The sequence below is a fragment of the Hemibagrus wyckioides genome, linkage group LG11 (assembly GCF_019097595.1).
Source record: "Hemibagrus wyckioides isolate EC202008001 linkage group LG11, SWU_Hwy_1.0, whole genome shotgun sequence".
Taxonomy (NCBI): Eukaryota; Metazoa; Chordata; class Actinopteri; order Siluriformes; family Bagridae; genus Hemibagrus; species Hemibagrus wyckioides.
The window spans coordinates 26,944,807-27,080,281 of NC_080720.1; the positions used below are offsets into that span (position 1 = coordinate 26,944,807).

At 39.8% G+C, this 135,475-nt stretch overlaps 11 protein-coding genes and 1 long non-coding RNA gene across 27 annotated transcripts; 5 read left to right on the plus strand and 7 right to left on the minus strand.

The window, feature by feature from the left end:
• The first annotated feature begins 4,964 nt into the window (after positions 1–4,964).
• On the plus strand, positions 4,965–24,911 carry kcnj3b (potassium inwardly rectifying channel subfamily J member 3b). The gene is made up of 3 exons (XM_058403937.1): positions 4,965–6,487; positions 8,940–9,156; positions 22,790–24,911. The coding sequence occupies exons 1-3, from the start codon at positions 5,819–5,821 to the stop codon at positions 23,503–23,505; spliced, it is 1,602 nt and encodes a 533-aa protein (XP_058259920.1). The 5' UTR covers positions 4,965–5,818; the 3' UTR covers positions 23,506–24,911.
• Positions 24,912–38,344: 13,433 nt separating this feature from the next.
• Positions 38,345–47,674, minus strand: ino80db (INO80 complex subunit Db). Of its 4 annotated transcripts, none has more exons than XM_058403904.1 (10): positions 47,421–47,674; positions 45,575–45,821; positions 44,805–45,481; positions 44,646–44,736; positions 43,170–43,388; positions 42,413–42,510; positions 41,656–41,789; positions 41,244–41,476; positions 41,007–41,161; positions 38,345–40,769 (listed from the first exon to the last, which is right to left on the minus strand). In XM_058403904.1, exons 2-10 carry the CDS (start codon positions 45,790–45,792, stop codon positions 40,060–40,062), a joined length of 2,535 nt encoding a protein of 844 aa, XP_058259887.1. In that variant the 5' UTR covers positions 45,793–45,821; positions 47,421–47,674; the 3' UTR covers positions 38,345–40,059. The 4 variants fall into 4 exon arrangements, with proteins under 4 accessions (XP_058259887.1, XP_058259886.1, XP_058259884.1 ...); XM_058403903.1 differs by having other exon boundaries at positions 47,236–47,674; XM_058403901.1 differs by having other exon boundaries at positions 38,346–40,769; positions 47,157–47,673.
• A 620-nt stretch (positions 47,675–48,294) lies between these two features.
• ndufs1 (NADH:ubiquinone oxidoreductase core subunit S1) lies at positions 48,295–58,221 on the minus strand. Its single transcript, XM_058403905.1, has 19 exons — positions 58,119–58,221; positions 55,901–55,983; positions 55,527–55,618; positions 55,319–55,426; positions 54,793–54,869; positions 54,626–54,707; positions 54,374–54,504; positions 53,477–53,662; positions 53,207–53,341; positions 52,971–53,085; positions 52,726–52,871; positions 52,420–52,548; positions 52,127–52,256; positions 51,250–51,410; positions 50,876–51,030; positions 49,922–50,097; positions 49,413–49,547; positions 48,749–48,821; positions 48,295–48,583 (listed from the first exon to the last, which is right to left on the minus strand). The coding sequence occupies exons 2-19, from the start codon at positions 55,977–55,979 to the stop codon at positions 48,492–48,494; spliced, it is 2,202 nt and encodes a 733-aa protein (XP_058259888.1). The 5' UTR covers positions 55,980–55,983; positions 58,119–58,221; the 3' UTR covers positions 48,295–48,491.
• Positions 58,222–58,892: 671 nt separating this feature from the next.
• eef1b2 (eukaryotic translation elongation factor 1 beta 2) lies at positions 58,893–61,357 on the plus strand. Its single transcript, XM_058403906.1, has 6 exons — positions 58,893–59,053; positions 59,791–59,913; positions 60,105–60,237; positions 60,437–60,500; positions 60,767–60,892; positions 61,156–61,357. Exons 1-6 carry the CDS (start codon positions 58,974–58,976, stop codon positions 61,308–61,310), a joined length of 681 nt encoding a protein of 226 aa, XP_058259889.1. The 5' UTR covers positions 58,893–58,973; the 3' UTR covers positions 61,311–61,357.
• Positions 61,358–61,451: 94 nt separating this feature from the next.
• On the plus strand, positions 61,452–69,727 carry zdbf2 (zinc finger, DBF-type containing 2). Of its 3 annotated transcripts, none has more exons than XM_058403897.1 (8): positions 61,452–61,591; positions 61,749–61,868; positions 62,670–62,769; positions 62,867–62,911; positions 63,170–63,203; positions 64,476–64,575; positions 65,574–65,704; positions 67,032–69,727. In XM_058403897.1, the coding sequence occupies exons 4-8, from the start codon at positions 62,875–62,877 to the stop codon at positions 69,355–69,357; spliced, it is 2,628 nt and encodes an 875-aa protein (XP_058259880.1). In that variant the 5' UTR covers positions 61,452–61,591; positions 61,749–61,868; positions 62,670–62,769; positions 62,867–62,874; the 3' UTR covers positions 69,358–69,727. The 3 variants fall into 3 exon arrangements, with proteins under 3 accessions (XP_058259880.1, XP_058259881.1, XP_058259882.1); XM_058403898.1 differs by having other exon boundaries at positions 61,749–61,864; XM_058403899.1 differs by lacking the exon at positions 61,749–61,868 and having other exon boundaries at positions 61,472–61,591.
• Positions 69,728–70,666: 939 nt separating this feature from the next.
• On the plus strand, positions 70,667–86,025 carry adam23a (ADAM metallopeptidase domain 23a). Of its 5 annotated transcripts, XR_009206113.1 has the most exons (27): positions 70,668–70,963; positions 71,555–71,778; positions 72,646–72,722; positions 73,165–73,228; positions 73,311–73,393; positions 73,698–73,761; positions 73,849–73,921; positions 74,046–74,131; positions 74,233–74,298; positions 74,436–74,504; positions 74,617–74,783; positions 75,178–75,262; positions 75,395–75,482; positions 75,591–75,642; positions 75,752–75,851; positions 76,405–76,476; positions 76,663–76,749; positions 77,802–77,882; positions 78,007–78,057; positions 78,172–78,253; positions 78,339–78,444; positions 78,557–78,676; positions 80,345–80,513; positions 81,488–81,599; positions 83,529–83,619; positions 84,899–85,095; positions 85,853–86,025. XR_009206113.1 is itself a non-coding variant. In XM_058403534.1 (26 exons), exons 1-26 carry the CDS (start codon positions 70,885–70,887, stop codon positions 85,896–85,898), a joined length of 2,394 nt encoding a protein of 797 aa, XP_058259517.1. In that variant the 5' UTR covers positions 70,667–70,884; the 3' UTR covers positions 85,899–86,025. The 5 variants fall into 5 exon arrangements, 4 of the variants coding, with proteins under 4 accessions (XP_058259517.1, XP_058259519.1, XP_058259516.1 ...); XM_058403534.1 differs by lacking the exons at positions 83,529–83,619; positions 84,899–85,095 and adding an exon at positions 81,802–81,892 and having other exon boundaries at positions 70,667–70,963; XM_058403536.1 differs by having other exon boundaries at positions 84,899–86,025.
• A 1,566-nt stretch (positions 86,026–87,591) lies between these two features.
• Positions 87,592–97,114, minus strand: dytn (dystrotelin). Of its 4 annotated transcripts, XM_058404068.1 has the most exons (14): positions 95,053–96,354; positions 94,668–94,742; positions 93,993–94,182; positions 93,825–93,910; positions 93,593–93,693; positions 92,949–93,020; positions 92,704–92,867; positions 91,047–91,158; positions 90,713–90,846; positions 90,502–90,643; positions 90,348–90,421; positions 90,112–90,262; positions 88,861–89,416; positions 87,593–88,212 (listed from the first exon to the last, which is right to left on the minus strand). In XM_058404068.1, exons 1-14 carry the CDS (start codon positions 95,060–95,062, stop codon positions 88,025–88,027), a joined length of 2,055 nt encoding a protein of 684 aa, XP_058260051.1. In that variant the 5' UTR covers positions 95,063–96,354; the 3' UTR covers positions 87,593–88,024. The 4 variants fall into 4 exon arrangements, with proteins under 4 accessions (XP_058260053.1, XP_058260052.1, XP_058260050.1 ...); XM_058404070.1 differs by lacking the exon at positions 95,053–96,354 and adding an exon at positions 96,944–97,114 and having other exon boundaries at positions 87,592–88,212; positions 90,502–90,846; XM_058404069.1 differs by having other exon boundaries at positions 87,592–88,212; positions 90,502–90,846; positions 96,192–96,354.
• On the plus strand, positions 96,593–100,578 carry casp20 (caspase 20, apoptosis-related cysteine peptidase). The gene is made up of 6 exons (XM_058404071.1): positions 96,593–96,732; positions 97,949–98,257; positions 98,341–98,366; positions 98,533–98,641; positions 99,069–99,591; positions 100,089–100,578. The coding sequence occupies exons 2-6, from the start codon at positions 97,951–97,953 to the stop codon at positions 100,228–100,230; spliced, it is 1,107 nt and encodes a 368-aa protein (XP_058260054.1). The 5' UTR covers positions 96,593–96,732; positions 97,949–97,950; the 3' UTR covers positions 100,231–100,578.
• Positions 100,579–104,433: 3,855 nt separating this feature from the next.
• Positions 104,434–110,331, minus strand: casp8 (caspase 8, apoptosis-related cysteine peptidase). Of its 2 annotated transcripts, none has more exons than XM_058402822.1 (10): positions 110,173–110,331; positions 108,401–108,711; positions 108,026–108,125; positions 107,745–107,910; positions 107,485–107,546; positions 107,266–107,296; positions 107,053–107,141; positions 106,844–106,961; positions 106,194–106,686; positions 104,434–105,876 (listed from the first exon to the last, which is right to left on the minus strand). In XM_058402822.1, the coding sequence occupies exons 2-10, from the start codon at positions 108,688–108,690 to the stop codon at positions 105,747–105,749; spliced, it is 1,479 nt and encodes a 492-aa protein (XP_058258805.1). In that variant the 5' UTR covers positions 108,691–108,711; positions 110,173–110,331; the 3' UTR covers positions 104,434–105,746. The 2 variants fall into 2 exon arrangements, with proteins under 2 accessions (XP_058258805.1, XP_058258806.1); XM_058402823.1 differs by having other exon boundaries at positions 108,401–108,696; positions 110,173–110,323.
• A 5,415-nt stretch (positions 110,332–115,746) lies between these two features.
• catip (ciliogenesis associated TTC17 interacting protein) lies at positions 115,747–120,151 on the minus strand. The gene is made up of 9 exons (XM_058402824.1): positions 119,628–120,151; positions 118,081–118,266; positions 117,926–117,981; positions 117,653–117,739; positions 117,319–117,486; positions 116,888–117,012; positions 116,659–116,735; positions 116,488–116,576; positions 115,747–116,022 (listed from the first exon to the last, which is right to left on the minus strand). Exons 1-9 carry the CDS (start codon positions 119,725–119,727, stop codon positions 115,807–115,809), a joined length of 1,104 nt encoding a protein of 367 aa, XP_058258807.1. The 5' UTR covers positions 119,728–120,151; the 3' UTR covers positions 115,747–115,806.
• Positions 120,152–120,295: 144 nt separating this feature from the next.
• Positions 120,296–126,662, minus strand: pnkd (PNKD metallo-beta-lactamase domain containing). Of its 2 annotated transcripts, XM_058402826.1 has the most exons (10): positions 126,484–126,605; positions 126,353–126,368; positions 125,865–125,980; positions 125,423–125,535; positions 125,128–125,186; positions 124,509–124,601; positions 124,079–124,245; positions 122,832–122,918; positions 122,535–122,650; positions 120,296–122,379 (listed from the first exon to the last, which is right to left on the minus strand). In XM_058402826.1, exons 3-10 carry the CDS (start codon positions 125,944–125,946, stop codon positions 122,206–122,208), a joined length of 891 nt encoding a protein of 296 aa, XP_058258809.1. In that variant the 5' UTR covers positions 125,947–125,980; positions 126,353–126,368; positions 126,484–126,605; the 3' UTR covers positions 120,296–122,205. The 2 variants fall into 2 exon arrangements, with proteins under 2 accessions (XP_058258809.1, XP_058258808.1); XM_058402825.1 differs by lacking the exon at positions 126,353–126,368 and having other exon boundaries at positions 126,484–126,662.
• A 1,922-nt stretch (positions 126,663–128,584) lies between these two features.
• Positions 128,585–134,732, minus strand: LOC131361346 (uncharacterized). Of its 2 annotated transcripts, none has more exons than XR_009206019.1 (6): positions 134,615–134,732; positions 131,866–134,476; positions 130,976–131,287; positions 130,686–130,802; positions 129,699–130,553; positions 128,585–128,669 (listed from the first exon to the last, which is right to left on the minus strand). It is a non-coding gene; the product is annotated as an uncharacterized LOC131361346 (long non-coding RNA). The 2 variants fall into 2 exon arrangements; XR_009206020.1 differs by having other exon boundaries at positions 131,866–134,379; positions 134,615–134,729.
• Positions 134,733–135,475: the final 743 nt, after the last annotated feature.

Consider the following 135,475-nt stretch of genomic DNA (forward strand, 5'->3'; position numbering starts at 1 on the left):
ACAAAGAATTAAAGTAATCCGGATGTGATGACACAAATACATGGATAATTTTCTCCATATCCTGAAAAAGACAATGCATGCCCAATTTTAGCAGCATTTCTTAACTAAAAAGTAGGCTTGAACTAGGTATAAAGGATTTTAATATATATATACTATACATACACATATATATATATATATATATATATATATATATATATATATATATAGCACTTACGAGTATTTCCCATAATACCACACCAATGATTAAGTCTCTAAATCCAAATACACCAATCAATTATATAGGCTATATAAAGGCTTTATAGTTATTTGATAAAGATTGATTTAAAGTATGTTTTTTTGTTGAGAATAACATTAAAATCCCATTTAGCTATAGATAAGGATTGTCATTTAAAAATACCTTTTCTATTTAATTAGCATCGCTGCCATCATAAAAGCTAGCAGTACATTTTACAGGGTGCAGCATTAAATCCTCTCAGGGAATAGGTGTAAATTGACTCAGAGTGGCAGTGTTAAAGGTAGGTTAAGCTAGGGGCAGGATGTTTTTTGTTTTTTTTTTTTGGTTTGATGTCACTGATGTCACTGAAAAAATTGCATCCCTTGTATTTGGACATAACATTGCCCCCTTTCTGTACTCATTCCAATCAATACTGGAGCAAACAGAAACTTCATAGGACCTGTACATGGTTCTCCATCTGCCTCCATCTGAAGAACAGTGTATACAACCTGTGAAAACCCCTATCCATGTTTAAGCTCTAGATAGAAAAGGGTTGACTTTTGGCAAAGGAGTTGGTACCCATCAAACTATGCCCATACACACTGATGCCATTAACATGCACAGGGAGGTGACTTCCTTCTTTATTACTGAATTCATTACTGAAATCTCCCCACCATTTTGGATTGCCAAGACTGCAGACCAATAACCAAAGAATTACTGGGTCATGCTACCTGTATATCTCCTCCAGTCATATATCCGCATCAGGTGAAAAAAAGAAACACAACTAATTTCAATATATAGTCATTTTTTGCCCAAACTAAAACTAACATTCAAAACAAGGTTGGAAAAATTAAGTACAACCTATAATTCAATACAACCTATCAGCAACAGTAAGTTACAGTAAACATTTTAAATGTTACAGTAAACACATTATGTTTCACATCATTTTGGAGACGTTTTGACCCACTCTTCTTTATAACAATCTTTGATGATGAGGCCATTGAGGTTGACGTCTGGACCTTTCTTTTTCAGCCAATCAGATGTCGGTGTGCTTGTGATCATTGTCCAGTTGCAGGACCCAATTTTGACCCAGCATCAGCTGCTGTACAGATGACCTGATATTTGTCTCAAGAATACTCTGGAATAAAGTGGAATTGTCTCAATGACTCAATTAATACAAGTTTGCTTTGGCTTCAAAAAAGCTGTTTATGCTTTGTTCAGATGCAATTTTGCAAAGCTTTTTGGAGAGAATGAGCTTTTTTTTAGCTACTCTTCCATTGTCTTTATTTCTGAATGATCTGTCATGAACAGAAACATGTTTTCAGGTCACATGATGCAGCAGGAACTGTGTACCTAATAACTTCATGCTATGGAATATCAGATATATTCCACATTTTCATACATGGAATATTTGAAGGATTCATACATATGTGTGAAGCCCTGAAACCAGCCACTCTTCATCAGCAGCATCTGCTAGGTTCAGAAATAAGGGAGGTCTTTTACTTCCAGTGTCTCAATCAGATCACCATGAAATACTGATTTTCACCCTGGAACAGCAAAAAAAATAAAAACACACATCCAAAATCTTCACAAATTTAGACTTATAGCACCTAAAACCTGATCAAAATCTGAGAAAGTGATGAGTAGAAAACTGCCTTTAGCACAACCTTGGGACATTATGAATATTTAATAATGCCATATGGCCTGGTCAACACCCCCTGCCCGTTCCAGGGATTGATCACATCCTCTGAGACATGATAGGCAGACTTGTCATATTGTACATTTTGCTTTATACCAGATCCATAAAAGAACACATCTAGCATGTTTTTTTTTTTTTTAAAAAAAGTCCTGCTGAAGATGAATAGCTAATAAATTATTTGTTAAAGCAAAATCTTATGAATTTTACATGTCCCATTTTGTGGTACATCACTAATGGGGAAGGTGTTACCATGGATAGCAATCCCCCTAAAGCCCTTCAGAGGTTTTGTAGGTTTGTCAAATTTTATTGTCATTTCATCAGAAACCTTGTATTGCTGCACTACTCAACACACTTTTAAAGGATGAATAGAACAAACTAAGTCCTCAAGTGAGCATTTACCACTGCACTCTCTCTAAAACACCCTGACCCCAACCTGTCTTTCATTATCAAAGTAGATACCTCTGAAGAAGGAGCCAGGGCTATTTACTACACCTTCAAATAAAATTACCTCTCCTCTGTTGTTTTGACGTCCGTTTCCATCTTTTTTTCACCTCTGGAAAGATAAACTCCTTTTGTTCCTCATACATAGTTTGATGGCATGGGACTTCTTCACTAACATACCATAGAATGTAACAGTTTTCCAAGAATAATTTCTGTACACTAGTGTTTTTTAAACACTACATTTATAACCTACATTTGTTTTAATCAGTCAGAGTATTGCAGTTGGAAATTAGGTGTGTTATTAAAACATTCTTAGTTTTTTTCTCCTTGAATACCAAGCTAAGTTCATTTACAGAGTGTCTAAAAAAAGGCAGGAACCTATTAGAATAAATTTAGTATTTATTATTTACAAACTATGCTTTACGTTTTCACCCATGCGCTCTATGCATTTTCTCAGCCACTGTATCAACATGTGGATGTAGAGTATCAAGTGATGGACCAGAGAAGGAAGAAAATCCTAATATAATCCTATTTAAGAATTCCTATTCAACTCTTTGAATATTTGCAATGAATTCAACCATTCTAAAATATATACTATATACAGAGTTTTTCACCAACACAGAAATGTACACATAGATAATAGGAAAATGTCTATAACAAGCAGACACTGAACCAGGAAATGTACGCCATTTAGGCAATTTATACTTGTTCCTTGGTTTGATGTGATGCACATTAGAAAAGATGGATAGGTGACAAAAAAGACTCAGGTCAGGAAAAACAATGAGCATGCAGTGAGGCTGGTTGAATATAAAGTACTTATTCTTGTATGCAGAAGTGCAGTATATCTCATATGAAGCTATGTTCAATTGTAAAAACATCTCCAGCAGAAATTATATTAACTGTAATAAATTGTTTTGGAAAATGATCCAAAAAAAACAATCATCCAGGAGCTGGATCTTGAAAGCCATGTCAAAGGATAGAGATCTGCAGTTTCAGATATCCTTGTTTTTCTCAATCCAAATGTCAGTACTAAAATGCTACAAGCAGCTCCATTTTAGGTGGTATAAAAAATATTTCTAGCCTGAACAAAGGTGTTCATTATTAAATGAACACTACATGGCTGAAAAGTAGGTGGACATCTGGTCATCATAACCATACGTGGACCTTCTCCAAACTGTTGCCACAAAGTTGTACAGGATGTCTTTGTACGTTGTATGTAGGGTTTTATCACAGAACTGTGAACAACGTGATTTGGTTTGACATATAAGGTCAGTGATAGTATAAAAGAATGGCTGGGTCAGTGAGCAGCATTGAAGTGGGTGGGTAAAACAGCAGTGGTGGATGATGTGTGACGAAAGACAATGGTGATATCTAAGCTAAGTCCAGAACAGTTCATCACGGTGGATAGCACACACACCTACAGTGCTGCACAATCGGCCCTTTATAGAATGCAGGCCATTTAAATGCCTCTAAAATAACACACTAATGGTTGGGCTTATCTTTTTGCTCTCTCACAATGAAGAGACAGATTCAGAGGTGAACACACACATACACACACACACACACACACAGAGCACATACAGGAATTATAAGCAAACGTCATTAGACACTGCGTCACAAATGGCATTTGCAAATTGACAAATGTACTCAGCTCTGCTTCTTCAATTCATTCAGACACAAATGGGATAATTACATTATGTTCATATATCAGATGCATTTGTTATTTCGGTGCGACTGAATCTCATTTGTTGCCATCAACTAAGAGCAGGGTGATTGAAACTTCTTTGAAATTTTCTCTGTGATTTAGATGTGTTATTTATAGATAGGTTTAAAATAAAAGTTCTTGTCATTCTAATTATTAGAAATGGATTTTAGATAATTCATTTTTCTCTTTTGAAAGCATCAAAAATGTTCATGCAGATATAACAATGATTGTTTACAAATTAATTCAACTCAAAGACTACTTGGAACAAATAGTTAAGTGGCAGAGATTTTACCGAAATTTACTACTACTGCTACAAAAAATAACAACAATAATAATACTATTGTTATTAATATTATTATTATAAAGAAGAAGAAGAACAAGAAGAAGAAGAAGAAGAAGAAGAAGAAGAACAACAACAACAACAACAACAACAACAATAATAATAATAATAATAATAATAATAATAATAATAATAATAATAAACATTTTTCTAAGTTAAAACGGGAAAGTATAACATCATAGAGAACATACACCTTTTTCCTCCCTCCATCTTTTCGTTCGCAGAAGTTTCTTTCATGTACTGAAACTGCGCAGTGGAGGGAGTTGGAGAACGGGAGGCGCGCAATGCGCAGGATCCGTTAAGTGTTTAACAGCGAGCATTACGACTCACTCTACGGATTCGACTCTAATGAACAAACCCGCTTCAATGAATCGATTTAGGTGTGTTTTGAGTCGTTTGATTCACTGCTCAGATCAATGGGCTCAGAAATGCCCACTAGCAGTCATGGATTCAAATTGTCATTTGTCCTGTTATGTCCACCATATGGTTTTAATGGCAAACAAATTGTTTCATTACAGGTAGCTCATGGAAGCAAGGGAATCCCAGTGGGTAACTGAAACTCAGTGCCTCTGTTTGGTAATGGGGGAAAATCATTCTGCATTTTAAATAAATCAAGAGGTGTCCTAAAGAGACCAGAGAATATTACCATGCATTTCAAATTTACTTTCAATTGTCTGTAAAAAACCACACGTCAAGCACAACTTCTAAAACTCACCATTCGGGAATCGTGTTTAGGAATCGATTCAACCGACTCGCTTCTCAAGAGTCATTCAGAAAGAACCGATTCGTTCCTGAATGGCCCTTCGCGGTACTTGACAGTAGGGAGAACGCGGTGGAGCAGAGGATGTGGATGACTGTCGGCGCTTTATTGAGGGAAAGTTGGAGCTGGCGTTTCTAAAGGTTTCTAAAGGTTCAGATCCAGGAGTCTTTTCACGAGATTTTTTGGCATCACCCGAGAAAGCAGGTCTGGATACTGATGCGCCTGCGGCGCTTAACTGATCCGAGAGCGCATTTTCTTCGTGTGTGTGTGTGTCTGTGTGTGTGTGTGTGTGTGTGTGTGTGTGTGTTTCAAGCTGTTATCATAACTAGGTTTGGAGATTTCCAGCTGAAAGACTAAACCAGATCTGAAATGCATCTGCCCGTCCCATGACAGAGACACAACGGAGGGAAACTCCTGTGGCGCAGAGGAGAGAGCTGAGGCGCTCGGATTTCCATCACTTCCAACACCCACACTTCTCTCAAGCACCTTTCTAAAAATCTCTTTCATTCGCAACTTTTTTTTAGTGTCGGCGTTAGACATGAGGGAAAGAGAGGCGTCTGCGGGAGAGCTCTGAATAAACCCGAGATCGGAGACTGTGCTCAGGGAGAGAAGCGACAACGCTCAGCCGGACCTGCCCTAACTTCATCGGCAACACAATGTCAGCGTTGCGGAAGAAATTCGGGGATGATTTTCAGGTAGCGACGACGTCCTCGAGCGGCGGCGCTTTTAAGCAGGAGAAGAAGAAGAAGCGCCAGCGTTTCGTGGACAAGAACGGCCGCTGCAACGTGCAGCACGGCAACCTGGGCGGCGAGACGAGCCGCTACCTGTCGGACCTCTTCACCACGCTGGTGGACCTCAAGTGGCGTTGGAACCTGTTCATCTTCGTACTCACGTACACGGTAGCGTGGCTCTTCATGGCCTCCATGTGGTGGCTGATCGCCTTCGTGCGCGGTGACCTGGAGCGCGCGCGGGACGACAAGTACACGCCGTGCGTGGCCAATGTGCACAACTTTCCGTCCGCCTTCCTCTTCTTTATCGAGACCGAGGCCACCATCGGCTACGGCTACCGCTACATCACGGACAAGTGCCCAGAGGGCATCATCCTCTTCCTTTTCCAGTCTATCCTGGGCTCCATCGTCGACGCCTTCCTTATCGGCTGCATGTTCATCAAGATGTCGCAGCCGAAGAAGCGCGCCGAGACGCTGATGTTCAGCGAACACGCGGCCATCTCGATGCGCGACGGCAAGCTGACGCTCATGTTCCGGGTGGGCAACCTGAGGAACAGCCACATGGTGTCCGCGCAAATCCGATGCAAACTTCTAAAAGTGAGCATGTTTACTTTTAGAGCACTCCTCTACCGCGTTAAGTCTACCTGATGAACCTGTGAGACCTGTATTCATAAACACAAGTGTTATGTATCGCTGCTTCTTTACGCACAGGAACAGATGCAGTAGTCTAACAGTTAGTCTTAGTCTAACATTTATCCATTTATTCTGACATCTGTTTTTGGCATATTTAAATAGATTCATTTGATTCAGTAACAGTAAACACGGACACAATGCAGCTTTGTAGAATTTGCAGATTTATGTTTAGATCCATGATAAGCAAACCTAATGCAAGGAAAAATTCTCTGAGATAACATGCAGAAGAAATCTTGACAGGAACTAGACTCAAAAGGGAACCCATCCACATCTGTGTGTGACTGGATTGTCAATTAAAAGTCATTACACTTCCGTATAGAATTGTATTCTGTGCAGCCCAACAGCAGTAAGAGAGAAGAAAAGATGTTCAGTATGAGCATCACAGTTTTTATGATTATGGCAGCAGCTGTTAGGTTGCATATATACAGTACAGTATCTAAATAAAGGGTGAGATCTACAGTGGAATCTTTAGGGTATTCATGTGGGACCATGTACAGAAGCAGAGAGTGATTCACAAGTGCAGAAGCTCTGAGCAGAAGTATCATGATGAATCAGGCAGGTCCAGGGGGCACAATAAAGTAAGAGTAATTCTATTCCTTCTGTTCACTTAAAGGAGAAAAGCTAAAATAAATGAGACTACTTTATCTGAGTGGGGTGAGTAGGTTATTAGTGTGCCAGAATCTTTGTATAGGTTGCATACAGTCTGTGCTCAAAAGGCAAAAAAAATAATTGTTGTGATCACTGAGTGAGGGTGTTCTCATTATAAAACATGAGGTCTACAACCTGAGGTCTGAAAGTACAAGCTGTTAGGGTATAAATAAACGATGACTGATTTGTGATTAGGTGCTGAGCAGAAGTGACATAATGGGTTCAAAAAAACAAGAATAAGCTGAGAAAAAATCATGGGAAACTGTTGTGTCGGCAGAGGAAGGCTGTTCACAAACAGAGGTGGCTGCAGGCAAAAACAAATCCTGGGAGAAAGAGAAAGGACAGCATTTTTGTCTGAGAGCAAGTCTGAACTGCTACTAAGGTTAAATCAGAGATTAACGGGTATGGAGATCAGATCTCAACCTCTACCAAATCAACATATAAGGGCTATGTGTGAAGGATGCTAGGGAAGGACTTTAAGAAGACATGCAAGTGAAGAGCATTGTGGGATTAGGGTCTAGGGAGGCATCATAGGGAGCCCATAATGTCAGGTTTTTGACAAAAGTGGACAGTGATGCTTATATTGGACTCATTCCATACCTAGTGACTGAATATTCTAGTAAGACAATGCATGGTGATTTACAGTACATCAAGTTATTGAGACTGTCATGTGATTTGAATGTTATTGTTAGATCACAGTGCTAGATTTGTTGTGAAGCTACATATGTGGATAGTGTGTGGACCACAATGCAGAGTGCTAGAGAAGTTCTTAATCATTTAAAAATCTTAAAAATGTGTGTCTTTCTATATTGGCAAACATGCTTGTGGTGTTATGTATTAGTCATGTGGGCGGCACAGTAGGCAGCATGGTGGCACAGCAGGTAGCATTGCCACCTTCCAGATCCAGGGTCCCTTGTTCAATCTTAAACTAGGTGTACAGACTTTCAGATGTTCTCCTCATGTTCTTGTGTGTTTTCTCTTGGTTCTCTGGCTCCTCCTGAGACTAAAAAATTGGTTTAATTGGTGGGAATCTTTCTTATGAAGTAAGATAAACTTCTCATGAATCCTGAAATATTTATGACTTCTATATGCATAAGACATATTATCACAGATAGCATAGTAAGTATTGTCAGAACACTGCTCTACCTCTTTAATTCTTTAGTTTAGTTTAGTTTCGTTTGATTATAGATATTGTAAAATTTAAAAACATAAATTAATTTCAAATGTCAATTCAACACTGGAGATTTTGCTGTGCCATTTGAACATACACTTTACCCCGGAGTAGTTTTTCTCTGTTTCTCTCCCCTGAAATGCCATAACTGAGTTTAATTGGGTGTTATAGAGCACACCAAATATGCAGGACCAAGATTAAGAATTAGAGCAATGCATTAGAGTAAATAGTATGGAAATAAATTGGTGTGAAATTCAATTTATAGCCAAGCAGAATGGTCAAGTAATTATGATCCTCTGACCCATCCTGTTACTCTGTTGGTTTATGTCTCTGGTTGTCACTTAGATATTTTTCTCTGTAGCCTGATAGTTGGGTTTGGATTTTATTGCAGTATAAAGAATATGTTTTGAATGAAGCCTAGATGAAAGTGTAAGTCATGATTTTAGCCATGCATCAGTGATGAAGTCTGGTGTAACTTTTGAGATGCCGTTTTTCGAAAATTAAGAGTGCTTTCCCTAAGATTTTCTCTGTCTGTAGTCTCGGCAGACTCCTGAGGGTGAATTCCTGCCTCTGGACCAGCTGGAGCTGGACGTTGGCTTCAGTACAGGAGCCGATCAGCTCTTTCTTGTGTCGCCTCTCACCATCTGCCATGTAATTGACTCGAAGAGCCCGTTCTATGACCTTTCTCTGCGGTCCATGCAGACGGAGCAGTTTGAGATTGTGGTGATCCTGGAAGGCATTGTGGAGACAACAGGTAAGACTCACTTCCCAATACACATGCAAAAACACACTTTTGACTATTGGCTGTTTTGTTCTGGTTTAATTGAACATTTTACATTCATTTTGTTGATTAGGGTCTGGAATGTTAATTTTGGTGATTATGCTTATGTAGGAAGCAATACTGATGTCAACTACACTGTTCAATATTTTGTTTTAGTGCAGAAATGGTAGAAGCTATATAGAACAAGCTAACTGTAAAAACAAATTATATAATGCACTAATGAGTGAGAAAATTGGTTTACATGCTAGGCTTCTGATTAGCAAAGCACGCTAAATGTACAAGCTGCATTCACTCACCAGAAGCACAGAGGATCTCTGCTAATTCCCTCCCGGCTTTATTTTTCATCGCAAGGCATTTTACCCAATTGATATCAAGTTTTTAATCCATTTTAAAGAGTAAATAGGCACTAACTGCCTAGTAGTTTCAGGAACTGAAGAAATGTCATAAGAAACTCTGAGTTTGCTTTGTCACTTGCTGCTGTTGCTCTTTGTCATGCAGATACACAGAAAATGAATGGTCATCTGTCTCTTTGTCAACTGAACATACTTTTCATCAGTGATCAAAAAATAAAGCCAAAATAATAAAGTATAAACCAACAGCGCCAGCGGTGCTAATAGTCAGAATTGCTGCAAAGTGTGCTACAAAGCACTTTATATATCAATGATACATACTTCTAAAAGACAAAGGCTAACCTTTGCAAAAGAGTGCCAAATAATACATCCGATCATAATGTTAACAAACAATTTGCCAGTTTGTCTCCCACAATATTTAATAGTTTTGGTTCTGCTCTTCTGCACATCATGCACAGCTCTGTGTGTTGTTAGGATAAAAAGTAAACTAAAAAACGAAAACAGTTACATTTTTAGTGCCTCAGCAGTCTGGCAGCGCTCATCTGTGTCAAAACGTTTGAGATGGCTAATCGAGTCAAAGAAGGCAGGCTTTAATGTTTAAAGAAAGCCGCACTTTACACGCTTCAGGTTTAACCGTGAAAGATTCTGAGGTTTTATGATAGAAACTTTAAACGATGGACTGTAATAGCCAGGGATGCAAACATTTACACCGTTCATATAATGTAACACATATCTGTTCATTTGACGAGACAAGAAACATTAACAGAGCAATTTTCAGTATGACAGGCATAAGATTAAGAATGAAAATGTGCATAATTAGAAAGAACTGAATGAACTTGGTTACCTGGCTTTCCTGGTTGCATTTCAGTAAATTCACTTGTCTGAGGAAATGATAAATAAAACTCAAAGTGGAAGAGTTATCAACCTCAGACTTAAACCAAAAAGATCCAGAACATTTGTGATCCAAACAAACCCCCACCAAACGCCCAAACCACCCCCCATATCCCCCACCCCCACCCCTATGCCTAAGACATGGATACAGCCTTGTTACCAGGTAATGGTAAAGCAATATACATGCACACATGAATATAGACATGAACATCCACACACACACATACTGTTCCAAACATTTTTGAGTCTTCCAACGCTTTTCAAGCATGTCTCTTCAGGGATTCTTCTGCAGAGAGAATGTAGAGTTAGCCACAAGGTTATTTTTGTTCTTGTTAAAAAAAAAATGAAAAGAAAGAAAGAAAGAAAAGAAGGGAAAAGAAGAAAACTGTGTTGTTGTTTTTTTTTGTTGGGGGGTTTTGAGTGTATGTACACTGTTGTTAGTGGGTGTAGGTGGCTAATCGCTGAAGTACTAGACTGACTCTTTCGTGATGCAAAGGAGTCGAGAATGTTGTTAGTGTCGAACAGAACACTAAAAAAAGAGCGGGAGAAAGCAAAAGGGAGAGAGAGAGCAACAGCCTTGTTATGTAAGACGTGTGAAACATAAAGGGAATCTTTATTTAGCACGCTGCATCTCAGTGGTCTAACACGGAATAAGATCTGCAAACCTGTCAATCATAGGTAAGTTCACCTGTACCTTTAGTGCCTCAGGCTTCGAATGTACCAAGTCATGCAAGTACACCAGCTTGGAAATAGAGCTGCATGAAAAAACATATATATATACACAAAGCACGCGGAGCCATACCAAGACCAATAAACACCCACGCACCAACAAAAACCCGCACACACAATGTGTCTCAATGTTTCACACAGTCTCCACACAGTGTACAGTAGTGTTACACTGATAGGTCTTCCACATGAACAGTGAATGCACAGCAGCGAGCAGTCTGAATATTCCACCCACAGAAAGTGAGCGGATTTGTGGGTAAAAACAGAATTATGTACAGTTAGTCAGCACACTGTTCTCCCCATTGTGAATCAGTTTCCATAGCAACTAAATCTCCTCCTCCTTAAGTGGGCTCAGTACAGTAAAGTCGCACAGCCTGTTTGAGGTACAGAGAAGTATGTGAGAGGAACACTGATCTGTTTTTTTTTTCCTACGTGTGTATTACATAAACACATAAACTAAGGATGGTACAAGTTAACCAAATTAGCGTTTTAATAATTGACAAGCTCAGTATCAGTTTTCACTGTCATGGTATAGATTCGTAATTGAAAAGAGGAGGAATTAAATAATAATAATAATAATAATAATAATAATAATAATAATAATAATAATAATAATAATAATAATCATAATAACAATAATATTAATAATAATAATAATAATAATAATAATAATTCAGATATGACATTGGTTAGGACCAGTTTTTAAATGTCTATGTGCATATGTAAATATAAAAATGCAAAAATATATTTTTTTAAAAATATCTAATATAAGCATGATAAAACATGATAGAGCATGGCGTTATTAAAAATTAATTAACAAATAAATTTTTGTGATTTGTGATTTTACATGAAACTACATTGAGTTGTTCCACATATCTGCAGAAATGTACACATTTTTATTATTTTATATTCAAAATAATTATTTCTTCATATCAATCACTAGATGTATTTAATCTCCATGAAATTATTTGGTTCCTCCCATCGCTTACATTGTAGCAGGTATAAACAATCGTTCCCTGACCAGCCTCCTCTTTCTTGAAGTGAATAACAAACATCTTGTCATGATACTGAGAAACCACAAGTGCAATGTGTCAGTATGCCCTAAAGATTTCATCCTTTCAGAAAAAAACATAAAGGAACAGCTTTTGACTACATTTGACTGACCCTGCCGTTTTCCTCTGTGTATATATATATACACACACACAATATTTTCCATTTTACCATTGCAAACTGACAATAATATATGTTTTTGTTCAAGTAACTACAAAATTCTTTATTGTTTGGCTTTATGTGTAGCATCAGCCATAAAAGTCCCTGTGAATTAGATGTTGCAAAAGAAACAATGACATTTTCGAACAACTGCAATAAATAGAAACCCGTATTTCGCTTGTCACAGCTGCTATTATAGAAAATTAGTCTACGCCTTCTGACCAATCAGAAGCCAGATCATATTCTAAATCAGTGTTTTAAAGCCACGCCCCACAATACAGATTTACTTTATTAACCTGAATAAAGTTTTTCAAATATTAGTCACATTATTTAAATGTATATAATAATATTTTGGTTATTTATTGGAGCCATAGAACCTAGAGCCTGAAATTTCCACTAATAGAATAGGTTCTGTTGACGTTATATATAGACTTGTTTTCGAGTTTTGGATGAAATCCTTTTCAGCTGACGTGACCATGTCAAAGAAACGCTGCAAATAAATAACAATATATGCTGGCCACTTTATTAGGAACATCCATGCAGTTATTCTTTCAGCTGGTCATGTGACTGCAGCACTATTTGTAAAATAATGCAGATCTTGAGCTTTGTTTAATGTTCGGATTAAACATCAAAATGTGGTCTGTAATCGCAGCGACTAATTGTGGCACGGTTGTTGGTGCCAGAAAGGCTGGTTTGGGTGTTTTAGAAATTTCTGGGATTTTCACACACAATGCTCTCTGTTCAAACAGAATGCTGTGGCAGTTCTGATAGCCTTGCTGTTGAAGTCATTAGACAGATTGACAGATCTGCTTGAGCTGACAAGAAGGATATGGTAACTCAAATAACCACTCTTTACAGTCATTGTAGGTATCTCAGAATGCACAATGAATCAAACCTTGAGGCTGGACTACAACAGCAGAAGACCAAGATCAAGTTCCATCCTGTCTTCCCGTCAGGTTTTGCTCAGCTTTTCTGCTCAACAGTGGGAAAGTGGTTATTTAAGTTGTAAAAAACGTATGAACTTAACTGCTGCTCACTAGATGTTTTTTTAATTTTCACACCATCCTATGTAAACTTTACAGAATGTTGCATGTGAAAATCCATGGAAATCAAACGCTTCTCAGACAAACCTGTCTCACACCAACGTCCATGCCACTATCAAACTGAAAAGTGAGGTCACATATTCTTTGTTCTGATGTTTCATGTGAATATCACCTGAAGCTGTTGACCTGTATTATCTGCATGATTTGTACAAGTATACACCAATCAGGCATAACATTATGACCACCTGTCTAATATTGTGATGGTCCCCCTTTTGCTGCCAGAACAACCCTGACCCCTTGAGGCATGGACTCCACTAGATCACTGAAGGTGTGCTGTGGTATCTGGCACCAAGATGCATCAAGCAGCAGATCCTTTAAGTCCTGTAAGTTGCGAGGTGGGGCCTCCATGGATCAGACTTGTTTGTCCAGCATATCCTACAGATGCTCGATTGGATTGAGATCTGGGGAATTTGGCAGCCAAGTCAATACCTCAAACTCGTTGTTGTGCTCATCAAACCCTTTCTGAACCATTTCTGCTTTGTGGCACAGCGCATTATCCTGCTGAAAGAGGCTACAGCCAGGGAATACCGTTACCATGTTGGTCTGCAACAGTGCTTAGGTAGGTGGTACGTGTCAAAGTAACATTCAAAATCGATGGCAGGACCCAAGGTTTCCCAGCAGAACATTGCCAAAAGCATGACACTGTCTCCGCCAGCTTGCCTTCTTCCCATAGTGCATCTTGGTGTTCCCCTGGTAAGTGAAGCACACACACCCGGCCATCCATGTGATGTAAAAGAAAACATAATTCATCAGACCAGGTCATGTTCTTCCATTGCTCACATGCCCATTGTTGGTGCTTTCAGCGGTGCACAGTCAGCATGAGCCCTGACTGGTCTGCGGCAATGCAGCCCCATATGCAACAAACTGTGATGCACTGTGTATTCTGACACCTTTCTATCAGAACCAACTTCTTCAGAAATTTGAGCAACAGTAGCTTGTCTGTTGGATCGGATCACATGGCCCAGCCTTCACTCCCCACATGCATCAGTGAGCCTTGGCCACCCATGACCCTGTCGCCGGTTCATCACCGTTCCTTCCTTGGACCACTTTTGATAGATACTGACCACCGCAGACCGGGAACACCTCACAAGAGCTGCAGTTTTGGAGACGCTCTGATCCGGTCGTCTAGCCATCACAATTTGGCCCTTGTCAAATCCTTACACTTGTCCACTTTTCCTGCTTCTAACACATCAACTTTAAGGACAAAATGTTTACTTGCTGCCTAATATATCCCACCCACTAACAAGTGCCATGATGAGGAGATAATCAGTCTTACTCACTTGTGGTCATAATGTTATGCCTGATCGGTATATATTAGCACTGATGATGGGGAGTAGTGATTTCTTCTGCTGTAACAAACTAAAATAACGACAAAACTCCAGGTTATGCTCAACAGAATTTTCAAACTCTATAACTCCTCCCCTTTCAGTAGGGAGTAGAGCTGACACTATGACAGTATTATTATGTGCACTATCCCAATTCACAATATTTACAATATGTATATTAATATTATACTTTGTGCAATATTGCGTGCAATATTCTTATCATTTGCAATATGGTCTGAATTCTCTAGGACCTTTTTTTGTATATATTGCAAACGAATTTTTCTTCGGGATTAATAAAGTTCTATCTTATCTTATCTTAACAGATGCCACTTTGAGAGTCACCACTATATAAGAGTTAAAGGAATATCCCAGAAATCAGGCAGCAACTCAGCAACTTTCTATTCTTTCGCCAAATGTATTGAAATTCTTGTCCATGCTACAGATACGGTGGATAGCAATTAGGTTGAAAGACAGAGAAGAAATTTGTTTTTCATTGGCTACAAACTGGGACTCATGCCTGCCTTCAGCCCCCAGTCTCAGACACTCATACTTCAGTGCATTTTCTGAAACTGTAAGCAGCTCCTCTGTGGCTCTTCCAGAGCTGATGCCTATTATATTACAGCCAATATTTTGAAAACTGCCTGACTCAGAAGAGCACATGGCACAAATCATGGAGAGACTTATATTAGCGTACTCTGTTTGAGAGGAAGTTTAAGCTAAGTACAGTACTATACTATGTGCTGCCCTTCTTTGTTACTACTCATGTATTCAGCAGAGGGATGTTTAGGTTACGAGGTGTTACAAATGGCACACTGAATGCTAAATGATAATCGATTTGGCTTTGTGCTACACTCCCTCATGACTGTGGCAAATTGGAGGAACACGGCTACTTCTCGACTCCAAACCCCTGACGTCTTGCCCCCTGTGTCAGTGAGTACGTTGGGAAAACTGAGTTCAGCTGGATGGTCGATTACAGCCAATAGCTTAGTTTAGTGCCATGTAAGTCTCTATACACACACACACACACACACAGAGATAATGGAAAAGAAACAGACTATAGTAAAGCCACTTAGATCACAGAATGGCGCACAAAATGAGACATCAGTTCAGATAATGATGATCGTAACGGTGGTAATGATGATAGGTAGATCTAGCTTATTAAAAAGAGACATAAAGTATCCAAAAAGAGCCTGCCCACCTGCAGAGGGATCAGGGGAGAGCAAAAAAGAGTGACATGAGCACAGCAGCAAAACAATGCAAGCGAGAGAAAAAAAAAAAGCGAGCGATGGTGAAGCATAGCGAGAAAAAGATGACAGAAACAGGTCAGCGAGAGCACCTCTGCGCTAAGCGAACAGCGCGCTTAATGACGGTCACCATAGAAACACATTATCTCTGTTGGAAATATAAATTGCCCTCGTAACTGTCATCTGGAGGAGTGTAGTGATATGATGTTTTGGTTTGTTTGTTTTTAATCTGAACACGATATAATATGCACAACCGCTTCTCAAACAATCGTCGGTAATGAAATTTCATTGTAATGGGTGAATATGGGGTGATTATGTAAGCACCGTTAGAGGAAAATCAGGCTGGAACCTCACTTGCCATGCACACACACACACACACACGCACGCACACTCGGTGAACATCAGAAAGCCTGTTTAATATTTCATGAGCTGAATAATAATATTTCACACTCAGAAATAGGGGTATTACAATGGGCAAGCACGGACAGTAAACTTTCTCATACGGTGTGGGTGAGAGACAGACTGTGTTTTGGCTAGACTGGGTGATGGGTGCGTGTGTGTCTAATGGTTAGATCATGGTCTGAGCTAGTTTATGTAACCTGGAGATGTGTGTTCTCTGCAGCAGACAGCAAGGTCTCGGATGATCCTCTCGTTTCCATCCTGAGCTTGATTTCCAGTGTGTGCAGTAGAAAGACTTGCTCTCCAAATAGCTTTAAGTGCCACTTTAAGCAGCTCAGAGCCCCATCCAGCAATCCCCAAACAATCCAAAAGCCCTTTCTACTCACTGCCTCAAACACTGCCATAAGATCAGAGAACCCTTCACATGCACCCAAACCTCTAACACAAGCCCAGGTGCTCTCCAGGTCTCTTTTACTACTATTGTACACTCAAATTGACTTTGGATTTCGTTTCATTACTGTAAGTATTCCCTTGTCTTAGGTGTGCGGTGCTGATTGTCAACACTGAGTAAATTCTTCCATTCTACTTAAGATGGATTCCTCTGTTTGGAGCCTGATGTATTAAGGTTATCCATCTCACCTATTCACTTTTGTGCTTTCTCATATGTCAGCTCACATACATGTTGATTCTTCATCTACAAATGTTCCCAGCAGATCCATGTCAGTGTATTAAGAGCAGGCATCTTGTTATATTCATATTTGTTCACTTATATAAACATGTACTTTAAAAAAGGTCAAGTGTGTTAGTAAGGTAGTTGGGTCAAAATAAACTGCCAGAACAGATCCAATAAGCCTTGGCGCAGATTTTACAAATCTCTGGAATTGCACTGAACAGATGAGCACTATACTTTCAAAAGATTTTGCCTTAAGTAATGAGGTTATCATTTACAGGTGTTCATGTAGGTCGAGATCTTGTGACTATGAAGGCCATAGCATATGATTTACGTTGTGTGAAAATTATAGATATATCTTTATGTACTGTTGATCTTTAAGGCTACATTTGGAATTATATATACTGATCAGGCATAAAATTATGACCACCTGCCTAATATTGGACTCCACTAGCTCCCTGAAGGTGTGCTGTGGTATCTGACACCAAGATATTAGCAGCAGATCCTTTAAGTTTGAGGTGTGGCCACCATGGATTAGTCTTGTTTGTCCAGCACATCCTACAGATGCTCGATTGGATTGAGATCTGGGGAATTTGGAGGCCAAGTCAACAACTCAAACTCATTGTTGTGCTCATCAAACCATTTCTGAACAATTTTTGCTTTGTGTCACGGCGCATGATCCTGCTGAAAGAGGCCACAACCATCAGGGAAAACTGTTTCCATGAAAGGGCGTACATGGTCTGCAACAATGCTTAGGTTGGTGGTACGTGTCAAAGTAACATTCAAAATGGATGGCAGGACCCAAGGTTTCCCAGCAGAACATTGCCAAAAGCATGACACTGCCTCCGCCAGCTTGCCTTCTTCCCATAGTGCATCCTGGTGCCTTGTGTTCCCCAGGTAAGCGACGCACACACACCCGGCCATCCACGTGATGTAAAAGAAAACGTGATTCATCATACCAGGCCACCTTCTTCCACTGCTCTGTGGTCCAGTTCTGATGCTCACGTGCTCATTGTTGGCACTTTCAGCGGTGCACAGGGGTCAGTATGGGCACCCTGACTGGTCTGCAGCTACGTACACAACAAACTGTGATGCACTGTGTATTCTGACACCTTTCTATCAGAACCAGCATTAACTTCTTCAGCAATTTGAGCAGCAGTAGCTCGTCTGTTGGATCGGATCACACGGGCCAGCCTTCGTTCCCCACGTGCATCAATGAGCCTTGGCCACACATGACCCTGTCACCGGTTCACCACTGGACCACTTTTGATAGATACTGACCACTGCAGTCCTGGAACACCCCAGAAGAGCTGCAGTTTTGAAGATGCTCTGATCCAGTCGTCTAGCCATCACAATTTGGCCCTTGTCAAACTTGCTCAAATCCTTACACTTGTCCATTTTTCCTGCTTCTAACACATCAACTTTGAGGACAAAATGTTCACTTACTGTCTAACATAGGGCTGCATATACAGTATAGGACATTAGGACTGCATTGGGACTGAAATCCTGTTGTCCAAAAAACATCACAGAAGCAGGGGTTGTGTCTTGATGCAAGTAAGCAATTAGATACGAAGCTTTTAAGATAAACAACGAACTCATTCTTTAACATAAACATGTGGCACTTATCAATGTCTGCCTGCTCTGCCTCATCGTGGTTTAAATTAGGTTTATATTTTGTTTAGATTTTGGGAAAACAAAATTTGTTAGAAAGCTGTTTTTTTGTGAGCTTAAGTGATGTTGGTGAGGAACCCTCAGGGGCAGAATTCACAGACCGTGCTACCACAGTGCTGCCATTTTACCTCTGGGTTTTTGTCCAGTGTTTCCAGGGGAATAGCATTAAGGTTCATAGTTAATTTATAAACCTTCTGGGTTAGATCATGTCTACTTCATGTTCGGTCACATTGTATTACTTTACTAGTATACTCACAGTGCTGTGAACTGGCAGTCGCAATAGTACTCTGACCATGCACTTGCTATAAAAATGGGATATAATTCCACTATGCTGTTCCATCAGTGGCTCTTTTGTCTACAGCTCAGTCCACAAGTAATATGGACAGAAAAGCATCTGTCCTATTGTTGGGCGATTGCAAGGAAAATCCCAATGATGCTATCAAACAGGAGTCAAGCAAACAAGACTGTCCGTGCTCTTAGGCTGGGAGGAATGGCATACTCTCTCTAAGTTGTCAGTCAGAGTGACACTAGCCAGTCATTCGTTCAATGTAGTGTATTGTGTTCCTCCGAGTGGGTTACTCTGCCCTGGGACACAGCATGAGCAGCAAAAGACATGGATGTTGGTTTTGGGTGTCTCAGAGAAAGCATGTGTTTGTCCCACTCTCCATAGTTGCTGTGTAATGAGAAATGTTAGCTAATGAGTGAGAACTGGAAAGACCAAACTGAGGAGAAAATGGGGGGATAATCTCTTAGCTTTATCTGAAATATTGTAATAATACGCCTGATTAGGATTGGTTGGTGAAGATGGTGATTTGGCTGATCACACAGCATGGCATTCTATTATTTCGATGCACTACGACACGCACGATTAAAATAGCAGAAGGAGAGGCAGCGCGAGAGGGAGCATGTTTGTTGTTGGTGTGTTGGTTGTCTAGAAAACTCATTTGTCAGTGCAGTTTTACTTCACTGAGTCATTTATTAAACAGCAGTTCTTACTCCCCTGCGGGACTCCTAATACCCTCCCATTAGATTTGTACGAACACTGACTCTGTCTGAATGGCTGAGAAACTTCATGTGTGCTCTATAGAGCCTACATCGTCTGTTTGACCACAGGAACAAGCAAATGCTGATGAAGGGATCAAACCACAGCTCTAAATATATAATTACACCCATGGTCTTTGGTGAAAAGAGATAACTTTTGCATACAGCACCTCTTCTGCCCAATCTCAGTGTTATTTTCTACTAGATAAGAAACACCTTTATGGGTTTTTTTTGTTGTTGTTGTTGTTTCATTTTTTATACGGAAATGTTCTGTTTCTGGATTTCTGCGAAGAATCTTTTAATAGTCTTTGTTTTATGTGCTCTAATTAAGGTGACGCTGTGTGGTTGATCCACAGATCTAACGAATTTCCCTCTGTCAAAGCTCTTGTTTTCATGCAACCAAATGGTCTGTGAACAGACGTTCCCGTGGGTGTTGCTCAACAGTAAATGCTACTCCCATGTGCATGCATATATATTTGTGTGTTTGTGTGTGTGTGTGTGCATGCTTCTTTTTGTGTACAACAGTACAATTTGTTCTTACCAACAACGAATACCATAGTGAAGATTAATACTGACAAATGTTCTATGCAGTTCAGCTGAGTTCAGAAGATTTATATCTCTAATGACTAAGTCAGAGGCGATTAGTGGCAAGTAAAAAGAGAAAACCTTGAGAGGAACAAGACTCAGAATAGAACCCATCCTCCTCTGGCTGACACAGGATCGCGTGTAATGGCGGCATTTCTTTGGGGGCAAGTAGTACAGACCGTTACTATATACTCACCATGAGGAACATCTGTACATCTGCTCATTCATGCAGCTATCTAATCAGCCAGTTATATGGGATTAAATCAGTGCATAAAATCATGCGTGTCAAAATCTTCAGATCAAGCAAAAAAATGGGGGAAAAACTCTGAAGTCAGAAAATACTGACTTTAACTGGACCATTATGGTTGGCTCCAGATGGGCTGGGTGGAGTATTTCAGATTCTGCTGATCTCCATGGAATTTTGACACAAAACAATCTCTGGATTTTGCTCAAAATGGTCTAAAAAAACATCGAGTGAATGACAATTTTGTGGCATGTACCCAAACTGGACAAACCCCTGGACAACCTCACCTTAAATTAACCTCTTCTTTTTCTTCAGCTATACAGCTACCATGAGTCTGTGCCCATGATTCTTGTTCTTGGCTGAAAGGAGTGGAATTTGTGTTCTGAGATGCTTTTCTGTTCATCACAGTTGTAAAGAGTGCTTACATTAGATATTATATTATATTATATTATATAATATTATATTATATTATATTATATTATATTATATTATATTATATTATATTATATTATATTATATTATATTATATTATATTATATTATATTATATTATATTATATTTTATCTAACCAGTTTGGCTCTTATGAACAAGGCATTTCTACCCACAGAACTGTTGCTCACTCATTGTTTTTTGGTTTTCTGCATCATTCTGTGTAAACATTAAAGACTATTGTGTGTGAAAATCACAGGAGATCTGAAATACTCAAACCAGTCCACTGGGCACCAACAACCATGCCATAATCAAAGTCACTGATATCAGATATTTTCTTCATTCTAATGTTTGATTTGTGAACATTACCTGAATCTCTTGACCTGTATCTACATGATGTTTTGCACTGCACTGCAACCACAGAACTGGCTGATTAGATATCCGAATGAATGGGCAGGTGTACAGGTGTTATCTTACTCATAAAGCGTGAGTGTATATCAGCCATTCAACAAATGTTACTCTTCAGAAATAGCTCATTCAAGACTCTTAAGACTTTTAAAATGTGCTAAAAGCTTGAAATCCTGTTTTGAGTGACCAAGTATTTTTAATGGTCACATACTCTATTGAAGCTGACATTCCATTGAGTTGGTCACATTTGTACATGTTGTGCCATGAGGCAGCTTGCTCATTGCACCATTTATTATAATATAAGTCTTTTTAAACCTAGTGATTCAAAATGGAAAGTTCAAAAAGCTAGGAAATATGTTACGCTGCCAAATACTTACTCTCTGTGATTGTTTTCAGTAGAGGAAGAGCAGCAGACAATGCAGTTAATTACAGGTTGGTTACCAGGATTGAGCTAGTTTTAAAATATTCTGTTGCTATCAAAAAATATTATTTTATAGCAAAAAATCTGAATTAAATCTAATTAATTTCCACAAACAAAGCAAACTGCAAGTTCAGACAGCGTGTCTATGATGTATTGAACCAGTCTATTGTACGATACAGTATATTGCAAAGATTGAGAGCTGGGAAAAGGAATTAAGGGGTGGATCATGACCATACATCAGAAATGTGTGAGGACCACAGTGACCTTGTTTCCCACTGAAGAGCTGGGAAATAGAAGAAAAATGTGTCTCTCTTTTCCAGTGCCTGAACGTTTTTGGCTTTTGTGTGGTTCGTGAGATGATCTTGCACAGAAAATGTGCTGTAACCGGGCAACTCTGCTTATAGAAACTGCCTAAAACAAGCTGCTAGACTATACACTGGATGACACGATGCTGTCAGCGCTCATCTGGCTATAATGGGTTTACTATAAAAATTCAATAAATATTAGTCTGTAGCATAAGTTGAGTGTGATAGTGATTTTGTGTGAAGCCATTTTGCTATTACTATCACCCTGCCACAACAAAATCTATGTTCTTGAGCAAATGCTGATCAACAGTTTATAATTTATCATGGTATATAGTTGTAGAAGAGTGGAGACAGGCAGTACTGGGTGTTCTTCAGTTTATTTGTTCATGTTTATATGTGCAAGCTTTGGTTTAAAAAATAAATCACCTAAATTACTGGGAGAATATTTGTACTTGAGAAGTGTTGACATTTATAATTGCACACTGACAGACTTTCAGTTAAAAGTCTAAACTTGTCATTACTGGGGTTAAGCTTTGTGTCATGCAATTACTTTTGTTTATATGCATGTTTGTTGGTTTGTGTTAGGCATGACCTGCCAGGCAAGGACATCATACACTGAGGACGAAGTCCTCTGGGGTCACCGCTTTTTCCCAGTTATCTCTCTGGAGGAGGGCTTCTTCAAGGTAGACTACTCGCAGTTCCATGGTACGTTCGAGGTGCCCACGCCTCCACACAGCGTCAAGGAGCAGGAGGAAAGCTTGCTGTTGTCCTCACCACTCACCGCCCCCTCACTCTGCCACAGCACGGGAGGCCTGACTGAAGGCAGCAGCACCGTGGACGGACTAGAAGCCCTTCATAGCGATACAGAGACCGCCTCAATTAACATGGCCGCCCCTTTGGCCAGCACCAAGCTTCCAGCTAAGCTGCAGAAGCTTACAGGAAGGGACGGCATGCCACGCAAGCTGATGCGCATGAGTTCTGAGATCACGTACAACCTGGGTGAGCTGCCCGTCAAACTTCAGCGAATCAGCTCGGCCCCTGGTGTAGCCGAGGACAGGCTTCCTCCAATCAGCTCGCTGCTCAGCCCAGTAGAGGACAAACTGCCTTCCAAGCTAGGTCTGATAGGGGGCGGAGTTGACCCTATCAGCCAATCAGTGACGGACCTGCCACCAAAGCTGCAGCGACTGGCCGGAGGGATAGGAGGAGTTGGGGTTGGAATTGGAGGACGAATGGATGGGCATCTGCCTCCCAAACTGCGAAAAATGAACTCGGAGAGATTCACGGGGTTAAGTCTGAAATGAACACATACTCGCTTTCAGTACTTTATTTACCTCCTTTGTAAACTGGACAATAATGTTATATATGGAACAATTTATATATAAATAGAACTTTGACCTAATATTGCTTAACACAATCTGGCATGTTTTTATTTTTTTCCACACAGAGCATGAAATAAAGACACATATCACAAACACATTATTCAGAAACATGAGAAACATGAGAATTATTAATCTCATAGTCCAGAGCTTTTAAACGATTCACTGTTCATCTCAAATGTTTAATATTATGTTTATGACGTCTCGCAGCATAAATATTCAAATGTTCTTGATGGTCTCTATTTTTCAATTTATGGTAAGAAATTCAAGAAGTCAGTGACTCCTTGTATGCCTGATTTACCCGACGCTCCTGACATTCTCCATCTATTACACAAGAACAAAGATTATTATTTAATATCAACACATCACTTCCGAGAAATGAATTCACATCTGACATTTCAGTATCCAACAAATTGCCTCGAGCTCGTGATTACTCTATTGCATGTTCAATATTTATTCATAACCAAAAACATATGATCTCAAATCTAAGAACAAGCCTTAACTTGTATGATGTTTTGTTAAGGATTGTGTTTTTTCTGTTTGATGTGTGACAGGGCACATTAATGTGTGATGTATTTACTCACCGTGAATGGGCTTCTTAACTGGATATGAGTCTAGAGCATTAAAATTGTGTTTGTTTTTCACATATTTAAAAAAAGAAAAAGAAAAAAAAAGAAATCTTCTAACCTTGTATTGGCATTGTTTTGGTTTTGTGTTTGAAAGCTGAAGCAATAATCCTTCGGATTTCCGTGATACTTTTGACTGAACATTCTTGTACCTGTGTTTTGTTAATGTTTTGGTTTCAGTACGTTAAGAAATATTTCTGGCCAAATCTGAGTTTATAAACACTGGAATAAATGTGTTGCACAAATGTAAGTGTCTGAATGCAGATGGTGGATGATAGACAGCGATCTGAATGATGGCTCTCTTACTTAAATATCGCTTCAAAGAATATTTTCCCATTGATAGTCAAAATGTAGTAATGTCTTCTAATATGGAAGTGCATGATACATATTTTTTTAAGAGATGGAAAGATTTATCTTGTCTCTTTAAAGGCATTGATTAACTTTGGGAGCAAAATACCGTAAATTACTCATTTCATCATTATTCTCACACCTTCAAAATGAATGCTTTTTAATGAGCATATTAGTCAGCCATTTTGAATTGTGTCTAGCTCACCAACATCATTACTGTATTTAATTTTATTCATAAAGTTGTTTATATTTTCACCGTGTCGCCTCTCTGTGTTCAAAAGGACGTGACTCAGAACACAACAGAGTGTTGGATGACATTATTGAATAGGGCGGCTACAAAAAATATGTACTACCTACGTCCAACGATCAGCTCAGCATTAAAATGATAAAAAGCTTTAGGGCTGAAAGTTGTAGGATAGGAGCTGACACACTGAATGGGAGTTCCATTTTGTGATTGCTGTTTTTTTAAGTCGTGTGTTTTAAAAAATATCCAAATCGCAAGCATGATAATCAGAAAACTCAGCTTGCCTTTGGTGTTCAAGCCACATAAAATCGTCTGCTATTTGTTTCTTTGTGTAATTTGTACGTCGATTGGACAATGCTGACTTAGTCTGTTTCCTTCTGTTTTCTCCAAAGACATTTTAAAAGGATTTGATTGAATAATGATCCATCTTGTTCATGTTTATTTCACCTGGTGTTTTAATTCATACCTTCTCAACTACACCTACAGTCTGGGCTAGAAAGAAATCGGCCCTAGCGTGTATACTGTTTCTTTTCCTTTAACACAAAACTAATTTGTTAACAGCAAATAAGATTATGTAGGTGTAAAAATTAAGCCTTATTTTATGTATTTTTTTTTCCTTCAAAGAGCAGGTTCAAAGAGGTTTGTCTTATTAGCCCATTTATACCAGATAGCCCTGTTTAAATGAACAGTCCTTCATATTAAAGTATGCTGAAGAGACCTTTACAGAAAATTCCTTTTTTGTTTGTTTAAGACAAATACCATGCACCTTTATTTTTATTTCATTTTATTGTATGTCATCTTTATTATGTAAATCAACATAATCAAAATAATCAGCGTTTTGGGAAATTCATCTCTGATTTAGGATTACATTCTAATATGTAATGAGATTTTTGGTTCTGAATACAGAAAATACATTGTTTTTGAAATGAATGTGTTTTCATTCTAGTTGGTGGGGTTTACACATTGACATTTACAGCAATTAGCCATAACATTAAAAACACCTGCCTAATATTGTTTAGGTCTCCCTTGTGCCACCAAAACAGCCCTGACCCATAACAGCATGGACTTTACAAGACCTCTGAAGGTCTGATTTGCTATCTGGCACCAAGATGTAGGGACACCAAGATGTAGGGACAGTGGTGGTCCAAGTGGTTAAGGCTCTGGGTTGTTGCCCGTCAGATTGGGGGTTCAAGCCCCCAGCACTGCCAAGTTGGGCCCTTGAGCAAGGCCCTTAACCCTTTCTGCTGGAGGGGTGCTGTATCATGGCTGACCCTACGCTCTGACCCCAACCTCTAAGGCTGGGATATGTGAAGAAAGAATTTCACTGTGCTGTAATGTATATGTGACAAATAAAGGCTATTTCTTTTCTATGTTAGCAGCAGGCCCATTGAGTTTTTGGGTGGTATGGGCACTCTGAGTAGTCTGTGGCTATGCAACCCATACCCAACAAAGTGCAATGCACTGTGTGTTCTGACACTTTTCCATCATAGCTAGCATCATATCCAACTTTTTCTACAATTAGTGCTACAGTAACCTCGGACCAGACGAGTTAACCATCACTCTCCACACACATCGGTGAGACTTGGACACCCATGAACCTGTTGCCAGTTCACTAGTTGTCCTTCCTTGGACCACTTTTGTTAAATACTAACCAATGTATACCCTTCAAGACCTGTTTTGGAAATGCTCTGACTTAGTTATCTAGTCATCACAATTTTTCTCTTGTCCAACTTGCTTAGATCTTTACACTCCCATTTTTCCTGCTTCTAAAACATCCACTTCAAGACCTGACTGTTTTCATCCTGCCTAATAAATGCCACTCTTTGTGAGGTGCCAGTGTAAGGAGATAATCAATGTTATTCATTTCAACTCTCAGTGGTTTTATTGTTAAGGCTGACTGGTGCATATCAGGAAACAAGCTGTTCATGGATAAATTATGTGATTATGCTAAGTGGGCAGAGCTTAAACTTACTATGAATCTATACCATTTTATAAAATGTTTTCACAAGTGGACAAAAATCTGTGATTATAAACACTTGTACCTACCACATAATTATTACTGATTAATTCAGCTATTTACCCAGCGAGGATGTAACATAATTCTATGCAACATAATGACTTTAGGCTTCAGTTAGTCAATTACCATAATTATCTCTATCAGAGTGTAGTATTATTATTAAAAAGATTTTTAATAAGAATTTTTTTTCCCATCAAACTGGATACAGAACAGAGGACAAGTGAAGACATTACTGAGAACTGTTTCAAAGTTCCTCTGTACTAAAATAATCTCATGGTGCGAATCCCCAGACTTATTAACACGTTACCTCTTCACAGGAGGCCAATATCCTGAACTTTATCTGCAGGGAGCTAATTATGAAAAATGTCTCGGTGTGTCTGTGTGAGAGACAGATAAAGTTACAGAGGGAGAAAATGCAGTTCCAGAATTACTGGCACCCCCTGTAAAGATGGGTAGAAAAGGTTATAAAAATGTCAACGGTTAATTAGTTTAATCTCACCCTGAAAAGAAAGAAAACAAATATTTTATTTTTTATTTATTTGTTTGTTTATGTACATACATGAATATACATGAATCATTTCAATTTATTTATTTTAATTACCCTTTTTATAATAATTCCTTAGACACACCAGTAACTTTGACATTTTGTGAAATATTAAGAAAATACATACTTTGATAAGGATTTTTTTTATCCCATATATAGTTAGATTTCACTCAGTGCTAAGCAAGTCTAAGCTAATTAAACACAGAGATTTCCCTAACAATTTTTTGCCCATCTTTTTCAAGGGTGCCAATAATTCTGGAGTTGATGATCATCTTGTCACAAATATGTCTTCAAAAAAATATCATATCATGTTTCTTGAAAGCATTTCCATAACACAAGATATGTAACATGATACATGATACCATGAAAACAATTCCCAGACATATACACCTATCAGGCATAACATTATGACCACTGAGAGGTGACGTGAATAACACTGATTATCTCCTCATCACGTGGGGGGTGAAGGCTGGCCCGTGTGATTCGATCCAACAGACGAGCTACTGTTGCTCAAATTGCTGAAGAAGTTAATGCTGGTTCTGATAGAAAGGTGTCCGAATACACAGTGCAGGACGGGTCAGGGCTGTTTTGGCAGCAAAAGAGGGACCAACACAATATTAGGCAGGTGGTCATAATGTTATGCCTGGTTGGTATAGTTACTTAATAATAAAAACAGCTGCTGCTGAATCATAAAAACAGCATACACGTTTAAAAACGTCTTCTTGTGTATAACAAATATTTAACACTGAAGAGGAGAAAGAGTGGTACAATTGGAAATAAAAACGCTAGCATACTGTGACATTAATCACAATATCGATTATATATCTACATCAAAGCCAAAAAAATGATACTGAAGATGCTCCTGAAAGGCAGACAGCACTGCGATCTTTATTTCTCTGATCCGTTGAGGGAAAGTCTTTCACACCTCATTTCCCTGCATCACTATGTCACCTATTTTGTACATCATTTTACCAATTTACTAGCCATTAACTTAATAACATGCCAGCTTTGTTATTGTACTGTCAGTGGGCAGTTAATGAGGTCTTAATGGAGCATTTTTGCTTTCAGATGGAAATGAAATCACAGCCTTTATGAAAGAGTTCTTCATTCCACACAGAGCCGCCATCTTTATTACAGACAATAAAGAATGAACTAAATCTCAGTTCATCTTGATAAACGGATTTTCCAGGCAGATATTCTGCACTGACAGGTGCTGCCTTTGAGTTTTCTGCCGATTTTGGAAAACGTTCCCAGATGTGAAGGTTAATTGCACGGAAAATACTGATTCTGCACATTCTGATAACACTCAAGTCACAATTCACCAATTACTAATGGCAGAAATATAAACCTGGCAAATTACTGAGGTGATGGCGGTGTGCTTTCCTTTTTAGAGCCTTCATTTAAAAAGTTTCTACAGTTTCTTAATCCACCATATGCAAAGGCATGTTTTTTAAAGCCATAGCTCATTAAGCTACAGATGCTTCCTAGGCATAATTAAGACTTAAAAAACAGACAGTGTGCCAATATTTGTTAAATTATTCATGACTTCTTTAAAAGCATAAGTCTGATTTAAACCCTGACTACGGCGCGTCTCTTAATCAGACATTTTGTGGGCATTTTATGGTATGTTTCTCTTCATATCTCAGCTGAAAGGCTATCAATTCATAAATTAAACATTGGCGAGGAGTGTTCGGAATTTAAATAGACCACTTTTGAACCCTCAGACATAAATTGAACGAGACCTTTCATATATGAAAAGCGATGAATGGAATAGAAATGCATTGCAGCTCAAGAGAACGCATTCCCTTCGCTGGTCTTTGTGTTAAATTAGTACATTGTTTACACAGGATTAGGAAAACATGCGCTTATGTTATCAAGACCTTTTATCTAATTGCTGTTGAAAACTAATCAAATTCTTGCGGCATCGCTCTGCCTACTTCACTGCTTTAGTAAGCTGTGCTCTGGGCCTTATCTCTGATCAAGTGGGAAAAGTGATTATTTTAAATGCCTGTTTTTTTTGCAGGCAGAAATTGGCTGAACACATGACTTAACGTAATTGGATTCTATCAAGGGTGCAGATGCATAAGAAACATATCAGGCAATAACAACTGGAACAGAACATCTTATATTTATTTACTGTTTATTTTTTTGTTACAGATTAAAACATGCTTGACATGTTGCTTAATGTCTGCCGCAGTCATAAGGAGTCAGCATGCCCTTTTCTCTTCCTGGCTTCTTATTTCAAGCTCTTAAGAAATGAAATTCAACTCTGCTTAACATAAAACCATTTAACCAAAACCATTTTGCACTGTTTCAGACCGTCGTCCTTCTACATTATGATTTTTTTCTTGCAAAATCATAAATATAGGCATTGCTGATTTTTCAGAAACCTATAGCGGCTATCTAACATCATATCTTCCTGTAATCAGGCACAAAGACCACAAATTCTGGTCAGGAAATTATGTCTAGTGGGAAAATGTTTAAGTTTAGACTTTACTTTTTTGAAATGATACCATAACAGAAAAATGTTTTCGGTTTTGTTCACTGTAATGTTTCTCTCATTTTGTCGTTTTGTAAAAACTAAACACTAGCAAGATATTACAGATGAGTAGGATGCCTTGTTTTAATCAACAGATCTCACAATCAATCTGTGCCAGTCGATTAATCCAACAGTAATCAACATTCTGGGAAGTTTTAGTTTAAATAAGGACAGAAATCAGAGACAATCTAGAAACCCTTTTGCCTCTGAATATAGAAAAATGTGATATTAAGAAAAATGATTTTAGAAATTTCATGTTTCCACTCTAGATAATGTGATGGATGAGATTTATAAAGGAATCTAAATAATGTTACATAAAAATAATGATGAGAAGAATATCAAGAATAATTTCATATTCTCATATTCTTATAATAATCATATTCTTGTATAGTCTATATATATATATCAGGTATACTGTATATACACATATATACTTGGCATTTTCTTGATTGAAACATCATCAAAACAATCTGCAATGCAGTAAGAATTTATCAAATCTTCCACCTAAGGCATCTGTGCTAACTATTTTTATAAATATTTTATTCATAACTGTATTAAATATTAAAATGAATATTTCATGTTTTCTGTCTGCTTTGAAATTTATTTGAAATTACTTTTGTTTAAGATCGTCCATTATTCTACCACAGTGACTAATATTGCTGATATCATAACCATAATTCATCAGTTCAGTGAGCCTGTACTTCCTAACAGAATGGAATAAACACGAGATGCACATGTAACTCTCATATCAGTAGTTAATTTCAGTTGAATCCAATATCTACTACTATTTACACCGATCAACCATAACATTATGAACACCTGCCTAATATTGTGATGGTCCCCCTTTTGGTGCCAAAACAGCCCTGACCCCTTGAGGCATGGACTCCACTAGATCCCTGAAGGTGTGCTGTGGTATCTGGCACCAAGATCATAGCAGCAGATCCTTTAAGTCCTGTAGGTTGCGAGGTGGGGCCTCCATGGATCGGACTTGTTTGTCCGGCATATCCCACAGATGCTCGATTGGACTGAGATCTGGGGAATTTGGAGGTCAAGTCAATACCTTAAACCTGTTGTTGTGCTCATCAAACCATTCCTCAACCATTTCTGCTTTGTGGCACGGCGCATTATCCTGGTGAAAGAGGCCACAGCCATCAGAGAATACCTTTTCCATGAAAGGGTGTACATGTCTGCAACAATGCTTAGGTAGGTGGTACCAAAGTAACATCCACATGGATGGCAGGACCCAAGGCTTCCCAGCGGAACATTGCCCAAAGCATGACACTGTCTCCGCCGACTTGCCTTCTTGCCTCTTCACCCAGGTACACACACGTACCCCACCATTCACGTGATATAAAAGAAAATGAGATTCATCAGACCAGACCATGTTCTTCCATTGCGCTGTGGACCAGTTCTGATGCTCACATACCTATTGTTGGCACTTTCGGTGGTGCACAGGGGTCAGTATGGGCACCCTGACTGGTCTGCAGCTACACAGCCCCATACGCAACAAACTGCAATGCATTGTGTATTCTGACACCTTTCTATCAGAACCAGCATTAACTTCTTCAGCAATTTGAGCAACAGTAGCTCGTCTGTTGGATCGGATCACACGGACAAGCCTTCGCTCCCTACGTTCATCCAGGAGCCTTGACCCTGTCACCGGTTCACTACTGTTCCTTCCTTGATAGATACTGACCACTGCAGACCGGGAACACCCCACAAGAGCTGCAGTTTTGGAGACGCTCTGATCCAGTCATCTAGCCATCACAATTTGGCCCTTGTCAAACTCGCTCAAATCCTTACGCTTGCCCATTTTTCCTGCTTCTAACACATCAACTTTGAGGACAAAATGTTCACTTGCTGCCTAATATATCCCACCCACTAACAGGTCCCAAGATGAGGAGATAATCAGTGTTATTCACGTCACCTGTCAGTGGTCATAATGTTATGCCTGATCAGTGTATGTGCATATAAAGGTTGTACAAATAGCTGGGTGTACTATGATGGCATTTACAAAAAAAAAAAATTCTTGAAAGAACTTACTCATGGAAAGCTGTGTTCATTGATTATAAATGTTTCAAAATTAAAACTCTTTTTTGATGGACTGCATCAGCTGCAATGTGGATGAATAATTTAACTGAATGAATGCTCTTTTTAATGTTAGAGTTAATTAAAGAAGAACTTTTAAAGGACCTTGCAAAGTATGAGTAAAGCTTATACTGTGCATACATTAAATAAAAATGACCTACAGTGAGGGCACCCTGTTAAACCTGCAATCTTGCCAGGTACAGACAGGTGTTGGATTAAGCTCTGGATGGCAGGGTGGATGTGTGGGTGGGAAAAGGAAGAACATGCTGGGTCAGCATTGGTCACCATAGAGACAGAATGCCACTAAATTGAAAGAATTTAGGGAAAATTGTTTCATTAAGTCCTATTCCCATTTCTATGCTTTCCTGCTTTGACCAAAGGGAGTAAAGGTATGGAAAGGTTTTGTATAAAATGTAAAGAGGAACAGTATGAAGAATATTATTAAGAATAGTATGTGCAATCTGCTAGCATATGTCAAATATCACACTAATCTTCATAGCACAGTGCAAAAGAAACCTCAGCTAGATCATGAGATTCAGGTAATGTTCACATCAAACATTAGAATGAAGATAAAGTGTGATCTCAGTGACTTTTATTGTGGAATGGTTGTTGTTGCCAGATGAGAATTTCAGAAACTGAACTCTCTCTATAGTTTACACAGAATGGTGCAGAAAACACAACAAAATACATTAAGCAAATGACAGTTCTGTTTGGGGGGGGGCTTTTTGTGTTTTTTCCCCAAAGGTCTGAAATAATAGCAAATTCCACTCTCTGTCTAACAGGCATGCATGAAGCGTCAAATTTTGATGCACTGTCCTGTGGCTTCTGTAGTTAGAGATAGCCAGGTGTTTTCTCTCTCTCACTCTCTCTCTCTCTCACACACACACACACACACTGTGCTTCTTTTTGTCTCTCTTCGCTTTCAAGGTCTCACATAGAGTCTATAGAGATAAGAGAAGAAACCAAGAAAGACAGTTTCTCTCTCTAGCTCACATACAAATAGACTCTCCACAACACACACACACACGCACACACTCACACAAACACACATAGACACAGACTTGCATGTACACAAACACACACACACACACAGAGTGTTGTTTCACTCTCTTACATGTACTCACCCTCACACATCTTACCACTGCATTCTCTCTCATATGCACACACACATACACACAAACCATATTCCTTAAAGAAAGAAAGAAAGAAAGAAAGAAAGAAAGAAAGAAAGAAAGAAAGAAAGAAAGAAAGAAAGAAAGAAAGAAAGAAAGAAAGAAAGAAAGAAAGAAAGAAAGAAAGAAAATGCTAGCATTCCTGTGTGAAAACAGTCCTAACATTCTATCATAACATTCTAAGACCTGTGGCCCTCTCACTGTTATATATATATGAGAGGACAATTGACAACATGTCCAACGTGTGTCTGTGGGAAACCTTGGGTCCTGGTTCACCACTGTTCTTTCCTTGGACCACTTTTGATAGATACTGACCACTGCAGACCAGGAACACCCCACAAGAGCTGCAGTTTTGGAGATGCTCTGATCCAGTGGTCTAGCCATCACAACTGTCAAACTCGCTCAAATCCTTACACTTGTCCATTTATCCTGCTTCTAACACGTCAACTTTGAGGACAAAATGTTCACTTGCTGTCTAATATATCCCACCCACTAACAGGTGCTATGATGAGGAGATAATCAGTGTTACTCACTTCACCTGTCAGTGTTCATAATGTTATGGCTGATCGGTGTATGTGTATATATATATATATATATACATACACATACATGTATATATACACACACACGGTTGTCCTGTCATCATTACACTCATTACATTACAGTGAATCAGTGAGTCTCTGGAGGAGAGCGCGTGATTAACTTCGCCTATCCCTCGCGACTCTGCGTGCCACTTATCAGTTATCCGTGCAGTCGGTGGTGAAGGCGGTACGAGGGACTGGGCTGCTTTTCCTCTTCTACACAGAACACAAGCCGTTAAAGAGGTTGCTGGTTTGAGAGGATGGAAATGGAAATGGCCACGCCATGAATGTTTCAGCAGGCGGAGAGCGCGGCACCGAAATAGCACCAGCGGCGCAGCTCGGAGCGCGCGCGCGCGCGAGAGAGAGAGAGAGAGAGTACAGCGCGAGAGAGCGTTGCTAGGTAACGCCCGAGCCAATCCGTGAGCGCTCTCACACCCCCGCGCGCGCTCTAATGACGGAAAGCAGCTTTGCATCATTACCGCCATCATCGAAGTTCCCGCCGCTTATCGCATTATTACTCACGGGTAAGCGAGCCTTCATCACTCCCACACACGCGTGGATTCGGTGTGGGAGTTCAGCTCGGGCTCTACATCATGTTCTGCTTTGCAATGTCTGCTAAGGACTTGAACCACCTACCGGTTCGCCACGCCAAAAGTCGCCTTATTCATAGGTACGAGTCCCGTTTAGCTCGTGCACGTGTAATGCTCTTGCGCCCTCTGCTGTTTGTACTATGTATAACATCTAACCCACGTTTGGGTGTTTAACACGAGATTTTCTCATTAAAGTTAAGGGACCTGGGCAGCACGGTGGCTTAGTAGTTAGCACTGTTGCCTCACAGTAAGAAGGTCCTGGGTCCAAATCCTTTCTGTGTGGAGTTTGCACGTTCTCTCCGTGCTTGCGTGGGTTTACTCTGGGTACTCCGGTTTCCTCCCACAGTCCAAAAACATGTACATTAGGTTGATTGGTAATTCTAAATTGCCTGTGTGTGTGGTTGTCTGTCTATATGTGCGGCCCTGTGATGGACTGGTGACCTGTCCAGGGTGTACCCCTGCCTTTTGCCCAATGTGTGCTGGGATAGGGGATCCAGCAGATCCCTGTTACCCAAATTAGGAATAAAGCGGGTATAGCAAAATGGATAGATGGAAAGTTAAGGGACGTAGCCACTTAGGTACACATGGTGACAGCTGCCACCCCAGCTGCCAGCTAGTTCCGACTCGGTAGGATATTCAACTGATGCAGGCATAAAGGAAAAATCTAATCTTGCCATCTCTATTACTTCTATATTGGATTTCTCATTAATACAACAGCTTCAAGGAAAATACAAGTTAACAGAGAAATCCTGTTGTTATTCCTTAAGTGTGAGACCATTCAAACATTTTCTTCTATTGAACACCACTGTTACTGTACTAGCAATATCCTCCCGTGACATCAGAGCTGCTGACAAATGCTCTGAATAGAGAATGATCAGAAGGGAATAATGAAAATACCGCAACAGCTACCAGGTTATCACCGGAGCCACAAAGCACACCACAAATAAGAATAATCATATTCAATGTGTCTCAAAGCGGACACGAATCAAATCGAATGAATGAATGAAGCATAGCTTGTGCTATTTAATTTTTTATAGTATCGATATTTCAATTACTCCCTTGTATATTATAAATTATAGAGCAGTTATGAAACCAGTATAGTAAAGCAAGTATGTGTCATTCATTTTGTACCAAGGAATAAACGAAATATTCTGCAAATGTTCTGTACTGCCTGCTACAAGGGTATTAATGTTTGGGTACATCTGAAATTCTGAACTTGAACATGTTTTTTTTCAACACACTTATTTATAATGATAAAGGCTGAAGGCTCAGGGTAAAAATATACCAACAAAGCAGGAGCATCCTAGCCCTTTCAATTTCCAAAACAAATTGTTGCAAATGATACCACAGTTGCAGCAAATTATTTCCATAATAGTGCATGTAATGGAGAAAATCATTTCATTTCTCTGAGCCAGCAGTCTTTCTGGAGGCTGATCATATTTATCCATGTTGTTTTATGTAGTAGTTCTACCAATAAATGTTGTTGGACAACAGAAACATGACAGCAGGTTAAGCTAAACTTTTATTCACTTTTTGAAATCCATATTTATATGAATATGCAAATGACAACCACCCACAACCCTGTACTCCAGTTTCCTGGTAAAACAGAAGGCAAGCAACATTCTGCATGGCCTGCTTTTGATTACTGGAGTATTTTACATATATATATATGTTTGATTTAATAATACCTAGCTGCTGCATGTTTAATAACAACTCAGATACTCGTTTTAAAATAAAAAATAAATAAATAATCAACCCGTCTTTTTTAAGAATAAATGTCTTCATAAAAAGCAAATTTTTATAAATAAGCTAAGAAGAGGTCATTAAAGAACTTATTTGAAGCGGGTATTTTTGTGCTTTCTGTTATTACAGATTCTTAAACATGCCAAGATTTAATCACTAGCATGTACATTTTTTTTGGTCCCAGACTGTGGACCAAAAGTACGTACATACATTTATTTATTTATTTATTTATTTATTTATTTATTTATTTATTTGTAATTTTGACACAAAATGCATTTAGTCAATAAAAATCTTCAAAATATGTGCACTTGTGTTCTTGCACATAGAGCAAAACACTTATCTACGCAAATCTTTAAATCTATACATGCTTTGTGTCAAAACCTTCAAAATCAATTCAGCTTAATATTGTGTAATAGAGCACCAATAAAGCTTTTATGTAAAAGGAAAGGAAGAAATACTTATATACATACCTGTCTGATGTAGTCTAATAAAGTGACAAATTTATTATAAAAAGTTTATTACACAATCTGCTACACATGGACTCAAATTAGTGAAAGTTCCATTGTGTTTCTATTGGATTGCTACCCGAGTCATGCAATTTCACCTCTTTAAGTGCTTTGAGGAACGCAATTTTAATGAGTTTAACTTATTTTCCCAGTACGGTGGGAAAAAATGGTGTTAAATAATTGGGCCTATTTATCAAAGAGCTAATTTTAGCTTTCAAGTTTCAATTTAATTGTATTTGTATAGCACTTTTCATTTCTTTAAAATGATTCATTTTCACAAAGCAGCTTTGCAGGAATCTGAAAGTAGAGCCTAATGAGCAAGTCAGAGGCGACAGCAGTAAGCAAACACTGCGTCCAAGTCTAATTTGTACTATACAAGTGCAGAAGTGTTAAAAACATGTTAACAAGGATGAAGTAATTAAAGTGCAGAAGCAAATGATGCTTGCTCGCAGCAGGGAAAAATCCTAGCAGTGTGAAGCTATGTGACTTGAAATTTTAACAAGAAAATCTGTTTTGAATGGTTCTACTATATATATAGGTTGGTTAGTATGCTTCGGGTAATTTTCCTATCAAAAGACTGACCTGACCCTGTCTCAAGTATCTTGCAGGCTGGAACTGCTTTTCTTTTGTTTTAAGATTTAATTGTATTTGGTGCCATCCATTTTGCCTTCAGTTTTCAATTCAGTTTATTTGTATAAGGCAGTGGTGGTTCAAGTGGTTAAGGCTCTGGGTTGTTGATCGGAGGATCAGGGTTTAAGCCCCAGCATCATCAAGCTCCACTGTTGGGCAACTGAGCAAGGCCTTTAACCCTCTCTGCTCCAGGGGCGCTGTATCATAGCTGCCCCTGCACTCTGACCCCAAATTCCTCAGCTGGGATATGTCAAGAAAAGAGTTCCACTGTGCTGTAATGTATGTGTGCTGATAATAAAGGTCTCCACAGTTCTCCTTATAGTGTTTCTAACAACGGATATTGTCTCAAAGCAGCTTTACAGAAGTATAGAAACAGAAAAAAATTCAGTTAATTTTATCCCTAATGAGCAAGCCTGGGGCAACTGTGGCAAGGAAAAACTTCCTGAGATGATATGAGGAAGAAACCTTGAGAGGAACCAGGCTCAAAAGGAAACCCAGCCTCATTGGACAGTATATAATGTCCTTTCTGCAACAACAATCAAGAGCTCTTGAGATGTAGATCAGTGTAGATCTGACCCTGACCAGTTTCCTAGTCCCTGCTGAAAATATCCCCGCAACACGATGCTACCACCACCATGTGTCTTTGAAAGTACACTGTGGTGTACTGATAAACAATGATGTGTTTTCACCAAATGTAGTGCTTTGTGCCAAACAGTTCAGTCTCATTAGACCACAGACTGAGGGTTCAGGTTTTGCTGAAACTATCAAAATGTCTACCAAAAGGTGGGTGAATCCTTAAATAACTTCCATTATAACAAATAACTCCCACTTCCATATTATGCGCTATTTTGTGTAGATTATTGACATATAATCCTAATTACAATATCAGGTACAATACAAAATAGGGAAGGCACTGCATGCTAGTGAAAATGCAAGTCTGGAGCTGCTGCTTGGCACCTGTGAAGGAGTGGAATATATTAGGAGTAAGTGAACAATCAGTTCATGTGTTGGAAGCAAGAAAAATAGGCATGTTTAATGATCTGAGAGACTTTAATAAGAGCCAAGTTATGATGACTAGACAACTGATCACAGCAGTGGCAGGTATTGTGATTAGTACCTACCAAAAGGACAAACAGTCAACCAACAACAGGGTCATGAGCCCCCAAGAATCACTGATGAGCATAGGCTAGCCCATCTGGTCTGATTCCAGAGAAGAGCTAATGTAGCATAAAATCAATGCCGGCTATGATAGCAAGCAGAAATGCACTGTGTGTTCTGTGTTTGGTGCTGCCCTGTACACTGCTGAACTCACCTACAGTTGGCAGCTGAGCATCAGAACTGGGCAATTGGAAGAAGGTGGCCTGGTTTGATGAATCGCATTTTCTTTTACATCAAGTGGACGGCCGGGTGCGTGTGCACCGCTTACCTGGGAAACTGACGGTACTAGGATGCACTACTGGAAGAAGAAAGGCCAACAGAAGCAGTGTTAGAAGTTCTAAAAACATCTGAAATAGACTGATTAATCATTTTGAGAAATGACATTAAACAAACTAATCAAATGATGTCATTCTCTCTAGAGACTATATAAAAGATGCTATTCTGCATTGCTTGAATTAAAAAAAAATATTGAGACGTTGTCTAATAGTCATAGCAGATTTAATTTACGCATTTCTGATAAAACAAACAAAAAAATGTGATACATCTGTGTTTATCACATACCCACATCCACACACTTTAGTAACAAAAAGTCAAGACATTTCAATACACAAAGCAGAGGGGGCGATAAAATTCTATTGGTTATAATAAACAAATCCTTCCATCATTCAATACATTCAGTGAATACAAATACAAAAAAAAAAAAATACAGATCCCAGCTTCTCTGTTTATGCAGGAATAATATACTGTTATTGACACTGATGAAAGCAGCATTATCTGAGACACTGGCAGGCCTACTCGAATCAAACATACTTTTTCTCTGTTCTCATCACTTGCCTTCGACTGAAATTTCATGCGATGTGAGATTGTGAGATCGGTGTGATGTTACTGTGAAGATAATTCATACAATCTGTTCATACAGAGGCCTTGAGATGACGCAAGCATTACTGAGCTTTTATCCATTACACAATAGACAAAACGTCTTCCAAAAATTAATTGCAAACGTGAAAGCCCGGAAAATATGGATTCCTGGCATCAGTGTTACATTACATATACAGAATGAGATGTTCATAACAAAGACATTTTAAGCATATCTATAGCTCGTCTTTAAAGGACACTATTGATTTGCAGCACACTGATTATGAAAGGTTTACATAGCTTTCATGGCACTTGACACTAAAAAAAGCAGAACCCAACAGCAGAACAGCTACGAAAAGCACAAACACCAGCCGCCGATATAACCACTTTAATCGTTACAGGACAGGAGGAGACAACTGATACACCGGTGATATCTTTCAGCCATTGTTTTCTTCCATCATATAACCAATTCATAGTATTTCTAGACGAGGAACCACATTTCCACCAGTAAACCACACATTTGGACTCGAAATCGATAAAACTAGCTGTGCACATCACTACTCTATAAATATATTAAATATGCATATATAAGAATACAAGTGGTGTGCATCCATGGCTAAAATCCATCTAATTTATCTGTTGTAGAAAATAAGCGTGCCATATACTCTTGCTTGTGGGGTTTCCTTATTGCTCTGGGGTGTGCAAGTGACAAAAAAAAAAAACCCATCAGGATATGGGAAGATAGAGTAGTTAAGCCGAAGAACCCATGCAAGTTATAAAATTAAAACCTTCCCTGAATACTAAGAGATGTGCACTTGTAATTGTTCCTGATGGCCGCTCAGGTCTGGTCCATAGTGGGCGCTGGAGCACTGTGGTGAGGCTGCAGGTCAGCAGGAATTCCGCAGTGGCTGAACAGAGTGGGGAGTGTGTGTTTGAGGTGCCCTGGAAACAGGAAGTCCATCCGGGGTGAGGAAGAGGAAGCGGAAGTGACTGGGATGGTCAGGCTGCTCTCAGGTAGGGCAGAAAGCGTAGCGGTGGGTTGGCAAGGGGCTGTTGGCATGGGAGTTGGTGGCGTGGACAACGCCGTGGACATGAGCAGGCCGTCTGAGGTGATGAGATTGTGGAGTTGAGTCGAGTCGCTGAGAGGCAGAGCGAGGACGCCCCAGGAGCCGTGGGACACGTCCTCATCAACCAGATCATCTTTGGGGTCGTCAATGTGTGTTAAGTGACGCCTCTGTGAACGAGCGCCGTCTCTCAGGTGACTTATGGAAGATGGAGGGGAACGGGGGGAAGAGGGGAAGTTGTCCTCTGTTGTAGGAAGCAGGCTCGGGTCCAGCTCCAGACTGGACAGGGTCTCAGCTGAAAGACGAGCACCGAGCAGGTCCATGACACCGCCCTCCATCCCGCGGCAGTCTGAGCCCTCCACCGGACCGAGCTCAGCTATACTGCTCAGGCATGCCAGGGATTCTGGGTAGGATCCCATATCCTGCAGGACCCGCACCAGCTCCTCAGCTTCCTCTGACGTAGGTAAGAGCTCACTTTGCTTACCTGTGATGAAAAACATAATATTATCACGGTTAAAAGAAGTTAACAGCGCATTGTGGTCACACAAAAAAAATTTCATTCAAAACATTTGAGACACTACCAGAACTTTGCCGTTGGCTATCTTGTCATAATGGCACTACATTTTTGCCACACAGCCTGATGTGTGTTCTAAGACCACAGATCTCAACTCATCTCAATTGTCAGCAACTGAAAATTGAACAAAAATGCACGTTTTGCTACCTTCAAACAGATCAAAGTCTTGTAGGTCATCTGGGAATCGGGACAGAACATCGAAATCTTCCTGATTCAGCTCCAGGTCATGAGGAATGTCACTGATGTCACTAGTGATGTCATCCGGAAGCTCATCAGCACTCAGATCAGGACTCAAGGGACTCCTGTCAATATAAAAAAAAATTGGACAATGAGGTACATACCAAACATACAAGCACAGACACACAAGCTTATTCAGAATATTACCTTATCCCAGTGGGTTGTGTCGGTAGGCACAGGACAGAGGGCATTCCCAGATTACCCTGGGGCAGTGCAGGGGGGATGGGTTTCTGAGGTCTGCGTACCGCTCCTCTTCTGCCCTTTTTCTTCTGTTTTTTGCTCAGTGCCGGAAGTTTGGCCTTCTTCAGCCGCCTTCGCTGCTGCAGCTGCTGCTGGTGATGGTATGTTCTGCGGCTGACGTCTCCACGAAGGAAGTTATCCTGTGCCGTGTGCCAGACAGTACACATGTGACCCACAAATACTTAGAGTACTACACCATACTAAAAGACTGGCCTACAACTATTCACTACAGTACACTATGTATGTATATAAATACATTCATCCATAAAAAATGAGAGAACAGTGTGATCCAATTTCAGTGGGTCTAAATACAACGCACCATTTTCTTTGCATGCTCTTGACAGAGTGGTGTCTGATGTGTGATGTCGAAGACCGGGACAGAACACTGTGCCCCATCCGCAAAACGTGCAGTGCAGCTTGAGAACAGCTGCTGTGATCTGTTCTGCAGGATATCTGATCAACACCCATAAGGACCAATACAGTATACAACACAAAACAATAACATACACAATAACACAGTAATAGACTACTGTATAAATACATCAGCCCAGGGCTGTCCCAAGTGGAAGGTATTTGTTATAAATGGCAGAATACAAATGCAAACTATAATATGATGTTATAATAAACGTAAAATATGCTATTAGTACCGCGATATTATGAGCACAAGGACTGGGTTGTTCATTTAAAACAAATCCAAATATCATTTTCATACAGCTGAGCAGGCAGGTGATATTAATCTTTTTTTCTCCAATGACAAATCATTCTTTATGATCAATAACAATCATTTCTTGTACATACAACTGACAGATAATGTCTTTTCTTTTTTTATATAGTTGCCACTCTTTGCCCCCCATGCTTTGCTGTTTGTCTTATTCCCTTCTTGGCTGAAGTAAAGATCTACAACGACTAATTATACTAAAATAATACTAATAAAACATTTTTGGGAGTTGCTCAACATCTCAACGGCATGCAGTATCTGTTGCTATACTTTTAGCTGGTGAATAGTCAGCGTAGAGACCCGTATGAAAGCCCTTTCTGTCTTGACCGGACATGGCTGTGCATCTTTGTAAGGATACGTTGGAGGCAGTGTCTGGTGAAAGGCAAGGAGTGGTTAGTGCAGGCTTTGCCGTTAACCTGGGCCACACACAGTCCTGAGTCTGAGCTACCTGCAGTACTAGCAAAACAAACATCCATTTAACAACACATTTACCTTTCACTGACACTGAAGATGAGTCATACATTTCAATGGATGGTAATAAACCCAGTCATTTTGATACAATATTATTAAACATTTCAAAATACACACACACACACACACCAACAACACCAACAACACCAACAACAACGCCATGGTTAAAGTTACAAAGGTCACACTTTGTCCTCATTCTGATGTTTGGTGTGAACATTAACTGAAGCTCTTGACCTGTAACCTTAAAAACACCCACTTGATTGAAAACACATTAAATCCACATAAATTTCTTTGAATTCTCTTATATTTTTTTTCCAGTATTCAGAAACAAAAATCTGTTTCTAGACCTGCATTCATGAAATTTTACATATTCATTCTTGCTCCTAATGAGAAGGATATTACAAAGGAATTTCCCCTAAATGCTTCTATTATTGTTGGATTTTCAACAGATTACATACGGCATGAAATATTTTTTATAATGCCTGTTTAATTAGATGAGGTCTCATTAAGGGAGGTGCAATAAATAAATTAAAGTCCAAAGAAACAAATATGTTTATCAGCAATTACCTGGCAAAGTTTGTCTTCAAGCACAAGACACATTTACATACCCAGAATTCATAAGGTGCTCTAGGCTGTGTATTTACCTTGAGGTTGCTGAATTTTCAGTATGACGCTGCTGAATTATTTGAGCAGTGTGATCAGGGTCATGTGTGGCTGCCTGAAGCAAAGCATTGCGGAGAGTGTGTTGGGACTTTCTCTCTCTCCTGAAGCCTCGTTCCTCTCTACGCAATTGTCTGTGCTTTTGTCTCAAATAGCCGCAAAGCCCCGCCAGCCGCTCCCTGCGGGAACCAGAACTGACAGCCCTGTTGTACAGAACAAACACAGATTAGATACAGATTAGCACGTCTCAGGGGTGAGATGAGTCGAATGTTTTCTACAATACAAACGAGCTGTTTAAATAAGTCATCTTTGTTTTAACCTTATTATGCCAAAAACTTGACCATTTAAAAAATGATTTAATCATCTACAAACACATCATAGAGGTAAAAACAATCAAATATAAATAAATACATGAAATTTTCAGTTTGTTGACAGCTGCAGTCATGAAAAACCCAGCTGGATGGTGGATTTTGAGATGTTTGCATTACATATTTTTACATACATATTCTCCATATACCATGACCAAAGGGTGCTAGCTCATCTTTCAAGCATATTTCATTGCTATTGTGAGACGAAGGAAAGAGGGCGGGGCTTCCAGTGGTATCAATTAATATCAGAGAATTAAAAAAAAATAAGTCTCATTCGAGATTAATGTGCTGGTTGGCTCATCTAACTTTTTATTCTTGTTTATTATATTCTTGTAGACTATAAAGACTAACAAAATATGTAAAGGCTAGCAGGGCTGGTAATATGAAATCATCAGAGTAAACATCACATATATTGCTATATTACACACGTCTATCAAGCTTCACTGACTGGACTACAGTCAATGCCACTGTGTTAATGATAACCACAATGTTTCACAATTTGACTGCTTACTTATAAGGATTTGCATTTTATACATGGCCATCCTCCCAATTTTTTAATTATTATTATAAGGTTTTCATAAATATAAGGTTTTTATTTTTGGCATCTACATCACAGTATTTGGCATTAACAAATGTCTTATGACAGTATTTGCCATTAACAAATATCTTGACCATAGCGAAAAAACAGAATGGTATGAAGAAGAGAGGCTGGGGCTGATTTCCTTCTAGCCCAGACTGAATGCTCTTCATGCAGGCTACCATGGACAAGTCATGTGAGATGATTACACGGAGTAAAATAAGCATTTGGAGAGTTGGAGAGAATTAGGAGGTACATGTTAATGTCACTGTGTATTGAACATGACCTCAAATTCCTTTCAAGCAAAACTAAAAGTAAACAGATTAAATGCATATTGTCAAAAGAAACCTTAAATAACACTAATAGATTGTTGACAGAACTGATAGTTGGTTGAACAAGAGCTTATAGATTTTTACCATCTATGGTATTCAGAAGAAACATGGCATGACGCTTGCAGGTCAGTATTAAAAAGTAAAAAATCACAAATGTTTTTAAACTGTATGTGTAATACACACCTTCTGTCCTGTGGGCTCTGATACTTGAACAATGCTACTTTCTCCACTTGGCTCTCTTCCTCCTCTCCGCTGTCTTCGGACCAGTCCAAGTCTGCAATAGAAACTGTTAGAAAAGCTTAAAGGCTACTTACTACAGGGTATAAATCAGCAGTTACACACCAAAATGAGGCCTCAGATCTTCATGCTTTCTTCTCTGCTGCTCCATCAGCCTGTGAAGCTGCATCAAGCATGGTGCCTGATGTTGTACTGGTGCTCTCAGTTCCTTCGCTGGGCCCAAACATGTGCTTGCACTGCTTGGAGTTGGAGGTACAACTCTCTGGGGGAGAACAAGTTCTGGGTGTATCTCTGGCTTGGGATTGGTGGTGGTCAAAGTCTGAAGCCCAGCCTGTGCAGGAGCTGTTGTGCATACTGGCCCTGATTTAGGTTTGGGATGTTGTGAGGCGGATATTAGAGGGGATTTGGTTACTAAAGGAGCTTGGGAAGGTCCTACAGCCTGTTGAGAAATAAGAGAGATGGAATGTGGGGAGATGGCTGGGGCCGCCGTCTGATCTTTATGTCTCTGTTTATGATTAATTGAACGATTTGTGACTTTCTTCCCCAAGTTAGGGCTTTCTTTCTTCACTTTATCAACCTTGAAGAAGGCATATGGGTCCAATGGGAGCAGACGAGTAAGTAAGGAGGGTGAAGTTGGGAGTAAGTGGTCCAGGTCATTAGAAGCTTTCAGAGCCAGAGAGGGCACAGTTATGTTTAGGGCTAGAGAGTCGAGAGTGTCTTGCTTTTTCTTCCTCTCTTTCTTTGGCAGGACACCCATAACTTGCAGGTGACTGCTGCAATATCTGATAAAATAAATAAATAAATAAATGAATGAATGTAAGTATACTAAAAAAAATTGGTTTAATGCGTTTATGTAATATATAATGCACACTTACTTGCGATCTTGGGTCTTTGGGATGGGGTTGGTGCAGCGTTGGCTGTTGTACTTGGCTACATATTCACACTGCCTGAAAGGGGCACTCCGGTCCTCCAAAACATGCCGAATGCAGAAAGCGTAGCCATTAAGCCTGCGCTGTTTGCAGAGCTTTGGGCTGTATGAACACAGAGGCTTGTGGTCCACCTCCGAATAGTGAATATGTTTCCCTTCATACATCCCAAGGCTGAAACTCTCTGAAACATCAGCTGGCAGAAAAATATCTGATTAAAACCTTTCATCTACAGCACATGTCTGAGTACTGCTTTCACATGACGACTACATGTCATTTTTTTTAAAAGGTACACTAATTCACAGGACCATGTAAAAGATACACATTAATGTTGGTACCTCTCTAGTAACCAGGAAAGGTACATTTAACTACTTCGCTTCTCAAGGAGTGGATAATCTTTATTAGAAATGACGCAAGTACTAATTATCGGCTATCTCCATTAATAGGAGGTCAAATACCCAGAGCCAAACTATCAGAACACTCTGTAGTCCACTTTGGATTAAAAAAAAAAACGGATGAGACTGATGAAACTTTTAATTGGTTCCTCATAATCTTCACCAATCTCCATATAGCACTGCTTCCAATTATAAGACTGAGGGAAGTGTCTTGAGATGTTTTTCCCCCCTTTTCCTATCTAACTAATAATTCATCAAAGACCAGTCCCACACCCACATCCATACCGTGTGTATGTGAGCGAGAGAGTGAGTCGTGCATCAGATTAAACACTAATAAACACTAATATGTTTATATGCGTGCATGCATTTTCCTTTCACAAACTACACCTAGGGTTAAAAGAATGAGGTCTGTTTTGTCAGTGCTGGAGTTATAATAATCGTCAAGATTCAGTAGTTCACGTTAAAATCAGAACCAAATGCACGATGCAATGATAAAAGTATAAGACATGATCACAGCGGATCCGTTTCTAGCTACACATTTTAATTACTTGGTCAAGCAGGTGCTTTGAGCAGATGAAGGGCAAAAATCCTCAAATGTTTAAAGAGTGCACGGAAGGTTTTGACATGCAAAGCGAGTTTAAACGTGCAAGGGGATGGTGGCCAAAACTTCCCGCCTCCTGCTCTATCTCACACTTGGGTCGCGTTATCAGTTACTTAAGAGGCCAGGATTAGGAGAGACGCTTAAAGCAGCGCGCGCGCGGTCACCGTTTGATCATTTCGCTGCGGATGAAAGACGGAAAACGAAGGCAGATAGGAAACGAACTGATTAGCTAGCTAGGTGGAGTTGGATGGATTATAAACACTAAAACATTATATTAACAAATTATTCCCACGCTACATTCATTGTCTGTGGTATATGTCGTGACTCGTTTTTTTTTTTAATGCGCAAAAATGGTGCCGTGAAGCGAAAATAAAAAACAAAAACGAAAAAAAAATTTTTTTCGTTTAAAAATCTCAAAAGCGAGTTTTTAACACATAAAGGGTTTTTTTTCGTATTATGTTTATCAAACTAGTCGAGTTTTTCGTCCTGCTTGTTTCCTTTTTAAATGTTTTCTTAAAGCGAAATCCGTAGTTACCGTGGGCCTACAGAATCCTCCCGAGTCGCGTAGCAAGCAACCTGCTTTGCCTCGCACTCGCGCCGGCCTTTCTACTCACTCCGACTCCCGTGCTGCGCCAGCTGCTCGCTTCCGGTTTTAGCTTAGCCCGCTAGCGTTAGCGTTAGCCGGACAAGGCTCGCTTTTTCACCCGCTATCGACGGCTATTACGAATGACCGGCTTAATCCCGAGGCGTATTCTCCGCATATATCCGGCGATGGTCCTGATTTCGTTCCCGCACGCACCTTCGGGTGAACGTCGCGCGCGTTTGGATGTGGGTTATTTTGATAAAAAGTGCGCGTATACATGGAGCACAGGGTGTTGGTTTGGTCGCCGGATCGAGGCTTCTTACAGCACTACTACAGGCACCGGGGGGACATGACAACAGGCGACAGTGCAACAACAACCTCCGCAACCATTTTGGAATTCAACTTTGTGTGTTCGGCTTTATTTTAAAGCCACTCCGTTTCTCAGAGCTGAAAGATGAATGAAGAGTTTGCTGTGCTGATGTTTGAAGTGCACACACGTCAACTTTGGCTTGATTTGACTTCCCCCCTCGTTATTGATTGCAAACTTGAACGGGATCTCCCTCAAGTCTTCCCCCGGCAGCCTCATCATCATCATCATCACACGTCTCATTCATGCTTTAAGTCAAATTCTGAACTTGACTTCAGTGGCAGTGCGACACAAATCTCATGAAACCCTGACAACATTGTCTCGTAATAACTATACCATAATAACTGTACACGATGCAGATAATAAATAAAAGTTGAAATCAGGAAAGCAAAATACATGCTTCAACATAGAAAGTGGATGAGAGGATGCCCCCTATCAACCTCTATATAACGTCATTTTCTTTTCTTTCTCTTTTTTTTACCAAATTAAGTGCTGCAATTAATGCAGATTTCTCTTTCTGCGGTGTGACCACAAATAAAACAAACACAAAGGTCAAGTCATGTCTAAAATATAAGTATAGAGAACTGAATGCTCATACACATCTGAATTCAGTAAAACTGAATACATTTAGCACAAACCACCTTCTCTGACACATTAACTCTGATATGGTTTGCACTGATGTAGTGCTGTGGTCAGTGCAGATAGCGTACATGAGGACAAATGTACATCATACAACTTTATTCATTAAGAGCTTTAGATAACAAAGCAGTTCTCCCTCGAGCTCAGTGCGGGAAGGTAATGCGTACATTTTTTTTTAGCACATTTAAATAGAAGCAAAATTTAGCAGATGTAGGTGTGGGCTGGATCAAACATTACATTTGTTCAATTCTAACATGGTAATGGACAGAGACGTGTGCATTTTAGCAGATAGCAGGCTCCTCTACTGCTGCTGCTCCTTCGGTCGCAGCCTTTACACACTTGGCCATTGTCTGGGAGGCCCTGCTAATGGAGTCTATGAAGAGAAAAAAGAAAAATACAATAATATTGGTCAGATTATAGTTCAAGCACAGCGCTGTTAAAGGAAGCTGTTGAATTCTGCACCATCACAAAGCCGTATTTTTTTTTTTATTAAATAAAAACAAGTTTACACTACACTATAGAAATTGAGTGTCATTACCTGTCATGTAGAAATCTTTCACTGAAAGCTGAGGAGGAACAAGAGGCTCTGCAAGGAGGGACTGATTCACAGCCTGGGAAGAGAGTAGATAGATAATCTAAATACCCGTCAATGATTACATAGGCATGGGGCGGACAAATCGGTAGCCTGGGATTTTAGTTGTTTTGCCTTTTTTTTAACTGATAATTGTAATTTGGTGCTGTAACTATAGTGCACGCTACTTCATAAGCTGCACTATGCAAACTAGAAAGATCAATCAGCTTTCGTGAATGACGTAAACGTTTCTGAACACGCAAGTGGGAAGCAGAACACAATGTTTTATGTATGATGAGAAACACTACAGCTCATAACTAATGACTTACTGATTTATTTATTTTTGTCCAGGGTACAGACATGATGCATCTCAAACAGTTGAGTCTGTGTATGAATAATCCCCTACACAGGAATTTATATAATCATTTGAGTCTATATCAATATATTTAACTATGTAGCTTTGTTCATCACACTGTATTACATTGTTATGTTATACTTTTTGTGCCCCCATCAATTACATTTCTGTGCTAAAACATGTTCAGAACATTAAAACTGTCACTTGTCCAGTGGACTATGACTGGTCAAATCCAATACAGTTTTCTCACAAATACAAACAAGAAAAGACACCTACCATAGCAAGCTCATTAGCCTGTTTGAAGTAGTTTGCTTCCTCCACATCATCATAACGCACAAGGTTGGGGGCCACCTCTGCCAGTCTGTTCCTCACCTCATCTAATGTCTCGTAGGGCAGTGAGACTCCAGCAAGCTAGCACACACAAAGCAAACAATACAATGTGGAAAGAAATCCCAACCAGCAAAATAACGGAGCAGGGGAACCCAAATGTAAATGGAAAGGTCTACCATTTAAAAATTCACTAAGGGGATGACAACTGGTGTTCACATGTGTAGGTGAGAACACGATATCTGCAGTCTGGTTCAGACCAAAACAACCAGATTCAGTCTAAATGAAGTACTTTTGATTCGATTACAGAGAGAAAGGTATGTTTCTCAATTCCTTAAACTTTTTACTTTGGTTAATTATGTGCAATTTGTAATTGAAACTAAACCAAACCAGTATCTACATCACTTTCATTCAAATTATGTGTGAACACACACACACACACACACACACACACACACCTCAGAGATGGCTCGAAGGATCTTCCAGTCATCACGAGCCATACCAGGAGCGGTGACTGCCACCCTGGTTTGCTGTGCGCGCCCCTCTGTATTTACGTATGTGCCGTTCTTCTCTGTGTATGCTGCACCAGGCAGGATGATGTCAGCCATGGGGGCTCCCACATCACCGTGATGACCTGCATTAAAAGCGAGAGAGAGAGAGAGAGAGAGAGAGAGAGAGTTGATGGTTGTGGGACACTCATTGCCCTGGGAATGCAATTAATATAAATGACATAGGAACTGTATAATTTACTTAATTGTGCAACTGTCATACTTCTACATTAAATAACAACCAAAGTGTTTGAACACTTCTTTTACAATAATACTGTATGAATTTTGGGTGAATATATCCACATCAGATTTACACACTTTTTAAAAAAAATAAATAAATAATGTATTAACAAGCACGAACCTCGTAATTTTCTTTTAAAATGCAACTGAAATTGATCAGACACCAAAACAAATCACTGCTTTGTATTTGTGAACAATAGCTTTAAGGTGTCTATAGAAACTAGGTTTTTGCAGCACTGCGGTTCAATTTTGGTCCATTCCTCTTGGCAAATAATTTTCAAATCCCAGACGTTATAAAGTTCTCCTCTAATATGTTTGCTATTCCTTCGGTGATGTGTAATACCCCAGTACTGTTTGCAAAGAATCAGGCCCATATCATGGCAACCTTTTTTCCTCCAAACATTCATTTCATTTCATTGTCTGTACCGCTTAACCGATCTATTCTCGGGTCACAGGGAGCCTGTGTCTATCTCAGGCGTCATCGGGCATCAAGGCAGGATTCCTCCAAACATAATTAGCTAAATTATTACCAAAATTGGTCATGGCACACCTTTTTCTGTAACACTTACTGTAAACAGTGAGTCTGTTTGGTGAGATAACCTGTGGAAGACTAGAAGGACTCACCCTGATAGATAATGAAGGTGTCTTTGGGCAGGTCTGCTCTAGTAATGCAGCCAGCATCAGCTCCCAGCAGGAATAACACTTTAGGGGGGTTCTTCCTGATTGCCTCCACGCCAGGTTTATAGCCGAGATCCAGTGCTGCTACCTGACTTGCCACTCTACACACACACACACACAAAAACAACACACACCAAATGTTGAAAACCATTCTTTCATATCTAGAAATACTGGACAGTCATCTTACTAATACACTGACTAGTAACAATCTATGAAATCTATCAATTATGTCAGAATATACACTTGACCCAAAGGTTGTCACACACACACACAAGGCAGTTGCTTTATAAAAATGTAGACCGACATGAAACTGGACTAACCTATGCAGCACATTCAGGACCTTCCATCCCTCATCAACCCCACTGCTGACACGGGCATTCTGAGCAATTGTGGACACGGCACTCAAGATGGCGGCACCATCTGCCCTCTGGAGACAGGAGCTTCCAACCACCACTACTGGCCGCTTGGCCTGAGCCAGCACCTAACACAAGGATACAGTGTTATTGGTTTTATAACTGCCATCTTGGATTGACTCAACATTACACATGGTCCAACATGGTTTCAACAAGAAGGTGCTGGGTCTGGAGCTGATACATTTTTTGCCAAATGAGTAACCAATTTGGAACAACGCATGCCGTGATGGTGCAGTGGGCTGTGTTGCTGCCTTAGAGCTTCAGGGTGCAAGTTCGGTACAGTCTGTGGGGAGTTCCCAAGTCTGTATGGGTTTTCTCCTGGTGCTCTACTTTCCTCCCACCTCCCAAAAACAGACAAACTGGCTACTATGAATAGTATAGTACACTGGTATACATGCCAGTGGTCAGCCATTTTTGGGAACAATTGGCATATAAGCAGTTATAATTGATAAAAACTGATTTATGACTGTTGTCGATTAATTTCAGCCATTGCTTTTTAAATTGTTCCATCAATCCAACAGTAAAACCCATGGTGTCCACTGATCCAAGGATCAGAATTTACCACAAACTAGATGAGGTGCTTAAGCTGAATGAGTGAATGAATGAAACAAGCCACCAAAACTGATCTGATGATGATTCAGCAGCCATTTCTTACATCAGCCAATTGCTTGAATCAAACTCAGCACTCAGAACTCAGTTCATATGTTAAGCTAGAGTAAAAACGGTGATCTAACTATACTGAAACTGATAGCTGCAATGGCAGTAAGAAGAAAGGTGGAGTTACCTGGCAGTAAGGATGCGTACCGGCAGCAATCTCCTGCAGTACCTGAGTGGAATCACCCAGGTGGTTGTAAGAATAGCTAAGATCCACTTGATGACCCACCACAGAGACTTGCAACTCATTATGGAGCCAGCTAGAAAGACATAGAAAGTTATTTCAACGGTATTTTAAAATGTTGCACATTCAATAAAAAAAAAAAGTCTAGGTTGCAATAAACCAACATCTGTACTGAAGTACGAATAAATTATATTTATTACTGAGTTATAGTAAGTACTTCTATGCAGACAGACAAGGACCTTTTGCGGATGCGGGCATTGAAGAGGGGAGCCTCATAGCGTGGGTTCGTTCCAATCAGAAGAAGCTGATCACACTCTTCGATACCAGCTATACGGCTGTTTAGCAGGTAATTAGAGCGCAGGTCGGTTCTGGGTGAGAGACAGAGTTCAGAGTGTATTTACTACACATAACATCTGTACACACACACTGTCAGTAAGTATCCCAAGGAAGAGGCACTTTATGCTCACTCAGACGGGATTCTATATAATAGCATGCACTCCAAATAGTGGGTTTTTATCAGAGTTGGATTAACTAATGGAACTCACCCAGCACCAGCCATAGGGAAGATCTCCTCTGTGCACAGGATTTCACTGTCCAGCTTGTTCAGCAGGTCTTTCAAGGCTACCAGAGACTCTGCATCTACCAACCCACCAGCAATGGCTGCAATCTCAGAGCCCTGGACTCCCTGGAGCTGCAAATGCATTCACATTTTATTAAAAAAAAATAAACAAACGGTATACACATATACATAATTATTTACATTTACAAAATATCTATTTAAGATCATTACCACGCCAGCTACACGTGGGAGAACATCCTCCCAGGGAGTGGGCACAAGCTGACCGCTGGCATCCTTGATCATGGGCTGGGTCAAGCGCTGCCTCTTCAGTCCATCATATGCAAACCTGATAGAAGAAACAAGAGAGGGAACAAGCAAGAATTACATTTAGATTATGCTCCTCATAAAAGTTTTGCAGAAGCACCCTGGAGAAACAAGTCATGTTTTTGAGTCAGTTGGACGTTTACCTGGTTTTGTCCGAGATCCACTCCTCATTGACGTCCTCATTAAGGCGAGGCAGGATCCTCATTACCTCTCCACCTCTTGTGCTCACCACGATATTAGAACACACCGCATCCAGCACATCGATAGATTCTGTCTTTCTGTTAACAGAAATAATACGCACAATGTCACACCAGAATCTGATCTTTATAGAAGGTTTACTAAATATTCTAATCATCATTTCGATTCCAATCAAGGCCTTCGTCTAAATTTATATACTACTGATCACTTGTTACCTCGTCTCCCAGGGTCGGGCTGTGAAGGCGTAGGGTTTTGATGTCAGCGCTCCAACAGGACACACATCGATCACGTTCCCGGACAGCTCAGACAGGAACATTTTCTCTACATAAGTGCCAATCTGCATGCTGTTACCACGTCCTGTGGTGCCCAGATCCTCCACACCAGCGATCTCACTAGCAAAGCTGCAACGAAACAATATTTCAGTGATTAATCAGGTGTTCTGCAATGGAAATCTTGCAATGCCCATTCTCTCATGTTCTTTTTGAACCTGATCTCTATATATGGATAAAGAAAAGCTGCTCAGGCCATTTTCACACAAACCATAGCAACATTCTGAACCAGTCCCAGCTACATAACTATTCTAAGCTTACTATTAACTTAAAGTTTGTCAATAATTATGTAAGTAATTAAAAATCAGTTTCTGGTAATTGACGTAAAGCTACGTTTACTTATCTTGCAAAATTGGAAATGAAATCATTTCACTTCAATGTTTCATAAAATAATCCTTCTCATTTGCCCCCAACATGTGACACAATTTGCCGGGATTTTCGGGGTTTTTTTTTTTTTAAAGCTCTTAACTGAAATGTTTAAAACATTGGAAGCTTTTTCAACACTGGAAGCTATCCACTATGTACAGATATGTACAGTTGGCATCACTACCTATAAATCGTTGGTGCCATACTTCAATCAAAAACGTTTGTAAAATATTTTAATAAAGACTCCTGACAGATTTGCCTTTTGAAATCATTTACACTCAGTTACACTAACTCATTGATTCGTCTCCTATTCATCAGTCTTGAGGATAGAAATTCATGTCTAAAATTTCAATTGAACAAAAAAAAACAACAACAACAGAATGCTAGATGTAAAGCACTGGAACTCAGTCCACTCACCGGACACAGCGTGTACACTGAATGCAGCGTGTCATAATTGTTTTGATGAGAGGACCAATGTTTTTGTCCTCCACTGCTCTCTTTCCCTCTGTGAATCGACTTCGGTCTGAACCGAACATCATTGACTGATCCTACAACAAAAAGCCAGTGTTAGGGGGAAAGATTCACTACAAAGCCTCTGTATATATTTTAAAAAAAGAAAAATGAAATGAGAAGGGGGCAAGAGAGAGAGAGAGAGAAAAGTCTTCCTACCTGCAAGTCACATTCTCCTCCTTGGTCACAGATAGGGCAGTCAAGAGGGTGATTGGCAAGAAGGAACTCCATGACTCCCTCTCTGACAAAACAAAACAATTAAATTAGTATAATAATCTAGGAAGAACTAATACATATGGCCATAAAAGTTACAGGTGAAAGAATACCTGGCCTTTCGTGTCTTTTCAGAATTCGTCAGTATGTTCCAGCCTTTCATGACAGGCATAGCGCACGCAGCAACCGGCTATCAGTAAAGAAAAGAACGTAATCATTATAGCAGTTACACTTTAACTGGAGCTTAGAACAAGCGCTGCTCTGATAATAACAGAACAATTTTCTTGTAACATTGGTCATCGTAAGTCAGTTGATTACTAAAACACACTGGGCTTTATTCATTAAAGCAGTCAAATCTGATTGCAGATAAGTTTTCTTTTCATCTGTATGGTCAAACTCACATCTGGCCAGCGGTGTATAAATTTCATTGTACCGTTTTAACCACCTGAGAAATGCTTCTAGTTACACAATCCAAATCAATAGCATTAAGTATAATAAGTAGAACATATGAAGCCTAAAAACTACAAAATATCACGTAAATGTTAATAATCACTACTAAACATACAAAAATGGACAGAATGATGATAAACATATTTAACACTTTCATCTGTTAAGAGGTTACTTGTAAGAAAACGATACCTTTGGGGCTCGCTCGATCTCCACCAGACACATACGGCAGTTTCCTGCCACGGACAGACGCTCGTGGTAGCAGAAGCGAGGAATCTGCACTCCGACTTTCTCACAGGCCTGAGTGAAAAGAATGAGCAGTTCAGTATTTCAGGTCACCTGTTAAATGCTTAAGAGTGAAATGATCAACTAATAAATGAGTGCTGCAGGTCAGGGTCACCTGAAGTACAGTCGTCCCGGGTTCCACCATCACAGGCTTGCCATCTACAAACACCTCAACCATGTTACTCGAGGCTCGGATTGATGTCCTTACTGTAACATACAAAGCACAACATGATTAAACTTCCCAACAGTTAGCATGCTACTGGTTCTGTATCAAAATCTATAAGCTTTAAAGAGAATGGATAGGGTTCGAAGCAAGAAATTGCATGGGATAGAAACCAATATGTGATACAAAGCATCAAGCATGGAAACACATCTTCACTGTGACTTTCAAACAATGATTCAGTGTATTGTTGTTTATCAATGTTTTAACTCGTCATCTAAAAACAGAATAGACTGTGTGCATGTATGTGCATGCATGTGTAGTTTTACCATTGCTAGAGGTGGCGAGGTTCCCTTTAGAGTGGGCTGCCCCGGCCAAGGCCCGACCAACTGCTGGCAAACGCAACATGACGCTGCCGAGAAAGAAAGAAAAGACTGTTACAAAAAAATTAAAAAATCAGCATGTATGTACTGCAAATAAAAAAATCAGCATGGATATACACATTAGAGATATATTCAGATTTAAAACCTAAGTGGGATTTTCCTAAAGCCAGAATAATATGAACCTTACCCCAGTTCCCTCAGAAAATACAAGAAAAATGCCAGCACTTATCAGTGTGAATTCGGACATCTCTGACAGTTCCTAAACCTCATCTACAACACTCGAGGTCATAAACTGGTCTTATAAATGGCCTGAAATCATCACAGGACTATTGATTTATCCATCTTGTCCATGGAGCTGCTCCAGTAAATTTAACTGGTTATATAAATAAACCTGATGTAATCTACAGAGACTCTGACCAGGCAGGTTACTACGGGTAAATAAATGGATGCTATAAAAACGTGTTAATGAATCTTTGTTTGTCCCAAAAGCTCCATATTTGAATGTTCACTCATGCCTGCAGGAAAGAAAAAAGTCTCTTAGATTTTGTTGTTCTCCACAGGAACACAGTATTGAAGTCCACCTCTAGTCTCAACCAGATGTCATGCCAACCTTTCTCTGCCTCTATTTCATACACTATATTGCCAATATGTTGACACTATATAGGGACACCCCTCCAAATCATTGAATTCAGGTGTTGTTTTTTAAGGCCTCTTAGTCCCAGTGAAAGGAACTCTTAATGCTTCAGCATACCAAGACATTTTGGCCAATTTTATGCTCCCAACTTTGTGGGAACAGTTTGGGGATGACCCCTTCCTGTTCCAACATGACTGCACACTAGTGCACAAAGCAAGGTCATGGATGAGTAAGTTTGGTGTGGAGGAACTTGACTGGCCTGCACCTGACCTCAGTCAAAAATTCCCATAAACCCCACACTCCTAAACCTTGTGGAAAGCCTTCCCAGAAGTTTTGAAGCTGTTATAGCTGCAAAAGGTGGTCCAACTCCATATTACATTCATGTGCATGTAAAGGCAGATGTCCCAGTTTTGGCCTGGCTCTCAGTCTCCGCTCTAATTCATCCCAAAGGTGTTCTATCAGGTTGAGGTCAGGCCAGTCAAGTTCCTCCACATCAATCTCGCTCATCCATGTCTTTATGGATCATGTCTATGGTTCATGTTGGAACAGGAAGGGGTCATCCACAAACCGTTTCCACAGAGTTGAGAGCATGAAATTGTCCAAAAAGTCTTGGTGTGCTGAAGCATTAAGAGTTCCTTTCAGTGGAACTAAGGGGCCAAGTCCAACCCCTGATAAACAACACCTGTATTCAATGATTTGGAGGGGTGTCCCAAAACTTTCGGCAATATAGTGGTCATTCTGTATAATGTATTTGTATTAATCATACATCATTAATAATGCCTATTTTTGGACTAGAACAACTACAGTTAACAAGGTTGCCAGCCATTTCATTACTTATTATTATTATTATTAGTAGTAGTAGTAGTAGTAATAGTAGTAGGAGGAGCAATTAGGAGGATAATATTATTAGGAGCAATATTTTCTTCTTCTTAAAGATTTTTTTACAGCTGATTTTCTGTGCGTTTTATTTTTATTTTTTAAAGCATGTCTGTCAACATACTAACATTTAATGTTACATTTATTGTTGACCATTAGCTGGGTTGCCTGGTCACTTGAATTAAATGCCTTTTATTTAATACCTCGTGCACACACCTCAATAATAAACAATTAGCTCTTAGAAAAAATGTTAAGTTGTGAAGGACATTTCTGGAACAGAAAATACAGCTGTAACACGGATTTAAATAAGAAACCTAACATTTAAACAGCAGGAAACAACCACGATGTCCACGCCAAGTGCATACTTGAGTAAAAACACATGGGCAGGTAAAGAGAGGTGCACTTTAACACGCAGCACTGATCTAAACCCACTTAAGATGTCCATTCGTGTCCACTGTGTTGACGTTTTGCAGGTTTAGCATAGCTAATGCTAAGGAGCTAAACCGCTGGTCACACCAAGGACAGAGAGAACATCTCACTGTTTTACACATAGCACTCATAAAAGCACCATTGCAGTTCCCTAGTATGATATTACAGACAACCAAAAGCCATCTGTAAGGCACTGGTACTGTGAAACCGAACCGTGTGTCTTACCTTGACGCTATTTGGCCTTCTGGACCAGAACAGCGCAACCGTAATGCATTCACTTATGAAGGAGTTTTCAACGCGATATACTTCCTACCTGTATTCCGACTACTCCAGTATCCGGCGCGGTGATTGGTTAGATCTTTAAGTTCACCGTTCATAGTTCGGCCCCCGAGGATGAAAACAGTATTTCATTGGTAGATATTGCTTTTGGGTTTGACAAATCCTAACAGGTTAAATCAAATACGGGTGTGGAAAACACTTTTCGCGATGTCGGAAATTCACAATTTAATTTTGAGTCTTTAATTTTAATTGTAATTTAAATGATAACTATAAATTATATAAATAAATTAAATTTACTAAAAATAAAAATATTATGTCCTGCTGGTTTGAACTCTGATCTATTATCGCAGGTCAGAGGTTTAAGCGTCACTTCCGGTGATCTGGTTTCTCTTCAAAATGTACATAAAATAAATTGTATAAATTCATGTAAACTTGTATGTATCAGATATGTGGAAATAATAATCCCTCCTGGTTTTATTTCCAGATGTTTTTTTTTTATTATTTAGCTAGTAGTTTACAAGCCTTTGATTCGAGTTCATTTCTCAGCACTATGACCTTTTAGAAAAAAAAATCAGGCTGAATTTTTTACATTTGTGTACTATTTGGTTAATTAGTTATTTTGAAGTTTTTAGAAATTACGAAAAGCAAGACGTGTATGAGACAAAAGGAGGAGGAGGAGGAGGAGGGGTCATGGCGTCAGCGGTATAAAGGCTTTAACGTGTTCCTTTTTCGTTCCTTCGCTCTTCCTTCAAGCCGCTGAGCTACCATCTGCCCACGTGGTCTTCAGACTATATTTCAACAATGGGCTTTGGTGATTTGAAAACACCCGCAGGCCTTAAGGTCTTAAATGAGTTTTTGGCAGACAAGAGCTACATCGAGGGGTGAGTAACTTTATACGCGTTTCATAACGGTTTGGTTATCTGTTAGCCGCTGGCTAATGGGCCTATGTGGACACCGCGGTAGAAACCCGTGTGCGCGTATATACGGGGTTTTACGGTACTTTACGGACGCACTTGGGGGTGCGTGGAAAGCCTGATAAACTTTTTAAAATAGATAAGTTTTTAAAAAGCAATGTTAGAAAAAATGTTAGGTTCAGTAATCAATGGTTGTGTTAAACTCTTTCATACATTTTAAGGGAAACAAGTAGGGTAGCTGCTTGTAGTAGGGGGCCTGGTAGTTACCGTAAAGCCGTGTATATACGCGCCTCCTGTGACCGTGTTTCTGCACTTTGCAATTCACTATGTATTACTAATTGGTACTCAGTTGTATGTCTGTGACTTGTGCAATTATCTTCTAATGCAAGTTATAAAAACTTGGTGGATAATTAATCTGCAAGATCATATTGGGAGTGCAGATTTAAGGGGAAAAAAATACACAAATAAGTAAAGTTACTAGCACTGAAAGCTCCAAGTGGTGGTTTTTAAGGAACACTTTCTAGATGAATATTTTGCACACATACATGTGTATAAAATATGAAGGTTTGCTTTACAGCTGACTCCTCATTTAATTTTTTTCCTGGACAGTTAAATGTAGACAAACAGTAAAGGACCTGCTTCATGTATGAGAATTAATCAATAATTGATGACACTAATCAATATCTGTTGCTTTTGTCTTGTAGTTACGTACCATCCCAGGCTGATGTTGCTGTATTTGATGCCCTGTCTGGTGCTCCACCTGCAGACCTGTGCCATGCCCTTCGCTGGTACAACCATATCAAGTCTTACCAGAAAGAGAAGTCCAGGTAAGTCTTACCATGTCAGGGCAAAATGAATGTTAGAATTTTCCCCAGGTTGTGATGAGTTTTATCACCATCTTTCGCCTGAGTAGATGATGCACAATCATTTAAACACTGATGCACCTGGGAGGCTGCTGTCTCCTTTGTGACCATATGCATGAATATAGAGCTTACTCTGACTTGTTTGACTACATCAGCCTTCCTGGAGTGAAGAAGCCTCTTGGTCAGTATGGTCCTGCCGGCGTCGAGGACACAACCAGTGGCGCCACTCCAGCGAAAGAAGAGGAGGAGGATGATGACCTCGACCTGTTTGGTTCTGATGAAGAGGAGGTCAGTTGATTGCATTTAAAGATGTGTACTAGCAGGAAATTCTTCTCCTGGTTGCATGATGAGTTTTCTCACCATCTTTCGGCTGATGTTGTGATGGACCTTTTCATACCTGATGACCAGTATTTATGGAAAAGTCTTGTTTTAGATCTTGTTGCTCTGAATTAACTGTCTGTCTCATACTTTTCCCCAACTTTCATAGGATGAGGAGACTAAGAAAATCAAGGAGGAGAGACTAGCGGCCTACAATGAAAAGAAGTCTAAAAGTATGTGGGGTTTTTTGTTTTTGTTTTTTTTGCTCAGTTTGTTTTGGATCAGTATAACTACTAACAGACATCCCAAGCATTTCCTGGGAAAATCCTTTTTGGCTGGCTAGTGTAATGATGATCAGTCTCATCACCATCTTTCGGCTGATAAATGGAATGATGGACACTTTTTTTTTCTACCTGAATTCTAGCCAGTCTACTTGTGTCTATTCCATCTCTTTTGAGTGCTGATTTTCCAACTAAAACTTTTTTAAATGCTCCTGCAGAGCCAGCCCTTATCGCAAAGTCTTCCATCCTTCTGGATGTCAAGCCTTGGGATGACGAAACAGATATGGCCAAGCTTGAGGAGTGCGTTCGTAGCATCGAGTTGGACGGTCTGGTTTGGGGACAGTGTAAGTCTGCAGTTTTAATTGGATTTATTTTATTTTTGCTAAGCTGAAAAATGACTGTTTATAACAACCCTGGTCCAGGAGTATGCACAGGCCTGAGTGTTTTCCCTGATCCCAACATACTTGATTCATCTGGTCAGCTAATTACCAGTCCTCCCTGAGTTTAAAGTCTCTGCATTAAAGCTGGGAAAACGCTAAAATTTATAGGAGTCTCTTGGTCCATGGACATGGACTTGTTTTAATTGTTTTTTTTTATCCTTTCACAGCCAAACTTTTGCCTGTCGGCTACGGCATTAAGAAGCTGCAGATCGCGTGCGTGGTGGAAGACGACAAAGTGGGAACCGATCAGCTGGAAGAGCTGATTACCGCTTTTGAGGACCATGTGCAGTCCATGGACGTTGCAGCTTTCAACAAAATTTAAAACGTCACAGTGAAATGCCTTGCACAATAAAATAGCACTTAACATTATTTTCTTTTGTCTTTTTCATTTCATCCACTTTGGTCTGAACATGGCCAGAACGCAGGATGTGCTGCCATAATATGGGATTTTTCCAATTTCCTTGCTGTCCTACTGTCATTAAACAGCTTGTTTCACACTGCTAGAAGTAGTGATTTTCTGAGCTTTGAGTGATGGCTGAACTTTCTTGACTGATTATTATGGAGGAATGAGGCTGTGCTGCATGCTGCTCATCACTGCATCAGGTAAATGGTGGCTGACCGATTACTTAAGACTTCAGTGATCTGGAATAAAAATGGAAGGTTTTAAGGAGTCTGTAAAGGACCCAGAAATACGTAGTTGTCCCTTTGCATGGCACATTTTTAATTCTAGTACAACTTCTCCATTATTAAAAAATTCCAGACTGTAATGAACAGGGCGGGTTCCCGCGCTTTCCAATGACGTCACGCCCCGGAAAGAGCTTGCGCCAAATACGGATGCCGATGGGATCTGAAAGTAGCATTTTCAATCCGGTGAAAGCAAGTACAGAACCTCAAGTTTTTTTATTTTCACCATTTTTAATATGCAATTAAATAACTCAGGGTATTTCTTGGTCTGCCCGCATGTCAAATTCACAAAAACGAATAAATCGCTAGAATTGTGTCGTCGTGCTCCATACCAGTGGCTTGCTCGTAGCTAATATGGCTGAAACATCTGTTTGTGTGTTGAGTGATTTTCTAATTGCTGTATATGTATTTAAAACAAAGTCATTTTTTGGGGGGGGAAGTAAAATATCAGTTGCTGTAACCGGGAAGATGAATGTGTTTAGGAAACGTCCCGCTAACGAGGCTCGTCTTTTAGTTGATGCTAGCTAAACGATGGCTGTGTCCTAAATTGCTTCCCTCTACCTATATAGGCGCCCTACGAATGGGTTAGTAAACGGGTTTGTGCGCCCTACGTAGTGCACTCTTTATCCTCAACAAGGTATTTGGGAGGAAGCGCCTGCAGGCCAAGGTTAGCCGGCTAACCGAGCTAACTTGCGTTTTATTAGTGTTTTAGTGGCAAAATAAGTTAACAAATTAAGATTCTACAGCATATTAAATAAAGCTTATAGTTTTCAAAAATAAATACGAATCTTTTAGAAAGTTTAGGCACGTTTTTTTTAAAAAAAAGTTTTATTTTCACGAGGCGAAAGTTGAGCAAAATGTGCACATGGACAATAATAATAATAATAATAAAGATTACTATGCTGCTTCATTGAAATGTGAAAGCTCAAAATTCTCCATCATGTCATTTATTGTCGGTTTGTGTGTGTGTGTGTGTGTGTGTGTTGCTTGCTTTTAGATGAGACCTTTACATTTATCCCATATGGTTCCTTGAGATATTTGTGTATGCAGTTATGTGATTTGACATCCCTGTAAAGTTCACCACCTCTCCTCCTGAGGTGAGTATATTTGTATAATCCCCCCTCAGTCTTTGCTGTCTTTTAGAAAAAATTTAATATTATGTCGCAGAGAAAACCTAACAATTGGTGTTTTCAGACAGTAATATGCCTCTGGAGGAGGGACCCACACCCACTGCTGAAAGTATGTATTGAATTGATTTCTTATTCGTTTATTGTATTGTATTTATCTGACTCACTAGATGACCTGGGAAAACCCTTCATGATGAATTCTTTGACATTTACATTTACTAAAATCTGGTTACCTCCAAAAGTGAAAAGTGGAGCATGAAAAAGCAGGGAGGGGAGCTGCAGTGACATCTAAAGGGTTTTCACAGATCTTCACAGTTAGGAAAAGGCTGGGGTGTATTCATTTTTAAAATTCTAATATATTTTTTTGTAGATGCAGATAGGGAGCAAACCAACATGGCCAACAGGTGAGTTTGTGTGATAAACAAAACAACAATCAAAATTGTTTTTCTTAAATTTGTCTCCCTGATTGGTTAATATTTTCTGAATTTATCTCGGCACACTCTACCCTGGGCTGACTTTGGCCCTTGGCAGACTGTGTGATACTATTTGTTTATAACCTCATCTTATGACAGTGATATACACTATATAGCCAAAAGTTTTGGGACACCCCTCCAAATCATTCAATTCAGGGGTTGGGCTTGGCCCTTTAGTTCCAGTGAAAGGAACTCTTAATGCTTCAGCATACCAAGACATTTTAGACAATTTCATGCTCCCAACTTTGTGGGAACAGTCTGGGGATGACCCCTTCCTGTTCCAACATGACTGCACACCAGTGCACAAAGCGAGTTTGGTGTGGAGGAACTTGACTGGCCTGCACAGAGTCCTGACCTCAACCCGGTAGAACACCTTTGGGATGAATTAGAGCGGAGACTGTGAGCCAGGACAAAACTGGGACGTCTGTCTTTATAAACACATGAATGTAATATGGAGTTGGCCCACCCTTTACAGCTATAACAGCTTCAACTCTTCTGGGAAGGCTTTCCACAAGGTTTAGGAGTGTGTTTATGGGAATTTTTGACCATTCCACTAGAAGAGCATTTGTGAGGTCAGCCACTGATGTTGGACGAGAATTCCTGGCTCGCAGTCTCCACTCTAATTCATCCCAAAGGTGTTCTATCAGGTTGAGGTCAGGACTCCACACAGTTGAGGTCAGTTCCTCCACACCAAACTCACTCATCCATGTCTTTATGGACCTTGCTTTGTGCACTGGTGTGCAGTCATGTTTGAACAGGAAGGGGACATCCCCAAACTGTTCCCACAAAGTTAGGAGCATTTCATTGTCAGTGGGCAAACGTACAAAATCAGCAGGGGATCAAATACTTTTTTCCCTCACTGTAACACTAAATATTTACCTTTCACCTTTCTTCTGTATAAATACTCCCTGTTCATCTCAGTAAATTTCGAACAGCTATTGCTATTGATCCTAGATCTAGTTTCATGAGCAGTAGATTTTGCCATTCAACATGGCAAGGAACTACATGCTTTTACAGGAAGGGTTAATGTCCTGATCAGGGTCACAGTAGAAATACGTTCTGTCTTGGGAACACTAGCTGTGAGGTAGGAATACGGTCTGGGTGGGACGTCGGGCTGTGCCTCATTCCTAGTGTTCCTGGAGTTTGTTCCAATCATGTGTAAGGTTAACAATTTGTTAATTTTCTGTTATTTTCACACCATAGGCCCGGCAGCATGGAACAGCCTGTCGCTGGTCCGTCAAACTCTTCACAGCGACAGGGCTTCTGCAGCTACTGTCAGGTCGTGTATAACAGCGTAGAGCAGGTATATTACCTCATTATTCTATTCTGTACATTGTTGCTTTTAATCATCAAATGGGGGCGGGGTTTAAAGGCTAACTCTCTCCGAGACACTTAACACGAGCCAATCAAATTTTTTTGAACAGCTACTCATGCTGCATCAAATGACAGTGTAACACACCCTGAGGAAAGCACTGACTATTCTCCTAAACATACAGAACCACACAAACACTTGCCACTCCACTGGCTAGTATCGTTTTCATAGACAGGGAAGAGAAACAATACCTGAATCCTTTAGGGCACTCTTCACTCTCAGCCTTGGATTGTTTAACTGTCTCTCTCTATCTCTGTCTGTCTCTGTCTGTCTGTCTCTCTCTCTCTCTCTCTCTCTCTCTCTCTGTCTGTTTGTCTGTCTGTCTCTCTCTCTCTGTCTGTCTGTCTCTGTCTCTGTCTCTCTCTCGCTCTCTCTCTCTGTGTCTGCCTGTGCGTCAGCCTGTCTGTCTGTCTCTCTCTCTCTCTGTGTCTGCCTGTCTGTCTGTCTATCTGTCTCTCTCTCTCTCCCTCTCTCTCTCTCTCTCTCTCTCTCTCTCTCTCTCTCTCTGAATTGTTCTTTACTATAAAGTCACACACTCAAATTATTAATCTCTCCTGTTTAAACATATATTGATTGGTGCTTGTTGTAATGTATGAGGTTCTTAATGGTGTTTTAATAAGGAGCCATATTGATGTAAATTAACAAGCAGCTGCTAACTCAGTATGCATTTGAATATGCTTAGAACATTACACAAATTGTCATGACATATGACAATTACAAATTAAATTTTGATGTATGACTTTGAGTTCTACTTTGATTTCGAAGAAAGAGTACTTCTTAACTAACTGAAAAAAGCAGCTAAGAAGAATCATGTTTATGTACAGACCACCCACACTTCCTTAAATTCACTACTATATTCCAAGCAGTTTCTTTCATTCAAAATTTTACATTGAAACTAACGTCCTGTTTGCTTTTGTGGAATTCTTTAGCACGTCCAGAGCAGCAGGCACAGAGAAGTGGTGGTACGAGCAGCAAGGACAAATGTATCCTCTGGAAGCCTGATGGAGAGATTCCTCCAGGACGTGCTTCAACACCATCCACGTGGCTACAATGACACACGGTGTGCCTAATAACTCATTATAAAATTCCAAGCTCTCCAGATCAGTGTAGTTCCAGCATTATGGGTTAGATGTATGAACTCAAGTCGGATTTGGCAGTCTGATAAATATCCTGTGTGCACAAGACACAGATCGTCTTAAAGCCTACTACCAGCACATAACGTGTGCTAGCAGTGAGTCTGACCTGTTTGTATAAGGTCAGATTGAGGTATAAGTTGATACTAGAATTTGGACCAGTTCCAGCAAAGAATTTAATTTTGGAACTGGAAATACTCACATTTTGTCACATTTAGCAGTTTGAGCAACAGTAGCTCGTCTGTTGGATCGGCTCACACGGGCCAGCCTTCTTTTCCCACGTGCATCAGTGAGCCTTGGCCGCCCATGACCCTGTCACCGGTTCACCACTGTTCCTTCCCTGGACTACTTTTGATAGATACTGACCACTGCAGATTGGGAACACCCCCCAAGAGCCGCAGTTTTGGAGATGCTCTGATCCAGTCGTCTAGCCATCACAATTTGGCCCTTGTCAAACCTTACGCTTGTCCATTTTTCCTGCTTCTAACACATCAACTTTGAGGACAAAATGTTCACTTGCTGCCTAATATATCCCACCCACTAACAGGTGCCATGATAAGGAGATAATCAGTGTTATTCACTTCACCTCTCAGTGCTCATAATGTTATCTGATTGGTGTATCTACTTGATATACAGGATTTCAGAATTGGAAAAGAAATTTCCAAAAAGAAATGGGGGAATTGTGCCATCTCTAGTTCACACTCACAACTTTATCATCATTGTCGCATTGGAAATAGAACAATGCTGCCTTATATGTGATGTTTCACTGAAAACACCAATAAACCACTATGCACACAATTATTAACTTGTTTATTACATACATTTTTTGGCATTTTCAGCAAATTCTGTTCATATTAAGCTCTCCTGCAGAAATCCTATCCATCCCATGACAGGAACTTAAATGTATCCAAAAATGATAGGTTTAAAAGTGTTTGATGTGTTGAAACAAATACTCTGAGAAAATACAATCATAAACAGATAAAAGTATGTGATGTGTCCACGGTCCTTTGCAGACTATATTATATGGTTATGTGATTAGTTGCAGTAGACAGTACTTTTGATATGTAATATTTATCATATTTATCAAGATTTGCCTGGTGAGATAAATATGGCATACATTTTGCTTTCCACAGTATTCATTCATAATCTTAATCTTGTTGTAATTAACATCTTATAAGAATCTTGTATTTTTTATTTTAATAAGTATCTTCATATCTTCTAAATTTTTCATTTTATGTTTTTCTATTTGCTTAGTCCTACCCATGCTGACTTACCTTGCCTGAGTAAGTTACCGGTTCCAAGAGAAGTATTATCAGAGGTATACTGTAAATCGGAGGACGATGGGCTTTCTGTTGGGACCAGAGAAGAAATGCTCAGCTCTGATGAAGAATCCTGTCAGATGGTGCAAACTGAACCCACTACCACATGTAGTATAAGTCAAGAACAAGCAAGCACTTCTGTAGCTATGCCACTGGACGCTGCGAAAGAAACGAGTGCACAAACTGGCCTTAAAACAGTAAAACTGAAAATTGAACCCCCACTCCCTGAAAGGTGTTCCCCCACACAGGGGTTCTTACACAGGACTAGTAGCGAGTCTGGTATGGACAAACAACACACATCAAAAGTGTTGGCACAAACGGTAACTTTACAACTTCAACAGCCTTGTAGCACTCAACCTCCAGAATCCCCAAGGTTTCAGCACAGGAAAGCACACAGAAAAACGAATAGACATAGAGAAGACAGTGATTCAAGCCCAGACCCCACTACATCACCAGTCACCAAGTGCATTACCTCAAAAGCCCAGCATGGGCAATCACAGCTAGCTAGGACTGCAGTACTACCACTCTGGAAGAGGCCACAGAAGGAACGGTCATTCAGTGAAAAGTCAGACCAAATACGTGTGGTAATTGAAGAAGTCATTGAGAGGCATTGCTACGGTCGCAGTCCTAAATCCACTAATTCCAACCAGGAGGACGAAAGCGATTTCCACCTGAGTTTGAAATCCACTGAGTCTAAAGACAGTGATGAATGGGACAACACCTTTCAGGCAGCTTTGCAAAAAACTACAACTGAGGATAAACGTCTTGCGTGCCTTACGCAGGTACATATAAACCTCGAGGACCAAGGGTACAAAGCCCAGCTGGACACAGCGTTGAATACTGTGTTAGAAAGCGAGAATACGGAGCTTGGGGAAGCTAAAGAGAACGAGGCTGAAGAGATCATTCCAGATCTTCCTCACATACCACCGTCTTTTGTGGGAAAGACGTGGGCACAAGTAAGGTATGAGGATGACTTAAAGATAGACTGCCTGGTGAGAGAGTTCCGACAGGGCCGCTTTCGTTGCTATTTTGACAGTGAGTCACTGGCTAATTTTGGGAAGCACCACAGAAAACATAAAAAGAAGAGGAATCAAGAAGAAAAGGTGGCTGATTCTGAGTGTAAAGACGTGTTGCCTCTTATTGACCATCATGAGGAGGACTCAAAACATATACCCGTATTTAGAAAGACTAGGCATCGGATATACCGAATGGCATCACGCTGTCAAGTGGTGAAGGTGAGCCATGGAACACAGACTGCACCCTTGAACTTCCCTCTAGTGCGGAGAAAAACATTACCTGAAACTGCCACTTTGCTCAGTATCTGTGAGACTCGGAAGGACCCGAGTCCTGAGAGGACACCAGACATGAAAACAAGAATGTGTGCAATCAAGCTCCCTGCGTCCTACTGTAAGATTATGAGTCCTCTGCAGCCGAAAACTGTGGTTTACGTTCTTTCATCCCCAGATGGTGGACAGGGTTCAGTTAAGCCCACTCCTGTTAAGAGAGTGGGCAGAAAGCGGAAATCAAGTGATGAGGAATGTACAATTAAATACAAGTACAAAAAGACCCCTCTCAAATATTATGACCCCTTGACCAACAGAATTCTTAAGAATCCACCTAGAGGGATGCCCTCAACCCCTACTACCAAATCTCTCTCCCATGTTAGACAGTTATTCCGTAGTCTTAGTCCAGACATCAACAAGGAACTCCATGGTTCAGCGCAGGAACGATCACCTCGAGGCTCAAGAAAGGGTCGGGGTGAGGGTAGCATGGCAGACCTTTCTGCGTCTACCTCTGGCTCTTGGCTGGACAGTGGGGGCCCCTCTGAGCCTGGCTCTTCTGTTTCCAGCAGGAAGGCCCTGTTCAGCAGATCCTCCATCTCCAGCAGCAGCCGTTTCCTCCTGGGGCAGATAAGGTCGTCTGCTTCTCACACGGGCAGCTCCCACACGAGAGCAAAACCTCCTTCACGTACAGGCAGTGCTCTTACTGTTCCAGGCGCTAAGCCAAAATCAGACCAAACACAGGCACACATGGACCAACCAACAAGCAGACGTCGCAAACAGGGGCAGAGAGTTACAGATAAACCTCTGACTCCAGCAAAAAAACCATCCTCACCTCCGTACAGGACCAAGCGGAAGTCAGCCAAAACCAGGGCAAAGTCTAGAAATGTTCTCCAGCGGAAGGTCAGCGCCCGTGTCGCTTCAGGATGTAGAATGTCCACCCGGAATAGAAATTCCACCAGGTCTTCACCCAGATCCTAAACATCTTCTAAAGTGGATGTCTTGGCCCCTAACAGTATCCAACGGACTCACTACTGCTATTAAGCCTACTGTATAACAGGCACAACTTTAAATTAAAAGCCAGCATTTTAGCTTAAACTCTTTTATATACACGAGGAGAGACATGTAGGCAAAGAGTAAATTTTGTTAAGTGTCTATCAATTGCTGTATAATTTTGCACAGCTGGATTTTTAGGTGGAATTCATTTTGTCTGTATTTCTTGTTTCCTAGTCAAATCATGCATTTTTAAAAAATGGTTCAAGGGAATATTTTTTAAGTTTTTTAATGAATATTTTTGTCCAGCGGTTAAATATTTAATAATGATTGCACATTAAAGTTTATTATATAATTGTATTTCTTTCTCATTGTCTTCAACGTTTTATTTTTCACTTCTCTGAATGCCATTCCCCAGCAGTGGAACCAGATTTGTTGTTCATTTAAATGAAACGCCCTTATTAAGTAACCATATTAGTGTGGATGTTATTTCCTCCCCGTCATGAATAATATGAATGAGTTGGTGAAATAATATAAAAGTGACAGGCCTAAGTGTTATTGCCAGGTAGCCTTTCACCTAATGGCCTACTTCTTAGGTCCAGAAATATTACAATGTGTACACTGTGATTAGAGAAGAGGGTATCTCTGTGCGCCAATGGTATTCTTCAACGCAGCAGCAGATGTTGGGGAGAGAGAGAGAGCTGGATGCATTGCGCATGCGCAGTGCTTCTCCTGACGTATGCTCTGTAGTGATGGGAGGTCCGGCTCTTTTGAAAGATTCGGCTCTCTTAGCTCCCAAATGGCTCTTCATTTACTACCCCTTCGAGCTTTCTATTTTATTCAAATTTAACAATTATGAATGTTTTGTGTGTTGGTCAGCAATTTTTTAAGCCTCATTTTTATGCATGTTACAAAAACTACACAGTTACAGGTTTGCTCTGACGGATATTTTTATTTTACAAATTCTGCACTCAGCTTTGCAATCTCCAATATCATTAAAATGCAGCCAGATGCTGCTTCTTTTTCGGTTTTCGCTCATTTCTTCACTTTTTCCCCGACTCTCTCTGCCGCCCTGTGTACCTGGCCTGTACCACTACACTCGCTGTATTCGGAGCGTCTGCCCACCTTCCTTGCTTCATATATGTATGATCGTAGTCTGTGGTTGGCCGCATGGTGTGCCCATCAAAATAAAGTCCCGCCCCTGTCTGCACGGATTCTTAGCAGCGCTGAGCAGGTGCGGCTGAAGATTCGGCTCTCTCCGGCGGGAGTCGGCTCTTCTCGTGCGCTGAAAAGAATCGGCTCGTTCGCGAACGACACATCACTAATGCGCTGCTTGGCCACCGCCTTCCATCCCTACAACCTCCCTTCCCTCAGTTTCCCTGTCATCCGCGCTACTATCCTCCTTCCATCCTTTAATTTACCTCTTATCTTTTCCACTCGCGCAACCATGGGCCAGGATCTTCGTTGCGGTCTGATGCCCTGATGTTATTTTTTTAAGGTATTCAAATATGAATCATGCGTCTGATATTCCATCCGAGTCTGCTCGCTAGCGTCTTAATTGCACTGCTACCTTCGTTTCCCTCCGCCTCAGTGGGTACGTACTGTTTCCTTGTATCAAACCTGATAAGATGTATGTTATGATTCATGCTTAGAATTAGACGCGCTTGTGTGCTTCACTGCACTGTATTGGAAATGCCTGCGCCGTGGTAGGACATCCTCTTCATCCTGATGGATTCTGTGTTTGGAATAAGCCTCCATTAGCAGTCTACTTAGTTGGGTTGACTGCCTATGCGCTTGTGTCAGTCTCTAGGAAAAACACGGATCTTTAGCAGGCCTTTGCATAGCGACATTATAAAAGCAATGCATTTTTGATATACTGCTGCAATCCTAATACTTGCCCTAATCCTTATATGGTCAATTTATATTATGCACTAAACACACAACTCTGCTCTTGTTGTGTAACCTGCAGCCTTTATTATATTACAAGAGAAGAATTAATTCTGAATTAATTGAATTGACATTCAAGGCTTTCTTTAATCTATGCTGGAATTCTGTTGCTCTGTAATTCATGGGCCACTCAGAGCAATAGCACATTTTCTCGCACTCGGTGCTGCTTTTGTAGGCCCTGTTCATTTATAACTGAGGGGATTCCACTCAGAAAATAACAGCATGTTTGGTCCTGCAGTTTCGGCGGAGAATGAGGTTGTCACCGAGCGAGGGTCTGCAACACTGTGGCAAGATGCAACGACGGCACCAGAGACTAAGAGCAATGAGAATGTTACAAGCAGACAGGAGAAGGAGGTGGCCATCACTTACCCCTCACGCTTGGTCTACTACGTGAATGAGGAAGCAGAGAGCACATGCCATGACTTGGACACTCGCGCACGAAACCAGGCCACTGAAGGCCAGGTGAGTTAGACCCAGTTGTACAATCAGAGATGGATGAGCAGGGGTGCCAAAAGGATTTTTTCTTTTTTGCATAAATCCACCCCAACTCACATCCAGGACAGTTTTGATGTATAGGAGTCCCTGTGCATCTCTCCTTCCTTCATGGCACCCCTGGCATGTGCCATGAAGGAAGTGTGAGTGCATGTAATTCACTTTGAATTGGCCGGCTGATAGGTTGGTCAGGATTAAAGTGCGTAATAAATGTACTTCAATCTGAATGCAGATGTTTGTGTTTGATAGTGTGTAGGTGATGTGATTATAATGTTGTGAGTGTACACGTTTGAGAGTGCATGTCCGAGCATGTGATGGAATGCTGACTGAGCACTTTATTGTTGTGAGGCAAAAACTGCAAGTCCACCCGCCCCCCCATCCTCCCTCCCTCCCTCTTTCTCGGCAGCTGCTGAGAGTGGTGCATTGTGTACATCATCAAGCCTGGTGCGTGGACTCAAGCATTCTTTTTTCCTTTTTTTTCCGCAAAAGTAGCAGTTTGTTTTACCCCTATAGGGAGATGAAGGGCTTGCAGTTCACACGTCCTGCCTCAGGCTGCCAGTGCAGCATTTCAGTTCAGAACAGCACTGCTGCGTAATTTGAGTGTTTTTCCTGCTTCTTTAAGTTATGTTCAGTAACTAGAGTTTTATATAGGAAGCGTAATCAATGTTTAAATGCCGTCAGTTATAATGTGGACACACGATATATTGCTGGTGCTCATGATGTACCAGTAAAAGATTGCGTGTACATTATAACTGCCAGCATTTAAACATGAATAAAAGTACATGATGCTTCTGTGTGGTTTTAAAAAAAGTCTGTCTGTCTAATAAACTCCTGCAGGCCATCCACTTGGCACAGGCAAGCTTCCAGCTGGACTCCTTTGGTTCTACTTTTATTCTGGATCTCACACTAAACAAGTAGGTGTAGCGATGTGTGTTTATTTTGTGTCTGCAAAGCGAGAGTGAATTCTAAAGCATTCAGCAATGTCACTAACCACAGCACTTTCTTGCCGGAGCTGCAGTTAGTACAACATAGACTGTAGAGTGTGTTCCAGTGAACACTTAACAAACGAAACCTCTGGGATTAAAAAGAGTGCAAGGGATTCAGATATGCGTCTGCTTCTTGTGGGTGGTGAGTGGGTGTGTGTCTGTGTGCATATAAGTGCAGTGACTCACTGCAGTGTCTGAGTTTTAACATGTAATGTGAACTGAAATAGATTGATAACCTGCATTAGTCTGGGCAGCAGTTATATAGCCAGATAGGGTGCTATAGAAATGAAATGAATTATTCAGTAGTTCATTATAGTATTGATATGCCAAATTAATTCATTGTTTTATTTGTTTGTTTGTTTTTTTTTAGTGATCTGCTGTCCTCAAATTATGTTGAGATCCACTATGAAAAAGACAAACCAGTTTTCTCCAAGGTAAAATATATAGTTCACATGTAGTTCAGTCACACACACTTTTAGAAAAATGTTATGTTACATTGTGTCTGTGTGTTTTTAGGGAGGCGAGCACTGCTACTACCATGGTCAAGTGAGAGGGAAAGAGGCCTCTCATGTTGCACTGTCCACTTGCAATGGGCTCCAGTAAGACACAGTGTTTGTGGGTGTGGGTGTGTGTGTGTGTGTGTGTGTGTGTACACACAAACCTTGCTAATGCTTGCGTGTGTGTTTGGAGGCCCACTGTGAAGCCAGATGGCAGATGGGGCTCATGAAAGGCTTTGAATGTCATCATGTTAGTGTGTGGTGGTGGATCACAGAGCGAGACAGACGGAGAGGGCCAACATGTGCTATGAAAGCAATTATGATATTTTATATCACGAAAACGTGAAATGATTCCACATGTTTTTGCAAATTTTTAGTCATTTTTCCTTCTGTTCCTTGTCCACAGTGGAATGTTTGACGATGGAATGTTTGTCTACCTCATTGCGCCCTTGAACCAAACCCAAGCTGCGGTAAAAATCACAGTGTGCTTTTTTCCGTTTGCAAAAATATGCTTTGCATGACTATATTTGACCAATAATTTAAACTTTGACCTACAGGGCACGGGGCCGAGGGCCCACACCTTGCATCGGACATCGTCACTCCGTATGGGCCGCGACCCTGCTGATTTTGGTATGAACGTGCGGTCATAAATTTTTAAATTATTTTTTCTTAAGATTCCCAGTGAGTTACATGGTTCTTGGCCTGGTTTCCATGGTTACACCTCTCCATCTGTCTATGTCTTTCTCTCTTTCAGCTTCTGAGGACCAGGGGGAGGATGAGGAGGAGGAAGAACAGATCTTGTCCGACATGCCATGGCTCAGGCGGCGCAGGAAACGAGCGGTGAGAACCCATATTCCTTTCTTTTGCCTTTTTTCCCCCTTGTATCTCAAATTTTCTCTGAGTGAATATACTTTGTAGTTAAGCTTTAATTTTTCTTTTAGGTACCACAGGCGGCGTTCGATGAGATCAAGTACCTGGAGATCATGATAGTCAGCGACCACAACACGGTTAGTTGTTAAAAAAAAAAAGTTTTATAAGTCCCATTATATGATCTGAATTATAGCTATTGGTCACAGTATAACAAATAAATAATAACATAATGTAAAAAATAAACAAATGTAATGGTAATGTTTTTATTTTCCAGTTTAAAAGACATAAAAGCAAAAAGCATACGAGGAATTTTGCCAAATCGGTGGTGAACCTTGTAGACGCTGTAAGTAATATGTTATTATTTACCAAAACCAAACATATATTCCCTATTATTTATTGTGTACATATGATCCATTCTATCCTCTGATGCTGTCTATTATATGCCATACCTTCAGATATTTAAGGAACAGCTTAACACACGTGTGGTGTTGGTTGCTGTCGAGATCTGGACAGACAGGGACAGGATTCCTCTCAGTGTCAAGCCTCTAGACATGCTGAAAGATTTCTCCAAGTACCGGCAGCAGAACATAGGCATCAACGCAGATGCTGTTCACCTCTTCACGTGAGGGAATGATAGATCTGTAGCCAAAAAACAAATAACTTCTCTTATACTGGGCTTTTCTTAAACTCATCTTGAGTACAGCAACCATTGTCGTAATATTTGTTATTGTAGATTTGTGTAAAATAACCCTTTTTTTGCAGCGGTTCAGCAGGCAAGTTTCAATCAGATGACGTAAACAATACATAGCCCAAAAACTTGTTAATAACACCACAGGCCCAAAGCATGTACAGATAAGAACCATGTTACAAAGCTTTTTTCCGTAAGTATAACATGGGACATTTTTTATATGGAATTTCCAGCAAAGAGAATCCTTTCTCTTGGAAAGTCTCTTATATTTCACCTTTGTTTGTTTACTTGATTGCTATTCTGAAGAAAAGTATTGCCTGTGTTTCAGGAATGTTACGTTTCATTATGGCCGCAGCAGCATGGCCTACATCGGAGGAGTATGTTCCGTCGGAAGAGGAGTAGGGGTTAACGAGGTGAGGCTGACTTCCAAATCAGTTCTAATGAAAGGTTTGCATTAATAGAACATCATACACCATGCTACAAGCCTCCCTCTCTCTCTCTCTCCCTCTCTTTTTCTGTTCTTCCCCCCTTTCTTTGCCTGTCAGTTTGGCAGCACTTGGACGATGGCTGCCTCTCTCTCCCAGAGCCTGGCACAGAATCTGGGCATCCAGTGGGACCCTGTTAGCAGAAGAAGTATGTCTGAAACTGTGTCATACTCCACAATTCCTTTTTAACATGCCTCAGGGGTGATTAATGGCTTGGATTTGAGCTGATTGTTCTGTCTATTTCGTGCTTGTCCAGAGGAATGCGGCTGTATGGATTCCTGGGTGGGATGCATAATGGAAGATACTGGGTATATTTACACACACAACACACCAATGTCAATTTAAACCTTGTACTCCTGCCATACTTGTCATCAGAATATAACTGATATTACTGTAACAACACTACTTTCCTTTCAGAGTTCAGCATCCTCGCCGGTTCTCCAAATGCAGTATCACAGACTTTAAGAACTTTCTGCTTAAAGGAGGTGCTTCCTGTCTGTTTAACAGACCCAACAAGGTGATCCCAAACACTATCGCTGCGTCCAGAATTTGCGTACTATCCTTCATAAATAGTATCTGAGATTATAATTAGTGTAATATAAATCGTAGTACGTTGAAATGAGTCAGGATGGTCTACGATTAGCCCACATCAGCTTGTTTGAGGAGTTTTGTGACAATTTAGACGCATTTTAGTGAGGTGTAAAAGAAATGTGGAAAAATAATTCAAGATAATGAAACAGTATAAATCACATAAGGAAGAAAAGCTGATCTGCTACGAGGAGTTTGTTTACGGTGACTAAGCAACAACATTCTCTTCCATTACATGACGTGTTAGTAGGTCCCAGCACTTTCCCACAAACTCAAAATTGCGTACTATTTCTTCACAAAAAGGACCACATGCTTTTAGTGCATAGTGTAAGAGGGCGATTTAGGATGCGGCGCATGTCTTTCCCATCACACACACTGCAGATCATACAGCTCAAATTCTTCTCTCTATACATACATACACACAATCCCGAATAATCAGTGTCCATACTGTAACTCCGAGATAATACTGTGTCTTTTGGCAGCTCTTTGAGGCTACAGAATGTGGCAATGGGTATGTAGAAGTGGGAGAGGAGTGTGACTGTGGAACCAGGATGGTGAGTTAATATACACCATTATTCCCCACTTATTATTGCAATAGCAGCACAAATGAATCTGCATTAGTGTCACTCCTGTCAAAGCACTGCCTTCCAATCCAGTCTTTAATGACATCAAAAATGTATGAGCGCTGTGAGAATGCAGTGTGATTGCATGTGCGTGTGCTTTTTTTTTTCTGAAAGCAGGAGTGCTATAAAGACTGCTGTAAGAAGTGCTCACTGTCTAATGGCGCTCACTGCAGTGATGGGCCATGCTGCAACAGCACCTGTCTGGTAAGAGCTCAGCACTTCCTGGTCTTCGTTCTCTTAATGGTGAGGGGGGTTGTACGAAGAAGCTCTAAAAGCATCCAGGTCTTGTTTATGCTCTTTATTGAATTACAGAAGTAAATGTGGTGCTTGCTGAAATTATCGGAGAACCCGATCCAAGTCCCCGCAATCTGGGGAATTTACCTTAAATTTAACTTATAGAATATTCTGTTGTATGGAAACAGACGGTAGCTTCAAACAAAGTTGTTTTGGACTTTTTTTTTGGTTCTTGGTTTTCGGTCCAACGATCTGTTGTGTGTTTTGATCTGACTGGACAGAAGACGATGAATTTTCTATAACAGTAGCTCTGATGGTCGTTCCGGCAGTATTTCAAATCGCAGGTATACATTATTAATACGTTATTGTTTCTGTAGGAGCAACCCATTTGCAAGATGTTGTGTGGAGGATGCTCTATATAGTCTAAGCGTAATATACATAAATAAATAAATTAAAGAGAGGGAAGGACTGTTTATAGCTACTATAGCGTATGTGATAAAGTGATAGCAGGAACTAGCTTGTCTCAAGGATGTTTCGCAACATTAACGTAACTTTAAATGTTTTAACGTACAACACGTTATTCTCTAAGTGATAGACTGCTAGAGTATAAGAGGAGGAAGATACTTTAGGATACGCTGTTACTTCAGGCACACATTATATTTGATTATTATTATAACTGCATCATGTTTTATTCCTTTTTTATGAATGCTTTATTTAATTTTATTGAACACTGTTATTTATTATCATTTTCCTGGATTAATTGTTTTGGGAGTGCTTCTTTTTGGACAAAGATTTGGAGAAAGAATCTCTTGGGGCCATCTGAAAATGAAACACTGGTCTCAGTGGGCATGTTGTAGCATGTTGCAGGCTGTCGCTTTAAAAATGGATAACAAATAAAGCACAGATCTTCCTCTTTTTCTGTTCTTGGTGGTGTAGCTTTGAAAGGTAATTTAAAAGGTCATGCTTCTACCAGCAGCCTTTAAAAAGCTTTCTCATATCTACTTTTCTTTTCTTTTCAACAGTTCCTCCCAAGGGGCTATAGCTGCCGCTACTCTGTGAATGATTGCGATATTTCAGAGTCTTGTTCAGGAGATTCAGGACAGGTTAAAACTTTCACAGTCACTCGAACGAACCTCAAGCTTGCACATTTTTTCGTGTTTATATCCTCTCCAAGCTGAATGCTCAGGGATACTAATGAACGTTACTAAAATGTCTTTTGTCCTTCAGTGTCCTCCCAACCTACATAAGCAGGACGGGTATCCCTGTCAGCTCAACCAGGTGAACCATATTTACTCTCGGAGTAAAATATGATGCCATTTGCAGGCGATTGCAGTTATGCTGTTCTTTAGACATGTGCTTTAAGCTTTTCACCAGAGCTGTTGCTTCTTGCAGCACCGTTTGCTGCTCCAGGGCCGCTGTTATGGGGGCGAATGCAAGACCAGAGACAGCCAGTGCAAATACATCTGGGGTACAAGTGAGTCATGGGGAAAAAAAAAGACAGATAATGCAAATACTGACTAAACCGCCGAAATAGAACGTGTTCTGTTTTTCTCTGTCAGAGGCAGGAGGCTCAGAGAAGCACTGCTACGAAAAGCTGAACACAGAGGGGACGGAGAAAGGAAATTGTGGGAAAGATGGAGAGAAGTGGATCCCCTGCAGTAAACAGTAAGTGGCACATTTACCTGTCATTAACTGTTGATTTTGCATATTGAGATTCTGCTACAGATCTTGATGTGTATGTGTCTAAAAATCTGCTTTGAATGATCCCCCTCTGCAGTGATGTGTTCTGTGGGTACCTGCTGTGCACAAACATTGGTAGAAACCCCAGGATTGGGACGCTGAAGGGCGACATCACCCCCACCACATTTAACCATCAGGGACGGTTGGTAGACTGCAGGTCAGTACAGTAATCCCGCTCTATATATATATATCGCAGTCCCGGTATATCGCTGATTTTTATATGGAACATAACAAATATTTTTTGCGGATTTTCCCGCTATATCGCAGTATCCGTAAACCTTATAGTGAATTGTTTCTATGTTGAAATAAGGTCATTTATTAATAAAAAATATAATTATTAATTTCAAAATATGAACATTAATTAAAATGAAGTAAAATGTTAATAATATATAAAATACTGTACAGCGTATTTACTCAAGAGGCAAAGAGCACGTAGCATTGTTTAGGAAAGCGGGGATGCTGAAAATCAAACTACAGTACGGCTGGAGGAACGAGTCCAGCCAATCGGAATGTCCCATTTATTTAATCTCGGCTGTGATTGGCTGCTGGTTATGCATGCAGTTGGGGAAAGGGAAGCATCCCAGTCCTTCATGTGTCACTGTCCTGAGTGTTTCATTTTGTTCTGTGTACGCTGTATTTTTATCCTTTTTCTGCAAGCCCTATTATGTCGCCCAAACACTCTGCACCTTCTAAGGCTTCTGGCAAGGAACATACATACATACAGTACTCACAATAAATGTGATATTTCCACGAATTTACCCAAAATTCATCTGCTTGGAAATGTTTTCTGTGTGTGTTTAAAGAGTGTGGAAGGGTAATTTACGGCATTTGGGGGTGGCGTCCATGTATCGCGGATTTTTCGAATGATAAACGGGGGACTACTGTATCACCTTGTGTTGCAAAATTTAAATTTGCTTCACAAAATTCTTTGAGAGGTTCTAATATAACTAATCAGCTCTAGTTTATCGATAGTAGGTCTGATTGAGGGCTTCAGCCGCACCATGGATTATAGTGCCTCCAAGTATATTAGAAACTAAACTCGACTGCAGCCTCAGCGCTATACTCTATCACACCCCAGCTAGTCCATATAGAAGGGTACATGAAGCCATATACCATATATTTTTCAAACTGTTATTAATGATACACCATATCCCATTGGTTTACACCAGCATGGACACTATTGCTAGTTTTCCCAACATCGTTAAAACCGATTTCTTCCAAGTGGCATCACAAAACTAATTAAGCTGTGCTAATTGTAGCATATTTAATGGGCTATACAAACTGATTTATGAATCCCATTCGTCAACATTATACAGTTCCTTGCTATATGAGTTACACAAAACAATTTACTTGAAAAACAGAAATTTCCCATTGCATATTTTTCCACGGACTATTTGTGTATCATAACTACATGTGATTATTTGCATGCACACAGCGAGTTTGTGAGTAACCTTCCTTAAGAATAAGTATGGCAATATAAGCTGCTGTTTTTTCCAGTTTTACTCTGATATTTTTATTCTAAGAGCAAATCTAGACCTTTTTTATTAGTTTTGCTAATAAATGTTGGCCCAGGAAGGATATCTCTGGTGAAATCTCCGACAGCTTTATAATTTTTCCAGCTTGATTGACAAATTCAGTAATGAACAATAAATAGATCATGTTTTGAACAATTCATGTATTATACATATATATTCAGGATTCTGCTTTCAAACCCAGAGCTTCTAAGGTTCTAAGATTTATGACATATGAGATATGAGATGACTCATGTATCATGTCATCCTTGTTCCTTCTCATTTTTGTTTGGATTCATCTCCGGCACCTTCAGCGGCGGTCGTGTACTCTTGGACGATGACACTGATCTGGGTTACGTGGAGGACGGGACACCATGTGGCCCCTCCATGATGTGCCTTGAGAGGAAGTGTGTGCCTATTTCCTCCCTTAACCTTACAGCCTGTCCTTCAGGACCAAATGGACGCGTGTGCTCTTCACATGGAGTGAGTCACAAAATTGAACATGCCTGTCATACGCCACCGGGTTTTGTTTTTCCAGTCCTGGGGATCTAATTTTACTTTTTCGTACCACAATGCTACTGAATTCTTCAACCTGTTTAGTGGATACATTTCTAAAACAGCAGTTCTAGCTACAATTCCAATGTTTATATTAATACTTAATGTTAATGTTTCTCTCGTAACAACTAAAGTCACACTGAGTTCGATCATTTTCTTGACTAATAATAAAGAAATGTACAAAGTTGTTGTTTGGAGAATCGTTGATATGGTGAAGGTTTCTGTAAGGATAGATTTATGGAAGGAGTCTCCAGTGTCAGCACTTTGTAACAGTCAGTAAATTTTCCACCGCAGGAGAGTCTTGTAGGAAACAAGCCATTATTTCTGCAAGAGAGAGTTCTTGGTTAGCTGCTGAATCGTGTGGCTTAAAGCAGGAAATATGCTAAACAAAGCAAGAAAAGGAAGTGTAATGGTCTACTCTAACAACTTTGCGATTGTAACATTTCCAGTTTCAGTTTTCTATTTCTGGTTTTTGCCGCCCCTCACTAGTAATCAATATAATTAGAAATCAAAATCTGTTTTATTTCGCGTGTTTGCTGAAATAAATTGCTGAATTAGCTCCAACCTTGCTAACCCACTGAGCTCTCTTCATCTGAATCAGGTGCAATTATAGCTGCACTAATGTTAATGAATGCATTGTGTTGTGTAGCAGAGAGAGCCGGCACTGTTATTTGCAACAAAGGTTTTAATGTTAATGGGCTGTGGTGAATGGACCCTGCATCACGGAGGCTCTAAACAGCTGCTGTATTGATGTCGTGGATATCTGATATGTGTCTGAAGCATGGGCGGGGCCATTAATCTGTCTCTTGCTTAGGTTTCCCAGTAGGTTCTTGGCCATCTTTATTCCATCTGTGCTGTAAATGAAAGATCGTTTTTTTGCTGTATTTACCCTTTATTCTCAGGTGTGCAATAATGAAGCCACATGCACCTGCGACACCACCTGGGCCGGAACAGACTGCAGCATGCACGACCCGCCGAAAGAACCACCCGCCGTCGAAGATGAGGGTCCCAAGGGTTCGTGATGCCTCTCCTTGCCTTATTTCCGTTCCACACAGACAGCAATAACACGTTAATTGCAGTGATACGCAAATATTGACCCTCAACCACATACAAAATCACTTCCTCAAACTGGGCTTCCCCATATGCATATGCATTCATAGTTTGGGGCTTTAACTTACATTTTCTCTTCTGAATCCCCCCTATTTCCTCTGCGCAGTGAGCGTGGCAACTAACAGGCTGATAGGGGCAGTGGCAGGGACCATTCTGGCCCTGGGGGTGATTTTTGGAGGCACTGGGTGGGGAATAGAGTAAGCACTTCTCATCCCTTTCAACGCCACTCCCCCAACGAGCGGGAGATCTTGTGATCCCTTGTTTGCGTGTCTGTGTGTTTTCCTCCCAGTGGCTTTTGTCCATCGTGGTTGTTGTGCCTGTGCCATGTGATTGATCGGTGTTGTGTAACCTGCTGGATCGATCAGTAAATATCATTTTCTCCCTTTTTTCCTTGACTGTAATCACTTTGGATATGATCATTATTACTCTGTGTGATGCAGTGTTTGCAGTGCTCTCCTTTCTGGTCCATGTGGGGCATTTACACACAGAAAATATAAGAAAGGAGGACAAACAGCGATGTATAGAAATAAGCAGAAGAGTATGAAGATGCAGAATTTGAAATTGTTAAACCATACTTATGTACTAAAAGTACTCTGTATGCAGCTCAGAGAGTGCAAAAGTGTTATGGAGTGTATTTGTGTATCTGTTGCGCAAATTGTATGTGTGTGCGAGTGTGAGTGTGTATTTTTCTGTATGTGTATGATTCTACTCCTTTTTCTAATAAATTCATCAGTATCGGTATCAATAACAGGTAGAAAGACAGATTAACACAAGTGTTTCCCGTCCTTAATCATGGTGCGTCTCTTCCAAATAGCAAGCACAGTAAATAGAAATACTATGAGTGCTCTTAGCCAGCTCTTTCGTTCAAACTCGTTTTGTTAAAATAAAACACCTTATTCAGGTTTACTGCATCCGCTATTGTATTTCATGTGCGCTTTGTCAATCATTGCTGATTGGTTTTTATGGCTATATCAGTGAAGCATGCTTGAATCAATTAGTCCCAATGCACAGGGTGTTTCATGAAGTGTAATCACTTGACACAACTGGAAACAGTAGGCTGTGAGAACGTACAGTCTGGGCTAGAAAGAAATAAGCCTCAGATTCTTCTTAAACGTCATCATTTTTGATGCTGATGCTGTTGTTCTTGGCTCCATGGAAGGAAAAAAGTCCATTTCTTAACAGCAAATATGATCTGGATGGATGGATGGATTTACCTTAATTTTAATGTATTTATTTCTTCAAACAGAGAAAGGGCTTGGCCCTGCTAGGCAATTTATACCAGTTGGACTATTATATATACTCTGCCTTCTTGTGCTATATTTTAGCACTTATAATGTTTAGGGCTGTAGGTTCCTTATCAGTATGTGTATGTGTGTTTCTTAGGTTGTGTATATGTATATATGTGTGTATATATATGTGAGCGTAGTCTTGTCAGACCCCCAGGCACTGTTGCTATGTCTTAATCACTAAGTCATGGTGCCCTTAGCTGTTGCTTTGTGGATTTTTGATGGTTTATTACTTCACCAACTTGTGCCACACCCCAACCACCAACATCAACATGCTCCTGTATATACCAGTGATAAGTTTTTTGTTTAATGATGTCCCATGGCCTCATATGTACACTGCAATTTGTATCGTTCTGATTACCATCCAAGACGCACTGAGAAACTTTTCCAAGGCTCTCTAACACCTAGTGCTGCAGCAGCTAATGCAACGGAGCTGGCGATGGAGAATATGACGTCCTCTTGCATTTCATGTGTAAAAGCCTGCCTGCTGTGTGTACTGCCCTACACAGCTTACATCATGTCTCTCTCCCATCATGCCCCTCTGCAGGTCCTAGCGCCACCAACCTTATCATAGGCTCCATCGCGGGGGCCATCCTGATGGCAGCCATAGTGCTGGGGGGGACGGGATGGGGATTTAAGTAAGAGTCACACCGCATGCTTCTTACTGCCTGCCTGCCTGGTTCAGGCTAACACACATGAAAACACACATGCACACACATAGCAGCAGCACACATACATCAGGGCCTGAGCTTCTGCTACAGATTCTTACATAGCATAACATGCAAGATTGGTGTTTTAGGTCCTATTTATGATGATGTGGGGCTAAAAGTGATGCGCCTATAACGAATATGTCTTTTTATCAATATTTAGCTTATAGTAAACTGTAATTACTATTTAGACATTGATTAGGTTCACATATTCACATATGTAACACACACACACACACACATATATATATATAAATATATACACACACATTACATCTTTATGAATTCATATCGTGTATATATCATTAATTTGATAACATTTTTAAATGAATGGATACTTGATTAATAAAACCTGTAATAGAGGTCAATTACACAGTTAATCAATCCAGTCTGTTTCTAATTTATTCATACAAAATGTTTTGGGATCGGCTAAGCCTCTGTAGTCTGTAGCAGAACCTCCAGAAAACTGGCCCGACGCTTGAGATGCATGCGTGCAAAATGATAAAATAACAGTTATGAGTCATGTTTCTATTTAAAAAAATAAGTTGATGGGAACAAAGAGGAAGATGTTAATTAATGATCAGTAAATTTGAGTGCTATTTTCTCTCTCATAAACAAGATGTGTGAAATTTATATTTAATTCTTATTCAGTCCATAGCATATTAACCAAAATGTTCTTTTGATTAAGCTGCCGCATTGGACTGTTACATGAATTTGTAATGCTTAAGCAAGTGCCTTTTTTGTATTTCTTTTTTTAATTGTGTTAAATGTAAAGTTCATAAAATATGTGCATTATAAAAAATTTAAAAAAAAAAGAAAAAAGAATTTGACAGCAAGTGCAGTTGTAGGTAATGGGCTCACTAGCTAGCTAACCTTGAAGGTGTATAGTAGTCTTAAGGGGATTTAGCTCACTTCAGCATGCTGGTCTGCACATGGCATCTTGACCACATAGGGTTTGTGCATGTGGACTGGCACCTACAAGGCAGAGCTATAACAGGATGCTGTGTATAAGAGCATTGCACAAAGGCCAAGCTCACCTCGCTGGGCGGGAGGGGACGGTTTTCCAGGGTTCATGGGGGAGGGGATGTTGGTATTTAGGGGTCGGGTTTTGATTTATTTTGGGGGGAATTGGGGTGGGATGACCACTTTCTGACCCGCTCTCCTCGCCGTGACCTCTCTTTCAATCCCTTCCCCTTCCGTTGTCTGAAAGGGTGAAAGTATGAGCGAAGAGGGGTGGAGGTTGTGTCGTAGACAGCCTTTGTACCATGGCTGGCCGCTACGCCTCTCTCTAACCTCGTGGAAGGCCCTGGCCCCCCCTCGAAAACCTAGAACAGAGCAAGACCCCTCACGCCCCCACCCGGACCCGCCCGACACTGCTGCCTTTACTGCCTGCTTCACTGAGACCTGGTACAGATACGCGCTGCACCGCACCTGCATGCTTCCCCCGAACCTCCTCCTCTGTCCCCCCACACTCAGCGATAGTGGCGTCTCCCGCCTAACCTCTATGTGGACAGGTGCATGTTAAACTGCTGGGATGCCCCACATCACGCCATGCTACAGGGAGATTGTGTCAAACCTCCCTCTGTCGTTTGTGACTCTTGTTGCCTTTCTTGTTGTCGCTGGTGGTATTGTTCGTCGTCGTTCATGTTGTGGGTGTGAACATCCTGTTCTGACCCTCAGTGTTGTAGACTGTTTAGTCCCTTTTTTGTGTGTGTCACTGTTCTCTCCCAGGAGGTAACGTTGTTTTTCCATATCCTTCTTTGTCTTTCTAATGCATACTCACACTCAGTAGGAGGGACACTTCTACGTCCACTCCAACCGCACAGGAGGGCCACTGTTACCCCATGCAACCCAACAATGTCAAACAGTATAATGCTTAAAATCCACAAGAATAATATTCTGGAATACTTAAAACAGCAGTGTGTTGATTCTGTGTTAAAAAATCCAGATCAAGGCACACAACATTATTTTTCAATATGGCTTAATCCAAACACTCTCTCATTTGTGATTGCTTTCAAATGCTGATTGCTGGGTTGCTCGGGTTCAGTGGTTAAGTTCAGTGTTCAAACAAAAAAGCTGTTGTGGTGTAAATTTCATGTTTATGGCATTGCCTGCACTAACTCCTGTACCTTCTGTTCCCTCTGCGTTTGGCCACGCCACCAAGAAACGTCAAAAAAAGACGGTACGACCCCAACGCCAGTGCCATCTAAAGGACCAGAGACTTCGGCCTTGCCTGGTTTCCCTTGGGATTCTGAAAGTGAGCTACCTGTTGGACTGTAACCTCTCCTGCTGCTAACAGCCAGTTAGCTTTACTTGAACACAAGAAAAAAAAACAAAGGAAGACAAAGCTGAGTAGAATATTTTTCACCCAAAGTCTTGTACCCAAAGCCTGCCCCAGTCCCCTCTACTCTTCCATGACCTTTGAACCATTACCCAGTGTAGGAAGGTGGTGTGTTCTTGTTCCTGACTTTCTGGCTTGATTTGGCATGACCATCCCTGGCTGTGGCACTTGCATGGCAGTGGAGGGTCACTAACTCAAAACAAAGAGAATAAAAAAAACTGGAGAGCAAATATTCCTAGAGAAGAGCAATCTAGAGATGCTGCATTGATTGTGGAATCATTGCCAGATGGGACTCTCCTGTAGTGGTCTTAAGGTCCGAAGGGGCCTAGATCGCCAGACCACACTTCGACATGGGGAAAAAAAAAAACTCATTCCATTTTGAGACAAACGTGAGATTTTGGTCTCGTGGTCTCAACACTGTTTTACATGGACATGGATTTAAACTGCTTTTTCTTTCACGTTTCAGCATGTTGTATTGCAGGCATTTTATGCCACATTAATGAAAAAAAACAACAAACGAAGAAAGAGCATCCAACAATTTGGCCAGTAGCTTCTTTTTCTGCTTAATAAGTTCACCTTTAATCGCCCCACACATGCACAATTAATTATATATGCCTGGTAATGTCAATAACCGCTCCCCTTACTACTTATTATACTGAACCACCATGTGTGGTCTGTCCTATCGGTTAATTGGAGAGCTGCATGAAAAAAAAAAAAACTTGCACTGGGCGCGGAGCCATGTGAAGCCTGCCACGCTTCTTAAGGTAACTGCATGTCAAAAGGAAAAACAGTTAACTTTTACTTACTATGCAAAAAGGAAATGTCGCACAAACCCTATGGATCAGTACCATAGAGAAATGATACTAACAAACGAAATTGCTATCATTAGGCAGTCTTTTATATGCTTGGACATGTTGGTCTTTTAAATTAATAACTTCTATTTAAAATGAATGTTTTAAAAGAAAAAAACCTCAGCTTCTAAAAAATGGAATATTTGTTACCATAGTCATATTTGTGGGACAGATAAATACAAAATACTTGTAAGTAGTCAGTACCGGGTAATTGATTGGACCTGGGGGAGGGGGTCATTTCGGGTTTTCAAGGGTTTTCTCCACTGATTTAGGGTGCCTGATGTCAATTTTCATCTCCTGAACACTTCAAAAAAAAAAATTCATCTCATTTTCCCATGGAAACATTGACAGACGAATAAAGTTAATAAAACTTAAAAAAAAAAAATAATAAATGTTTGTTGAAGGTTTTTCTGGCTTTGGAATTCAGGCAGAATGGCACACATTATAAATAATAAAGAGAAAGAAAATCAATGAATTAGTGATTTGATGTGTGTAGGTAAGAAGGTTTCTGGTGTTTGAGAATGGGTAAAATATATATATATATATATATATATATATATATATATATATATATATATATATATATATATATATATATATATATATATATAAACTTTCAGATTTCAACCATTGAAATACCACAAAATGAATCATTAATAACTAAAGCACTTAATAAATAGTATTAAATATAACAAAGAAAGATGTAGGCTGTAAGTTCATTTGAAAATTTCAGATTTAAGTTTCTTTATGTATATGAATCATACAAAAAAGGTCACAAGCTACTCATAAAGGACATCCTCAGACGTCTACATGTTCAGACTAACGTGAACGTTGACAGGGAATATTTCCGTTTCAAGTTTTTCCAGTTAGACCAAATTCCTGAAGAGCTGAACTGAAGCTAGTAATTAATTATACAATTCTATACAGAATTCATGACATAGTCCTAATGTAATTTAAAACAGTTTGGATTTATATCGAATAAGGTATTTCTGTGCTGGAATATTAACTGCAACAACTATTAAAGCTGAGTTCTGAGTGACATGGATTGCTTAACCATGCTTAAAAATCGATGCAACTGACACATACGAGTGTGTTGGGCAACCAACATGGCGTGGAACAAGCAGCCTTGCAAAAGAGAAAGGTTTTATTGGTGGTGAATGAAACTTGCTTGATGGCACAAGGCTTTGCCGGGTGGACTGCTGTTTGCTGACCTCTGTTCCGTGCCTTGTCCGGGTGAAGGGGTTGATTTGAGAGAAGTAACAAGGTGAGACAGTGAATCTCCAACCTCTCCTGCTGCTTGTAGCAGTGCCTCTGTTTGACATGAACCACATCCTGTATAGCAGGAAAGAGCATAACCAACTATAAGTAGCATGAATGTTAGTGATGTTGTCTGTATAGCATTTGCTATCCAGAATGACTTACAGTAATGCTTTGTAGAAAAGTCTCTAACAGTAAAGTATCCTCATGTACAAATAAGTAAGTGTCTGAGAATACACTCAAGCTAAATTTAGTATGAAAGAGAACAGCACCTCTTTCATTAGTGCTCCTTTAAGTGCTTGGTGAAGTTGTAAAGCTTCATGTAGTGACGTTGGAGTCGTCAACTGAAGTACAAAACCTATAAGAAGGCTAGTTTATAGAGATCCATTCTGAATGAGTCCTGAGAGTATCGTTTTCATTTCATGATATGGGGAACAAGCCACATATATCTCGGTGTACAGTACCACTGTACTGATAGATAGATAGATAGATAGATAGATAGATAGATAGATAGATAGATAGATAGATAGATAGATAGATAGATAGATAGATAGATAGATAGATAGATAGATAGATAGATACTTTATTGATCCCATGAGGGAAGTTCTTGTGTTAGAGCAGTGGTGTGATTTTCTTAATTGCCCTTAATTTACACAAAAGGGATATTGGAAAATTAAGTGATGTTTCAGTACAGCAAAACTAACCTTCACCCTGAACACTTGCCTGTTGGTGTGGATAGAAGCGCACCATGAAGTCTTTCCACAAGGTCACAAAGCTCTTCTTCTTCTTCTTCTTCTTCTTCTTCTTCTTCATCCGAGTTATCTTTCCCAGAATCCTCCACTTCAACAGGTCTGTATAAGGTTGTATCATTACTCATAAGCTCTTGTCTGTAAAGATGTGGCTCCTCTTCATCCTCCTCATCCTCTTCTTCTTCTTCAGATTCCCCAACAGGTTGTTGGACCTCTTCCTTTGTCTCGGTCACACGGGTTTCTGTAACTACTACATCTGTATGCCTTGCCTCTTGCACCTGATTCAGAGTCTCTTCTTCTCCTTCTTCTTCTTCTTCTTCTTCTTCTTCTTCTTCTTCTTCCTCCATCTGCTGTTCGGTCCCCCTCGATTCCCCAAGCAGTATTTCCTGATCCGTTTCTGTAGTAGTGCATGGAGCTGGACATTCAGATTCTGTGAACTGGTTCTCGGTGGTGTTATCTCTGCTGTGTTGTCGTGGAGGAGGAGTGGAGATGTTACTTCCAAACTCATCTCTTCCTCTCATACTCAATGCCTGAGCAAAAATAAAAGTCAAGAATTTTTACCATGTGTGTTTTTACCAGCTTAACCTAACTTTTTACAAAAAATAAGACTAAAAGTGAGACAGAATACTGAAGCCATTGAAGAAGAAGAAGAAAAAATAGGGCCTTGCTCAAGGGCCCAACATTGGCAGACTGGTTGGAATTTGAACATAAAACTTTTAACATGTAACACATCGCTGCCGTATGTTGTGTTTAGCTTGAGAGTAGCAATGCCAAAAAGTTATTTTTCTCCTGCCATCAAGTAACCTCAAGCCCATAAAGGAGGTCTGTGGGCATATTTTCAGAAATATTAAATGCAATCATTCATTTTAGAAATCATTCCATCCTATTCTACTACTTTATTCCGGTCAAGGTCACGGTGGATCTGGAGTCCTTCCCGAACACTCGGCGTGAGATGGGAATACTCCTGAATGGGATAGCATTTTACTGGCATGTTTAGGAGGTGGGAGGAAGCTGGATATATTCCAGTGGAAATTCACATTTTTGGTGTTCAGAAAGGAGGCTGAAAACTGTCTGTGCATTCTTTGAATAAAACGCTGGCTTGTGTTATTAGAACATACTGTGTGTTATGTAGTAAAGCAAACAAAGCACCAGTCCTGAAATATCCCTGAAATCTTTACCATATCTTCCTCTCTTTCTTTAACTCATTCTGATTTTCTCCACTCACATGTCTGACTTGTCCTAGCTCCTGCTCTAGCTGTTGGTTGTGCTGGATCAGCGCCCCCATAGTGGCCTCTAGCTCCTTGCACCTGTCTTCCAGAGAGTCATGTTCTGACTGTGCAGCTTCTTTCCACACCTGAAATTCTTTCTCCAAAAGCCTGACGACAAAGCACACACATATACACAGACCATAGCCATCGCAACACACTGTTTACTGTACATTCAATCCAGAAGCCGTATTACCCTTTATCTCTCTGCAGATCTTTCATGGCATTTTGCGTGATGCTTAGGTCCTTTTGGAGTAATGACATCTTTCTCTGTAACACACAACTGTCTTCAGATACTTCAGAAATCAAAAGTAAAAGTAGACAGCACTGTAGTATTGTTAAAGAGCTACCTGAGGCTGGGTGTCAGATTCATCTGTCTGGAGTGATTTTGACTCCATGTTAAGTTGTAGAGTAGGAGGAGGAGGAGGAGGAGGAACATTTTCAGAGACAATGATGTTCAAACCTTCCAGATTATCCACACACTCTTGATCACTGAGAGAAAGAGTACAGCTGAAAGAATGAGCATTCACATGAATGAATACACTCAAACCTTTTCTGTACCTGTCATGTGTTTCTCCATTAGATCCAGCTATTAGAGCTCTGCTCCTCTCTGTTTCTCTCCTGGTGTAGCGCCGTGGCAGAAGGACATGGCGAGCACTGGATGCAAATGATGCCATTGATTCCTTCCATGAGGGCTGATGTATAAGAAGATGTAGGTACATGGGAATTATACAAGATAATAAGTAAGTTTTTGCTCAACACAGTTTAAGCCTGATAGAGATTACTGGCACAGGATACGGTTCTAGAAGTAAGTCACTGCATTAAGACTGCTTTAAAAGAGCATTATATTTAGTTTTGCTGTGTATCACAATACTGTGGTAATTACCAAGATTACCTGAGTGCAGTACTCCAGAACTGGATGTGAAGGCTTGTGCTTCCTTGTACGCTTCTTGTTCAGGAAACAGTTTTGGCATAAGTGGACGTTTAAACACTTCAAACAGCGATACCTGCAAAGACATCACACCAGCTCAAGGTGAACAAATGCACAATATACTCAGGCTTAACCTGTTGTACCTTTCAACATGGAAATTTTTACAGTAGTTATTCAAGAACTGTGAATCAAAACTCAAAATTCTTGGAAGATATCCTAAAAAAAATTGTGTAAATAACCAAGAAAAATGATGATGTATTTATCCGATGACCAAATGAGACATTTTTAGACTTGAAATATTAGTATAGTGGAGTGATAATAAAATGAAAGTTTAAGAAGAAGAACAGCAGTGATGGTTGGAAACTTGAAGAATGAAGGAGCAGTTAGCTTAATTCTTCGTTAAATAAATTGCACATCATAAGGACAGATCATATATGAGCCAATCAACCACAATCTCCAATAGTCATAAATAATATGATAAAGAGACTACAATAAATTTGAGTGTTTGTATGTGGGATTGTTATACACTATATGGTCAAAATGGTGATGGGTGGTGGTAGCTCAAGTGGTTAAGGCTCTGGGTCGTTGACCGGAACATCAGGGTTCAAGCCACAGCACTGCCAAGCTGCCACCGTTGGGCCCTTGAGCAAGACCCCCAAACCCTCCTGCTCCAGGGGCACTGTATCATGGCTGACCCTGCGCTCTGACCCCAACCCCCAAGGATGGGATATGTGAAGAAAGAATTTCACTGTGCAGTAATGTATATGTGACAAATAAAGACAACTTAACCTAAAAAATGGACAGCTGATCATCATACACATAGATGTTTGTTGAATATCCAATTCTTTAATGCTGTTACAGCCTCCACTCTTCACTGAAGGCTTTCCACTAGATTTTTATAATGGGGCTGTGGGAATTCCCCTTCATTCAAGCCTTAAGTGTATTACTGAGGTCGGGCAGTGGTGTTGGGTGTGGAACGTGTGCAAGTGTTCCAATTCATCCAGAAGGTGTTCAGTGGGGTTGAGGTCAGGTCAGGGTTCTGGGCAGGTCACTCGAGCTCTTCAACCCCAACCTTACTAAAGCTCACTTCATGCACAGAGGTATGGTCATGATGGAAAATGTTTGGGCTTGGCCTGTTAATTCCAGTAAGGGGAAATCTTTAAGTTACGGCAAACAAAGCCATTCTAGACAATTCCGGCTATGTTGTAGCATTTTAAGGAAGGTCTACGTATGGGTGCGATGCACTCATGTTTGGCCATAGTGTGTGTTGTATCCTGTATGTAATGCAATTGATTCAAATACAAAAGATGGATGGCAAAATTATGCTTATATAATGCTGGGATTTGTTCATGAAAACACAAACAGAACTATTGTGGAGTTCTGAAATTCACCAGAGCTTGGGAACAACCATGGTTAGCACTGGAGGTGTGTTTCCGGAAAAGACTATTACTATACAAACGTTTAGCACGCCCCTGTCTGCAACCCTGACCACTACATTCACTTAATGAAGTCATGATACACATGTAGCACAAACTGTAAGTTTTGTGTCACTACAAAAATGAATTGTGTTTTAAAAGAAAAGCAAAGCACATGCCCCACTGCATAGACACTCAACACTCACCTGAGGCCTGTGATGGGGAAGGCCTTGCAGGCGTGGCAGTGAACTCTGTGCTGTACTGCTTCACTAACTGAAAGTCTGTAAAGGGTGGAGAGCCACAGCAGCAAACGAGGCTCTGATTGCAGCCAGCTCACAAAATGTTCCTCCTCTGTCCTCCCACTGTTAACCTAGGTAAAGATAAAAACACACTCAGCTTCTGACTGGGTCTTCTGGGTGTATGTACAGCTGTGTGTAGAAGTGGAACATACCCCAGTGAAGCAGGATTGGATTGCAGCCTTCACAGGACCAAACACATGGCTCTCCTGAACCACGGCTGGCACCTATTTTGGTTTCGCATTAGTATGGAGAAAAATATCAGAATTTTGAGCAATTATTATCCTCATTTGGGAGCAGGGTCAGAACTTAAGGAATTCTGTTCCTTAAGTTATGGAGACATATGTGTGCAAGTATGGGATCTTTAAGCCGAGAAATTTTTAAGATCACAATCATGGTCAAGGTTGCTATTGCTACGCGGAAAGTAAATAAACAGATAGGACTACTTGAGTATTTCTGCATCCCATCTCTACTGTATTTACATCAGGTGAAAAAAAGTCAATATACTATTTATAAAAGCACATTACAGACTGAAGAGTTAACTCTCAGTGCTCTAAATACAAGCCAAGAAAAAATTCAAGAGTTGCGCCAAAATCAAATTTGGGGACCAGGCGATCCGCTATGGTGACCCTGAACATGGAGCAGTCGAAAGAACAAAAACAACATGGAAGTAAATTATAGACATCTAAAATGTCTCTAGATGAAAATCTCCTTCATGAAAAATCAGAAGAATCCTAATTCATGACTGGCAGTACATATTGTAAATGACAACAAATATCAATTGATAAGGAATTCTAACCTGACTAAGGTCATCCAGAAGGTTCCTGAGACCGGCACGGCTGACAAAAGTGTCCTCTATGCCCTGTCTTCTGCTACAGCTAACAGCCAGTTGGAACAGAGCTGCAGAAAAGAAACAGGAAAATGACTCATAGTTGTACATATTAAATACAGCTGTGTATTATATAATATATATGAAGCAATTGACAACATATGATAAAAATGCAAACTAATGCTAGGCACATGATCAACACCTCTGTGTTTGGCGGAAAGTGTGTCTCCTGAAAGCACTATCAGTGCCGCTTCCACAGATCTGAGATGGACGAAGCCAGTCTTCTCCCTGGAAAAGATATCACAAGTCCAAATGCACATACAACGCATATGTGTGCACTCTAAATGAACGGGAAGATGGCTTCTCTCACCTGTCATACAGCTTGAAGAGAAGTCTGGCAGTCTGCTCTGTAGCTTCTGGTACCACCTGAACAGGTAATTTCTGTAACACACCCTGGAAGAGTTGTTCAAGGCTCTGCTTCAGGTTTTCTTGGGAAATATTCCCTAAATCATCTGCAGCCCAGAGAGCTGAGCGCACATCCTGGATCAAGACCATATGCACTGAAAGACAGACATGGATGAAGATAACTAGGGATGTTGTACATTTTTTTTCGTCATTGGTGGCATCACATGATGCTGTCTGTGGTTATTTTTCTATAATAGCAAACTCTAATGTTTTATTCCTTACATAATTTATGCAACTGTATGAAAAACGGTTTGTAGAAATCCTTTAAAAGTAGTATTTTGGATACTAAATTCAGTCGTTTGGTAATGGTATTTAGCATTGCAGTAGTTTAGTGTTCAGCCTAATTATTTGAACCAAAAAAACAAAACTGCACTTACATTATTGTACTACTACTACTCTGTGTGCTCCTTTAGCACTCACTTACAATCCTGGTATTGTCCTCTGCGAGTTACTTTAAATAAATTCATGTATAGTATGTTGTTTTTACAGTCAGAACAATTATATTGTGTGTTATTCCGAGTGTTATGTAAAGCCACATGATTCTATCCACTAAGTTTACACACACTAAGATATAACTTACTATGGCATAGTTTCTGCAGGGAGCGAAGCTTCAGTGCAGCACGGTATACCGCAGGACAGGCATCATTCAGGCCTTCTATAGGACAAAAACAAACAAAAAAAAAAGAACCGCAGATCAAATGCAGAGCTGCGTCTTTCAAAGACACCCACACGCTGCACTATATACAGTAACTAAAAGGAGAAAATCTCAGTGTTATAAAATACAGTCAGTGTAACTAGGATAGCAGTGGAATCCTACAGGATCTCATGCTGTATGGTTTATGATTATGTCACACTCAGATAAACACTAGGCACATTCTCTTACAACAGCAGAAACACATGCTTTCTTTCCACACATGCAGCTCTACTGGTAAAGCATATTAGTAATCGGCACACTGGAGACTTACCTAAGTCCATTGCAGCAGCTCTTAAATAGAATAGTCTTTTTATTCAGAGGTTTACAGTGGACTTAGACACAAATGAAATTATCTACTGGGTTTTGTCATATTTAGGCCTGGAGCCTATCCCAGGGGACACCATGGACGGAGTGCACGTCCATTTGAGGGCAAAATCACACACTCACACACACTCACATCCATTCACACACTATAAACAATTTAGAGATGGCAACAACAGATAATTTACTGTTTAGATATTAGCATATTTCCATTATCATGCCAGCCAAGTAGATATTTTCCAGCTTCCTTATTCCTATATTAAATTGATCAATACATATCTGAGATTTACTAATTGCTTTACTGTTTCTTAAAATTGCCTTTGTAATAGTAATTAGTAAACTATTTCTTTTAAAATGGTTATTTCTTTTTTGTTTCACAGTAGCCCTTGACACTACCACTTTTGTCTACCACCTTTAAATATTTTTATTTTCATCAACAACTTTGTATTTCAGCCAAAAGCCACGTGGTCAGTTTGCTAAACAGAGCAAATCGGGTTTTAAAAAAAAAGATTCTCTATTTGAACTCCTGTCTCTAGCCCTTTAGCTAGTCTCTGATATGATAAGATGCCTTGAATGCATACATAAATACAAAGGAGCTGCTTAAGTCATGCTGGTACATGTTCTGAGTCGCTGAACTAGGGAGAGACTTTTCGTAAGTTGGCTGCAGAATCTTCAAATACCTTACAGTGTCTGCATCTGGAACACAGTCTGGCATTTGATATGATAATATAACCATCATAATCTGACAGACCAGTTAAACCAGGGGTGTCCAGAGGGCTGGTGTGGGTGCAGGTTTTTTTTATTCCTGTTAAGCAGAAGCCATACCTAATTCCTCATACCTGTTTAATCATCTTCGCTTTCAATAGGCTCAGAAGTGGCTTCTGCTGAGTTCGAATGAAAACCTGCACCCATACTGGTCCTTTGTGGATAAGATTGAACACCCCTGAGTTAAACCATCAAACAGAAATGAAAACATACCACATACTGGTCAAGCACTTTGACATGGCCAGGTTGTTTTTTTTCCCTCCAGTGCCATTAACAACTGCATATTATATAGTAATACATCATATGGACATAGTAATGACTGACCCAGTCTACCGGATCGGATGTATGTATGCAGAAGTAACCCCACTACACCAGAAGCATTCGGATCCACACAACCAGCTTTTTCCCTCAAGCAAAAAGGTGTCTCAACATAGAACTGAACTGATTTGGACAGTTTTTGTCTTGCTTGCAATACCACATATTGTCCATAGAGGTCTCAAAACACAAGAAACTTAACCCGTTACATAACCAGTCTAAATAAAAAGCATGTAGAAAGTAGAATTATGAATGGTACATTAATGATTGAGATGATTAATTTAACAGTCACAATCCGGTCATAATTCCACGGAAGCACAATGAGGTGTACTCTACTTTGACAAATATAACCCCACCACCACCCTCACCCTCACCCTCCAACCCCCGCCCTCGCGACGTGGGTTGTTCCCCTGCTCTACCGCTCTACTTGAATTCCGGGAAGTGGCTCTAACGAAAACGAAAAAATTCTTTTATCTCGAGGCGATCGTCGTTCCATCCGGTTTACTTGATTGATATCACGGATCACGCGCTGTTTCTCTACTCGACTGAGGTGAGCTAAATAATAATTACTTAATAAATAAAAAAATAAATAAAAGACAAACAAAAAGGTCTGTGCTAGTTCCGAGTTCCGCCTGCACCGAAAACACTTTAGTGGACACTACAGTGTTATAACGGCATGATTAATTGCAGGCGTGCAGGAATGTATAAATAAATAAACAAACGTGTATCCGCTCTTGGTCAAACTTCTTATTTTATGTTACCTTGTGCATTCAGATGCAGTGAATAGAGCAGGGTATCGTCTCCTCACGTTTTGTTATTGTGATGATGGTCTATTCCAGTCTACAACAAGAGCAACATTACACACTTGGCTTGTATTACCTGCCTTTTAAATATTTTACTACAGAGTTCAGCTTCCTCGATGTGAAATGCACCTGGCGACCTTCTCCTGTTTATTGTCACAAAATTCAGTTCATTTTAATTTATTTGCATTTAACAATGGACTTGGAATGTCTCAAGGTAGCTTTACAGAAGTATAGGGGGAAAATGATAAAGTTTAAAGTTCCCTAATGAGCAAGCCTGAGGTGAAGGGTGGAGAGGAAACACTCCCTGAGATGATATGCGTTTACATTTCTGGCGTATTTACCCCCTTATCCAGAATGACTTACAAATTATCTCTTTCTTTTTTTTAAACACCTGAGCAATTAAGGGATAAGGGTCTTGCTCAGGGGCCCAGCAGTGGCAGCTTAGTAGACCTGGGGTTTGAACTCACAACCTTAACCACTATGCTACCACATCCTCATATGAGAAAGAAACCTTGAGAGAAACCAGGCTCAGAAGGGAACCTCATTCTCATTTGGGTGACAGTAAATAATGTCCTTTCTACAACAGCAACCAAGCGATCTTGAGGAACTAGTAGGTCAGTGTAGTTTCTGAGTTCATTATAGACTTAACACTAATTCCTTGCAGTCGCAAGCTGTCAGATCCATTGGCAGTTCAAAGATGGTGTGTGATAGCCTCCAAGTGGTTCTATCCACAGAAGTCCCCTAGGTCACAGACTGATCCAGGCAGACTGATCCCCAGCAGCACTAAGCGACGTGACTCTAACCAGTGACAAAACTGGTGACAAAAATTGTGTGTGAATACAGGGGCATAATAACGGAAAACCGGCTGTTGAATTTGCTCTTTAAGAAACATTTAATACATTCTTGGACAGTAATGTGTAAGTTAGAAGTCAATGAATTGTGCTGTCTAACTCTGTCCTACAGCCATGCAGACTCTGCTTGAAAAGAAAGTCTTCATTATCGGCACCCTGTCAGCTGACCCTGACTACATCTTACAGCATGTCCAACAGGATAAAATCATCACCGTTCGTGACTACAGAAATCTTAACCATAGTAATTACACAAAGGAGAAAATTGTCACTAACCTTCTGGACACCGTGATGAACAAGGGTGATGCAATGTGTCACAAATTTGTGGATCTCTTGCAACAAGAAGAGGTTCAGAACACTTTCCCTGAGCTGAAGGAACTTTTTATTCGTGCACCCGCATCACACAAACAGGCTGAGAAAACAAGTAAGCCATGATAACATTTTTTAGCTGCGAATTGGAATATAGCAACAGTTGGTGACACATATTCTTGTTTTTTCCCCTTCCAGATAATGGAGCCAAAGCAGCTGATGAGGTAATTTAAAAGTGTAATACTAGTATTAAAGTAGGTGTATCAGCCCACTGTCCTGGAGAAATCAGGAGAGCATTTGGGATTTCCTGATTTTGAATATCTAAATGTGAACCAACATGAGCCAAATGATTAATGCTTTAATTATGGAAAACGTTTCTCTTTTTTTTAGATTATCGAATACAAAATGTCCAGCGTACCTCGTGGTCTCTGTTTGATCATTAACAATGTCAAATTTGATCCATCCCTCCCAGACCGCCCCGGATCTATGCGTGATGAAGGTCAGACTTTTTTTTTTTAAACCTTTTTCAGACCAAATTCCAATACAATATTCTCAGAAATTACTGGTACCAGATTGTAAAGTTCCTTTTTGCTGGGATGAGTAACAAGGGTACTTTTTCTGTACCTTACGCATGTAAAATTGTAAATCTTGCCTGCATGTGCTGTGCTTTTAAATGTTTATTAGTGGCTCATGCAGGTGTTCCTGAAAAAGTACAATTTAAAAAGTACACTGAGTGAAATTGTTTAAAATACTTTAACAAAAATACAATGAAAATGGCCATAACAATACAGGATATGGAATGGTACTATTAATAAAGAACTCAATGCCCAACGTCTCAGATTATTCTTACAGTATAAGTGTTACTTTACCCTAAAACATGAATCATTTGTGTGAAGAATGGTCTTTTTGCGTTGTTTATTCAACAGAGTCTATAAAAGAGGTTTTCCAGTGGCTGGGTTTTACTCTGGATGTGTATAGAAATCAAACCGCAGAGGAGACGAAGGATCTGCTGAAGAGCTACAGCCAGAAACCCCACGATGGTGACTGTTTTGTCTGCTTCATCATGAGCCATGGCTCCAAAGATGGGGTGCATGGCACAGATGGAGGCATCTTTTCCAAAGATGACATCTTTGGTCCATTTAGTGGAAAGTCATGTCCAAGCCTAGTCGATAAACCCAAAGTGTTTTTCATCCAGACTTGCCGAGGAAGAGAGTACCAACTGGGTGTTCAAATCCAGTCTGATAGCTACGAGGAAGTAAAAGCAAAAGTGGAAATCGAAGATGAAGAATCATTACAACTGGATAGTTTTGAGATGACCACCATACCATCTGATGCAGATTTCCTCATAGCGAGGTCAACCATTAAAGGATACTACTCGTTCAGGAACACAGATACGGGCTCTTGGTTCATTCAGTCCTTGTGTAAGCAACTAAAAACGCACTGCCCCAAGTAAGTACTGAACAAAAGTAACTTCTGCTCCTGTATTGTTGAATTCGTTGAGAATCATAGCTTACCACCAAAAGCTCTTCTGAAAGTTCATAGCTACTTATATTTTGAAACCATTTAAAACGTACTTTAAGCCACAAATTTGCGCAGAGGAATTTTTACTCAGCCTAGAGTAATGCCAGGTTTTTCCCAGTTGCTATAGAGTCACTGGCTGATGTGTTACAGATATATGTTCTGCAAATGATAATTGAAGCAGTGAATTAATGGCAGGATTTGTAGTGTTATTTTAACAAATTGATTTACACCACAATGATGTAGCAGACAATAGTATAGTTAACGAGTTCTCATTTAAAATAATTCACACCTTTTTTCTGCCATTTAGGAGCTACATTTAGCCTCAAGATTTTTTTGTGGTTACGATTCCTGAAGTCGACAGTCTTGCTGACTTGATTTTTTTAACCCTTCAAGCAGTAATGTGCTTTTTGTCATCTGTTTTCTAGGGGTGAGGATGTCCAATCTATCCTGCTGTATGTCAATAACGAAGTCAGTGAAAAAAAAGCTTCTAACATTTATAAACAGATGCCTATCCATAAAGTGACCTTGAGGAAGAAGCTGGTGTTCCGTGTGCCAGACCAGCAGTAGAAAATCTGTATAATGAGCATTTCCTAATAAGCATTGCACTTGAACATTATTATGAGCATTACTCATGTCTGCCGAGGTCGAGGTGCTGTTAATTATCTATTGTAAGCCATAATGTATAAAATTGAAAAAAAGCAATATCAGGGATTTTTATGGGGAAACAATTGTGTACTTTTTTACTTAAAAAATGTTTTTTGTTTTTTAATTTTGCAAATGGGACTCTAAATGGGCATATAAATATGAATCGAGATGATTTTGATTTATAAAGTAATAAACATTCAGCTGAAATAACGTTTGTTTAATGTAATCTTGTCCACCTTGTTAAATTAAAGAAAGCAATTAAAATGTTACGGGAAAAATCTGTTTTATTAAAATGAAAAAACAAACTTTTATAAGATATCTATCTATCTATCTATCTATCTATCTATCTATCTATCTATCTATTATACACTGCTCGAAAAATTGAAAGAAACACCTTGAAAACACATCAGATCTCAATGGGGAAAAATATCATGCTGGATATCTATACAGATATGGACTGGGTAATGTGTTAGGAACGAAAATGAAAATTATAAACCTACAAAGGGCCAGACCATCACTGACCCACCACCAAACTGGTCATGCTGAAGGTTGTCACAGGCAGCATAAGGGTCCATGGCTCCATGGCCTCTCCAGACCCTTTCATGTCTGTTACATATTCTCAGGGTGAACCTGCTCTCATCTCATCTCAGGGCGCCAGTGGCAGGCCCACCAATTCTGGTGTTCAGTGGCAAATGCCAGTCAAGCTCTGCAGTGCTGGGCAGTGAGCACAGGGCCCACTAGAGGACGTCAGGCCCTCAGGCCACCCTCATGAAGTCTGTTTCTGATTGTTTGGTCAGAAACATTCACACCAGTGGCCTACTGGAGATCATTTTGTAGGGCTCTGGCAGTGCTCATCCTGTTCCTCCTTGCACAAAGGAGCAGATACCGGTCCTGCTGATGGGTTAAGGACCTTCTACGGCCCTGTCCAGCTCTCCTAGAGTAACTGCATGTCTCCTGGAATCTCCTCCATGCTCTTGAGACTGTGCTAGGAGACACTGTAAACCTTCTGGCAATGGCACATATTGACACTGTGCAACCTCTGTATGCCTCAGTGTCAGTGGCCTCCACACACACATATATATATATATATATACAGTTGCAAGAAAAAGTATGTGAACCCTTTGGGATTACTTGGATTTCTGCATAAATTGGTCATAAAATGTGTTCTGATCTTCATCCAAGTCACAACAATAGAAAAACACAGTCTGCTTAAACTAATACTGTAGAAACATTATAAGTTTTCATGTTTTTATTGAACACAACATGTAAACATTCACAGTGCAGGGTGGAAAAAGTATGTGAACCCCTAGGCTAATGACTTCTCCAAGAGCTAATTGGAGCCAGGAGTCAGCCAACCTTTCCAATCAATGTGATGAGATTGGATGTGTTGGTTAAAGCTGCCCTGCCCTATAAAAACACACACCAGTTTTGAGTTTGCTGTTCTCAAGAAGCATTGCCTGATGTGAACCATGCCTCGCACAAAAGAGCTCTCAGAAGACCTACGATCAAGAATTGTTGACTTGCATGAAGCTGGAAAGGGTTACAAAAGTATCTCTAAAAGCCTTGATGTTCATGTGTCCACGGTAAAACAGACTGTCTACAAATGGAGAAAGCTCAGCACTGTTGCTACTCTCCCTAGGCGTGGTCGTCCTGTAAAGATGACTACAAGAGCACAGCGCAGAATGCTCAATGAGGTGAAGAAGAATCCTAGAGTGTCAGCTAAAGACTTACAGAAATCTCTGGCACATGCTAACATTTTTGTTGACAAATCTTCAATAAGTAAAACATTAAACAAGAATGGAGTTCATGGGAGGACACCATGGAGGAAGCCACTGCTGTCCAAAAAACATTGCAGCACATTTGAAGTTTGCAAAAGAGCACCTGGATGTTCCACAGCACTATACTGGCAAAATATTCTGTGAACAGGTGAAACCAAAATTGAGTTGTTTGGAAAGAACACACAACACTATGTGTGCCTCAGGGCCTGGACGGATTGCTGTCATCGACGGAAAAAATTTATCAAGACATTTTGCAGGAAAACTTAAGACCATCTGTCCACCAACTGAAGCTCAACAGAGGATGGATGATGCAACAGGACAACGACCCAAAGCATAGAAGTAAATCAACAACAGAAAGGCTTCAACAGAAGAAAATACGCCTTCTGGAGTGGCCCAGTCAGAGTCCTGACCTCAACCCGATTGAGATGCTGTGGCATGACCTCAAGAGAGTGATTCACACCAGACATCCCAAGAATGTTGCTGCACTGAAACAGTTTTGTAAACAGGAATGGTCCAAAATTCCTCCTGACCGTTGTGCAGGTCTGATCTGCAACTACAGGAAACATTTGGTTGAGGTTATTGCTGCCAAAGGAGGGTCAACCAGTTATTAAACCCAAAGGTTCACATACTTTTTCCACCCTGCACTGTGAATGTTTACATGTTGTGTTCAATAAAAACATGAAAACATATAATGTTTGTGCGGTATTAGTTTAAAGCAGACTGTGTTTTTCTATTGTTGTGACTTAGATGAAGATCAGAACACATTTTATGACCAATTTATGCAGAAATTCAAGTAATCCCAAAGGGTTCACATACTTTTTCTTGCAACTGTGTATGTATGTATATATATATATATATATATATATATATATATATATATATATATATATATATATATATATATATATATATATATATATAATATATATACACACTATATTGCCAAAAGTATTCGCTCACCTGCCTTGACTCGCATATGAACTTAAGTGACATCCCATTCCTAATCCATAGGGTTCAATATGACGTTGGTCCACCCTTTGCAGCTATAACAGCTTCAACTCTTCTGGGAAGGCTGTCCACAAGGTTTAGGAGTGTGTTTATGGGAATTTTTGACCATTCTTCCAGAAGCGCATTTGTGAGGTCACACACTGATGTTGGACGAGAAGGCCTGGCTCTCAGTCTCCGCTCTAATTCATCCCAAAGGTGTTCTATCGGGTTGAGGTCAGGACTCTGTGCAGGCCAGTCAAGTTCATCCACACCAGACTCTGTCATCCATGTCTTTATGGACCTTGCTTTGTGTACTGGTGCACAGTCATGTTGGAAGAGGAAGGGGCCAGCTCCAAACTGTTCCCACAAAGTTGGGAGCATGGACTTGTCCAAAATGTCTTGGTATGCTAAAGCATTCAGAGTTCCTTTCACTGGAACTAAGGGGCCAAGCCCAGCTCCTGAAAAACAACCCCACACCATAATCCCCCCTCCACCAAACTTTACACTTGGCACAATGCAGTCAGACAAGTACCGTTCTCCTGGCAACCGCCAAACCCAGACTCGTCCATCAGATTGCCAGATGGAGAAGCGTGATTCGTCCCTCCAGAGAACGCGTCTCCACTGCTCTAGAGTCCAGTGGCGGCGTGCTTTACACCACTGCATCCGACGCTTTGCATTGCACTTGGTGATGTATGGCTTGGATGCAGCTGCTCGGCCATGGAAACCCATTCCATGAAGCTCTCTGCGCACTGTTCTTGAGCTAATCTGAAGGCCACATGAAGTTTGGAGGTCTGTAGCGATTGACTCTGCAGAAAGTTGGCGACCTCTTCGCACTATGCGCCTCAGCATCCGCTGACCCCGCTCCGTCAGTTTATGTGGCCTACCACTTTGTGGCTGAGTTGCTGTCGTTCCCAAACACTTCCACGTTCTTATAATACAGCTGACAGTTGACTGTGGAATATTTAGGAGCGAGGAAATTTCACGACTGGATTTGTTGCACAGGTGGCATCCTATCACAGTTCCACACTGGAATTCACTGAGCTCCTGAGAGCGACCCATTCTTTCACAAATGTTTGTAAAAACAGTCTGCATGCCTAGGTGCTTGATTTTATACACCTGTGGCCATGGAAGTGATTGGAACACCTGATTCTGATTATTTGGATGGGTGAGTGAATACTTTTGGCAATATAGTGTATTTCCCTTGTGATAAGATCCCACAGAATGTGAAAAACTGTGATCTGTACCTGGTAATGTATTAATCAATTTATATAAATTCATTTATCAATTTAGAAGGCATGTAATGCAGCTGACAAAAAGCAAAGTGAAAATATACAATAGGGTAACTCAGACACAAACCATATTGTTTTTATTTTGTTTATTAAAAATAATTGTCACATTATTTGTAATAATTTTAACTCCTGGTTGCATATGCATCTGTACACAGATATAGTTCAGGATTTCTAATACCAAATAATCTGTCACACTAGGCACTTGTGAAAATTTAGTTAAAGATGCAAAAATAACGTATGAATATTATTGTTGATTGTGTAAAAGCCCTAGCAAAAATAGTTTTTCCCAAGTCGCTGATGGTCATAAAGCATAGTCGTAAGTGCTGAGAATGTCTTATCCAAATGTCCCAAAAAAAACCCTGAAACACCCTGGAAGAAATTTCAAAAAAGGTATTCATCTGCAATGTCCACTTTGAAATGGAACACTGGTACACTTGTTCATTTATTCATTTATCCAATTATTCAATCATGTAGGCAGCAGCACAATACAGATAATCTTAAAAAAAAAAAAAAAGAGTAAAACTGATAGCTGTGACTTTGGTCATGGTATAGTCAATATTGAACCAGAGTTTACACAATGAAATTGAACAGTTCTGATCTTGGAAATCCCTGGTTGAGAAGAGAGCTCAGAGGAAAATGGTCAGGTAGTTTCGAGGACCCGCCTCTATACAACTTTTGCGATCAGAAAAGCAGCTCAGCATGCACAAAACTTCACAAATGAAGGTGGATGGTCTGTAAAAACAGAGGACCACACTGTTCCTGTCAGCCAAGAATCTTAGGCTATCATGAGCACAGACTTACAGAAACTGGACAATTGAAGATTAGAAAAATAGATCACATCTTTTTGTAGTTTACAGTTCTCCGGTTTCAGTGAGTCTGTACTCATTAATCTCGGATTCCTGTTCTTGGCTGTTCAGAGGCTGTTGTGGCTGATACTTTTCAGCTCCCCACAGTTTAAAATGAGTAATTTCCTGTCCAGACTTTCTTGTCAGCACAAAACAGTCCATTCAGCAGAAAGATTTTATTTTTTTATTGCTACACAATACTATGTAATCTCTGAATCCCTCTTTCAAGAGATTAGCGGTTTCTGAAATAATCAAACCAGCCTGTCCAATCTGTCAGCACCAAACATGCCACGGTTAAAACCACAGATCATAATTTTTCCCCCAATTTGATGTTTGATGTGAATATTAAAATGAAGCACCTTGATCTTACACACTGCTCTGCTGCCACATGACCGAATGACTAGATAACAGCATAAATGAGCAAGTGCACAGGTGTTCCTATTAAAGTGGATGGTGCAATATTATAAATATAGACATCTCACATTGCCTTATGCAAAAGGCTAATCAAACTTAACAGAATTGCAAAAAGGTTTTCCAGCTCAGTCCATGGGCAGCACCAGCTTCTTAGTAAGGGTGTAGCGAGGCTCAGGCATCTGCTTGCTGTTCTTTAAATCTTGGGCACTCACATTGCGGTTCACCTTCGTCAGTATTGACAGGATGTCTTCATTTCTGTTAAAACAAGCAAAAAAGATTTCAATTCTTATCCTATTTTAACTTTGTCTCATCAACAGATCAAACACTATGCTAGCTAACAATGAATGTTTATTGTTAAAGACAAACCATTAGCTTTGTTATTGTTGTTTTTATTATAATAATATCTTAATAATTAATATATTATTTTTAATACCATATTCCAATTTGAACTGTGTATTTGCAGCAGTGGTATATTCAGAAACATTAAACAACAAATCATTTCTTATTTTGGTTTACAGAAAAAAATCTGTTCTAAAAATAATATTGAATCCAGGTTTCTCCTCCCCACTCACCTAGGGCAGCCCGACTTCAGTTCTTTGCACAACTCCTGGATGTAAATGGATCCATTTATTGTGTGACGGAAAGACATGTAGGACTCCACAGTTGCCATGCCGATCAGGAAGTCTGCTTCAATAGGGACATAAGGACTCACAGCTGTTTCGGCATCGTCCTCCAGCTCATCATCTTCGTTTCCATCTTGCCTCAACACACCCTTCTGCAGCTCAGTGCCCTGACATGCCTGGATGAAGAAAAGTTTGGGCTTGCCCGTGAGCGTTTTACAGCCGGCAAATGGTTTCGTGAGATCACGGATCTGGACAGGTTTGCCGTCGGTCCCAAACACGGCACCCTTTTCGCCATGTGAGAGGATGCAGCATACAAAGGCATCCATTTTTGAGTGGTCCTCCTTTGAAAATTTGTCCATGGTTTTCAGCATGTCTGAACTCACAAGATCTTTTTCTACTCCCACTAAGAAATGCATTCTCTGGAAAACTTCAGTAAGTGCATCTAGAAAACAATAATAAAGTGTGGGGGGAGCAAAGGAATTATTCTAAATTATAAGAAAGGAATAAAACAGAGCCTTCAGCACTAAAATTATAGCAAATTTATCAACACCTTCTGACAGAATCCAGCATTCAATCATGTTCCAATCAGCAAGAAATACCTTTATCTTTATCCGTCCCTCTCCTCGGGGGGAATTTAGTGCTCTTGTCAAAGGTGTAGTTGTTAATAATCACACAGTATCCAACAGGCCGCTGGGTTAAGTGATAATAGTCATCCACCTTAGGGGAACACACAATTTGTTAGGCATGTTGTGTATTAATGTATAATATTTAATAATATCATGATATATTGAATTGAATTTAAACAAACATTGTTTGCATTTGCTGGTGACATTTGGGAGCCTTGCATTTCTTGTGAGTCTGTGTCCATGCTCTCATTCACAGTCATGGAACCGATCACTGGGGACAATGAATGAGAAAATGCATAGAGACCAAAGAACAGCATGAGATTAGAGTCGGCTTACAGAAAATTCGACACGTTTAAATATCTTCATAAGACTAGAACAAAGAAGGTCAAACATACATTGGGGGTTTGTTTCTGCTATGGATATGTTCTGCATCGAGAAACGCCAAGAGAAAACAAAAGAGAAATATTAGAGAGATAAGAAACACAAGCAAGGATTTCTGTAGTGTATATATAATGTACAAGAACTTTTAGAATCTATTAATCATTAATATCGCAACTTAATTATGTTTTTTTCTGGTGTATGTTATTTTAGCAGTCACGTATCCCTGCACTCACAGGCATGGGCATAAGTTCCTCTTGAGGCTGCACAGGCAGACTGATGTTTTCTTCCTCCTCACCTATGCAATAAAAACAGAAACGGATGATACGGGCTAAGTCTAATAAAATAATTAAGGAAGGCGGCATTGGAAAGATGGAAGAAAGCAGGACCTTCAAGGAACGAAGGAAGCAGATAGATAAGAAGGATGCAAGTAAGCAAGGAAGAAAGACTGATGGACAGACAGAGAAGGTAGAGAGTGATGGAAAGACAGAATTACCTGTTGTTGAGATGCAAACAGGTCTCCTTGTCCCATTTGCCTTGAATCTCTGTACCCTATAAGCTAGGTCTTTGCTACATCTACTCAGAACATTCTCTAGTTCATTCAGGTTGTCTTCTCCGAGCTTTTCCATTTTCTCCATCTCAGCCAGGACGTCCAAAAACGTCTGCAATATTGAAAAATGCATAAAGCGGAGTCAGATACTGACACAATTTCTATTAATCTATTCATTTCTCAACCACTTTAGACTCAGACTTTAAGCTTAATATATATATACGTACAGCAGAAGTCAGTTTTGCTCTAGGTAGGCCGTTCAGAAGGAACTTTATGCTATGAAGGTTTTCGTCCGTTACGTCTTCAGATAGCTTATACAGCATCTTTCTAAAATACGTGTCAAAGAACAGGTACAAATTTTCAGACAGTTTAAAACTACATTTTAAAGAATACTGCAACAAAAAGACAAAAGGTTATTGAAAAAAATTCCACTTCATGGTTCTAAGCAGAATAAACCACCATGTCACTGAACACACTTAGCTGTTGCATTTTCTAAAATATTTTATTACACCATAACATTACGTTTAAGGAACAGCAGATTAGTCTTCCTGCTTATACCAAAGATGTAATACACCAAACTGAACATTCTTGTTTGTTTTTACCTGTACAGTGAAACACCAGAGCTCTGATTTTCCAACTGTCTGCTAACGTGTGTTTTGTTAGCACCCAGGATGGAAAGTAAGTCACAGCGGCCAATAGTGAAGATCAGGTCAGTGAGGAAGAGTTCATCCGCGAGCAAATCTTGCTCTTCGAGTCGGATGAACAGGTCTTTTGCATCCTTCACAGTCTCCAGTCGTTTCCTGCCGATGTGATCCATGCAGAGGAACTTCAGTGCTGCGACCTCGCTCTTTGTAAGCTGCTCATCAAGCTCATGAAGTTTATCGACATCCATTTTGAGCTGAAACAGATCCTTCTGTGGTTAAAGAAAATTTAGGACGTTTAATAGTTGAATGCTGATGCAGATACTGTGGTGTGTGGTAAAAAAACATTTTAAGATGCTCAAATTGCAATCAGATATTAAACGATGTCACGCTGTCCTGGCATATCATACAAATATGGTAATATCATTTGTCATCTTTGAGACTGTAGTTAAACCACACAGTATGCCCAAAAGTATGTGGACACATGACCATCACACCCCTATATCCGAGTTGAACATCCCACTCCAAAACCATGAATATGGAGTCATTCTTATTTGCTCTTCTGAGAAAGTTTTCCAAAAAATTTTGGAATGTGTTTGGGGGAATCTGTCCATTCAACATTAGTTAGTTTGAGCACCAATGTCACGCAAGAAGGCCTGACTCATGATAAACTCAAAGGCATAGAGTGGGCTTGGGGTCAGGGCTCTTTGCAGGCCACTTGAGTTCTTCCACACTACTAGGCTTTTCACACTGTGCTTAACCCCGGGTTATCATCGTTATAAACACAGCTTCTAACCCTGGGTAAAGAAAGGTTTCACACCTGTAATCTGAAAGCGGTGTTTTTACCCGGGGGTTATGAAACCCTCCTCCGTTAACAGTTACCCCCAGGTATCGTATGAGCAGTGTGAAACGTGATTACAGATAACCCACAATTCTATTTATCGGGGGTTTAGAATGACCCAGGGTTAACAAATTCAAGTGTGAGCCCTTAGCTCTGATAAACCAGGTCTTTATGGTCTTTGCTTTGTACAGTCATAAAGGAACATATTCGAGGCCGACTGGTAGTTTAATCCAATGACAGAAAACCAAAAATAAAAAAAATCCCCCATCATCACAAGTCAGAGTAAACATGCTCAGCTTTTTCATTGGTGAAAAGCTAGTTAAAGACACATGACAGTAAGCTGATTTATCCTCCTTGTAAAGTTTGTATCATAACCCAGTTATGAGGTTACTGAAAATTAATGAAAATATTTTTATTTAACTGCTCTAGATGTCTGGATAGGAAACATCTGGATTTCACATGTAAACTACTGGAGTTAACAACCTTTCAAAATATAAGCCAAACTTTTATTGTTGAGAATTTTTTTTTAAAAAGTTTAAAAATTTTATATATAATATAAGATTATAAAAAAATAAAAGTTTAATCGATATTCGTGCCACAGTCGCCTCCCGAAAACAAACAAACAAACAAACAAACGCGGGTTTTCTATTTAGTAGCCTGGGTTCTACCTCTCGAGGATTTTTAGAATTAAAATCAAATCGGAATATAAAAAAAAAAACATGACAATTAATTTCCAAAAAGCAAAGTTAAGTCAAAGTTAAATAAAAGACAACTTCGACCTATAGAAAATACTAGTCGATTGACAATAACAGCAAGCCGGTTAGCTAACGCAGTGAAGTGAAAGTAGGATAAAGTTCAGTAAATAAAAATACAAGGCGTCTAATTTTCTTACCTTCACATTTACCAAAGGACGACGACTAAACGGTTCGGATCGAGGCAAACTTTTAACTCAGAAAATTCCAGGAAATATGGCGTTTAACAGTCTTTCTTACTTTCAGTGTAACAAGGAAGTCAATACCGACACAAAAGGGAAAACATGACTCATGACGTCAGGGCAGGACTCTGCTAACGTAGTGGATGTGTGAGGTGGCTGGGTGTTAAGTAAGCTTACATAGGTGATGAGTCTGAAATGAGAGATGGGGATATTTTGGTGGATGTTTCGTATTCCTTCCAATCTATGGTTCATTCCCCAGATTAGGTAGAATACTCCCATCCATTCCACACATATTATAATCTAGATCCTAAACCTGAGTCATATATACAGCTCTGGAAAAAAATAAAAATAAATAAGAGACCACTCCCCAATCTCCAGATTTGAACCCTATTGAAAACCTCTGGAATGTCATCAAGAGGAAGATGGATGCCATCAAGCAAAGCTGAGCTGTTTGCTTTTTTGCAAAAAAGAGTGGTATAAAGTTCCCCAACAGCAATGTGAAAAACTGGTGGAGAGCATGGAGCCAAAACACATGCAAATCGGGGTTATTCCACCAAATACTGATTTCTTAATGTTATTTAGCCAAAGCATTAACACAATTTGTTTACAAATGAGTGGGCAGCACGGTGGCTTAATGGTTCGCACTGTTGCCTCACAGCAAGAAGGTCCTGGGTTCAAACAGGCAGGGGCCTTTCTGTGTGGAGTTTGCATGTTCTCCCCATGCCTGCGTGGGTTTACTCAAGTTTCCTCCCACAGTCCAAAAACATGTACATTAGGTTGATTGGTAATTCTAAATTGCCCGTGAGTGGTTGTCTGTCTATATGTGGCCCTGCAATGGACTGGCAACCTGTCCAGGGTGTACCCCTGCCTTTCCCCCAATGTGTGCTGGGATAGGCTTCAGCAGACCCTAATTAGGAATAAAGCAGGTATAGACGATGGATGTTTACAAATGATTTGCATTTTGTTTTATTTGAGTTATTAAAGCTCTGCAGATACTGCATGATCCTGGGTTATTTTGATGTGTTGTCATTTCCTTTAAATATACACTCTAAATAACAATAGTTATATTTTAAATTTAGGAGAAATATTGTCAGCAGTTCACAAAAAATGAAACAAAACTGTTCATCTCACCAATACATGCACCTGGAAGAAGAAAAACATAAGAAACTGATTATTTTGCAGTGGTCTCTTTTTCTTTTCTTTTTTTCCAGAGCTGTATATTTAATCAGTGCTCTATACCTGTTTATTCATTAAACGTTTTCCTAAAATATCTTCGTGTCATTCTTTCCCTCCCAAGGTGACTAAATAATACATAACGATATATGCTGTATTTACCACATCTAAAAAGTACATGATAAACATTTTCAGATACACCACATACATCACATAACCCATTTTCATTTAAACCCATAAGTGCCAGTGTTGATTTAAACCCTGTATGTCCCAGACTTAATCTAGACAGTCTTTCCTATTTCTGAACATATTACCACTTTATTTTGTTCCACCCACTGTAGTCCTATTATTATAGCTGTTAACCCTACAGTGTATACTGATAAATCATCTGGCAATTTCAGACTGATTCGTATTTTAAATTTTCGAATATATATACCTATTCCAATCTTTTGACGATCAGGTTCCTTAGATCCATCCGTAAATATTTGTAATGTTGAATAAAATGTATTATTTAGCATTAACCTCCTTTCCAATGTATCCACCTTTGGGCTTGTCTGTTAGGCTCAAATCTACAAGTGGTTCAGGCACTCTCCATGGTGGGGCATCAGTGAGTGGTACATTAGGACAGAAGGTCTTATTATCCATGCCATACTCCTTGGCTCATACTCTACTCTTCCATCCAAAGCTGCATCCTCCATCATACGAATATTCCCAGCACTCCTCCAGTGTTTTACGAGTGAGATGAGTACTTACTGATTGTTGAAGATTCACCCAATATGTCATTGCCAGTTTTGTCCTTCTAAGCTCAAGAGGCATCTCGCCCATTTCTACACCAATTCCATCAACAGGGGATGTTTTAATTGCTCCACAACATATTCTTAATACTCTGGATTGTATGATATCTAATTTTTTCAGTAAAGTTTTGGTTGGTGACCCATATACAATACATCCACAGTCAAAGCAGGAGCAAATCAGTGCTTGATACATACATAACAGTACACTACGACTAGCTCCCCAATTGTGATTAGTAACCGCACGCATGCAATTTATGATCATTTTACATTTTATTTCAATTTTACTTATATTCAGTTTCCATGTTAATTTTTCATTAAACCATAAACCTTGGTATTTAAAATTATTATTATTATTATTATTATTATTATTATTATTCTTCGTGAATAACATATACTTTGTTTTTGACACTGAAAACTTTAAACCCCAGTCCAGGGACCACTGCTCCACTTTTTCAATTGACTCCTGTATGCCTTTAACTACATTTTTAATCTTGCGCCCTCTCTTCCATAATGCTCCATCATCTGCATAAAGTGCTAATCCTATTTCTGTTTTCCTAATTTTTATCAAAAACATCGTTAATCATTAAATTAAACAATATTGGGCTAATTGCACTACCCTGTGGAGTTTCATTTAGAATGTTATAAGGATCTGATATTTCTTCTCCAATTTAAACCTGAAAGGTCCGCTCTGATAAGAAGTCTAAAACCCTAATTACCCTAATTACCCTAACTTTTCCACCTATACCTAATTTATTCAGTTTAATTAGCAAACCTTCTCTCCACAAAGTGTTATAGGCCTTTTCTATGTCACAGAATACTGCAACCATGTATTCTTTCATTATATAAGCTTTTTTAACTTCATTTCCAAATAGTATTGAAGCATCTACTGTAGATCTACTTTGCCTAAATCCACTTTGAAAAGTTGATAACATTTCCCTTTTCTCCAAAATGTAATTCAGTCACCTCACAATCATTTTTTCCATGACTTTACATAGCGTAGAGGTGAGAGTGATGGGTCTATAGCTATTAGGTTTTGTTATGTCCTTCCCAAGCTTAGCTAGAGGAAGCACAACTGCATTCTTCCATTGTTTACGAAGGATGCCCTCATTCCATATATAGTTATACAATTCCAATATTGCTTCTAATGCTTCAGTTGGTAGTTTCTTTAAAGTTTTATAACTTATCATATCTTTACCTGGTGTTATATTCTTTGAATTATTAATGGCTAATTTTAATTCATAGTAAGTAAACTCTTCATCCAAAAATACTATTAAAATCTTCCTTTTTCTTACAAGTATTTCCATATATATTCATAATTTGTTGTCATCTTATTAAGAATGCATTATCTAAGTTTTCAATGCTATGGGTTTTGGCAAATGTTTGAGCCAACATTGTGACCTTATCTTTATTTGTAATGGCCACCATCCCACCTTCATCCATTACAGGTATCTTCCTGAAGCTGTCAATCCCATTCATAATCTGCCTTTTTATATATCCATCTTAAACCTAAATTACAATTTTGCATTTGAATCTTATTTTGAATTTCACAGATCACAGGAAAATGATCACTTCCAATATTATCTTTAGCTACTGACCATATGCATTTTTCAGCTAATGATGCTGACACTATTGTAAACATGACATTGTACCTCTTATTATGTCTATTCTTGTTCGGTTGCCATCATTTAGACACACTAGAGTGATTTCTTCCATTAATTCTTCTATTACTTCACCGTGTTCCTACTACCCCAAATACTATTGTGTGCATTAAGATCGCCACATAAAATCATTTTGTTTGATGATTCTCCCACGCCACTTTTCAGAATGGCTTCTGATAAATCCGAATAAGGATTATTATCTTAACTTCATTAATAAAGATTACCCCCTGTATACCCATTACTTCTATACATATCCTCTCTGCACAACTGTATATCACATTTTCTTTTACGAATGTCACACAACCTCCACCTCTACCATTATTCCTATCTTTCCTTATTACTTCGTTTCCATTCAGCTTAAAGTCCAATGACTAATGTAACCATGTTTCTTGTACACAAATTATATCAGGAGATTTACTCATAACTCCTGCCCATTAGCGATCAAGCTTCTGGCATTCCAATGAAGTAATAGGAAAGACATGATCATGTTATGTATCACTACACTGAAATGTGTCATAGCTTGTTGTTATGCTTCCTTCTGTTTCTCCTTCTTTAGGTTTTAATATCTTATGGATTTGCTCTGCTGATATACCATTGCATGTGCTCTCCCCCACAATTGCATTTCATCTTAGTTCCTTCCTGACATTTCCCATACTCATGCTCTTCTCCACATTTTGCACATCGCATTTTCCCTTTGCAAACAGCAGCAGTATGCCCCATGCGTTGGCAATTATAACAACGTAAAGGAGGGGGAATATATTCCCGTACCACATAACTGATGAAACCTAGCTTCACCTTTACTGGTAAATGATTGTCTTTAAAGTGTATCAACACAGAGAGACTATCACACTTTTTATTATCTTTCCATGTCATCAGTCTTTTGGCCGAATCAACTTCAATCAAGTTTTCTTTTACTTCCTCCATAGTTACATTCAAAGGCACTCCTGAAATCACCCCTCTCGTTCTCGTACCTATTTCTGCACAGCTTATTTTACCACCAGCCAGTGATTTTAGTTTTAGTATCTTTGCTCTCTGAGTTTCATCCTTACACTTGATCAAATTTATACTTTAAATGCTTGTACCCACAATTCATGAATAAATCTGATGGGATCCAGCCTGTTAAATGAAACCCACTGTTAGGACTGTATAACTGTAGCTTTGCAACCACTTAATCTTAACCTTCAAGCAAAAAGATGTTGAAGATTTGTTAAATCATTTTTGTTGTGATCTTAAAGATGCTCTCCTGAGCACCACGGTTTTGGACTAACCAGTGAAACAAAGGGAGGGGTCGATAATCTGGACAAGGTCACAGCCACCTACAGCTGCCGACACATCACTGCCCGTTGGGTCCTTGTCATTTTTTTCCACATCATTGATGTGAGTGCTTACAATGCCTTTGTATTATGGAGCAAAATAAACAAGGACTGGAACAGCGTAAAACTGTGTTGAAGGAGGATTTCCACAGAGCAGCTGGGTTACGCAATGGTAAAACCTTATATTGAGAGAAGATAACGCCTTCCAAGAGCATCAGCAGCCGTTGCTGTTGTTGTGAAGGACATCCGAATGGAGACACAAACCTCAGTAGTTCAAGACCACCAACACCTGTGTGAAATGCAAGAAATACATCTGCAAGGAACACACACAGACTCTCTGCACATCATATGCACAATAGAGCAGACAAAAGGATGGACTGTGGGGCATGGGAAAAAATGACTCAGTAAACACACAGAAAATACACTAGCTGATATGAAAAAGCAAGACTGGGGCTGATTTCTTTCTTGCCCAGACTGCAGATTCACAGTCATTTGAATCTCAGGACAGAGCCACTATACAGCCCTTAACTCTCTGCTGTATGCAGTGTTGCAAGAGTTATATAACAATATAAATATAAAGGAATGGTTCACATCTGGCACAAAAGCAAAAACTTTATTTAAACATTCACTGGAAAACATTAAAGCCTGGCTTGGCTAGGATTTGTTTTCTTGTGCAGCTGTTACATTTTGTGACGTGTTAAAGCTCCTGTCTGGTGGACGCTGAGGGTCAAAAGGAATGAAGAAGTCACGGGCAAAGGAGAAAACATCCTGAGGCTTTCTCAGCAGCAGCATTTGTAGGAAGTCAGCCAGTAGTGCTTTAAGCTCAGGGTGCTGTCTAACATAGGAGGAGTGATCAGCCTTTAGCTCTTCCTGCAACGAAAAGATTAGGAAGGACAGACAGATACTTAGCCTCTATTCTTACCATGCAAATCAGTCTCTATTCTTGGATAGTGCTATTGCTGGATGAGACTTCCAACACAATCGCCAATCCATACTGCTAATAATCTGTTTAGGCAGGTTTGGTAAAATGATGCTCATTCAAATACGTTTTTTAACATGACTTCCCTACAAATTCTCTTTGGGTGAATACCATGTGATACCCAACATGACGATACACTAGAGTAGCAGAATTTGCCAAAAAAGTCAAATATCCAGTCAAATGTGATTACATTGCTAGTTGATTAACAAGCTAGTAATTGATCTGCTATGCACTACTCATATGGGGATGTGAGGGTTAAAAGTCTCTCATGCTTTATAGCTGTTTCCCTATAATTATTATTTAAATAATTGACTTTACTTGTAGAATATATTTTGTTTCTAATCATGAATAACTACCTTTCTGTCAATAAACTTTGAGTACAGCTCAATATCCTCTTCCCAGACCAGGGGCTTCTTCTCAATGACTGATTTACGACCTCTCTCATCTGAAAACAAACCAAAAAACAGATGAGCCTTGCTTCTGATGTAGATATAAGCAGCAAGAAAGTAAAAGCCCAATATACAGACCTTCACTGTCTATAGGAGGAAGATGTAGGAGGCTCATTGTAACTGATGAACCAACCTGCACTCTGTTGGCTAAATGTCTGGAGTGAAAAAAAAAAAGCAATGAAAACAGCAATGATAAACGTCTCATGACTCATCATGAGATAATATATTTTATACTGTAACTAGTTGCAGTAAAAAGACTGAACAGACCCAGTGTATTCTTTAATCAAGAAAGAGAAAGAGGTCCTACCCATCTGGCAGGAAGTAGCAGTGCCAAGTTGCGGGGATTTTTTCTGCCGAGGAGACAGTCCTCTCAATGCCAAACACCTCCACCACCTCTTCGCCAATTAATTGCTTCTTGACCTCCAGTTCCCTCTGAATTAGGGTAAAACAGGAATTTCAGACAGATGAATATTAAACAGCTGAATTCTAAGAGTAGCAAAACCACCAATATAAAGCACCACTTTGGACTGTAATTACCACAAACAGTCTTAGACTCAAGCCTCCATTAGTGTTCAGCTGATAACTTCACCAAAATAGACTTCATGTTACAACTAGAATGGATTTCTTGGTTAGAGAATTGCACTTTTTGGCCATATAGTACACAAATGATTTATAATCACACTATCTGGTGTCACCTAGTTGAGAATGAACCTGAAAAATCTACTATAAAATACATACATAGGTTGACACTCCGATCTGGGTGTTGGTATCAAGTGAAAGGAATGTCAGATTTTCAGGAACTTTTTTCCGTTTAGCCAAAATGCGCAGGATCAGGAGGTTGGAGGCCTCAGACACAAAACCTTGCAGAGAATGCAGAGGGAATGTGAATGCTTGCTTCTTCACTTCCTACATAAAAGCAGAAACGAAGAAAGAAAATTTTAGCCTCTGCATATATTGAATTACAGTAGAAAAAATCGTGCACTCGCATGTAACCCTAGGTGCTCATGCAAACACACGGAGATTGACAGTTTATTATTGAAGTAGCATTAGAAAATGAAACCACTGCTCTTACGTCTTTCTCTGTGATGACTGTGTTCACTACTAGATGAGTGCTTTGCCTCACAATGTGTAACTTCTTGTCCAGTGCATGTTCCTGCAGCTGTAGCATTTACAACACAACGATGAATGAATAAGCTACATGTCTGTATATTTTCTAGGATAAAGTACAAGACTGGGATGTGAAATCCTTTATGAACACTGCTATAAGTTAGAAATTAATAAATAAAATAATAATATATAAAAGAAAAACATGGGATAGACTATCTGTCTGACAGACAGATAATACCTTCATATATTCATTATGATTCTCCTCTAGTGTGTCAAGGCTCCTGGATAGATAAGCTGTAAGCGGTAGATACAAGTACAGTTAAAATGATTTATAAATTATTATAAATAGATAGATTTATAAAAGAAGAGGCCGTGGTGCTGTGCTGTCCTCACCCGTAATAGAAGTGCCACATGGGATATTGTCGATTGCTCCATGGCTGTTAGCATGTACCAAATAACAAGGTTCATCATTATAGCTGGCCTTCTGTACACTAACACAGAACTCTCCTAGTTCTCTGCCAGTGTCTGAAACCGTCACCATAGAGTCCACAAACAGGCACTGATCTACATCTTTAGATGCTGAGAGACCAATAAGAAACACCAACAATTAACAAATCCATTCAAATAAAATTTGGACATTCTGATAAAATAAGCATTCTTTGTACTGTACATGGTTAATGCGTTTCATTAAATTATGGTGGATATGTGGAAATACACTATATTGCCAAAAGTTTTGGGACACCCCTCCAAATCATTGAATTCAGGTGTTGTTTTTCAGGGGTTGGGCTTGGCTCTTTAGTTCCAGTGAAAGGAACTTTTAATGTTTCAGCATACCAAGACATTTTGGACAATTTCATGCTCCCAACTTTGTCGAAACATTTTGGGGATATCCCCTTCCTGTTCCAACATGACACTGTGAGCCAGACCTTCTCGACCAACATCAGTGTCTGACCTCACAAATGCGCTTCTAGTGGAATGGTCAAAAATTCCCATAAACACAACCCTAAACCTTGTGGAAAGCCTTCCCAGAAGCGTTGAAGCTGTAAACTCCTCTTGGCCTGGCTCTCAGTCTCTGCTCTAATTCATCCCAGAGGTGTTCTATCGGGTTGAGGTCAGGACTCTGTGCAGGTCAGTCAAGTTCCTCCACATCAATTTTGCTCATCCATGTCTTTATGGACCGTTCTTTGTGCACTGGTGTGCAGTCATGTTGGAACAGGAAGGGATCATCCCCAAACTGTTCCCAGAACGTTGGAAGCATGAAATTGTCCAAAATGTCTTGGTAGGCTGAAGCATTAAGAGTTCCTTTCACTGGAACTAAGGGGTCAAGCCCAACCCCTGAAAAACAACACCTGAATTCAGTGATTTGGAGGGGTGTCCCAAAACCTTCAAAAATATACTGCATGTCTGCCTAACGAATAATTAAAAAAGCTAGTGCCTATCTGTACTATATGGCCAAAAGTATTTGGACACCTGAATATTTAACATCCCAAGGCAGTTGTTTCCCATTCATGTACAGCACCTTCCCAGAGGAGTGGAGGGTGTTAAAGGACTAAACCTGGAATGGGAAAGAGGTGTCCACAAACTTTTGGCTATATAGTGTAGTTCTTGTCTTGTCTGGATACACTAAAAAAAATTGCTTAAAACACAAACCTGGAATAATTAGCAAATCTGTGGCAAAGCTATTTCTTCGAATGATAAATATTTGTCCATTATCTCACGCTGGAGAAAGTTATCACCTAATGAAATGGTGACAAACTAATAATAAAGTAAAGACATTCAGGCTGGTGAAAGATCAGTCCTAAGAGGACAGACTTCTGTCATTACCAGATGGTAATTGTTTCAGCCTTATACTGATCACCGATCTCAGAACAGAGAGCTCTGTTAAGGGACAATCTCAAAGTTTAGACAGGATTCTGGGCTATAAAGATGAAGACACTTACCGATGCTGGAAAGAAACTCTAATGCTTCGATCGAGGCTTTGAGATCTTCTGTCTTTTCAGGCGGTGCCGCAGTTTCCTTCATATCTTTCAGTTTAAACATTGCTTACAAATGAGTGCGGGAAGTCTGAATAAACTACACTGCCATATGTCTTTATAAACAGCTTAACGTTGTTGTGTACATATAACAGATATCTGCAGCTTTATTAGAACGTTATGTTAAACACAGTCGCAAACAGACCCTATTCAACTAGCACCGTTGCTTGCAAACATCAACTGTGCTAAGATTTAACAATCTAACTACATTTACAAAACAGCTGGTTTTTAAAAATAATACAGTTTGCTGATTAAAACACGAACGAATATTTAAGAAGTGATATGTGAAGTTGCAGAGCTGCTGTTACGTTCATTTCCCAAACTCGCTCGGTCCTTGGTATCCATAGCAACGATGAGGCGAACATGTACTTTACCGTAAATCTGCTTGGAGTTGCGCAGTTAAACCTACAAGTCTTACGAGTTTGACTACATCTCATGATGCATCTCTCGTATTAATAAGCATGTTATAAAATAAAATTGTGTTATTTACAATGGTAAGGCATAATCAGGTACAATGTGTTACCGCTATCGAGGAGAAATACTTCCACAAGCACATTTCCAGAAATCAAGACCAATCAGTGTTATTGGTGTTACCGTACACCCTTTAATCACACCGCAACAAAATTGTTTTAAAGAGATGTTTGGTCTAAAGTTTACAGAGTGGGGGGAAAAAAGTGAAATACATTTAGTAATAAAGTGCCATTGTTCAAAAGGCTCATTATTAAAATCACTACATCTCCTTTTACACTCGTCATAGTACAAAGTTAGCTTTGCACAGAACAGAACAGACCTACCCAATAGGTGCACCTTTTCAGATGTACTGTTACACTATATAGCCAAAGGTATGTGGACATTATTGGGATTTGGTGTATCAGCCACACTTATTGCTAAAAGGGTGCATAAAATCAAGAAACGGAAATAGAACGGGTTGTACCAAAGTGCTCACTTGCTTTAAACATGGCACTGTCACCTTATGTCACCTTAGTCACAAGTCAGTCAGTGAAATTTCTGCCTTGCTAGATCTGTCCTGATCAGCTGTAAAGACTTATGTTTTGTTTAAAAAAAAAAGAGAAAAGAAAAGAAGAAGAAGCATGTTAGAGCAACAACAGATTAGCCATTTAACTCCAAGAGCTCCAGAGATTCACGGAATGGGTTTCCTTGTCCAAGCACTTGTACACACTATTGAACAAGGCCAAGCGTCAGCTGGAGAGGTGTACAGCATACTGTCACTGGAGTCTAGAGAAGCCGAAACATGTTCAAATCACCCTTCACTATCTGGCAGTCTGATGTACAAATCTGGTTTTAGTGAATGCCAGGAGAACTCTCTCTACCATGAATGGATAGCACCAACAGTTTGGTGGAGGAGGGAAACTATTCTGGGACTGTTTTTCAGTGTTTAGGCTAAGCCCCTTAGTTTCAGTGAAGGTTAATGTTAATGCTACATCAAACATAGCCTTTTTAGGCAATTGTATGTTTCCAATAACAGTTTGGCAAATGCCCTTTCCTGTTATGACTGTTCTCCTGTGCACAATGTGAAGTCCAGTCACAAATGGTTTTATGTTTGGTGTGGAGGAACTCTGCTGGCCTGCACAGAGCCCTGAGCTCAACTCCAGTGAACACCTTTTGGAATAAACTGGGAGTCAACTGCAAGCCAGGTCTGACCTCAAAAATGCCCTTTATACTGAAATGCCACATCTTCCTACAGACTCCAAAGTCTTTCCAGTAGAAAGCTATTCCAGAAGAGTGGAAGCTGTTAAAAAAAAAAAGGTGAGCGTCATCATGACATAGACCATAAAAGTCTTCCATCTTAAGCACTTTCCCTAGGTTGATGAATTTACTGTTAGAAATGCTGACTGGAGACTCCTTTAATGTCCACTGGTTTAGAACCCATTATTACAATTATTACTAGCATTAGATTTTGTGTAGTGTTGGCCATATAATTGCTCTAAAGAGAATGTCCCACTGCAAAATCTTGTTTGGTCAGTAACGGTCTCTCTAGTTGGATGGATGGGTGTCCGACTAATTATCAGTAAGTGTATACAAACACTGTAGGTATACCTGATGAAATGTATGTATAAATGTAGATATGAATAATACATGTTGTCTAATAGTGATATAAATCATTTCATTTGGAAGTTTTAAGAATAATAAACATAGGGACCTGTTCTGTGCAGAGCTTGTAATGGTTATGGTTTATATAGTTTAAATACAGAATCTAATCTAGGCTAGAATAGAAATCACTCTACAACATCTGAAAAAAACTTCCCACACAGTTATCTTAGCCTTAGTGTTCAACCAAACATATCTCAATAATGCCCATATACAGCTTAGTGTCAGTGTCTTTTACATCTTAATTCACAGTCTACATTTCTGTGTGTTATCTCCTAATGGAGCAATAGCAGGCACTGTGCGTGAGGAATAAACAGGGCCAATTGGAATGGGTTAATATTGGTTTCTTCCTCCAAATCTAAATCTATCATGGCACCTATCGGCCCTTGTAAATGTCCTTCCGTCTGCGTAGCTCCTCTAAAACCCGAGCCCTATACGAGGTCCAGTCCTCATCATGGTTCTGCTGTAAGCCCAGAGCTTGGTGAAGATCCAGAGTATGGCTCCTCAAAAACGGATTGTACTGCTTTTCTTCCTCCAGAGTTGATGGGCTCTAATGTGAAAGGAGAATGATTTTTTTTTTTTTTTTTTGTAAATGATATAATATGGGCCATGGACATGTAGGCTATGTTCCAATGAGATCCTTCCTGAAACTAGCTAGATATATACAGTATATTTATAAATACGAATCTTATAAGTCTTCCTTACTGTGCAAAGTCGTTGACCTCGTTGTTGCAAGACCCACTGTAACTTCTGTTCACGTGCCACATTACCAGGCTCCACCTCTGCAGCAAACAGCAGATTATCTTCAGCATACTCATGCCCTAAGAAAAAAATTACAGAATGTTATCACTTGGCAATCATCTCTTAGCTCTTCATAGCTATATCAGGGCTCAGGTATAACCGGGACACTCTATATGAGCTACTGCTATCACTGGAAGACAGATCAACAGGAAAGCTGTAAAAAAAATATAAAGGGTTTGATGCATCACATTAGAGCCTTACCAGGCCAGAGCAGCGTGTCGTCGCTCAGTGAGCTGACTGTATCCAGTGATGATAACATTGTTGAAGCAGTTCCTTCAAACATTCGGCCTAAAAACGCAAAGAATGTTTGAATGATCCTCATTAATACACAGTGCATGACACTGTTTTGGCAGCAAAAGGGAAACCAACACAATATTAGGCAGGTGGTCATAATGTTATGCCAGGTTGGTGTATATAGTAATCATAAAATCTAATGTCAGCTATATAAGTGTAACATACATATTAACAGCAACAGCGATACATTAAATACAGTGTAGTTAGAAAAATCTACAATTAACCATGTACCTAATCGTTTCAGGGTCTCATTTACCAAGTTGGATGCAAATAAATCCAGTTTGTTTGGAAAAACATGAATACTACTAGAGCTCCTGAGTTTGTGTAAATTATTATACAAGAGACTGACTAATATCAACCCCGACTGATGGGCTTCAGACCTGCAGTGAGCTACTGTAATTTTATATACAGATTATTTTGGCAAGTTTAATTGCACATTTTAATTGTGTGCACATTTCGTAAAACATAGTCATTTCATATTACCATACATCATACCATATTATGACGTGAAAAACAAATTAAGACAGAAATGGTGTCAGAGTAAGCATGTGTCTGTGGTATGGCGTTACTGAAATATCACCCCTAGAAAGTGATCCTTCACCATTTATTCACCATTTTGTGCTTTGTTCTTTGCATGTCATGGTGTTTTGAGGCCATCTATAAATGAGAACCAGCTGGGTCATGATTGTGCTTGGTAATTTGTGGCTGACTGGCAGATTAGCGAGATACACATGTGAGCACGAGCGTTACCAGACAGGAAGTTTTGACTAGAGTTTTTAACTAACTACTTTCAGCCATTTCTTGCACCACACATACCACTGAGCCAGTTTACACACTCAACAATAAGGACATCAAAAATATTTAGAACGTTTCTGCTCCAAAAAGAGAATAATAGTAGCATTTGGAGCCATTGATACAGTTTGATTGTGCTACTACAGCACAAATACTTCAGCTATTTTTAACCACATCGAGCAAAACAATTGACTAAAATCTGCATGAGGTCTGACCAAAACAAGTTGTTGGATATGACATGGTAAAATAACATTTAAACAATTAAGGCTAAAACTACTAGAATGAGTCTTTTGCCTTAGTGGAAGAGCATTAGGAAATGCAGTTAAATGAGATATCAGGATTCTTGACATATTCAGACTTACCACACCCTGAGAGGAAGAGAAGGTCTCCTGAGAAGAGGCTGCTGGGACCCCCAAACAGTCTGCCATCCAGGAGGTAGATCATGTGACCCACAGTATGGCCAGGGGTATAGAAAACCCTGAACTGCAGCCGTGTCCCAACATCTATGACATCTTTGTCCGCTATAGGGCTAGACAACCCCGACAGAGAGCCCAGAGTTACATTTAGCAAATAAATAAATAAAATAATCATTAGAAAAATAAATAAAATAAAACAAAACAATAATAATAATAAAAAATTATTATTATTATTATTATTATTATTATTATTATTATTAATAATAATACCACTATTAAGCACAGCAAAGTCTATAAAATTGCTGAGATAATGTGGGGATCTTTAAAGCACAAGTATAGGACTGAATGTAAGAATCCGCTGGGAAAAAGCACTTACTGTGTAAGACCAGGGATGTTATCCATAACATTTCCATACACCCTACACGAGCTGTGGTGCCTTTTTAGAGCTCTGTTTCCTCCGCTGTGGTCCCTGACAAAATAACATATGCACACATATATAGGTTTAGAAATAATGGATATTAAAAAGAAAGTCTACACAGCCTTGTTAAATGGAAGGTATTTGTGATGTAAAAAATTAAACCAAGAAAAAACAACATAGATAGAATGATGGTGGGACAACGTAAAGGACCTCATCAACCATACCTAGGGTGGCTAGATGGAAACCCAACTAAATGATTAGACCAATTCCAACAGGGGTAATAATTCCCTAATTCCTAAAGGTATGTTTGGTGCAACTAAATCATATCACCAAAAGAACCCCATACCCATGGTTCAGCTTGGTGGTGGCATGGTTTAAGGGAAATCATGCAAATATAAATGTGAGCTCATGAGTGAGAGCCATGGTTTATATTTCACATTACTACCGTACATCAAGGCCAGACCTTAAATTTATTTCCTCGGCCATGACTTGCCTTATAACAGGTTAGATTAGAATGTGACATAAAAACTAAACTGTGCAAATGTGTACAAGGCCAGCAGGTCCTTTCTCTACTCACCAGTGTTTGTGTGTGCAAAGTATGGCTTCTAATGTCGCCCCTTCCTCCTCCAGACAACTCTGTATGGATGTAAATAATCAAACCATAAAATAAGGCATATGTGAAATGTGAACAGGCTACAAAAATGGTCTTGTGGATACCGATGATCTTTAATAATTATATTTAAATAGACTTATACAGCAAGAAGAAACAAAATCAATTCGGTGTGGAATTTCAAACACAAAGGCACACCCAAATTAAATGGATATAACTAAAAAAAACACCTTAGAAAACCTTTAAGAGAAAGCACACACACCTGGACAGAGCGAGGATCAGCAGGGTCCACCACCACAGCAAGATCTGAAACTGTGTCAATGATCACATAGCTGTAGTTGTCAGACAGGATGGGTAATGGAATGATCTTGATACCTAGGATAACACAATTGCAATGAAAAACAAGAATGTGCTTATTCAAGCATGTTTATTGGCAATAAATCAAACCTGTACTAATACACTACAGTTTCTATAGTATCAACGCATTAACCCAGACTTGCATAGTAGATACTCCTCATAATTGACCTCAGGTGACAGCATTGTGTGAGTCTTCAGAACAGAGGACTTTTTCCTCAAAAAACAAAATAAGGACACTGGACGCTCCTTGACAAATATAACTAGACAAGAAATAACAAGACATTTTCTATTTTATATACATATAGTTTCGAAAGCTTCCACAGACCACCACAGATGATACTCCTCACCGTTTATTGTTGTAGGCTCAGTTCTAGAGTGTCCAGTGGGGTACTTCTCTCTCGCTTTTCTCATCTGGCGCTTGTAAAACATGTACCCAAGTTTGGTCCGTGTGTATAGAGAGTACCTGTGTAAAAACAAATCCTTATCATTTTAACACTGATAGTAATTCTTCTTCTTGACATAATGCTGTTTAACAACCTGAAATCATTGTGGGGGAACTTCAGTGCAATGGCAAACACTTATTTTTCTATTCTTTACACTAAATCATACCTTATTTATAATGATAATGGGATGAATACTGACAAGATTTAAAAATCCTACATGAATGAACCATTACAAAGCTTTTTTTTCTCCTCCTTTGATTTCTAGCACCCCTGTAATCAAGATATTTTTCACTTAGGGTATGATTGCATGAAAAGATCCAACCTTAAACATCCCCAGTGTCACGATGCACGACTCTACATGAAAACACAATGTTTGTGCAGTGATTTCTGACCTATTCACGCCTGTCTCTGTAATCAGAACAAGTCACGAAAATGAAAAGGATAAGGAAGCTACAATATAAAGGATATATTGTGCCAAAAAATCATTGACTCCATGAAATGTACACCAGGTGCACAGACTTACGCTATCCAAAACAGCGGTTTCTCCGTGCGTGCCATCAAATCTGCAATGAGACCTCTTTTCCATGGAGTTTTCGCAGGATTTCTGAGAAGGCGGTAAATGTAAAAACCCCCGCAGATCGAGGCAGCGACGCCGAGTAAACACACGGTCCAGTCCGGAAGCGCCATAACAACGGGCGTGGCCTAGGTTACGTCACTGGTAGCCTGGCTAAATCCCAAAGCGCTCGTTATCGGTGTTAAAGTCCACTACATAGTGAGTATTACAACACACTCTATTATCCAGTGCGCTTCTAATAGAGAGCATGGACCCATTTGGGATGTAACATACGCCATCAAAAACATGGGCCTAAAGAAATATCCTATTTGTTAGACAAAATGGTATGGGGCTAGGGCGGTGTGGTGGCGCAAGGTGCGGCGTTATTGTTCTTTTACAACCACGTTTTGGGAAGATGTACTTGTGTTTTTTTAGATCTAAAATTTATCAAAACAGTGTTTTATTTTGGAAGGACGTTGTGTTGGGATTGACTGATTTACAGTCCTGCTTAAAAAAAACCCCATCAATTCTTCATAATGAACCTAATTCAGTTATTACATATCCGACATATCTAAATACTCCAGACCTCTTTCTGCTGGATCACAGAACAAAACACACACCATCACACACACAAATACACACCATTATACACCATCACACACACAAATACACACCATCATGCATCACCATACACCATTACACACCATCATACACCATCACACAGTGAGGGAAAAAATGATTTGATCCCCTACTGATTTTGTACGTTTGCCCACTGACAAAGAAATGATCAGTCTGTAATTTTAATGGTAGGTTTATCTGAACAGTGAGAGACAGAATAACAACAAAAAAATCCAGAAAAACACATTTCAAAAAAGTTATACATTGATTTGAATTTTATTGAGTGAAATAAGTATTTGACCCCTTTGCAAAACATGACTCAGTACTTGGTGGCAAACCCTTGTTGGCAATCACAGACGTCAGACATTTCTTGTAGTTGGCCACCAGGTTTGCACACATCTCACATCTCAAAGAATTTGGGCTCTCTCCTCTTTGCAGATCCTCTCCAAGTCATTAAGGTTTTGTGGCTGACCCTTCAGCTCCCTCCACAGATTTTCTATGGGATTAAGGTCTGCAGACTGGCTAGGCCACTACAGGACCTTAATGTGCTTCTTTCTGAACCACTCCTTGTTGCCTTGGCCGTGTGTTTTGGGTCATTGTCAGGCTGGAATATCCATCCACAACCCATTTTTTATGCCCTCGCTGAGGGAAGGAGGTTGTCACTCAAGATTTGATGGTACATGGCTCCGTCCATCGTCCCTTTGATGCGGTGCGGTTGTCCTGTCACCTTAGCAGAAAAACACCCCCAAAGCATAATGTTTCCACCCATGTTTGATGGTGGGGATGGTCTTCTTGGAGTCATAGGCAGCATTCCTCCCCCTAACAAACACGGCGAGTTGAGTTGATGCCAAAGAGCTGGATTTTGGTCTCATTTGACCACAACACTTTCACCCAGTTCTCCTCTGAATCATTCAGATATTCACTGGCAGACTTCAGATGAGCCTGTACATGTGCTTTCTTTAGCAGGGGGACCTTGCGGGCACTACTGGATTTCAGTCTTTCACGGCGTAGTGTGTTACCAATTGTTTTCTTGGTGACTATGGTCCCAGCTGCCTTGAGATCATTGACAAAATCCTCCAGTGTAATTCTGGGCTGACTCCCTGAGAGTGCTCCTACTGTAATCTCAGCTCATTACCTGTATAAAAGACACCTGGGAGCCAGAAATCTTTCTGATTGATAGGGGATCAAACACTTATTTCACTCATTAAAATGCAAATCAATGTAGAACTTTTCTGAAATGCGTTTTTCTGGATTTTTTTTGTTGTTATTCTGCCTCTCACTGTTCAAATACACCTACCATTAAAATTACAGACTGATCATTTCTTTGTCAGTGGGCAAACGTACAAAATCAGCAGGGGATCAAATAATTTTTTCCCCTCACTGTACTTGTGTTATATTTCCAAACCATGTTCTCTAAATTTTCGAAAGCATATAAACTCCCATATATTAGCTCACCTCGGGCAAAATCACCTTGGTAATAAATAGCTGCTTCTCAGCTACAGTTCCAGGCAGGATTTTTTCCAGCCGCTGGATTAGGTCTGGAGTAGGAAGTAAAGAAATCAACAAACAAAAACTTAGCTAGACAAAAGACATTAAAAATACAAGACTAAAAATGTGGGTGAAATTGGCAACGTGCAATCTAGCAAGATGACATTTCATCCAGCCTTTCCTCCATTTTGCCATCCTCTTTCCTTGACTTGCTTTTTATTATCTAATGTAAAGAAAACTAACACGTTGTAAATCATCTCATCTCTGTTTAGTGTTTAGTTTTACATACAGTATGGACATTATTCAGCTGCTTTTTTTTGACATATACACGTTAACATGTTCAAGTGCTTACCATCTTAAGCAATTATGGATGGTCAGAAATATTACGATTAATAAATTACACATAAGATGTACTTCGTAGGTGATTTAACAGTCCTCCAGTACTAAAAACAAACAAACAATTATAGAATTCAGAGGTTGTATTTGTCTACAAATTGAGAATGTACTACATTACCAGCAAATCTACAAAACTCTTACTTACAAACTAACTTCTGAAATGTTTACCAAATGCCAATGGACAAAATTCACTATGACAATGTGGGGAATATGTGGGGAATTATGTGGGGAATAATGCTTTACTGTAGGCAGGTCTAATAATGAAGTGGCAAGTTTTCCCCTTCCCACGTTCACGTAACTTTAACTAAGAAATTACTGCAGCTCTATATCACCCTTTTTTAAGGTGTGGTAAATATCTGAATTTGGGCTACAAAGACAATTAGTCAATAGGCTAAACATGTGAACTGTGACAGGGAATATTACTTAATAAAAAGGTCCTGCTTTTGTGTGAAAAACAAGAGAAAAAACAGTCCACTTTATCTTCATATCAATAAATATTCTACAGTAATATTTTTTGAGTGCTGGAACAAATACTTGATTTTTCCACAGATACATTCTGTTGGAGAGAACTTGTCCACTCTGCAGCTTTCTGCACGCATTATACTGAAATGCATGTAATCATCAAATGCCATTTATGTAAATAAACCTTACAGATCATTGGATAACATCTTTAAATTTGTTACCTTTATCTCTCCATCTGTCAGAATGGCTTCTGCTTGAACACACTCCAGGATGTCATTTCTGTGTAAGACAAAAATAAACATTCACCTAAATTCAAACCACCTCTTTACATTTCACGTTTTGGTGTAAAATATACACCACTAATTACCAAAAAACAGTACTGTCGCTAACCGGCTTCACCAAGTTCAAATCAACCTGTAATTGCTTGTTGGCTGCAAGCTTTATATTTTCCAAGGTTGGGGCATAGAGTCTTCCATCATGTTTATGGAAAAACAGCTGTTTAGTGCGATTGTTGAAATGTAACAGGTTGGAAAGTGCTTAAAACTTAGCTTAGTTCACAACACCATGTACACGGGAGAAATGAAGGACTCCACCTGAACAATAGCAGAAAAAACAGCACATTCAAGTTATTACAAGGTTTTAAAATCCTTATCATCCATATCAGCGATGGATCCCTCTGAGGACACACCCAGGGCATAGCAAGCATCCTGGAGATCCTTTTTTTTGAGGCTGTAAATTAACATATTTAAATCATGTGAAAAACACTACATATCTCCTTATAAAAAACAAAAATATAATAAAAAAATAACAATATAAATATTGAGAAAACCTCATGGAGGGGTATATATGCGCAGTCACAGAATACGGAGTAAGATTAGCCCAATGTATAAGTTCGTTGATTCAATTATTTCGTGTACTATGTCCCTTATCTGTTTCGGGTGATGCTTGATGTCATCTGGCTTTCTTTTTTTTTTTCCATAGCCTTTTTGACCTCAGTTTTTAGGAGTATGTTTCCAACTCTGGTGCCAAAGTGGAGTGATGAACAGGTGTGCAGAATGGGTTTGTCACAGTTGTTCCTGTTAGTTAAAAACGCACAAAAACAATTTGTTAATAATTTATTTATGTACAAGACCCTTGTACAAATGTGTAATACTGATACCCTATGTTTAAATGTGTGATATTATTGAGCAGTGTCACTATATCCAAACCTGATATCAGTCCTTCCACTATTAGTGACTTGTCCAGATCTGACCATGTCTTTACAATGTCTACCTCCAGGTCTTTGTCAGAAATCATATCTGGATCAGAGCTTTTAAAAGTTCCAACTGCAAAGGACATGTAACAGTTACAAAGGCATGACAAACACACACCCTTTTACATAGAAGAGAGCCAGTACTACCTACAAATACAATTATTTCCATTAGTAATTCCAACAGAGATGCAGAACTTTCCATTAAACATCCTTAAGTAGGTTATTAAATATTTAATCCTTGCTCACCAATCATTCTTGGCACATATTTGTATATGCATGTCAGAAATCTTCATCTTAATCATCATTGCAGAATTTCTGATTCACAGATAACTTAAATAATCTTCCGTGGGACACTTTCCAATTAGCATCTGCTATTACCAAAGCTGGGTGGTATCCACACGGGTAGCAAGTGAATTCAAACTTAAATGTTGTCAATGACAAGAAGTGATGGAACGCTCTCCTCAGTATCTGGTGATGATATCAGTTGTCATTGAAAAATATCAAAATGTCCAGCATTGTTGGACATGAGATTGAGATTGTTCCACTGGTTGTCTTGTTCTGTAATTAAACAACATGCTAAAGTTATATACATTAGTACTAAATCATCTGCAAAGTTTTTTCAGTACCAAGACATAAACGAGTACACTTTAACCAAATATATAACTTAGTTGTATTCGAATAAACATTTATGTCTTACTGCCAAACCGGATAGCCGAAGCTCACACAAAGGCAGTGTCAAGAAGGCACAATTGTTAAAGTTATGAAATCCAGAAGAATATTATAGGACTCTCAGAATGTTTGCACACATTGGGCTCTATTTTCCAGCAACAGAAACGCCTATAAATGGAAAGTAATCATAAAAAGCTGACATAAATAATACCTTTTTTCTGTACTCATTGAGGTGGGTACTAAATTGTTGGTGGTTTTAGGAGAGACCCCTGATACCTTTGTAAAGCACTTTGAGTGTACAGTATAGTAGCATGTTAATGCTTTATACATTATAGTACAGCTGTAATGAAGCGCTACATACATAAATGATTCATGCTTCATGTACTGTCATTATATAAAGTCAGATATTAACGAGATATGTTGATAGATACATCCATGCAAAGGTATAGATTTGCGTGTTTACGTACCTTTTCGGACATGCTTTATCCCATACACCACAACTTGGGTGGTTATATCTTTGCTTGTATTGAGTGCTGGAGGGGTAGGCCTGGGACAATATGGGCAGGTGTTTTCTGAGGGAGCAAAATATGGTGGTGGTTCTTCCTCCTGAGTCCTCAGCTTTAAAGGTAATTCCTGCAGGCATGGGATGCGTTGATTTTGTTTTGAAAGGTATTCTGTCATAACACTGATTTTTTGTGTTCATATTGTGTGGCTTGCACATGATTCTGCTTTCAATCATGTGAGTCCCCAAATCAAATGTCCTCTACTTGAATATCTGAGGTTGACACTAGGGTGCCTGGGGACTCCTGAAAAATCCACCACATTCCCATCATTCGATGTACACAACAGTGTGATCTTCCAGTTCTTTGACACTGACAGTTCCACTGTCCTACCACTGCATCAAGTGTCATTCTTGTTCTCCCAAACTGACACCAGTTGTCTGTTTTATTTGTGAACACTGAAAAAAAATAAATACCACCATTCAGAGTATTCTTCGTCTCCAAAAAAATACTGGAATGACACCATCAACTCCATGGTTGTTGCAGCGTTGTTAAGTTGTTCACATTTGACAGTCCACTCTGAGGACATTAGACCTTTGCTCAGCATGTCCTTCAGTGAGATACACTGTAGTTCTGCAGGCTTTACATATGACTTGGCATTCTTGGTTCTTTCAAGGTGTACACACTCTTTTCCAAGATTTCCAGACGACCAAGCAATCTGCATAAATCGGCAACAATTCTCTACCTCATGGTCAGTGTTTGGTGGATTGGTTGACTTGATAACATGAATTGGGAAAAGAGGACTATGGTCATAGTTTAAAGTGACATAAATTTCGTTCCTTGCATCAATACGTATCATGAGTATAGTGTCATAGTTGTGTTCGTAACTTTTTGGGTACACTTAGTACAGCTTTGCAGTGTGGACATGGAAAAAGTTTTTAAGTCTTTAAGAGCGGTTTATCTGTGGAGTCACTGGTCACATCATCAGCTTTTCGTTTCAGTGATCTTGATTTCACTGCAAAAAGATAAACACTTGTCACAGCTGTAAATTTAAAACATTAAAAAAGGTTCAAACAACATATTCAAACTACAGTATCAGGAATGTGAGGACAAGAATAGTGAGAAAACCAGTTGCAGATAACCAGGTCACAGTTCTGGAGAAATGTTTACTTATCTTTAATTAGATGATAATGCAAGTTAAATAATCCACAAGTCAGCTCAAAAGACTTGACTGTAGTTCCAAAGAATAAATCCCCAAAATCCACAAGGTTAATCAGAAAAACATACAAAGATTCACAGGAATCCATTCAAAATACAAAAAATCAATATTTCCAAAAAGTCCAATTGGTACACAAAGTAAATCCATAAGGCATTTAGAAGAGCATTTGTCAAGAAATCAAAACAAGGAACTATACCAGATCCTTTTTTTAAGGATAAGAAAAAGGTCAAGGCATGGGAAACAAAGAAATTGGGCAATGGGTGACTTACATACACAAACAAACAGGTGCCACCTATTAGACATAATGACAGAGACTGAAAACATACAAATAGGCAATGGGGGCCTCCAGTGGCCAGAAATAAAATTCACAACCATGACAGGACCCCTCCTCTAGGTACAGCTCCTGACGGTCCTCCCAGGATGATCAGGTCAACAAGCGTGAAACTCCCTGATCAATTTGAGGTCAAGGATGTCCAGGGATGGGACCCAGGAGCGTTCCTCTGGGCCGTAGCCTTCCCAGTCCAACAGGTACTGAAGTGATCTCCGTACTTGGCAAGAGTCAAGTGTCCGATGGACCGTGTGAGCAGGCTGTGCCTCCAATGATCCGACAAGGAGGGGGAGGTCCATCTCTGGGAGTAAAAGGAGAAGAAACAACAGGTTTTAGACATTAATTTTTAGTGATCTAGTCAAAAACAAACGGTAGGTAACTAGATTTACTTTCCTTGAAATGCAGAAAGGACAGATGAACCACCAAGTCAGTGTGCAGGACTCCACACACAGTGGCAGGTTCTTAGTAGAAAGCCACACCCGTTGGCCAGGATGTAAGGTAGAAGCAGCTCGATGATGGCAATTGGCCTGGCATTCATACTGCTGAAAGGCCTGCAGAAGCCTGAGCCTAGCCCTCCTCCAGGTCAGACAGCAGCATCGAACAAAGCGTAGAGCAGATGAAACCCCAACCTCTGCCTCTTGGTCAGGGAATAATGTTGGTTTAAACACAACCCGGCGCTCAAAGAGGGACATACCAGTAGTTGAGGAATGCAGAGTGTTATGAGCATATCCTGCCCAAACGATGCCAAACAATGCCCAGGATGTAGGGTTGTTGGCTGTCATGCACCTCAGAGTGGTTTCTAGGTCCTGGTTCAGTCTCTCAGTTTGTCCATTAGACTCTGGGTGGAAACCGGAGGACAGACTCATCGTTGTACCCAGACAGAAGACATGCCAGAAGCGGGAAGAAAATTGTGGTCTTCTATTGGTGACAGTGTCTTGTGGAATCCCGAAGAACCAAAACACATGCTTAATGACAATTTCAGCAGTTTCCTTGGCAGAGGGCAACTTTGGCAAAGGGATAAACCTACATGCCTTTAAAAATCGGTCAACTATTACAATCAGTCAAAGCAAGTAGCTAATACGATATAGCCTACAGTGCATTTTTTTTTATGAAAACACAGAAACATAACTGTGATAATGAATCAGAAAGTGGTATCATCACACACTTACTTTCACTTTGGCAGCAGCCACAGCCGGAGAAAGTCCATGACCGGAGATGCCACTGCGAGATTCAGCTGCCAGATGCTGCAGTCTCAGCTTTGTGCAGAATATCAGGAACTCATTTCTGTATTAACAGTTTATATTCATAAGTAGTAACATTTCAAATCAATATGTAACACACTGCATTTGTTTTTATTAAAGCATGTGATTTATTGCTGGAGATATAAACACACACACACACACATACGAGCGCCTGGCAATTTCAGCTTTCCCTGATGTAGTCCAGCATCAAAAACTCACTAGTGTATTAACAAAAATTTATGACAAATGCTTACAAATAACAGTGTTGTGGTTTAGACTAATGTTATTTTGTTGAAATGTAGTTTTTAAATTAAAAAAGTATTTAATTGAATTATGTAATGGGTCAGCGAATAAAGTCCCTGGCTGGGAGTAGAGAGAGTAAAAAAAGGAAGCCTTAAAAAGGGTGTGAATTGTGCTTAGTGTGAAGATCAACACTGTAGAGCAAATATGGAGAGTGCTATAGCAACACTGAATAGCATGTGAAGTCTCCCATATCAGTGTTTTGTAAAAAGTCAAAGGTAAAGCTGTAACTTGAAGTCTCCTTTCATTTCGAAGATATTGCTTTAGTTCTGCAAGGCATGCTTTTACATGCTTTTAAGTGTGCACAATGAGCACAATGTAATAATCTGTTTACTATCTTTGAAGATTATTACACTGTGCTCATTTTGATAGCACAGTTTCAGCAATTCATTAATAATAAATAAATACAACAGTCACAAATGCCCACGCTCCTATTTAACATGTTTTTTTCAAGCCTCCAAAATGCATCCCTCACTGCCTCATCCTCAA

Excerpts from the sequence above, each read along its gene's own strand:
- kcnj3b (XM_058403937.1), top strand. The coding sequence starts at position 5,819 with ATGTCAGCGTTGCGGAAGAAATTCGGGGATGATTTTCAGGTAGCGACG. Across the intron at positions 6,488-8,939 it reads TCCGATGCAAACTTCTAAAA|TCTCGGCAGACTCCTGAGGG; the intron begins GTGAGCATGTTT and ends CTCTGTCTGTAG. Across the intron at positions 9,157-22,789 it reads AGGCATTGTGGAGACAACAG|GCATGACCTGCCAGGCAAGG; the intron begins GTAAGACTCACT and ends GGTTTGTGTTAG.
- ino80db (XM_058403904.1), bottom strand. The coding sequence starts at position 45,792 with ATGTATGAAGGGAAACATATTCACTATTCGGAGGTGGACCACAAGCCT. Across the intron at positions 44,737-44,804 it reads AGATCTGAGGCCTCATTTTG|ACTTGGACTGGTCCGAAGAC; the intron begins GTGTGTAACTGC and ends TTTCTATTGCAG. Across the intron at positions 43,389-44,645 it reads CAGAGCCCACAGGACAGAAG|GGCTGTCAGTTCTGGTTCCC; the intron begins GTGTGTATTACA and ends TCTGTACAACAG.
- ndufs1 (XM_058403905.1), bottom strand. The coding sequence starts at position 55,979 with ATGTTGCGTTTGCCAGCAGTTGGTCGGGCCTTGGCCGGGGCAGCCCAC. Across the intron at positions 52,872-52,970 it reads TCCCACGTGTAGCTGGCGTG|CTCCAGGGAGTCCAGGGCTC; the intron begins GTAATGATCTTA and ends ATGCATTTGCAG. Across the intron at positions 51,031-51,249 it reads GTCCTGAATGTGCTGCATAG|AGTGGCAAGTCAGGTAGCAG; the intron begins GTTAGTCCAGTT and ends GTGTGTGTGTAG.
- eef1b2 (XM_058403906.1), top strand. The coding sequence starts at position 58,974 with ATGGGCTTTGGTGATTTGAAAACACCCGCAGGCCTTAAGGTCTTAAAT. Across the intron at positions 59,054-59,790 it reads GACAAGAGCTACATCGAGGG|TTACGTACCATCCCAGGCTG; the intron begins GTGAGTAACTTT and ends TTTGTCTTGTAG. Across the intron at positions 60,238-60,436 it reads TTGGTTCTGATGAAGAGGAG|GATGAGGAGACTAAGAAAAT; the intron begins GTCAGTTGATTG and ends CAACTTTCATAG.
- zdbf2 (XM_058403897.1), top strand. The coding sequence starts at position 62,875 with ATGCCTCTGGAGGAGGGACCCACACCCACTGCTGAAA. Across the intron at positions 62,912-63,169 it reads ACCCACACCCACTGCTGAAA|ATGCAGATAGGGAGCAAACC; the intron begins GTATGTATTGAA and ends ATTTTTTTGTAG. Across the intron at positions 64,576-65,573 it reads TGTATAACAGCGTAGAGCAG|CACGTCCAGAGCAGCAGGCA; the intron begins GTATATTACCTC and ends GGAATTCTTTAG.
- adam23a (XM_058403534.1), top strand. The coding sequence starts at position 70,885 with ATGCGTCTGATATTCCATCCGAGTCTGCTCGCTAGCGTCTTAATTGCA. Across the intron at positions 70,964-71,554 it reads GTTTCCCTCCGCCTCAGTGG|TTTCGGCGGAGAATGAGGTT; the intron begins GTACGTACTGTT and ends TTGGTCCTGCAG. Across the intron at positions 72,723-73,164 it reads CTGGATCTCACACTAAACAA|TGATCTGCTGTCCTCAAATT; the intron begins GTAGGTGTAGCG and ends GTTTTTTTTTAG.
- dytn (XM_058404067.1), bottom strand. Across the intron at positions 92,868-92,948 it reads TCCAATCCTGCTTCACTGGG|GTTAACAGTGGGAGGACAGA; the intron begins GTATGTTCCACT and ends ATCTTTACCTAG. Across the intron at positions 88,213-88,860 it reads GCTTCTATCCACACCAACAG|GATGTGGTTCATGTCAAACA; the intron begins GCAAGTGTTCAG and ends CCTGCTATACAG.
- casp20 (XM_058404071.1), top strand. The coding sequence starts at position 97,951 with ATGCAGACTCTGCTTGAAAAGAAAGTCTTCATTATCGGCACCCTGTCA. Across the intron at positions 98,367-98,532 it reads GAGCCAAAGCAGCTGATGAG|ATTATCGAATACAAAATGTC; the intron begins GTAATTTAAAAG and ends TCTTTTTTTTAG. Across the intron at positions 98,642-99,068 it reads CGGATCTATGCGTGATGAAG|AGTCTATAAAAGAGGTTTTC; the intron begins GTCAGACTTTTT and ends TTTATTCAACAG.
- casp8 (XM_058402822.1), bottom strand. The coding sequence starts at position 108,690 with ATGGATGTCGATAAACTTCATGAGCTTGATGAGCAGCTTACAAAGAGC. Across the intron at positions 107,911-108,025 it reads GAGCAAAACTGACTTCTGCT|ACGTTTTTGGACGTCCTGGC; the intron begins GTACGTATATAT and ends TCAATATTGCAG. Across the intron at positions 107,142-107,265 it reads AGCAGAAACAAACCCCCAAT|TGATCGGTTCCATGACTGTG; the intron begins GTATGTTTGACC and ends CATTGTCCCCAG.
- catip (XM_058402824.1), bottom strand. The coding sequence starts at position 119,727 with ATGTTTAAACTGAAAGATATGAAGGAAACTGCGGCACCGCCTGAAAAG. Across the intron at positions 118,267-119,627 it reads AGAGTTTCTTTCCAGCATCG|CATCTAAAGATGTAGATCAG; the intron begins GTAAGTGTCTTC and ends TTGGTCTCTCAG. Across the intron at positions 117,487-117,652 it reads CAGTCATCACAGAGAAAGAC|GAAGTGAAGAAGCAAGCATT; the intron begins GTAAGAGCAGTG and ends GCTTTTATGTAG.
- pnkd (XM_058402825.1), bottom strand. The coding sequence starts at position 126,647 with ATGGCGCTTCCGGACTGGACCGTGTGTTTACTCGGCGTCGCTGCCTCG. Across the intron at positions 124,602-125,127 it reads CTTTGCACACACAAACACTG|GGACCACAGCGGAGGAAACA; the intron begins GTGAGTAGAGAA and ends TTATTTTGTCAG. Across the intron at positions 122,651-122,831 it reads CGACACGCTGCTCTGGCCTG|GGCATGAGTATGCTGAAGAT; the intron begins GTAAGGCTCTAA and ends TTTTTTTCTTAG.